Source organism: Nothobranchius furzeri, chromosome 18 (assembly GCF_043380555.1).
Source record: "Nothobranchius furzeri strain GRZ-AD chromosome 18, NfurGRZ-RIMD1, whole genome shotgun sequence".
Taxonomy (NCBI): Eukaryota; Metazoa; Chordata; class Actinopteri; order Cyprinodontiformes; family Nothobranchiidae; genus Nothobranchius; species Nothobranchius furzeri.
Window position 1 is genome coordinate 11,179,892 of NC_091758.1, and position 124,064 is coordinate 11,303,955.

The following is a 124,064-nucleotide window of genomic DNA, read 5'->3' on the forward strand; positions in this document are numbered from 1 at the left end:
ACGTTGATCGTAAAGCGTTTTGTCGACGTGCTTTCTTAAGTTAATTCACTCAGAAATCAAAAGACTCGGTAATGAGTCTGCGTTAGAAGTTGCGATTCAGCTTTTCTGCCTGGCGTGGCAGAAACAGCGTGAGAGAAGGGGGGGGGGGGGATTGAGCCCATGGGCTCCGTTCCCCGTTAGCGGTTGTTCACAAGTCCTCCCTCTCTCGTGGCCCCACACGAACTGAATCAAAAGACTGAAAACTTACCAAAAACCTTTCTCTTCTCAAAGCAAAACATGTGCGTCATCAAATGTGTCTGGAGTTTACTGTGGGCAGGTGTGTGTGGATGTGTGTGAATGTTTGTGCTTGAGTGTGTGTGAAGGTCAGTAACAAACATTCTCAACATTATTTAAGAATGGATTCATTAAACCATTATAATTACCCCAAAGCTAAATAGTCATTCATTTGATTAATCACATTTATAATGAGCAAAATGATAATGGTTACTTTAACATTAAAATCAAGAAAAAGAAGTTTAAACTTTATGTTTTGACTTGGTCTGGGTACAACTCATGTAAACACATCTTCTGGTAGACTGCAGGTGGCAGATGTTATGGTTTCCTCCCAGACTCGCTGGCGTTCAGGTCTTAATCTGTGGGTGAAAGTTCTCAGCGACCCAGCTTTGACACAGCTGAGTCCAACACCACCATTGTGACAGAAAACCCATATTTCCTCACGTTACATTCCCCCCTTTTGTGACGACATGGAGGTCAAGCAGAGGCCACCTGACGTCACAACCACAATAACGTGATGTACTCGTAAAGGTAGACATCCCAGATGAAGGCAGGAACGATGAAGCGTCACCACAGGTCTCGTGTAGAAGGGAGTCTATCCTGATCAGATGATTAAGGCCAAAACTGTTGCAATCATTGTAAAGTAATCCACTTAGGAATCTTGAAAGCAGAGCTATTTCAATAGCAGTTAATTTTCATCAGCAACAATGCAAAGGTATTCAAAGGATAAGCAGCTCGTGTGTCACACGGAGCTGGGCAGGTGATGTATTCCCCAGGCGTAGTCCAGGCGAAGTCCGGCGCAGACCTCGACCCATCTCGAACCACGACCGAAGCCCCATGCGACAGGAAACCAGTTGAAGGATGGTGAAGACGACCCCTCTGATGGGATGTAGTCCATACGAGCTCGGAGAAGGAGACAAAGTGAGACAGCCCACACGATAGATAGCATTTGATGCAAAACAAAGAAATCAATCAAAACCTATCTATGGGTGCCTCTGGGAAAATGTGGATGCCTTTTGTGAATTATCTAAAGAAGAAATGTTCTGCACCCTGCTCTACATGTCATGTAAAAACGTGATGCAGAGAAAACACAAATAAAAGAAAGTAAATCCTAACCGATATGTGAGACTCAGCAGGCTGCACTAATTAAAGGCATATATATAAAAGAAATAATCATGAAAATGAAGGGCAAATTGGCTTGTGGCCCTTTAAGGGAAATAGTATCAAAACTAACATTAAATTTGTAATCAAATATAATCATGCTACACAAAGCACTAATAAAAAGATAGAGATGTAAATCAGTTCTAAAAATGTAAATCAGTAGGTTAGTAATCCCTAAAGATGTGAGTTAGTAACAGGACCCTGGCTGGAGGCAGGTAACCTGAAAAAAAAACCCAAAGGATATCACATTTGTTAAAAATTCATCCCACAAACGAGAGAATTTGTAACGGTCCACCAGTCAGTGGAAAAGAATCCGGTCAGAATAGTCGGTCAGAATAGAGTTTTGAATCTGGTATTGCGGACCCACAGAGACACGAGTTTGGACGTATCAGTGGGAGCAGGCTCATAAGCGATTTGGTTATCAAACTGTTTGTATCTTGTGTTACGAACCCACAGGGAAACTTGTTTGAATTTACCTGAGGGTCCCGTTTGGAACTGGAGCGAAGCTGATGGTTTAGCTGTTAGATCAGAACCTGATTTTACCTGCTCAAAGTTGTGTTGCAGCTTTACGGAGGCGACTTTGTTGTGATCAGAAATAGTAGTGAACTGGAAATGCGAAAATGATGCTCACAAAGCGGGAGGAGGCTCCCCACCCCCCTTTTGTTTCTCAAACTTATGCCGTGTCTGTGAGACAGGAGAAGCATAACAAAGAACAGTTCTTAAGCTCTTAAAAGCTCTATTACCAAGAAGATGCACATTGTCACCTGAATCGTGCTGAAAGAGTAGGTGTTCAGATGTCCAAAGACCTGGAGGTGTTGGACTTGGAGGTTCTGAAAAGGAGTGATCCAAGGATGGTTGTGTCACGGGTGTCAAAGCCAACCTAGCCATGTTTAGAATCAGATACAGACATGATGCTAGCTTTGGGAACATGGTCTGTCCTGAAAACTGAAGCCAAGAATACTTTATACCCAAGAATGATGGAGGTTCCCACACAGAATCAGAAAAACCCGGTTTAACCAGAGTATCTACAGACTGACTAGAACTCCGCCCCGTAGAAGGTGCAGCACCTAACTCCGGGTCGGAGGTCAATGTTGTCAGCCGAATTGGTGGAAGGTCAGTGTCGATTTCTGCAATGACCCGCCCGCTCGGAAGAGGCGTTCCCCCGAACCGGTTGAAGTCCGCAACGGAAAACTCAGAGCCACTCAGCACCCCCCCTTTGTCAGGAGGGGCCCCGAGCAGGGCATCACTGCACGCACCTACACCTCCCGGGCCGGGTTGCCTTCCCGAGCCCGTGAGAGAGGTGTGCGCAGCAACCACCGAGCCACCTTTAATATCGCCACTGACCACAGGACTGCTGGAAACCGCAGGGTTTTCTGTGTCGTCGCGGTCACCTGTAAGAGAAATCACAGGAAAGAGAGCACAGAGGCCCGAGACTAAGTCACACCCCTGTGAAAGGAGAAAAGAATTGGCCACCGTATTAGCAGAGGTCACAAACTGAAAAGTGACAAGGTCACTCACATAAAGGTCAAGATGTCCGGGCACAAACCCCTTAAATGGCATGGTAGCTCCGTCCGGAGACCACAAGTGTTTCACGGCGGCTGACTTTTCCATCACGCCCCGATAAAGAAGCTGGTTTGTGCATGAGGCGGACTGACGAGTAAAACAGACCTCTGACTGAAGCGGTGGGTCACAGCCTGAAGATTTCACACCCATGCTGGAGAGATGGTCAGCCTTTAACATGGATGACAGAGGAGAAGCATTAGGAAACAAAGGGTTAAGCACAACCTGTTTGTCAGAGAGGTTAACCATAGGCTCAAGAGATTTATTCAGCTTAAAAGCAGCAGAGAAAGTGTTGTTTATTTCAAACCTTGATGTTGATGGTGGGTTTTTGACCCCCTGGAAGAAATAAAAGTAAAGAAAAAGCGTTATGACTGTAAACAGCATGTTGCATGAATTCACGTCATGAATTGCAGACCAGAACCACCTCCGACCCAGTGCAGCTGGCACCGAACCGCAGCCACCAGTCCCCACTGCTCCCGACCGGCGGCACCCGCCTAAAACGGGCCCGTTCGGGCGGGCGGAGGGACCAGCGTTGCCCAGCCGGTGAACAGTCTCCTGCGTCATGGCATGTTCTGGAAGCAGAACGTCAGAGAACCCTACACCAGGTGTAACAGTGCAAGAAAGATTTTGTCGTGTCTCGTCCATCTCCCATTAAGTTCAGAGCAACTCGCGTTTTTACCTTCTGAGCCGACGTAAAACTCCGGGCAGATTCCTTAATATGTCTCACACAAACAAGGACTGTCCGTAGCCTACTTAACTTTATGACACAGGGTAAAACAAGGAATTGTTGATAGAGAAATGAATACACACAACTTCACAAGATGGAAGAAAAAGGCATGGATCCGAGCGATGGAGGCTGTGAAAGCCGACCCGATCACCGGTGCAAAATAAAAATAATAAAAAAAATAATAAACCCTACGCTGCCGAGATGCTATCAGACGGACAAACGTAGCAAAATGTAGATTCTACACACCGTAGCGATTTACAAGAATCACCGCCAATGCGGGTTTTGTGAGGACACAGACTGACTGTGTCAGAAATGGTATGACAATCTAACGGGACGCGTTCCCTTTTTGTCTAACTGTGGTGCTAGCTTAGCTCTCCGGCCAGGTCTAGCGTTCTTTGTCTGTAGCGACCAGACTTAAACTTTCCCGATTAACAAGTAGGCATCTCGCCCCGCTTGTAATACGGACTTTAAAAACATTCCCCCTTTTGGTTTCGGGGATCGCGCCCAAAGCTCGATCGTCGGAAGCACAGATGGGTTTGTTCCTCATGAACGTAGGTCGACTTGATTGTCGGAAGCACAGGTGGGTTTGTCCCTTAGGACGTTGGTCTCCTTGGACGCCTTTGTCTTTGGTCTTTGTCTTGGATCCTGGCGCCTTTGGTCTTTGTCTTTGTCAGGCACAAAGAGGATAGGAAACGGGATAGTCCCCAACGCGCATAACGAGAAGAAGCCACTCACGCAGGTGGTACGCAATGATGATGTCGTCCATGCGAGAGGTAGTAGTGTAGAAGGAGGAAGGTCGGTGGGCGGTTAACTCCACGAGTGGACACAAAGGCATCTCACCGCCGGCCATACAGTTCAGTTTATGGAGCACGCGGTGATGTACGAGGTCCATAGTTCGCAAACGCGCATTGACCTATGTGGTCCCAAGATTCCCCCCTTTTTGGTCCAAAGGGTGGATCAGGACAGTCTTTGGCTAAAACAAGGACCATAAAACTAAGAGGTACTACAATGTGCTGGTGTGTCAGACAGAGTCATTGACAGACTGAGCTGGGCCGGCACATAACCACTAGTCAATATGTGACCAAGTAAGAAACAAAAATACAGAAAACCCCCCAAAAAAAACATGTAACATATAACATCCAAGAAAATTCATAGCAACCTTGAGGTCTCATAAAATACATTCTTAGGTCATACATTCAGTGTGTAGCTTATAAAGAATGTGACATAATGCAACACTCAGATAAAAATGTGAGGTAGACTAAAGTGAGAACTACTCTTAGGGTTACAGAATACCAAAGAAAATGTTGCTCACCCCCTTTAGACAGGTGTGGTACATTCACGCTTGGAGTCTCCCCGAACGCGGTCACGAGGCACACCGTAGGTGAGCAAGTGCATCTTATCTTGGAGTTTCTTAACACGCCTGTAGGCGGAATAAGCAATCACGGCCGTGATGAGCCATCCCATCCCCAGGGCGACCAATGTGCAGATTAAAGTCGTATAATCTGTGTCAATGTAATGTCTTGTGCGTCAAAGTAAGTTCACGCGGGTTTTGTGTGAACTTAACAAATTTGGTTCCTTCAATCAGTAATTGTTGGTCAATTTCTAAATCGAAGGCAAAGTTATAACCCTGGAAAGCGTCCATGATCTCAATCTCTGAGTCATGCTGTTCGAGGTTGAGGTGATGGAGTGTCAGGTTTCTAGTTCAAAGTGGAAATGCCTACCGTCCTTTCAAATACCAATGTTCAGCATCGACCTAAACCTATAGATGTGAGGTGTCACAATTATGGGAACGTTTAACAGGAAACCGAGTTCTAATTTTTTTTTTCAACGTGAATGGGCATTGCACTACTTAGGCTGTACGCTAGGTGGATTTGTGAAAGGTGCACAGTAGAGGGGTAGCACGGGGAAATACGACTTTCAACCAAGCTGTCCAGCGTGGAACTTACTTCCCTGAGCAGGTCCTGCATCAAATCTCTCACCACTCATGTGTACACAATATCCTGATGTATGGTTTCAGACAAAGTCTTGATTGCACGTAGAGATTCATTAATCAGAGCCTAGTGTAGGTACCAGAGTACTCTGTAAGGTTTTAGTAGGTACATCCTGTTAGCGGTCTAGGAAGGAGTTTCTCTTGGTTAGTGAAAGTGACGGCGGGGGGGGGGGGGCGGTTCTTTGTCGGTTAGTACATGTTAGTGGGTTAAACGTGCACTTTCCCCCCCTTTCCATTTCCATGCATAGAACTATGTCGAGACTACGTCTACCTCCTGCGGGGAGTCTGGTCTCTGTACCCGCGGGGATGGTTTGACGTAGGGTTTGATTTGGTTTGCGTGCACCCATTTGTAGACAGGCTCCTGTCTCGCTTTGGTGATGCGTAACCTGTATGCAACTGGAGAAAGTTTTGCCACGATCTCAAATGGTCCTGACCAGCAGGGCAGGAACTTCTTAGCTTTGCGTGCCGGTTGGGCGAACCGAAAGTAGAATACTTTGTCACCCACCTCGTATTCGCGGCTGGTTGTCTTTTGGTCGTAGTAGGCTTTAGCGCCTTCTACGTTGGTCTCCAGTTTCTTCTGAGCGTGCGCGAACGTAGCTCTGAGGTGTGTTTTCAAGTCTGCCACATACTGATGAGCGGTATAGGCAGTGGCAACACTGACATCCTCTGGGTGATACAGGAGGTGCAGTGGTAGAGTCATCAGTCTGCCGGTCATCATCTCAAAGGGCGTAACCCCCGTGGATCGCTGTGGAGTGGACCGTATGGCCATCAGGACCAGAGGGAGCTTGACGTCCCAGTCCTTCCCAGTGGAGCAGACGTACTTTTTGAGCATAGAGACGACCGTGCGGTTCATCCGTTCGACCTGTCCGGATGACTGTGGGTGATAGGGGAGGTGGAATCTCACTTCCACTCCCAGAAGTTCAAACAGGGACGTCATTACACTGGATGTGAAATGAGTTCCCCGGTCAGAGTCAATGCAGAGTGGAAGTCCCCATCGACTGAAAACGTGGTTAATCAGCAGTACAGCGGTTGTGACGGCTGTATCGTTTGGCGCTGGAAGGCATTCCACCCACTTTGTGAAACTGCAAGTTACAGTTAGCATATATTTGTTTCCTCTTGCCGATTTGGGAACCGGTCCAACCCAGTCGATCTGCAGGTGGGACCAAGGGAAGGTTATTCCCCTGCGTTGCAGTGGTGCTCTAGCAAGCGGCTGGGAGGGTTGAAACTGGGCACAGATGAGGCAGCCTTGGACATAGCTGTGTACATCCTTGGACATCGATGGCCAATATGCTACTTCTGTCAGTGACGCGAGGGTAGCTTTTGTTCCGCGGTGACCTCCAACCGGAGTGTCGTGGGCGTAGGCAAGCATCACTCCTCTGTGGTCGAGTGGAACAACCCAGCGCGGCGGGCTGTGATCGTCACGTATGTAAACTAACAAATCGTTTTGTAGTTTCAGATGCGCGAGTTGACGATGCAGGGTTACCAAATCTCGGCTTGCGCCAGTAGGTGGTGACGGTTGTTTAGACATCGGGCCCTTTTGGAGAAGCTCGCGGATGAGCTTCAGGTCAGGATCTTGTTCCTGCATGGTGACTAGGTCCGCGTCATGTGGTTGTCTGCCTAGAAACACGGGTACCCCAATGTTCTGAGGTTCGTCTGCCTGTTTAGCATGGCGACGAGTAATCGCACAGACCTCGTGAACGGCCTTGGGAGGAAGCCACTCGTCTTTGAATTCCCAGCAGGTTCCCTGGTCAGCACCGAGCTTAGCAAGGCGGTCTGCTTCGTCATTACCATCTTTCTCCGGACCTAGGGTCCTGGAGTGACCTTTGACCTTTTTCCAGTAGACCATTATGCCTTTCTCAGTGGTGAGCAGATCACACGCTAGGAATAACTCCGAGTGTTTCACGTCTCTGTTCCTGGCATTTTTCATGTTGTTCTCCTTCCACATGGGGAAGTGAGATATGAAGCTGTGTCTAGCTTAGTTTGAATCTGAGCAAAGGACGATTTGAGTGATGTCCAAGGCTGCCGCCTGCTGGAGGGTTATCAACACTGCAGCAATTTCGGCGTACTGACTAGACTTTTGGCCCAACCGGTAGTGATTTGGTTGCTTAGTGTCACAGTCCACCCAAACAACTCCAACCCCAGCACGGAGCTGGCCTTCGTGAAGGTAGGAGCATCCATCAGTGTAAACTTTCGGAAGCCCTTGGCAAACATTCTCATCAAAGTAGCGATGATTGGATGCGGTTGGGTAGACTGCGGCAGGTGTGTCCAGGGGGCCCATGACGGAGTCAGAGTCACAGTGCTGGCAGCCTGCTAGCCCTTGTCCTAGCGCTAGCTTGGTGTTCTGACCATACTTGACCTCAATGTTGTATCCTTGGAGCACCATCATCCACGTCGCAATGCGGCAGTTTGACACTCTTCCTTCGCGCAGACGCTGGCTGTTTAGGAAGGTGACAGGCTGATGACACGTTTCAATGATCACTTTCTGTCCACCGATGTAACTACGAAAGTGTTCGACGGCCCAGACTGTAGAGAGGAGAGCTCTCTCGCAGTCTGAGAACTGGAGTTCCACCTTGCTCAGAGGCTTGCTGGCGTATGCCACAACTCTCATGTCCTGATCGTGTTTCTGCTTCAAAGCAGCGCTCAGGCAGTGAGAGGAGAAAGTAGCCTCTATGTAGAACTCTTTATCCTTGTCTGGGTAAGCCAGACAGGGTGCGGACGCCAACTTCTGTTTTAGGAACTGGAAGGAGAGTTCTTGGGGTCTGTCCCACATGAAAGGTGTGTCGTTCCGAAGCAGCTCAGTGAGGGGCCTCGCTGTTTCAGCGTACTCCTCAATGAACTGTCTGGAGTAGTTGCAGACTCCGAGGAAGCTCCTGAGTTCAGTCAGATTAGCTGGGGCTTTGATGTCCTGAATGGCTCTAATGCGTCCCGCTTGGGGCTCGACTCCATTAGGGCCAACCAGCAGTCCAACATACTCCACTTTGGTTCGACACCACTGTCCCTTGAGAATCGCCAATTTAGCTCCGGCGTCAGCGAGCTGTTGCAGCACGTGACGGAGTTCGGCCAGGTGCTCCTCGAAGGTTCGACTCCTCATCAAGATGTCATCGACATATATGAGGTTCCCTCTGGAAGCAGCATCTGACATGGCTTTGTGGAGGAAGATGTTGAACTCGGCAGGTGAGTTAGAGTAGCCAAAGGGGCAGCGGTTCCAAGTATATTGGCGATTTCCAAAGGAGAAAGCCAGTTTATACTGGTCCGCCGGCTCAACCTTCATGGTCCAGAAGCCGTTGGCTACGTCAACCGTAGAGAAGAAACGAGCATCTCTGACTCTGGCTAGCTCCTGATCTAAATGGATCATAGGCCACCTGGAGAGAGGTACTTGTTTGTTCAGTGCACGATAGTCTATGGTGAGACGCCATTTCCCAGTCGGTTTCAGAACCGGCCAGATGGGAGAGTTGTAAGTGGAGTTACACTCTCTGATGATGTTTTTCTCCTTCAGCTGATCGAGGATCTCTTGGATCGACTCATAAGCAGCGAGGGGAATCTTGTACTGACGTACAAAAGTAGGAGGGGCATTCGGGTTCGTTGGAATGCGAACCGTATGCAGGTTTGTGAGTCCACAGTCCAGGGAGTCCCTGGATAAGACGGACTGAAACTCATAGAACAGGCTTCTAAGCTCTGCTCTCTGCTCCTCTGACTCCAGCGCATCCGCTTTGTCAAGCTGCTGGCTGACTTCGGCCTCGAAGCCGTCATAAGGTTCAGAGGAGGAGGGTCTCTGGTGTTCCGGGCTTTCAACCGGTGACTCAGAGGGTTGAGTATTTATTGCAAAAACCGTTAGACACTGACCGCCGTCAGTATCTAAGGTTGCACTGCAAATGGGTTCCTCAGGAAGGGCTTCATGCCGCTTGATGGTAATCATTTGTGAAGGGAAAGTACTGAATGTGTCTACACCAACCTGTCTGTCGTTCAAGAACAACGGAAGTTGTCCGATCACGGGAACTGAAAGTTCGAAGTCATGGAATGAGCTATCTATCAGCATGCCCAAGGGCTTTCCTGCCGGCATGTGGATAGGACTCCGGGTCGGATTTTCGACCAACAAGTACGCAGAACGATTGTTCAGCTCCAAGAGTGGCGTGCCACAGACGGCTAAGTTGAGCTCCAAGAAGTGTGGTGATGGCTGGAAGAAGGCCTGTGTGTCTGGCAGCTTCTGATGCTTCATCAGAGTCAGACGAACAGGCACTCCTTTGACCTGTGGGGGCAGAACCGTGCTGGCCTCAACCACTGCACGGCAGGCCTGTGGAATGGTCTGTCCAGACAGCAAGTGTTCACGGCCTTCTGAGCGAGGCTCAGAGGAAGGTGTGGCCCGGGCCCAAAGGACTTGATTGCAAGTGTCCAGCTGGGCACCTAGTCGAACCAGCAGATATGCTCCAATGAGTGCAGGTGGATCAAGCTGTGGTATGATGCTGAATGTATGTGTGAGCTGTCTTGCTCCAAGTTGGATAGTCAGAGAGCAGACCTCTGGCGCTTTCAGGAGCCTCTGCGGCCAAGTAGGTGACAAGAGCCGATGGCTACGTGTCACACTGACCAGAAGGGGGTCCTTCTGACGCAGGTGTTCAAACGTCTGCTGGCTGATGGCTGACTTTTCAGACCAAAGAGCAAGGCGAGCATCTGAGATGTGGGTGCAGTTGATGGTAAGACCACCAACTATGTGTGGTGCATATGGCTGCAGGCTGACGTTCTTCAGCGAGCAGAGAAAAGATGAATGTGTGCGGAACGGAGTTCCAGGAGCGGTTTCATGCCTTTGCAGGCGGTCATCGTCTGTGGGAGCCGTAGGGAGGGGCATGACCTTGGAACAAGGGTTTTGCTGCTCACTTATGCTGACTTCAAGAATGGAGGATGGTCGGCTGCTATCCGGGTTCCAGGGCTTAGGTGTGTCCACCTGGGCCCACAGTTGACCCTTCTGGCAGTCGATGAGGGGAGCTAGACGTTCAAGCAGGTCCTGACCAACGAGAAGTGGTTCAGTGTCTAGCTGGCAGACATAAAACGGGTGAACCAGAGTCATGTCTTGGAAGGTGATGTCCAGCCACGCCCGGTGAGTGATACACTCCCGGGTCTGGGTGTAGCTGGTGATTTTCAGGTCACAGGGTTCTACCTGGACTGGTTTCCCGAGCGACCGCATGGTGTCAGACACGCGATGGAACAGTGTGGAGCACATCAGGGTGATTTCTGAGCCGGTATCCAGCAGAGCATCAACCTGTATGCATCCACCTACGTTGGTGCTACAGTACAAACGGCGAGCATGATCATGGTTTGTTAAGTCACCAAGGAACTTCAGAAATTTAGTATCAGGTTTCTCTGGGGGGTAGATTTCAGGAGACTCCTGTGATCTACCAGTAGTGTTTCCCCAGCTGATCAGGTAGGTCCTGGCCACGCTGGGGGGTTGAGCCACGCCTAGTCATGCGGACGTTGGCTCTGGGTCTGGCTTCTTAGAAGACGACTTTGGTGCAAGGGTTTCTTCTGCAGATCTCAGCTGTTCCTTCTGTTTAGCTAGAAACTGCTGAAACATCTCCTGGACGTCGGCTTTGGTCAAGTACTCACCTGCGGACTCGTGTTCGGGACCTACCTGTGGGCGGCGCTCCTTAAACCTTCCACTGTTCCGACCTGCCTGCCGTTGGTTTTGGTTGGGCCACTTCCTGTCTGATTGTCCAGACCTAGGCGGCCAATCAGCACCCCCCTTCCCCTGTTGAGGAGATTGGGACTGCTTTTGCGGTTTAGCAGGTCTAGGTTTAGCAGATTTTGGCTTAGTGGGTGGAGCTTCTGTGCCTTCGAGCTCCAAACGCGGCTCGGTGTCGGGAGCTAGGTGCATGACGCGGTGATGTGCGTCAGGCTTTTGGGGCTTTCCGCCGGCTTCCCAAGCCTGTTGAGCATATCTCCTAATCTCCGGAGTTGTCAGTTTTTTCATCCGACAATACATTGAGACTTCGGATCGAACACACTCGTGCAGGTTGTGAATGAACAGGGATCTGAAGGCAGGGTCTTCCTCGAGCCCAGGGCCGTTTCGACCTTGGAAATAAGCACTTTTGAGTCGGCGATAATACTCTCTGGGGGGTTCGTTCCTCCCGTGTTTGATGGAGAAGGCCCCCATTGTAGCTGACGCAGAGTCTGCATACGTGGCGTATTCATCTCTCAACGCTCGGCAGAGCGAGGAGTACCGATCACGAATGTCAGGTGGTAGAGTTTCCATGAAACCGTGCACCGTTCTAGATGTGGTTTTCCAAATTAGCTTGAGCTTTTCCCTTGAAGAAGGTGCTGGAAGATCAAGCAGACAACGTTCTATCTCCCTGAGATAATCATCAACGTTGGATTCATTGGTGTTAGGATCAAAGCGTTCTATGTCTTTAGCTAGCGATTCAATTTGACGTACACGGAGCCCTGACTCACGGTACGGCGCGTCATCCTCTGACTCTGACCCACGGTCTGTCTCAGAGAGCGCTGGATATCGCTGGTGTGCTCTGGGCTCCCAATGTTGACTCCTGGGGCCCAAATCGGGGTTCGGCATGCTGTGGCGGGCTGCTGGCACGTCACGTGGGTGTCCTGGGAGGTCCTCCTCCCGGGGCACGTCTGCGTAGTATGCTCTGTCATGCAGCTGGTTATCGGCATGCCGAATACCGGAGTAGCTAGGATGGGTAGATGGTTGAGGTGCAGCTTGGGGTGCATAACCCCAATCGGCACCTTGCACCCTTCGTGGACTGGGGGAGCGGTCTAAATAGAGGTGCCGCTCAGCTGGTCGACTTCTCACTGATTGAGAAGGCCGTGAAGATGAGGGTGGTGGTCCAACCTGGGATTCGAGGGCGAACTGCTCTCGGCCCCTAGGTGGTCCTGAATGCCCTATAGTGTGTGTAGGGAACGGGGCCGAAGGTTGGAACAGATGAGCTTCATCTCTCCCCTGCGGCGTGCGTCCGTCCAGAGAGTCCTGGTGTTTCCCCCCTTCCCACTGTCTGTTGTCATCAGCAGAGGGGGGCGGGGTCTCCTCCCCATCTTCCCCAGAATCGGTGCGGGTGTCGTCTTCCTCGATCAGCCTTCCATTTCGCTGTTTTTCAGATAGCATACTCTGGAGGTTCATGATCTCTCTATCATGTTGGAGTCCTCTCTGATAGAGGATCAGGGCTAACTTAGCTAAGTGAACCTGGATTGGTTTTGTACCATCCGGGTTTTCTATTTGATCGATTACAGCTTCTAGCTCGACGCTACGCTGTTCTTCAGTGAAATCCCTAGAAGGGTAGTCGGGTTCTCGAGCAGCCGCGACCAGTTTGGACAATATTTGTCCAGAAAGTAGGCCAGGTTCATAGTCGTGGGCCGCAGCGCCACCTGGTTGCTGGGAGTTGGTCAGTTCACTACTCTGTCCCTCCATTTTTAACAACCGAACCAAAAATAGCCTAGTAGAGCTTCTGCAGATAGCTCAAGCTGCACCTTTTGGGCAGCAACTGCTAGCTTTGTAGCAGAAAAACACTAAATTAACCTTTGTGCGCACAGGTTTTAGCGTTTTAAGATTGCACGGAATGCCGTGACTGACGCTTAAAATACTATTCCTTTCAGTATTTTAGCACAAGCTGGTGCGTTGCCGTAGCAACGTCTTACAACACTTGCAGTGTTAAATATGCTAGTTATTCCTTCAGAATATTAGCAAACAAGGTGTTATCAGTCTTTGAGTGAAGGTTTCAGTTAGTTATAATAGCCACTGTGAGTTAAAGTCGCTAAATTAGCAGTTAATTTTAGCCTAAAAGGGTTAGTCAGAATTACTTACACACTGCACCTTTAATGAAGAACTGAATTTTAACCTAAAAGGTTAACCAGAATTAATTACACGTTGCACCTTTAAGGAAAAACTGAATTTTAACCTAAAAGTCAACCAGAATTAATTTACACGTTGCACCTTTAGGGAAAAACTGAATTTTAACCTAAAAGGTTAGCCAGAATTAATTACACGTTGCACCTTTAAGGAAAAGCTGAATTTTAAACCTAAAAGGTCAACCAGAATTAATTTACACGTTGCACCTTTAAATAAGCACTGAGTTACTGGTGAGAGTTCGATGCAGCTTCCTGCTCAGCGAAATCAGCACCACTCTGTTGCTGGTTCAAGGCTGAACAACTGATTATTTTTAATTCAAGCTCTTTGGATTTATTTGTTTGTTTGTGCCGGATAGAAATCTCTGTGTATCCAAGCCTCACACGGGGCACCAATAAATGTTGGGGTTATTAGGAGCGAACAATTAGTAAGCTTCAACTTACTTTTGGATTCTTCAATAAATTCTGTAAATATGGGAATATTTACTGATTTATTAATTAATTAAGATATTCTTAGATATACGGGGCACCATTCCCCTTTTACCGGGGAAAAATTGAATCCAAAACTCTTATCAGTCTTTCTTGAAGTTCGTAGAATCCTTGGAGCAGAGACTTCTCTTCGACACAACAAAGCTACTGGAGACGAAAATCTGAATTTTATAACGTTTAATTAACAATTTGTCAAATGAATAAACAGTGGCATAAATGAATAATAACCATGTGATATAATAAAAGGATGTATATTCAAAATAATGTTCAAGGTGTTTGTGTGGTGTGTGTGAGTGAGTGTGTGTGTGTGTGTGTGTGTGTGTGTGTGAGAGATGAATGGGTCTTTGTTTCCCCAGAGTAGGTGGGGGAAAGTGAGCTGTGAGTGTGTGTGGGGCTCTGCCCCTCCCCTCGCATTCAACAGGAGACCTGGATGTGTAAAGTTTTCTACTTTCCCGAACACTTAGTGGCTTAGAATCACAGTAAAACTTAACTCAAACACTTCAAAAGTTAACAAACAACAAAAGGGTCACTTGTAAATTGTTTAATCTAAAAGGAGTCGGCAGCCTGGCCAGAGCTGACGACTAAAGATATTAGCGATGATCAATAAGCAGTTTATTCTTTCAAAATGACCCGAAGGACGAATTGGGAGCGAAAGAGGAAAACACGAAGCTACTTTTTAAGCAATAGCGCGGTTTTATTGCTTATTCTGGACTATAGAGGAAACGGGAGAAGAAAAGGAGAGAGAAAAAAATGAGTTTTCTGATCACCAAAGCAGCAAGGCGTCCCCGCTGTTATGATTTGACGGTTCTCCGTTTTCTCCGCAGTTTTCAGCGTCATCCGTCGGTTTAATGCTTTCTCCGTTGTTTGGCTCCACGAGTGTTTCTCCACGGAGCGTCTCTGAGAGCTGAATGGAGCTCCGCTCGTTCCCAGTCAGGTCCCGATGGAGTTGAGTGTAGTTTCCAGCGGTTGCGTGGCTCAACTTGGCACTTAGAGCTTCCGCGTGCTCAAGTTGTCGGAGCGTTGACAAGCGTGTCCTTACCGCCAGGTATCCTGGGCAAAAGAACAAGGTTTCTTTGTCTCTGCTGAAGATTTATGGTCTTAGTTCGCGGGAAAAGCTCCACGGCTTCCCGCACATGCGCAGAACGTGTTTCTGGTACTAGGCGGTGACATCACCCAATGCTTCCGTGTGCAAAGCATCATGGGAAATGAAGTTTCTTGGCGCTGATGTGATTATTTGCTTTTCAGAGCAATTTAAGCACAGTCATTTTGGAGAAAATCACTGCATAGTAATTTCCTCATGAGGTCAGACCCTCAACAATCGTCAGCATAACAGTGGAAGTTTATCCCATGCTATCTAATGATTTTACCAATTGGGAGCATATATATAGTAAAAAGAATTGGTCCAAGCACTGAACCCTGTGGTACTCCACAAGTAACCCTGGAGTATGAAGACGATTTGTCATGTGCATTTGCTAAATGAAATCTGTCAGACAGGTAGGATTTAAACCAGCCTAACGCTGTTCCTTTGATCCCTACAACATGTTCAAGTCTTTCTAAAAGAACATTGTGATCAACTGTGTCAAAGGCAGCACTGAGATCTAACAAGAGTAGAACAGACACAAGATTCTTATCTGAGGCCATGAGAATATCATTTGTAACTCTTACTAACGCAGTTTCAGTGCTGTGATACTCTCTAAAACCAGACTGAAATTCCTCAAACAGAGGTTAGTGTTTAAATGCTCACATACTTGGATGGCCACTATTTTCTCCAGGACTTTGGATAAAAATGGAAGGTTAGATATTGGTCTGTAATTCATTGGGTCATCTGGATCCAGAGAAGGCTTCTTAAGGGAAGGTTTGATTACAGCAACCTTAAAATCCTGTGGTACATATCCATTTACTAAGGATAGATTGATTATATCTAGAATGGGGGCAGTAACCAAAGGAAATGCTTCTTTAAATAATTTGGTTGGGATTGGATCCAAAATGCAAGTTGAAGATTTAGATGAAGCTAATATTTTTGATAAATCTGAAAGCTCAACTGGATCAAAACGGTTCAAGCACAGATGAAGTTCTACAGTCACCTCTAATGCTGCCTCACTTACTGAGGAAGAAGAAATCGCATTAGGGAGGATGCTAAAGATTTTGTTTCTAATAGAATTAATTTTACTTGTAAAAAATCCCATGAAGTCATTGCTGCTGAGGGCTAAGGGAATAGATGGCTCAGAGCTGTGGTTCTGTGTACGTTTAGCAACTGTACTGAAAAGAAATTTAGGATTATGCTTATTCTTAATTAGTGCTGACAAATAAGCAGTTCTAGTTTGTCGAAGCTTATTTTTATAAAGCACAAGACTATTTTTCCAGGATAGGTAGGCCTCCTCATGGTGTGTAGAGCGCCATGTTCTCTCCAATTTTCTAGAGTTTTGTTTTAAGGCTCGTAAATGAGAGTTAAACCAGGGAGCCAACTTCCTGTCCCTAATTACCTTCTTTTTTAAAGGGGAAACATCATCCAATGCCACACGTAAAGAGGAATTAACATGATGAACTAATGCATCAATTTGTGAGGGGCTAGAACTGAAAATATTGCCCTCTGCTACATGCCTCTGAGATGCTGAGGACAGTAAAGATGGAACAGTTGATTTAAAAGATGCAACTGCGTTGTCAGATAGAGACCGACTGTAGTGAAATTTACTTTCATGTCTCGAGAACTCAGATATAAAAAACTCAAAGGTTATCAGAAAGTGGTCCGAGAGGACTGGATTATGTGGAAAGATCGTTATTTCCTCACACTCTATGCCATAAGTCAGCACAAGGTTCCGTGTATGATGGCAGGAGTGGGTGGAGCTCTGTATTCTTTGAGTAAAACCAATTGAGTCTAAGATATTACTAAAGGCTACATTGAGGCTATCATTTTCAATGTCCACATGAATATTAAAATCCCCCACTACAATGACCTTATCAGTATTTAGAACCAAATCAGATAAAAAAAAATCAGAGATCTGATCCAAAAACTCAGAGTAAGGGCCTAGTGGACGATATAAAACTACAAACAAGAGTGGTTTTACAGTTTTGCAATCTGGATTAAGAAAACTACGAATAAGATGGTCGAACGAACTGTAGCTATTAATTGGTAAGGGACTGATTAATACGTCAGAATGAAAAATGGTTGCTACTCCTCCTCCTCGCCCTGTACTTCGAGCAATATGATGATTTAAATAATTAGGAGTCGACTCATTTAAGCTAACATAGTCCTCTTGCTGCAGCCAGGATTCTGTGAGAGAGAGCAAAGAGATCTGATTATCACAAATCAAGTCATTAACCAACAAAGTCTTAGAAAAAATGGATCTAATGTTCAACAACCCACATTTAATTTTTCTAGTTTTCTGCTCAGTTGAATTTGTTCTAATATTTATGAGATTTCCATGGTTTGCTTTTTTAAGCCTGATATTTAATCTGTGTGATTTTGGCCGTGGGCAGGACACTGTCTCTATGGGGTAGTGGGTGGGTAACAGTACAGAAGCTGCAGAGGGGGTGTGTTAAACTATGACTCTGCTTCCTGGTCTGGACCCTGGGTTGTCATGGAGGACTAATAAAACTGGCCATGTTCCTAGAAAGAAGAGCTGCTCCATCCAAAGAGGGATGGATGCCTTCCCTCCACATCAGCCCAGGTTTTCCCCAAAAAGTTTTCCAATTATCAATGTAGCCCACGTTGTTTTCAGGACACCACCTAGACAGCCAGCAGTTGAAGGACAGCATGCGGCTAAACATGTCGTCACTGGTCCGATCAGGCAGGGGGCCAGAGAAAATTACGGAGTCCGACATTGTTTTGGAGTCTGACATTTGTTTGTCAGAACAGGACAAATCAGATTCAATGTGCTTTCTGTCACGTGTTCTGTATTCTCCATCAAAAGAGTGTTATCCAGGACAGATAATCAATAATGAGTTAAATACATGCTTTTAATTATTTAATTTTTACATAAAATCTATATTTTTGTCTAAAAGCTATTTCTTTTTTCTTTCTTTCTTTCTTTCTTTTTAGATTGGGAACTACTGCATTGCGTTACAATGGAAGTGCTACACGGCCACATGCATCAAGTGCAGCTGGTGATTTAAGACACACCATAGTGTACACAAAGTACACTGCAGACAAGGGATGTAAGAAAATATCAATATGACAATATATCGCGATATATTTTCCCAGTGATATTGTATCGATATTCTCAAACTGTGTCTCTAAAATATTGATATGGCAATATATCTTGATATATTTTCCTGAGATATTACATCCATTTTCAAAAGCAGTGTATCTAATTTTGGGAAGAATTTACATGCAAACATTTGTGTATTTTCTTTGTTTTTGGTGCACTTTAAATGTCGACCACTAGTTGGCAGCAGTGTGCATTGGGTTTTGTTTCCACCATTGAAATTTAAATCTCGCTATTATGGTTTCATATAACTCATGTTAAACATGTTAAGTATCAGTTTGGACTGTTTATTGAATATTCCTACAATAAATTCAGTCAAAAATACACATCCCTACTGCAGACCAATCCCACCTCATGTATTTCATAGGCTGTATAATAAAACCACACAAAAATCGCGGAACACTTTTCAGTCGAGATGGAGGCTCTACTGAGGCTACTGAGGTCTTTCCATGCAGCTAGCTCTGTGGTCATGTGGGTCTGATGCTGCGGTCAGGTGGGTCTGAAGCTCATTAATTAGTCAAAATTTTAGGCTTTAATACACTTAAACTGTGTAAACTAGATCCATTAAACCTAAAACATGTTTTGGAACCAGGCTGTAAACATGTTTATTTCTGCTGTGAAATTGGTATTTTTAACATGGGAGTCAATGAGAATTTGCTCGCTTCTGACACCAGCCCCTAGTGGATGAGGGTGGAACTGCAATTTTTTTCACTTCCGTGTTGGCCTCAATTTCAGACACGCCTTGTGGTGGCTTGGTTACTAGGGAGCCGCAGCACATAAAACAACTCAGAGCTGAACACGACGCCATGTGTAAAACTGATTCAAGCCAACAGATGCTTGTACACGTCTACGGTGCAGACTAAATCTCAGATGCAAGCTCAGCTGGAGGAGGCCAAAGACTCTTTGGTGCTTCACAGATTAAACTCTGGTTGGGACCAAGCTTCATGAGAGGGTGCTCGCTGCAGAACCACAAAGGCGGAGCTGCATCATAAGGTGGAGCTGCACCAGAGTCAGCCCCGCCCATTCACGCAAACTCAGCCTAGCCCACTGACTTCCGTTTTTGTTTTCAACTTTATCGCAAACTGACCTGACCCACATGAATTACGGCTGTTACTAGTTTACAGTCGTTAATGCTATGTTCTATGCTCCAATTAAACAAGATAAATATAACTTGCTACATGACAAAGACTGAATATATCTCGAAATGAAAAGGTTTCTTTCAGCGAATATCTGCCCACAGCCAGTCTAACAGAAATGGTCTATAACAGCATTACAGACTTTTGAATGGGCTTTGGTAGTCTAGTGGTGAGATCGTCTGAGTTAAGTTTTGCTTTCCCCTCAGCTGATGCTGGTTCGATTCTCGGTGGGGTCGTCAGCAATCTATTTAGCCAGCTGAAACATTTAATTTGTTTATATTTTAGTTGTAATGTTTATTTTCAGCAAAATATTTATGTCTGTAAAAGTTCTTTGAATTTGGTCGTTCCTAAACAGCATTTTAGTTGAAACTCTGCTCACAAATGGACTCACACTGGCTAAATAAACGAATAAATAAATAAAAAAACACATTAGTCATTATATGTTAAACTGTATGCCAGTAAATTGTTGTAAACATAGTACTGGCAAGTTTAGCTAGAAATGAAGAAAAGAGGTTGTACACTACCTAAAACTTACAGTAATGGGAGGCGAACCTGCGCAAAACTGCATGTAAACCTGACTCCATAACCACTACACCACCACATATGTTATAAGTCATGTGGCGTTACATCTAATTGTGCTTCCTAGTATGTCTCTGAGATGGGTTGTATGGTTTTTCGGCGGTGTCTCAGTAGAGGTCATTTCAGAAATAATTTGTCAGAAAATTCACAGAATATCCAGATTTGAGAACCAAGACCAGACCCGCTTCGGGGGAGGAGACCAAATTGAAGCTGAGATGGGAGGAAAATGCATGAATGAGGCTAAAAATTGCTTTGGCATGCTTCTTATGAGGAAATGACAATATAACATGATTAAAAGTTCCAAAAGTTAGATTTTCAATTATATGGAACCTTTACAAAAACTGTTCAATTAACTTCTCAACTCCATCCTCAATCTTGCATTTTTTAGCTATAACACCCTCTTTGGTTCCAGAATGCTATCAAGTCTGACAACTGGAAGGAATTGGACTGACTCTGATGGAATGGGCAGGGCTGATTCTGGAATGGGCGGGGCTGACTCTGGTGCAGCTCCACCTTCTGGTGCAGCTCCGCCTTTGTGGTTCTGCAGCGAGCACCACTTGAGCTTCATTAGTGTCCCAATTAAAAGTGTATGGTCAGTTGCTCCGTGAAGAAACTGAAGCCCACTGCCAAACACAAACCAATCACTTCTTGGAGCTCAATGGTTTGAAGGCAGAGAACAGTTTGGGTCAGAACCAGTCTCCAAAGAGAAAGAGACCCACACAAGTAGAGGACGAGACACAGAACGGAGAGGTAAGTGAGCAGGCTGACGAGGATTATTTAGGCTCCCCAAAGAGGAAACTGGTCTGTCGTGAGTAATCGAGTCAGGTCAGGTCAGGTTTCTGATAAAACAGCATGACAGCCGACTACCTCCAAAAGCAAGCTTATAAAAGTGTGTCTTAAGACAGGACTTAAAAAGCTGAAGTGCCGTGGACTCTCTCACCACTAGGGGGAGGCATTCCAAAGTTTTGGGCTGGCATAAGTAAGTATGGAAGTACATTTTAATCATTTAACTGATCACATAATCCAGAAAATCACTAAGTGCTTCCCATAACCAAAAGCTGGTTCACCGCGCTTCGTAACACTTCTGGGACATTCAAAAGTAGGTGGCCAGCTGATCTGAGTGCACGAGATGGTTGGTAGGGCATCCTAAGCTCTGTGAGATATGAGGGTGCCATGTTATGGATGCATTTAAAAAACAAACAGGAGACTTTTGAACCTTTTCTGAAAAAACACTGGTAGCCAGTCTAGCTCAGCTAAAACAGGTGTAGAGATCAGCTGTTTGTTTTAGAGAGAGATCTAGCTGCTGCGTTCTGACATTTTTGTAGAGTCAGCTGGAGACTTGTTTACACCTATGGCAGATTAGAGTTACTGTAATCTAGTCTTGATGTAATGAAAGCACGTATGACCGACTCCAGATGAGGTCTTTTAAGGATCTGCTTAAGACGAGTTATGCCACATAGTAAGAAGAAACTAAATCTGACAGTGGCGTTCATCTGAGGCAGCGTCTGATCTAACCAAGTCACAAAAAAATGATCCTTGCTTTTATTCATCACAGGCTCCAGAAGGTGTTTGGTAAGTATCTGCTCTACGGATGTCCCGATACAACTTTTTCACTTCTGATATGATACAGATTTTGCAGCCTTCAGTATTGACCGATACCAATATCAATCTGATATGATATCAGCATAAATCACACATACTTTTACCTGTTTCATAGAGCGGATTGTCTGAAAGACTTGATCCAGTGATATTACTCAGTCAGAGAACAAGAGCCAATAACAGTAAGTATGAAAAAAAGGACAATTCTTTTTAACCATTGGTTGCAAAAATGCCGGACTGCATATGTGGCAAGGTGGAGAAATGAGGGCCCAGGTGGGATTCGATCCCCAGACTCCTGGGTGAGAGTCATGCGCGCTTACCAGTCAGCCAAAGGGACATCCCCTTGGCCAAATAGCCAGGGAGCATGATCAATCAGGACACTGTGACAAGACGCTCACACTGTCACACATATATCGGAAAATTTTAATGCAGTTCGTTATAATCCGATACAGTGTGGGCCGATAACGAATTACTTTCTGTATCGATACTGGAACGGGACATCCCTAATCTGCTCTCTCAAGCCCCCAGTCAGTCGTGGCAGACGACTGCCCACACTGAGCCAGGTTCTGTTGGAGGTCTCTTCCTGTGAAAAGGTAGTTTTTCTCTCCACTGTCGTTACATGCTTGCTTGGTATGAGGATTGCTGTAAAGTCACTGACACAACATGTTAGTGGTTGGATGCAACCTGCTGGGTTTTCTTAGCTAGGAGTCTTTTAACTAATTGGAACGATCTGTTTAATAAGTTAGCTCAATTGGAATATTTTCCTTGTAAAGACTGATGTTGTGAATTGGTGCTTTATAAACAATCTCAATTGAACTGAATTAAAAACAGAGCTGCACAGTGAAACAGTGGTCAGCGCTGTTGTCTTGAAGCAGAATGATCCCGTGTTTGAATCCCAGCCTGGGGTCTGTCTGCATGGAGTTTGTATGTCCTCCCTGTGCACGCGTGGGTTCTCTCCAGATGCTCCGGCTTCCCGCCACAGTCCAAAAACACGACTCCCAGGTTGATTGGTCACTCTAAATTGACAGAAGGTATAGAAAATGAAGCTTTCAAAATAATTAAAGTTAAAAACAAAACCTGCACCTTGACGTGGCGAGTGGGTTTTTCACTAAGACAGGTCAATTGAAGCTGTGTTTGCTGTATTTGACTGCTCAGAACTATTTTCTAAATTTTTACCTCAGAGCCTATAATAAACTCTGTTTATGTTACAGCGCCCTCTCCTGGTTGCAATGATGAAAGTTTGTACTTCATAATTGTAAAGTGAAAACTAACTCATCCTGAGGTTTTGATTTACCTCGTGATGTGAAACCAAAGGGCAAAGGGCACTGGAAATGGTACTCTCAGTAATGAGATGGGGTTCGATTCCCCGCAGTGCCTTGCTGATTGTGTTTACACCAAGGGGAAGTAACTGGCTGCCAAAAGTGAAGCCAACCAGAAAATGGCAAAAACTGCAGTTCCCCCCTCATCCACTAGGGGCTGGAACCAGAAAAGAGCAAATTCTCATTGACTCCAAAGGTTTTACCTGGTGGGACTCTTCTTGTCTCCCATTATCCCAAATATGACCCGGAAGAAAGGAAAGTCTGTAACGTTACAGGTGGAAAAGAAAAGAAACTCCACACACATTAGCGGCATCTCAGCTGTAGTGGAAAGTCCAGCTATCACGTGACCAACGCTTAAAGGTGTAGCAATCAATGTTTCTGAAGAACCGCCCACTCAACGTTCTTTAAAATGCACATGCGCACCCCTCTATCAGTCCGTTGAGCCTGCTCGTGCACGCTCTGTTTCCAAGCAACTGCCGGCTTTGCATCACCTGTTGACTCTAGCAAATTCTTTTCCCCACAATGTCGGATTCTCCACCAGTAAGTTATATTCCATGTAGCATTACGAGCATCTTCATAGCTAACTATAGCATTACAAAAGAAGTTATCAATTAGCAAATAAGTTATATTGTTTTGCTGATTGGTTTAGAGCTTTCCTGAGGAAAGTCTTGTTGGTTCCGATACGGACTACGAGCCCGTGCCCGGTCCATCCCGACCAAGATTCAGGATGAGGGGTGCACATATGGGCCATTCCCATCTGTACCGGGTCGGCCCAGGCCGGGTAGCGTAGGTTGTTTACATATCTGGGTGGCCTGGTATTTTTCCGGGCCAACCAAGGCTCATTCTCAGCCCTCTTCTCGAGGGGGTCTGCTTCAGGCCGACCGGGACCAACACACCCACTGCTGACAGCAAATTCACACCTTCCATTAGAGCAAGCCTCTGATTGGTGGGTAGAATCAGCCCTCATGGGCTTAAGGCAAAGATGTGTGGAATCAACCGGGCCATGCTGGGGCCGACTGGGGCTACCCGGCCCAGGCCAACCCGGTACAGATGGGAATGGCCCACTAGAGACCGAGTGAGACGATCCAGGGCCGGAAGAGCCACAGCTTCAACAACCCGCAGCAGCCGAGAGCAGGAAGGAGGCGGCCGTGTCAGAGGTCAACGTCGAGTTCGAGGTCAAGCTAGAACCCGTGGGGGTCTGCTCGCTGACCTTACACGGGATGACTTAGAAAGGGTCCAACAACTCCAGCAACAGTTGGTGGCAGTGGAAGAGGTATGCGTGCACATCTAACTACTAACTTATCATAATTTTGTGCAAAAAGACGCCAAAAGCAAAGCCTTTATTTTACATTTGCTCCATTACAAGTCCAATTATTTCATCTGTATGATTATCCCGATTTTGAATGTGTGAAATGTTATGTGGATTTTTTCTACCGTATTCATAACATACTCTGCTCCATCCAACATTATGAGTTACATTGTGCTACATTGAATACACAGAAAAATGTTGTGAATGTACTTCCTTCATTTTATTCCAAACATTTTGCACTCAAGGTCCTTATGCCTGTAACATGTAGCATCTGAAAGTTTTATGAGTCCATTAGCCAAGCACAACAATTTAAAAGTGTGATTTTGCATTCACAGGCTAGGATAAAGAGACTGACGCTAGAAGAGTGCCAACAGCTTCTACAAAGATGTCTCACACGGGAACCTAGTCTCATCTTTGACCTGATGAGTCTCACCCCTGATCACCCTCAACCTGGACCTTGTCCTCCACAGTCACCCAGCTGGAGTGTCTGTCTACAGTGCAGAAATATGGCAACACCGCTGGAACAAAAATGCTGTCAACAACAACTTATACATCTTGAATGAAGGTGCATTGAGACTGGCCAGACGAATCTGGAACGACCTAAGAGCGGAGGCTGACATCCGGGATCCAGGAGAAAGCCATAGACAGTTCAGCTATGCTGCATACAGGAACTTTATTGTCTGGCAGTATGGCCTTCTGGGACCTGGTGTTAGAATTGTTATACCTTCATGTTGTGTGTGGAAAATTAGAGATAGTTTCCCAGATCCAAATGTATGTAGGCTTTCTTCCATCAAGAGTGTAAAACATTTGTAGATGCCTAATAAATCTTTTTGTAATTTACCTCAAAAAAAGAGACCTCAAGAGCTTTACTTGCACCCTCATAACCTGATTAATTACACAGTTGTATTCTGACACTTCAAATATGTAACATTTCCAGGTTTTAATAAAAAAAGTCTTCCAGGGTTTGTTAGGTGTTCAAACACAACTTTATTTACATTTATAAATACATAAACAATTTACCTCAGCAAAAATGTATTAAAAAAATTTATGCGGAAATATAAACGGTTATGATTTTTTTGTATTAGCTCTTACGTATAAAATCAATGTTTTATGAAAGGCTTACATCCACCAGAAAATATTTGATATGGCACATTATGTACAGCTGAAATAGAAGCACACATTTGGTTCCCTTTAGATGTAGGTACAGTTGTAAACATCAAGTTGTCTCTCCTCGTCACCCACAGCATTTTGTCACACCCTGTCCTGTCTCCCCATTCTGTTCAGTCATGTGTCTCTGTTAATTGCTCCCACCTGCCTCTCGTTTTCCAATCACCCAAGCTCCCAGCCCTCATGTATTTAAACCCTCTCAGTTCTGTGTGTTTTGTCGGTTCATTGTTTCCATGTCCTGCGTGCAGTTACTGTTAAAAGACCTTTTGCATGTCCAGATTGCCTGCCTGCCTGCTTCCTCCCCAGCATTTGGATCCTCACAAACCGCTCAACACACCTGCACCGTGACAGAATGAACCGACCTCCCGAAGGATCCAGCGGGGAGGTTCTCCCCAGGGAGTACCTGCTCCGATGGCTCACCCCGAGCCACCAGCCGGCTTCTCCTCCTCCAACTCCGCCACGCCGCCGACGCCGCCATCGAGCCTCTGCGTTCCTCTCCACCCTCACGGAGCCAGATGTGAGGGTGGACTGGGAGACGCAGCCGGACCGATCCACAATTTCTTATAAATTATATCTAGGAAATAAAACTTACAATGAAATCTTAAAAAGATGTGGCTTCCTTACAGCAGTACCAAAAGTGGTTGCAAACGTCTCTGTTCCAAATCAGAAGCAGGGCACAGTCCTTCTCTCGTCCAGCCTGAAAAAATAAAGAGTATAGGAATGAAATAATTCGTATCTTACCAGAATAAAAGAAGAGCAGGAACAGCACACATACAGCTTGAATCTTTTTACAGAGGTTCTTTGCACCATGCCAGATATCCAGGCTGTTTATCAGCTTCTCTGTAACACACACACACGCACGCGTGCGCGCACACTCAAATAAATACTGTAAATCCTCTAATACAGGCCCGGGCCTGTATTTGACTCAAGCTCATCAAGCTCCAGGCCTTTATTGGAAGGAGGACCAGAATTAGAGGCAGGCCTCTATTTCTATTTGAGCAAAATGAACTAATGGTACGCTGGAGTTTTTGACAATTAAAATTGCGCCCACATTTTCAAAGTTAAACACATTTCTTTTAACGACGGTAGTTTCTGCTTCAGCCATCTCCCCTCTCCCCCTGCACAGCGGCCGCAAACTCACTGATGCGCCTGCAGCCTCTCGGAGTTCCTGTTGCTCTAAACATTAAAATAATTATTTCATGTTCTGTTCCTCACTTCTGATTACCTTCAATGGTGTCTGTTTGTTGCAACCACCAGGTACAAAAACTAACTTGTTTTTATTTGACTATTTTCCTGTCCTGCCTGTTTATTATCTTCCTGCATCTCCTCTCAATCCTAAAGAAAAACTGCTACCTGGGTTCATATTCACCTTATGAGTTACCTTTGAACTGCAGTTCTAAAAGATCTACCGACCGCAAAAACAGCGGAGTGCTTGCTGCTTGCCGGCCGCATCAGTGATCGGTGCGTCACCGGAGGACAAGGTGATGTGCCCCGCTCCACAGCGAAACGCATCAGGCGCAAATAAAAGACAGAAAACATTAAAGGAAATGAACCGACATGAACGATCGCGTGTCAGTACCGACGCTCTGGCACAGCGTGTTGCCCCCCCGAGCGCAGGAGCTTGTCACCTGCTGTTAGCAGGCTGCTGTCTTTTCCAAGGGCTGCATCTTGCCGGTCATTATCACGTGACAGCGACTAGTCGATGACAGGCATAAAAAGTCACTATAGTGAAGTCGACTAGTTCATACAACCCCTATTGCTCCCCAGTATTCTGCAGCGCACGTTCTCTTTGAACTTGATTATCAAATTTTCGCCTCCTCTTCGTCTCCGCACGGTTAAAGTTACCCTCGCGGTCTATCACTGGCAAATCAAAAGTGAGACGATGACACAACCGCCCCCCGTACTTGCTTGTTACCACATTCCACCCGGCCACAATAAGAGGCCGGCCATTATTCACCTCCGCCGACTCCGACACCGGCCAAAATATGAGACCCGGCCGTTAATTGAATACAGGCCTGTATTAGAGGATTTACGGTACACAGCTAACACATGGTAATTGGTATGCCCTTTTCTATGCAACATTCTTACGCACATGCACAACTCAGTTTGTTTGCTGGGAACTTACCGATCCGACAGTGAATCCTGAATTGTTGATACATCTGGAGGCTTTGGTCTTGACCACTGAGTGTGAGTCAGCGGAGTGGAGGTGATGTTATCATAGCTGTAACAAATGTAGAATTTAACATTTTAGTTCTTTGTTTATACAAAATCCAAATATAACAAATATTTCATATGGATGTCCACAGATATTCTTTAAAGTATATTCTTCTGAAGGTCGTCCAGCTCTACATTTGAAACTACCTCTAATAAATGTTTGCTATACTAAATATGACGTTCCCTTACGTGTTTTACTTTATTGTTTGATTCATGCATCAGGACATTGTCTTTAATGTCTCCGCTCAAAGATGTGTTCAGATTCAGAAGCAGCAGCCCCCTGTCCGCATGTAAAAAAAAAAATAAATAAACTAAACGGTGCTTTTCGGATCGATGAGCCGACTGTTTCCACTACACTCTCGAAGGATTCAGGATACAGACGGCGGAACGGTCGGAAGGATTCTGTGTCAGCAAAGCGCATCTCTTTGGGTAGATAGGCATAAAATCCTAGACTGCTCCGTCTTTGCAGCCACCGTACACATACTTTCCGAAACTTGAAATGACGATCGCGGCGACACATCAACAATAAAACAAGTAGAAGCATTTCCCCTATTTACAGCTCTCTCGCCGTTTGTTTATTTTTTTACATGCAGACCGGGCGCTGCCATGTTGGAATCACGTCAGCAGAGAATGCGCTGTGTTTGGCCACTAGAATATTTCAGAAGCTGATGTGCGCACACAAATATAAAACAGGTTTTATTTTCATACAGTTCTTCTAGCAGTAATCTCAAATGCATTCCTCCAAATAGCACGCCGAACTTTAGCTTACCTGCCGAACTTTAGCTTACCTGTCGAGCAGAAAACAGGCAACCGCAGCGTCTGTGGACAGCCCAACCGTCTCTTTCAGCGAACGCCAACGTTGAAAGGAGTCTCCTAAAAACACTTTGGCCTTATTTCTCACTTCAGAGGCCTTTCTCTTCTTCTCGTAGACTTTGAAGACACCTTTTATCTTGCGACTCTCAGCCATTTTCAAAAGAACCCTGAGATAAAAGTGCGCAACCCATTGAGAAAAAAGAGTGCACATGCGCAAGGAGAAAACTGACCCAGGGGCGAGCATGTACGACGGACTCACACTAAGGCTTCGCCAGAATGATTGACAGTTATGCGGACCAATGGTTGACGTGATCCACCCGGAAGTAAAAGATCGATTGCTATAACTTTAGCCAATCAGCTTTCAGACAATCACAACTGTTATAAATGTGACTAGAGCGATGAAAGGCGCTCTGACAACATTACCGATAGTGTGAATATTAGGTTAGTGGTAGGTCAAGTAAGCTACGCTTCTGACTATCCCTTTTAAAACAAATGTGTCTGTTGTGTTATGTTGAGATAACTTAATTCTTATATTTATGCAATTTATGTATTATTATTATTATCAATTAATGTAATTTTACTTTGACTTTTGCTGTGTTTTTTTTTCTAAATCTTTATGAATTCAATGCTTTTTATTATTTAGTTCGAAAAATAATAATTATATGATAACAAGCCAAAAAAATGATCAATGACAAAACTCAATCCTGTCGTCTCCCGTTTTGGCTGCAGCCCCTGCGTTTTCCTCCTCTATTCCTCTTCCCGTGTTAGTGGTTTTCCCAGAAATTTCCTGTGTTCATTCTTTAGGGTTAAATCCACTGAGTTCCTGAAAGCGTCATTACAAGTTCTTCAAACCAAAATGGTCACTCCTCTAAGTTTTAGATCTTTTTACCTTGCTTGACATGTTGGCACTGTGACGTAAAAGGTGGAAACCTCCTTTGAATTGGCATCAGTTTGTTGAAACATCTTGAGTTTTTACACCTTTGCTGCTGCAGGTTCTGTTGGGAATATCCATATGTCCTGCTTTCTCTAATGGGATCTGGTTCAGTCTGATGTTACGTCTTTATTTTGAAGTGCACCTTGTTTCACTTCAGTTTTGCAACAGTTTGACCAGGGTTTGATAGAGGGATATGTTGTTGGTAGAGGCTATTACATCTTATTGGATTCATACCTTAAACAGCACCGGCCCTTCAGGAATTAATGAAGAGTTAAATTAGCCTTGTTTCCTGTAATTGGGTGTTATATTTTATTGGTTAAGATCAGTTTTTTATACACAATAGTCATATTTGCCTACGATATATATGTTGTTGCCGCTATGGTTTACAACCGTGAGTGTAACTCACTGTTTTATATATATGTGAATGTTATTTGTAAGTATGGAAATTAATTATACTATGCTTGATTTATTTAGACAGACAGCAACTCCACCTCTGGTCCAACCCTTAACTTTACAACCAATGAGATTATGACCAGCATGTTGTTGTCTAATCAGCCTGCAGACACCTGTGCATAGAAACTGATTGAAACACCTTTTCTTCTTGGCACTCGCGTAGTACAGACGCTTCTCTTTTCGCTCCCTTATCTTTTTTCCCAAGGCTCTTTGTCCTGTCTGCCCACAGAGCGCTTCTCTGCATTTCTTCTGAAAAACCCTATTTTTAACCATGGATTTGATAAATTGGTCATTCAACGCGATTGATAAGATCTTGTCAACAATGAGAACGGAGCAGGGGACTCCCACATGTCCACAGGGGACACACCCAGTGGGATATATGCTGGATTCCTAGAAAGAGTGGAAGATCATATGCCTCTCCCAGCTGTCCATTGAGGATATCGAAGATGTGTGGATATTCGGCCTGATGATCACTGGATTTCTCCTTATTGGAGTGGGAGGATATCTGGTTTTCTGGAAATTTGGGAAGACGGGAGCAATTGGAGGGCAACCCGCACCCACGGAAAGCACCGTCCGTGTGGAGACTTCTCAACTCGGACGTTACTCGAGGTGAATCGTAAGCTGGACAATGTTCTAGCTGCGATACCGGTATTAGTGCGCAAAATGGATGTCATTTCTGAGAGAGTCACCGGACGGTATGGACAAGTTTAAAAACCCAATTGGCTTCACTGAAGGACTGGAATGATCAGTTTAAAGACTGAATGCAGAGAGGAAAATTATCTCAGCCTGACCCAAACAAAGTCTTGTTATCTGAATTTGACGCCCTGGTAGCCTTGAGCGGCTACAAACCCTCATGAAGGAATGCAGACAGATGCTGTGAAAACCCGATTAATAAAGTATCTTTGATTGATTGATTGAAAATGCAAATCTGATGAAGACAGCAATGTTGAAACGTTAGTTTTATTACCTGCACCTATTAAATACTGTATTTGGCCCGAATACACCAGCCTTCCTGTTTATTCTTAAACTGCAAGTACCAGCTCTTGAGCACCGGCACTCATTTGAATGAAGCGCAGTGTGTTTACTTCCTTCTTCATTTTGTTTGGACTGGCGGTGCAAGTCCTCACATCTGCTGCTCTCCGGAAATAAATCATAAGGAAAGATGTCTGTTGACAGAAAATCTGAGACTTTTTCCTATTCAGGAGAAGACGGTGCAAGTATTGTTACTAGCTCCCTCTTCAATGAGGCTGTAACCCCCAGCATCCTGACCACCACAGTGATGTGAATGTGGACGGTGGTTTTCAACGCTGGCGCTTTTGTTGCATTTGAGATCGGTAGTGATCTTACCATGGTCAATAATTGCTGTCACAGTCACGTTTTCTGTTTTTAATCATATCTATATGAACTAGGTCTGTAAGTTAACACTGTGGAGAAGTAAAATTCAACACTGGGAATGCCTCCCGCTCAAGCGGGAGATCGACAAGCGGATTGGGTGATGACCAAAAGGACAAGATCGCGGATACAAGCGGCCGAAATGAGTTTTCTCTGCGGGGTGGCTGGGCTCAGCCTTAGGGATAGGGTGAGGAGCTTGGACATTCGGGAGAGACTCGGAGTAGAGCCGCTGCTCCTCCATGTCAAGAGGAGTCAGTTGAGGTGGTTTGGACATCTTGTTAGGATGCCTCCTGGACGCCTCCCTAGGGAGGTGTTTCAGGCATGTCCTGCCGGCAGGAGGCCCCCTGGTTGACCCAGGACACGTAGGAGAAAGTACATCTCCGAACTGACCCAGGAATGCCTTGGGGTCCTGCTGGTAGAGATGCCCCGGGGGGAGGACGGTCTGGCACTCAGTTGGGATGGTGCACCCGTGACCCGGACCCAGATAGGCGGAAGAAGACGAGACGAGACACTGGGGGTGTTTTGAACATCTGAATTTGGAGTTAAATTAACTCTTTAAAGTGTAATTCATCTGAAAAGTGTCATCGAACCACAGTGTTTATTATTTAACCATGTTTCAGAGTTCATTTTAACAGATTTGAATAAAATTAACACTAAAAATGTAACACAGGCTAAAGAGTCCATTTTACTCTATTTTCAAGTGGGATCAAATGTTATCTGAAACAGGGTGAGATGGTGTTTTTTTCCCCCCGTGTGTGTGTGTTCTTGGACATTCTACATACCGAGGACCATTTACCCTACAAAGTGAGGAAATGTTTTTGGTCCTCACTTTTTTTGGAAGCACACCAGAAGCTTACTATACCAGTTAGAGGTATGGTGTGAATTAAGTTTTAGTTGAGGTTAGGAATAGATCAGCATTGGTTATGGTTGGGGTATGGGTTAGGCATGGTGAAATCACAAAAATGAATGGAAATCAATGGAGGGTCCTCGCTATGATAGAAAGACAGATGTGTGTGTGTGTGTGAGGAGTGAGTGAGTGAGTGAGTGAGTGAGTGAAATTCAAATGATCAAACTTGTTTTTTTTATTAAATTATGAAATTCATTCATTTATATTTTTATTACCATGCCATATAAAACATAATAAAATGTGTTTAGTTGGGTGATCGCCTAGTAGAAACAAGTGCTGAGGCGGATGGCTGCTTCGCCAGCCCACGGGGGGTCCTCGTCTGTAACGCCTGTAATTAGGACACCATCTTCTGTTTCTCTGCCAGCTTCTTCCCACAGGTACACCAGAAAGACGAGCGCTTGTTTTATCATCTGAAAAAACAAAATGACTCCAGCCCATTTCTCTGTCAGGACCAGCATTTAATCTCTGCTTAAAAAACAGCCTCCTTGTCATGCTGTCATCAACCATTTCACCATCATCATACAAAAAATACAGACGATACAAAAAACAAACAGAACAAACATTTTCTCTTAAAAAGATAAAAAATAATCAGGAACTATCACCTCACATTTTCTTTTTTGATATAAAACACCAGCAAGCAACAAAAGTTAGGAATACTGAGGTAATTTTACCCTGAGGTAGTTTTTTCCTTGCTTCTCGAATCTGTTCTGATATCGGTGAAAGCCTCCATGTTTGACCCTGACTCTCATTACCATGTGCAGCCAGGGTCTGGAAGCTCCGCCCACAGGCCTTTGGCAGAGTGGATGGGAAAACCTGGAAACTGCTTCTGCTCAAGTCACATTTGAACTACTGCTGAGCTCAGAAGCCAAGCTTTGGGATGTTCCTGCCTGCTTTGCCTCTTGTACTCAGCTAAGACTAATCTACCGTAAATCCTCTAATACAGGCCCGGGCCTGTATTTGACTCAAGCTCATCAAGCTCCAGGCCTTTATTGGAAGGAGGACCAGAATTAGAGGCAGGTCTCAATTTCTATTTGAGCAAAACGAACTAATGGTTCGTTGGAGTTTTCGACAATTAAAATTGCGCCCACATTTTCAAAGTGAAACACATCTCCCCCCTCCCCCTGCGCAGCGGCCGCAAACTCACTGATGCGCCTGCAGCCTCTCGGAGTTCTTGCTGCTCTAAACATTAAAATAATTATTTCATTTTCTGTTCCTCACTTCTGATTACCTTCAATGATGCCTGTTTGTTTGCAACCACCAGGTACAAAAACTAACTTGTTTTTATTCGACTATTTTCCTGTCCTGCCTGTTTATTATCTTCCTGCATCTCCTCTCAATCCTAAAGAGAAACTGCTACCTGGCTTCATATATATTCACCTTATGAGTTACCTTTGAACTGCAGTTCTAAAAGATCTACCGACCGCAAAAGTAGCGGAGTGCTCGCTGCTTGCCGGCCGCATCAGTGATAGGTGCGTCACTGGAGGACAAGGTGATGCGTTTCGCTCCACAGCAGCGAAACGCATCAGGCGCAAATAAAAGACAGAAAACATTAAAGGAAATGAGCCGACATGAACGATCGTGTGTCAGTACCGACACTCTGGCACAGCGCGTTGCCCCCCCGAGAGCAGGAGCTTGTCACCTGCTGACAGCAGGCTGCTGTCTTTTCCGAGGGCTGCATCTTGCCGGTCATTATCACGTGACAGCGACTAGTCGATGACAGGCATAAAAAGTCACTATAGTGAAGTCGACTAGTTCATACAACCCCTATTGCTCCCCACTGTTCTGCAGCATAATCAGCACCTTCCCTTTGAACTTGATTATCAAATTTTTGCCTCCTCTTCGTCTCCGCACTTGCCAAATCGCGGTCTGTCACTGGCAAATCAAAAGTAAGACGGATGACACAACCGCCCCCCCTGTGGTACTTGCTTGTTACCACATTCCACTCGGCCACAATAAAATACCGGCCATTATTCACCTCCGTCGACTCCGACACTGGCCAAAATATGATACCCGGCCGTTAACTGAATACAGGCCTGTATTAGAGGATTTACGGTATTATACATCAAGTGTATTTTCGCCACAGAGGTCAAGAGAAACGATCAGAGACTCGGCTGGACGTCCTGGTGCAGCAAAACTTCACACTGACACTTTCATCTGAGGGGCCAGGCTAACTCACATATCATATATATATAATATATATAAAATATGCCATTGAAGGTGCGAGTTACTAACCAGCAAGCATAGCTTTCCTCTGAATGGGGCGAGCTGAGCCACTGCAATAGAACTGCAGGATCAGCCGTAACTTCCGCTACCTTCACTGTTCTCACTGCGTTCCACCACACAGCAAAGGATGGAGGGGCTGCCAAGGCCTCCCCAGAACACCCCCTTTTAAAAACAAAGGCAAGGTGGACAGGCACAGCATTGGAGATTATATATTTACACCCTCTTATTTTCTTAATGATTCCGCTGTCTTCTGCTCTCTGTTGGTCAGAGAGGTGTTACGAAGAGTAGTGTTAACATCTGTGGCCCCTCTCCTTCCCAGGACCTGACCCACTGACCTCTGCAGCAGTTTCCCTGCTTCCTCTCCCATCTTCGCCTCACTGCATTAGGTCAATAATAGCTCTGAATAAAACATTTCTATACATAAATCTATGTTAAAAAAAAACACCTTCAAATACTGGACTGGCTGCAGATGGTTGGAGAGGTCTGTACGAGGGGAAAAGGACAAATGGGCCATTTCCAGTGAGAGCACCAGTTTGTAGAGCCAGCCTTCGCCTTCCTGCACAGACACAGATGGGTCCAAACAACCAAGGAGCCGTGATGTTGAAGCCCATGTGCTGCATGAGGAGGGGCTGGCTGCAGCCTTACTAAGGCACACTGGGATGACACCACCTCCTCTCTTTCCTTCATCCTTTCATCTACACTCAGTTTTGCTTCTGGCCTGGCACCGGGTCTAGGTTTTCATATTTTTTGTTATCTTAATTTTTTATTCACTTTCACTTGTTATTTTATTCATTTTGTCTTGTTCTCTCTATCTCAGTGGTTGTTAGGCATCCTTCCTCCCTCCTAATACATCTTTCTCTGTCTATTGCTGGTTCCATGTGTCGTTCTTCTTTACATCTCCATCTCTCCGTCTACGCACGTATTCGTCAGGTTGGGCCCTGCCATGTGAGGAGAGTACAGGAACCCTCACTTCCTGCGTGGTTGGTGCTCCTGAGTCAGTCCTTGTGTCGGACTGGTCATCTCAGTGAAGCCCTGAGGGTGGGTGCTAGAGCCCATGCCCATCCCACCTTTCTGTGACATTTTGACCTGGGTCAGGATATCGCGGATCTTCCTTTGAGCCAGCTGGAGAATAAAAGAAAACGGGTTAAGCCTGAGCTGAAGTGGAAAAGCTGTTTTCAGATATAAAAGAGGGAAAACACAATGGTTTGTTTTGATTAAGAATCTGGTAACATGCAAGATAGTTATAAACTTATCATAAATGTCACTAGTCGTTTTTCTGGGTCTGATAGTTATAGGTTAGAACACTTCAGCTGTTAACTTTATTTTCTCTCTAAGTGTTTTTCTCCCCAGAAGAAGCTACAATGACGTTCTGCTGAGCTGTGGAGGCCTCATGGAGGGGGCCATCGTCTAGCACACTGCTGCTAACCACTTAAACATTCTCCCTCTCCTGATAATAACTTTTTGCTTTCCTTGACGTTGGATGTGCTACTACTAGTTTATCCGCTTAATTATAGATCCACTAGGATAAATACAATAAAGTTTATCTTTCACCAAATAGAATATTTACTAAGACATCACAATATAACTATAGACACATTACTTGTTTGTGTGTGTGTGTGTGTGTGTGTGTGTGTGTGTGTGTGTGTGTGTGTGTGCGTGCGTGCCTGCCTGCCTGCTCTGTCTTCTCCATCCCCAGTGAGTCGTGGAGGATGGCTGCTTATACTGAGCCGGGATTCTCTGGAGGTTTCTTCCTGTTAAAAGGGAGTTTTCCTCTCCACTGTCGCTGCATGCTTGCTTAGTATGAGGATTGCTGTAAAGTCACTGACACTAGTCAGTGACTTGATGCAACTTGCTGGGTTCCTTATATAGGAAACATTATTTCTGATTGGCTTAATGAACTGTGAATTGGAATGTTTATTATGTGAAGTGCCTTGAGACGACTCTTGTCGTGATTTGGCGCTATATAAATAAACTTGAATTGAATTCTTGCCTCCTGAAGTCTAAAGAAGCATCAGTCTGACAGCGGTGGCTTTGCTTCCCTATGATCCACTTGTTCCAGTCCGTCCAGTTGGTTGTGTCTGCGGCGTGCCGTTATGGCTGACTGTAGCCCAGGGGTATCAAACTCAAACTCACACGGGGCCGAAGTGAAACTCTGGGACGGAGTCGAGGGCCAAACTCGATATTTTTTGAAAAAGTGACGGCAAATTTGCACATTTTCTTTATCAACATTTATGCAATTTTGAACCTTTAAATTTGGAAACTAACTTATTTCTGCATTAACACTGAATGTGGAATAACCAAATTACACACGAGCAAGTCCGTTTTAAATAAAAGGCATCAGTGGTATTCATTACTTGTGGTATATTCAGCATTTTTGAAATCTATTCAGGATTTATGTTTTCTTGTGGTTTATTCATTTTTCTTATTTTTTATTCTCCTTTTTTCTCCTGTAATACGTGTCATCGCTGCTGTGACGTCTAGCTTTCCCCACTGAGGAACAATAAAGGGATTTTCTATTCTATTCATCTGTCTGCAGCCTTTCCACTTCCTGTTTACTGTAGGTGAAATCTTTTCTCACGGGCCAACAACAAAATAAAAATATCATTTTATCTTAAATGAAAATGCAACATCTCACCTGTTAACTTTCATGTTTTGGAGCAGAAAAAGAGCATAAAACCAACATATTTAAAGCTCAGTTTGCTCCACTGGTTTACTGTGATGCTCACCTGTTCCAGCCAGATACCTGCATCATGGGGTTGATCTGAGCTGAGGAGGAGACTCCTGTTGTTTTGTTCATCTTCATCATAATAATGACAACATTAGATGACAACAGGTGCTCACATAGGTTTGTGCTGCTGAACATGTCTGAGCACGTTGTTGTGTGTCGGGGAGGAAACACAACGACAGCAGCCACAGAGTCGTGCTGGTTTGAGCGTGTTGCTGCTCGCTGGAGTTATATCGGCTCTGTCTGGAAGTTAGTTGGAAAACTTTCTCTTTCAGTCGTGAACACATTACTGAGCGGTTAAAATCTCCGTTTCTGAGCTTCAACGTCGACAGAGAGCGGAGTAAACTCGGCGCTGAGTGAGAGGAGTGTTTCGTTTGTCTGAAACAGCGGAGCTGCAGACACCGGCAGCAGAGGCTGGAAAAAACACAAAAGAAAGGGCGTGTCGGCTCCACGCTAACGCTGCAAAGCATCATGGGAGTTGTAGTCTTTGTGGTAAAATCGGCCAGCGGGTCAGTTTTAATATATTTTTGATATTTATCTTGCGGGCCACATAAAAATGCTCCACAGGCCTTGTGTCTGACACACGTGCTTTAGTTTTGCTGGATCATAGGGAAGGAAAGCGGCTGCTAGAAGAGACGGATAAGAGAATTCAACAGCCAACAGGGAAGAAGGAGCATACAGACTCTCAAGAACATGGCACTCATTCCTCAGCACCACACGTGGGAGTGGCCTGTAGACCTGACATCTCCACGGACCACTCCCACACGATGCGCACCGGGAATACCGGATATGAGCCGCCATTAATAATGTCAGCGTTCCAGCTGCTGACAGCCCATGAAGAAGGCTTCAGCGAGAAGCCGAAACTGATGGCAGGTAAAGAAGTTTTACAACTAGTTCACTCACTACTATCAAGTGCCTATTGGAAGGAACCTTTTCATTAACTAAATGACTGAGACACAATGAACTTCACACTAAATACACACATGTACACTTCTCTATCAAACATAAGGCCAACTTCTGTCCTTGTTCTTTAGCCTTTTTCATACTTTATTTTGTTTTTCCAGCTTGAGTTTCCAGCATGTTTGTCTTAATATCTGCTCTAAGTATGCACATCTGCAATACTCAGTTTCACCAGTAGGTGGCACTAACACAACATAACTCTGATAATATGAATGAGAAGTAAAGATATTTTACTGCAGCAGCGACAGGCGTGACTTCAGCGCTATCGCTAGAAACCAACAGTGAGTTTGTGTGTGTGTGTGTATGAGAGAGAGAGAGAGAGAGAGAGAGAGAGAGAGAGAGAGAGAGAGAGAGAGAGAGAGAGAGAGAGTGTGTGTGTGTGTGTGTGTGTTTCCCAGCTCTCCAGATAACACATTTATAGTAAATGTATGTCGACAGATTTTTACTTTAGATTTTCTCTGCCTTCACATCAGGGTGTGCCGTAGCGCCCCCTATGGAGGAGTCACCACTGCAGATAGAACACCAATGTATTCAGAGGCAGGGGTCTCATTTATAAAACTTTACACAGAATCCTTACCAGAACTCTACTTAAAGGGACCAAATGATGGAAATTCTGCTTGTCACCATGTGATGTCCTTATTTCCTCATGAAAAATACCCCAAACTGTGTTTGGCTGCATTCCTGCATTTTCCTGTCTCTGGTAATTTTTCGGATTCTGAGGTAAGACTGGAAGAGCCAGAGACGAGGATGGAAACTAAGTCAGGCCTTTCTCGTCCCCACAAAGCTAGTTTCAGATCTGAAACCCACCTACCCTGGAAGTAGGCCACTAATGCCCACTTCCTCTGAGTTGTGAGTGTAGAGCAGTTGATGTCAGGCAGCAGCTGAGAATGTTTTAGTCATTTTACAGAGATGACTGCTTTCAATTCTGTAATTCTGCTTTCAACCAGTAGAAGGGAGAAACAGGAAACTTGTTTGTGTTGCTTTAACTTTAAATGCTCCTATGTCAGGGTCGGAGTTCACTTCAAGTTGCCACATCTTCCCATCAGGTATTCTTTCTAAATCAGTGATTTAGAAAATAAATTTTGAAATTTTCAGACCACCAACGTAAACTGTTGTTATACCAAAACAGTAAAAGACACGAAAAAGCTGCTTCAGCATGTAAGACTGGTGACCCTTTTCAAGTTCCAATGACTGACATCTCTACGGCCACGTGTGCCGGGCGATTTGATGAGTGGCTTGTGTGGGCGTCGTCCAATCGCTGACTAATCACAAACAAGTCCAGAAAGAGGAGGCGTACCTGGCTTGCATAGAAGTGTCCGTTGATCTTGACAATGACCTGGTCGTTTTCATCAGGCGTCTGTTCTCTAGGGACCACCACCTCTGCTGCTGTCAGGTTCTGCAGCTCGTTCACCTTGAGGAACACATCATGATAATTTTACCTGCCCTGTAGGGCAATGCAACAGGAAGACGGCATATCTAAAAAAGGTGAACCCCGATAACAATAAATAACAAGCATTCACTGTTCATTCTGCTTTTTAAACTAAGGGTAGAGGTAATATGCGTCCTCTTTTTGATAACGGTTTGTGTGTGTGTTGGGGGGGGTTAGTTTGCGTGGTTAGTACTGGATTAGTTGTTCTATTCCGGCACTATCTCGTCATTCTGGCCAATGAGATGTGAAAAGAAATCCGGTATCTGCCGTTGTAAAGTGTGACGCTCCCCCAGTTTAAAGGTGCAATATGTAAGAATGAAGTAAGAACGGCATCCTGAGGTCAACTGAGGTTACTGCATTTTTCTAAGGTATTTTATGCTCCCGTTCTGGGAGTTTCACGGCTGTTTCCAGTTACAGATCAGCACCAGAAGATTCTAGATGACAAGCAAAGACGAGTCACACACAGCAAGTTGATAGGTCGATCATGTCTGGTCAGCACTCTTGGGTGTTTTACGGTAGGGAGCATCTATTACACTTATTATGATATTGCTCATGAAAGGAAGTTAAATGTCACAGTTGACTCATTCCTCACTTCACACACATTTCACTGTAATATCGGGTTGCTGGTAATTGTAAAATAGCTTGAGATATTTTTAGAGCTGACAACCAGATTTTAATTCACTGTTAGCATTGTTAGCTCAGTGATAGTCTAAAGCCTGCTTCACCTGATATTAGAGCAAAACAAAAAGGTGCTGTGTAGGGATGAGCCGGATAAAGCATTTTTGACGAATACGAGCATGAAACGAGTAAACCTCGTAAATATCTGCAATCGTGCTGAAGGAAAATCCTCATTGGGGAACTGACTGTCTTCACGCTCTGTGATTGGCCAGTCACATAGAGCGCCCGCCCCTCCCTACACACAAAACTCTCTAGCCGGCCGGGAGCGCAGTCTGTCCGGCTCGTCCACGCACACACACACAGACAGTAACGGATCTCGCTGTGATTGCTTCACTGTTGCTCACGTTTCTTCAGTTTTCCCTAGGTTTTCTTCAGCTCGCCACTTTTTCGGTTACTTTTTTCGTAATTTACATGGTGCATTTGACAAGACAGAGCTGACGTGCTGCGTCAGTCACTCACTACCTCCGCTCCGGTCGGGTTTTTTTTTTTTAACTCCATCTCTCTTCCTCTCACCCTCTCTATCTCTCTCAGACACACACACCTTAATCAACATTGTTTTGTTTAACTTTGTGTGGGAAAATGCCAAGAACGTTAAGAAAAAAATCTGTTTAATCAAATTAAAATAAAAAAATATACATCAAGTTGTGTCTGGTTCTAGCATTTCATATTTCCTAGTTCCTACTGCATGAGTTCAGATATATTAATCCATGCACTTAAAACATTAATGTTCTGATTTTATTGAAACACTTGTTCTGTAATAGTTCCTTTACTATTGTGATCAAAAATATTTAATCTCTGTAAATAGTTTTCAAATAAACAATACACATATCTACTTCTGATCAGTCCATATCAATTTCAGACTTAAAATAATATATTGATGTAAACCACACCCACTTCCGGTTAAACCACGCCCACTTCCGGGTTATGCCACGCCCATTCCGAGTACAGATACAGATAATTTAGTTGGTTGAACAGATACAGATACAGATAGTGGTGTACTCGCTCATCCCTAGTGCCGTGGCTTCTCAGGGGTACAAGAAATAACTTCTGGGTTGCTCCTGTTTACTGGCTTCAGTTCTTTAAACAACTCTGGGCCTTTCTGCCTGTCGGTGTTGAATTACAAATGCTGGCGCTGCTGTGTTAGCTTGCTGCAGACTCGGTAACGTCACAAACCAACATCCCTCTTTTGTTTTGTTGAACAGAGAAAAGCCAACGCCTGCTCAGTCAGCTAGGAATGAAATCTGTTTCTAAGTAACCTTCCTTCCAACATGTGACGTTAGATTGTTTTGTGATTATTTCACTGTAGAAGTCTTACAACTTTATTTTTTTCCGGCCACGGTTTCTGGTTTGGAGCTTAACTTTCACATCCTGCCAGCTCTGCGCCTGCATACATGTGTTGACTAATGACAGAATATTAACATTTTACATTAACAGCTAGTTTATGGAACATGGACGTTTTCATTTCCTTTCTACCCCATGCACAATCGAGTCATGACAGCATGTTATCTCTGGATTACCGTCTTGCCTCCTTTGCCAATGACTCTGCCTGCAGCAGCAGCAGCCATCTTGATGTGAGTCTCCAATTTAACCTCTTCTTTTGGCCCAAAAAAGTTCTCCTCTTTCAGTTTACCATAAATTCTTCCCTGAGCCTGAAAGCAGAAAGGGAATGACATCACTTACTCTAAAAGTCAACAGTTTTCATTGAATAATGTCAACCAGCTACTGAAGTCCTGTCAGCATTCACCTTAAACTGAGCCTCAGGTGGTCCCGTCACAATCACCATCCTCATCTTAGAATCTGGAGTTTCTGCAGGTGCAATCTGGAAAAGAGTAGAGAAATCCTTTACTGGCTTTTGTATTCTGTGGTTTGACCCACGGATGTATTTCTATTTATCACAGACCTTAATGGAGGCTCCAGCAAAGCGGCTCAGCTGTTTAATGTGCTGTCCTTTCTTGCCAATAATGGCTCCTACTGCTTGTGCTGGGATGTACACATGAACAGTTTCCTGCTCTGGAGCCTAAGTGCGCGCACACACGTACACACACACACGCGCGCGTGCGCACACACACACACGTACACACACACACACACACACACACACACACACACACACACACACAGTTTCATTAAATAAATCAATTGTATTTTTTTACATTAGTTTTCAAAACTTTAGTTTTTCTTGAGGAAATCTAAAATGTGGATGGCTGCTTATACTGATCCAGGATCTTCTGGAGGTTTCTTCCTGTTAAAAGGGAGTTTTCCTCTCCACTGTCGCTTTATGCTTGCTAAGTATGAGGATTGCTGTAAAGACTCAGACACTAGTCAGTGACTCGATGCAACCTGCTGGGTTCCTTATATAGCAAACTCTTTTCTGATTGGCTTAAAGGGGCATTATGGAAGTTTGACAGCCAAAACATGTATAGAAATAATAAATGTCTTCTTCATACATTCTCCTGCAATGCCCTGGTCCTGTAGAATGAGCCCTGGCATTTTTACTGTGATTGCCTGTTTTTCTTAGCCTAGTGAACTAGACCAAATTCTTGCTTTGCAAAGTTTGGTCTAGGCACGCTCCATTGGAACCTCAGCAGCTCCTACCAGGACTCTGGCTAGCCAATCACAGCTCTCTAGAGGGGTTTCAAACACATAAAGAGCTGTGATTGGTCCATAATGGTGGGCCAATCATAGTGCTCTATCTGCTTAGTGAATAAATCACAGAGCTTTATCCGCTTTGTGGGCCAATCAGGGCACTCTATATGCCTGGTGGGTGGGATGATGCGACAGAGTGAAACAAGAGGATGTCACATTCATTGTCCAGTGGAATGCGGAGATCATTTGAAAGACAACGGTAGAACCCGCCCCACAACCGAGAGCCGTCAATGGAGCGTGGCCAGACTAAATAATACATTTATTTAGTCTGGCTTGCCAGGCTATGTTTTTCTGTAAAATCACAGAAAAAGAGAGATGCTCGGGTCGAGCAGGCTGCTTCATGTGCGTTCACGCTCAGGCATAGCCCTCCGTTCTTTGAACGTTGGTTCAGCTGTCATCAAGAATATAAATGTTACAGATACAGAAGGCGTCACTGGCGATTTAGCTTGCCTTGTAAGATTTCGGGCTCTCGTGCAGAAGACCTGGGTTCGATTCTGGACGTGAACATAGTTGTTTTAGAGTTTCTTTTTTACATTAATGATATTTTTTTTTTACAGTAAGATGCCCAAATTATTTTTTGAGACTCGCCGAACGGCATTGAATTCACAGATAAAAAAGATGTGGGTTCAACTTTCATTTTGGAACAATTTTTCAAGCAAGGGAAGGGAATGATCTGAGCATGCAGGAGGACTGATCCATCATTAACCTTTGTCAGCTGTGCTGAAGAGAAAGCTACAGAACCAAATTATTATATTAATTAGCTGTGCGTTCTCCTGTCCTCTGTCCTACGGGCCACACACACACACACAAGGGACTGTCAAATGTCAGCTTCACAGAGCTTCGTCTCAGCTGTTATTTTCGTTAAGGAGTGTGCACGTACAGCATGCGCGCCACACGCACGAGCCTACTATTGAAGCTGCCGTTACGCTTTTGGCCTGAGGGGGCAATCGCGAGCATAAAAATTCAAAACTCTGTAAAGTCACTTTAATGAACTGACCTGTATTGGAATGTTTATTGTGTGAAGTGTCTTGAGACGACTCTTGTCCTGATTTGACTAATTATACCTGTTAGTCTTCTAATGGTAAATGTTAGTGGTTTATGTGAATACGAGTTACTGGATGGTATAAAACCTGTTAATCAGTTGAAGATGTTTCAAATGTACTGACATACCATTTGCTCTTTTACCCCAGAGCACACATTCTAGTCTAGGTGACACTTTGGTTACTAAGAGAACTGATGGATAATCGACTCTGAATCGAATCGTCGAAAATCTTAGAAAATCTAAAACGAATTGAATCGTGATTTTTTTTGTAAGATTTGCATCCTAATAAACATAATTATGATATTTAAACATTCAAAGCCATGTGTTGGTTTACAAAGATGTGCTGCTGGTACTCTTACCCCAAAGGAACCGTAGGGAGCGCCACCAGCTGCATTCCCAGGTGGTGGAGGGGGTATATTGGAAGATGGCGGGAAAAGGCCCAGGGCACCCAGGTTGAGTCCAGGGATCAGATGGGTCTGCTGCTGCAGATTATATTAACAAGCACAGCTGTGATTGGTTGTATTGTTCAACAGAAATTATTTGTCCACATGGAAGAATTCTTTAAAAATGTTTGAATCACGGTAAACATAAGAGATAAATGACCTGCACTTAAATAGCTCCAAAAACTTTACAGTCACACGCGGGTAATGATGAGCTACGTCATAGCCACAGCTGCCCTGAGGCACACTAGCTGAGGTGAGGCTACCAAGCACAGGCGCCACCGCTTCCCCTGGCCACCACCGGCAAGGGGGGCGGGGTGAAGTGTTTAACCCAACAGACTGAGCAGGGTCTTGCACCTGCAACCCTCCAGTTACGAGGTTCCTTTGCCACTGTCGTAGCCTGGCCAGCCAGACTCGTGCTCTGTTTAATTCTACACAGAGAACTCTTAACCCTCCCACTGTCTTCATGGGTGACCCCGCCAGGAAAGTGGACCATTGAGCAGGGTTGATGGTTTATCCCTTGAGGTCCACGTGGCAGGGTGAGGTGGTGCTCACTCCTCACCCCTGCCACGTGGACCCAAGGGATAAACCATCAACCCTGCTCAATGGTCCACTTTCCTGGCGGGGTCACACCCATTAGGCCAGTGGGAGGGTTATCCAGGTCAGGCTACCACCGTCACCTGATAGCTACAAAAATCCTTCATGGATAGAAAACAACGTGCTACCTGGCAAACGAAGGGCCATCATCAGCTACTGAAATCTACAACACAGAAAGTTAGAACTTGAACAAAATAACTTGGCCTTCCAAATGTTAAGCCCCGCCCTGTTCATGTAGATAAATGGTACGACTCCTCAATAAAAAAAATCTTTTTTTCCCCAATTAATTTATTTCAGAAGTAAATCTCATTTATTTATGTTGTTCTTATGTAATTCTTAGGTTCAATAATTGTTTTTGTATCAATTGTAATTAATTTTTGGATCTTCGGCTCAAACTCTAGCTCCAATAGTATCACCTGGCCGTACCTGTACATAGGATTTGTTTGGCTTCACAGCTGTACAAGGATGAGACCCAATGTCGATCTGCATTATGCAATAAATATCAATTAGGGCTGCACGATACAAGGAAAACCTGCGATATTCGATAACAGTGATTAATATTGTGATGACGATATTACTTGCGATAAATAAAAACTTAACTCACGAACAAAAATAATCAAAATCAAAAATAAAAAAAAATCATAAAAATGAGAAAAGCTAAAGATGAGGAAAGGGAAAAAGAAAATGAACAAGAAAAGGTGATCGGTGGATCCTGAGAAAAGCAGAATCCGCAGAAAGAGCAGAACAAAGCTAACTCAGGTGTTTGCTAACCATCAAAATGAAGTGCTGTCCGCCTCGGGGCCCTGCATCTAGAACCCACCCGATTGGCCAAACGGGTGAAGAGCTCTATTTGATTTGTTAAAAAAACATCATGCTCCTGTTTGATTGACAGAATGTGTTATGTGTAGCAAACATTTCAGCTGACCGTTCATTGCGATATTTTTCTGTTCTTTGTGATATGCATATTGTGCATGCTGATATCGCGATAACGATATATTTACGATATATTGTGCAGCCCTAATATCAATCATTTTATTGTTTAACTGCCTTTGCAGGCCCTCAGTATTTTAGCAGCAGGCTGCTTATTGAGTGCTTCAGGAAGAATAACAAATGTGTCCTACACAAGTTAGCTTTAACTCTTGTAGGTGACCGTATTTATGTGTACATGAGTGTGTGCTTACATTCATCGCTGCAACGTCATTCTCGTAGGCTTCTCTGACTTTCTTCATGACCTCCACCTCGGCTTGGCAACAAGCATCAATGGAGCCTTTGACAGTGATGGTTCTCTCTGGGTTGTATAGGGTCAGGTCCTGGAGGCTGCACATGTGATCTTTCTAAATAATATTCGTTCTACAAACACAAGCTGTTGATTCTTCATGCATCAGGTGCCTTACAATGTATCTGAATAAAAACTAGCAAATAGCTTCATCTACAGTGGTTGATTTAACTTCACCACCTCAGATTCAAGGCTATGTTGGAAGATTAACTCCATAAAACCTCAGAAGACATTGCAAAGTCCTAAACACAATGTGGCAGTGCACGTGGAGATGGAAGTCTTTGGGTGAGCGAGGAGTGGACCGAGTCGTGGGAGCGTGGTTGGGCATAGCTGAGACGCATTCCCAATCAGAGGGATGAGGGATTTATACACAAGCAACGGAGAAGGAGCAGACTGCAAGGAGATGGAGAAGAGTTGGACAGTGACTGACACAGGTCATGAGTGCTGAGAGCGTGAGAGCTGAAAAGCCAAATAAAGAGTTACTAAACTCAAAGCTGCGTGGCTGGTAATTGTTACAGTGGCGCCCAACGTGGGGCTCAAACATCACTCGTTCAACATAAGAAGCCCCCTTCCTGTTCCAGTCTCAACACCACTACAAACCCATGGCTCTTTGCCCCCACCATCTGTCGTGGTCTTGGGACAAATGCCAGCAGACATAGCACGGATGGGCCACTGAATGATGCTTGTCTTTAGATGGAGAAGCTGCAGATTCAGGCCAAGCAGCAAACAGAGGTTTTGCAGCAGCCAGGCCGTCGGGCCTTGCCTCCATCACGTTACACTGCATGACTGCGGAAGATGACCCAGAGGCATTCCTGGAGATGTTTGAGATGACCACTGCTGCCAGCCGGTAGCTGCGGAATGGGAGCTGCCCCCCCCCCCCATGCTAACAGGGGAGGCACAGGCGGAAGTGGCAGGACTCCTCACCGTGACCCGCAGCTATGAGGACCTCAAACCCCCATCCTGGATCGAATGGGATGCAACCCGGAAAACCATAGTCGGCGGTTTTGGGCGGCAAGGATGGGGCAGAGGACCGGCCCTTTACCTTCACTCACAGGCTCTGGGATGCCACTACCTGGTGGCTCCAACCTGGACAGACCGCCAGGAAGCGGGTCATACTGGATGTTGAGGTCTTGGATCAGTTCTTGGGGGGGGGGGGGGGGGGGGGGGGGGGCTCTTAACAGCCACTACCCTGCCAATGTTCAAGCCGCAGTGACCACGGCAGGTGACGACCTGGTGTCCCAGATACCTGCACCAGGCCAGCTCCGACCCCCTAGCAGAGCGGGTGGCTGGCCGTGTTCATTTAGACAATAAATGTTCATTTTGTTTCAGTCTTTCAACTACCTTTTAAACATTTATGTGTATTTCTTCTGATGAAATAATTTTCTACTTCTGTAAAGGAAATTTTAACTACACCTACTTGAAACTGTAAAGCAAAATGAAAAGTTCACATTTCACACTTTGGATCAATAAAACTACATTTATAATTGTTTTAACAACTAAAATTTAATACAAATACCAAATTGCACACTGACAGTTTGAAGTTGGGCCTCTCAATATTAATTAAGCTAACAAGAACTGTTTTGTTCTCGTCTCTATTTTACACACGCAGCACTACAAGTGTTGTGCAGAGGAAAGTTAGCCTGCCGGTTGTGACATGGCTGCCCTTTCGCGGAAGCGTGCATCGCTCTACAGCTGCATCCTTCATAAACTGTTTTAAAATGGAGCGACAAGGCTACTTTAAAAAGTATTTGAAATGTTGACATGTTCTTATCAATGTGTGCCCTGAATGAGAAATAAAGAAATAAACATTCATAAAAACAACTCCAGCGTTTGTATCGGACCGGGACTTGGTATCGGCAGATACTCTAAATCAAACGACTCCGGCTCGGATCAGGAGCAAAAGCAGCCGATCGGAACATCCCTGCTAATAAAAAACTTTTTCTTACAGAAGACTGAGTCTGTTGATAGAAAATGAGAGGGTTTATCTTACGGTGAAATGGTTATCTTTGTCTCCGTGTCCTGCTCAACTTTTTTCAGGTTGCGTCCCTCCTTCCCAATGAGACGGCCAACAAAGTTGTTATGGGCCAAAATCTTCAGAGGAACCTCTTCGGCGCTGAAAAACCAGAAGTCTCAGTTACGTTTGTCTGGAGACTGTCTGGTATTAGGAAATACTCCTTTCTGTTCATTTTGCTGCCATAATAGTTTTATGTTCACAACCTACGTCTTTGTGTCTTTGGCCTCCTGCTGCATGATCTCCAGGATCATGTGGCAGGCAGCAGAGCAGCCCTCGGGGGTTGAGTGGATGCTGATGGGCTTCTCAGCTGCACCAGCGTTCTCCTTGCGGTGAACATCAATCCTGCACGCACGGGGCAAACAGAATCACAAAAAGGTGAAAAACAGTTTTTCCCAATATTTCAATGGGCCAGCATCTCAAATGAACTGAAACTGTAAACACTAGTGTGCAGCATGCTGAGTTACATACAGCACTCGTGCACGTCTGCAACCAATCAGGAAGTAAAAGGATCACCTACTTGCTTTGTGTCTGCTTGGTGATGTTCCGAATTGTGGCTCCCTCCTTTCCAATGATGGCTCCAACGTACTGTGTGGGTACCAGCAGTCTGAGAGGGATGTCAGCATGTGGGGGTTTAGGGGGCACTGTAGGGTTTGGGGACCCACCACGGACTCCACCTCTGGGCCCGTAGCCCGGGCGTCGACAATTTTCAGGCCCTCTCTGACCTCCCTCCACGTCAGAGGTCTCATCGGGGATGTAGGAGGTGTGCAGGGTGTTGTTTTCCAACTGGTATCCATTCAGTTTCTGAATGGCCCTGTCGTGGCACATTGCACATCACATCACCCTCACTCATATATCGCTAGAGGATAAAAGCCAGTGGCTGCTCCCAGGGGAACCGCTGTCTACCATTTGAAGCCAACCCAAAGTGACAAAAATAGCAGTTTCCTACTAGGGGCTGGCCTTCACACACATACATTTACATGCTAATGGTGATGAGCTACATGTAGCCACAGCTGGGGCACACTGCTGTGAACTAGCACCAACAGTCCCTCCAACCAACACCAGCAGGCAAGAAGAGTGAAGTGTCTTGCCCAAGGACACTAGCCTGGCCTGCCAGACTCCTCCTCTGGTTAATTCTGCACAGAGAGAGGCTCTGGGAACTCTCCTATTCAAATAGCCCCACCCCCTGAGAATTCTAACCGAGCCAATCAGCACTGAGCAGCGTACGTCACACACAATAACGCCGAGTTTGTCGAACATGGCGACTGAAGCAGAGTTTACTGCGGCTCTTTCCTCTGGTCTAAATGATTTGGACACAAGTAGAAGCGCTACAAGCCTTTCTTCTAAAGAAAGATGTTTGTGCTGTCGCCAGACTCCATTTTTTACTACAGCTAGGAAACTACAGCGTTGTGGACGTCACACACAGCGACACTTAGTTTCTCATAAACAACAACGACAGCAGCGAAGTTCGCTGTGGCTCTTTCCTCTGGTCTAAATGACTTGAATGTCTTTAAAACAACAAGTAGACGCGCTAAAAGCCTTTCTTCTAAAAAAAATAAAAGATGTTTGCGTCTTTGCAGATGCTATTTTTTTACTACAGCTAAAAAACTACAGCGTGGCACGGTACAGTCAGGATTTCCGTCTTTTCGGATTGGTCACTTTTGAGCTGCCTGGTCCCGCCCCTCAAGTGCCTCTCTGCCTGTGAGCTACCAGACTCTCTCTGTGTGCAGAATTACACAGAGGACGAGTCTGGCAGGCCAGGCTACAAGGACACAATGACTGTGGAAAACTGAGCGGGGCTCGAACTTGTAACCCTCCAGTTACGGGATGGCACCTAACTCCTCTGCCATCGTTGCCCCACTGGTCCCTCAGGCTGCAGGTTTGGTTCCTAGAGGTTCTACAGGAAGAATGTGAGGCGGCACAACGTCCTCAGGTTCCTCTCTTAGGTCTTTTCTAAACATTTTCTTTTTGGATAAATCGGATATGTGAGGCTTGGGTTAGTTAGGCTTCCTCCTTGATGATGCTGCACAGGTTTAGAAAGTTTAGGGATTGTCCTGCTTTACTAGAGGAACACATACCCAGTGCTGTCTGAATTGGATTTACCATTTAAGCATCTAATGTAATGTTAGGCTGCTGCATTAGAATTATACCCGTGATTGTGTGAAAACAAAATGTTGACTTTGTCATACAATGTTTGTAATGGTTTAATAAAGTAGCAGTGAATGCACTTTGTCTGTCATGGAGGAGTGTGCACTAGATAGAACACACATGCCATAAACAAGCCAACTCAGTTCAAATCTCACCTCAGTTTCAGTTATTATTAGGTCAAAATTCAGTCTATTTTAACATCTGAAATTGTTTCCCTATAAAACATCAGTTTGTTTGCCTCTTAAACCAAAAGATGAGACATGAGAAAGGTACCCATTTGGTCCATTACTGAACAAGTCCTTTGTTTAAACTACAGAGTTGTGCAGAACAAAAACAATGCAAAAGTTAAATAAAACACATTAAAGGGACGTTTAGAAGACTTACTGCCTTGCCTGTTCCCGTGATGCATATGTTACGTTAACCACTGCAGTTTCACTCTCGGTGTTCACTAAAGGAAAGGCGAGAACACGACTTCAGTTACAAATGAAGGCATGTATAGGCACGTGATTTAAAAACAGGGGAAACTATACGCTTTGCTTCTGCCTTCACCCTTTTGGTTATACAGTAAGTAAGTAAGTCAGTTTTATGTATATAGCACTTATCACAGACATAGAAGCACAAAGTGCTTCACATAGATCAAAACAAAACAAAGTCATAAAATCATAAATAGATTAACATCATAAAATCAGAATGTTCTCTAAATAGAATTAGATTAACATCAGAGAAAATAAAGTCATAAAATTATAAATTTTCATAAACAGACGAAAGATTAAAAATTTGAGTTAAAAATAAGAAAATAAAAGGTTTAGTTAAAAGCAGCTTTAAATAAAAGGCTCTTCAGCTGTTGTTTTAAGTGTCCAGACTGTCAACGCTGCGTAAGGATAAAGGAAGATCATTCCAGAGTCGGGGAGCAACAGTCTGGAAGGAGCGATCACCCTGACTTTTGTATCTGGTCTGTGGAACTTCTAGAAGGCTCTGGTGGGTGGACCTGAGGGCTCGGGTTGGAGCATAAGGCTTTAACAGTTCAGTAATATAGGGAGGAGCTTGACCATGTAGAGCCCTGAAAGTTCTAGTCAGGACTCTAAACGGGTAACCAGTGCAGAGACATTAGCATAGGAGTGATGTGTGCTCTTGTGTTTGCTCCAGTTAGGAGCCTCGCTGCAGAGTTCTGGACCAACTGAAGGTGGTCAAGGGAACATGTGAAGAGTGTGTTACAGTTATCTAGACAGGAGGAGATAAAGGCATGGAGAACCATTTCAAGTTCATGTTTTGACATCAACCTTCACAGTTTGGAGATGTTTCTTAAATGATGAAAACAGTTTCGGACAGATGTTTTTGAGTGACCTTCAAGAGACACTGATTGGTCAAAAACACCCAAATTCCTTAAGTTTGTCGTGACAGCAGAGGATAAATGACCAAGTTTTAGACTAATCAGGGGAACCATGCTCTCAGGGGTAATGAAGGAAGTTAGCTTCTAGCCAGCTGGTGATAGCTGATAGACACTCTAGTCATTCAGACAGTTTATAGAACTCAAGAGTCCTTAAAGGAGCAGAACAGCTGAATGTCATCTGCATATAGGTGATAAGAGACATCATGAAAAGAATCAAGTATCTGTCCAAGAGGGTGTGTGTACAGCAGAAACAACAGTGGACCCAAAACAGAGTCTTGGCCATTTAGGCCAACTGGATTCAGTTGTTACTTGTTCCAAATAAATAAATAAATACTATTCCATTTGTGCTAGCAGCTTTAATGGAGACCAACATGCATTCTGTCTTTCACAGTTATCCCTAAAGTCCTAGATCAATAACAGATTCCTGTTAGATCTCGAAAGCTGGTTCTGTGTGGAGGATTTTTACTGGACTCCTTTTAAAATGGTCTCAAACAGATATTAAGAGTAAATAATAAACCCATCATCTCTTTAGCAATCACAGTGATTTCTTTCATCAAGAATTAAGAGACTATGGTGGCCCAAAAGGTTAAAAAACATACAAAAACCTCAAAATGATGACAACAGCGTTCAGGTCTTTGGGGCTTCACAGTGGAGTTGTGAGTGTAATACATCGACATACATATAGGTGTATTAACCTGGTCCCAAATGCTGTTGTCTCATTTATTCATGGATTTGCTTCATTTTGGTATTCAGAACTTGTTTTGTTTTGTCGTGTCTTGTTTGGCTGGAAAGCAATCAGAATTGAAGCCTGAGTGCCAAAAACGAGCCTTGCGGACTAACTCTCACAGGGCAATATAAACGTTGTTTACAACGGCTTTTAGTTATTTTTAATGCCAACTAACTTGGACATGAGAATTAAAAAGAAAGGAAGAGAGGTGGGTGTGGTGGTTGAGTATGGGGAGAAAAAAAGTTTCAAAAGATCTGTGCATGTGCCTTCTCTCCTTTTGAAGCCTGCTTTTTTCCAGTCAGAAAACCACTCTGCCATTTATTAGTCATTTCTTTTAAACCTTTCACTAAGTTTTCATGGCTCACAAACACATATATGTCTCAATAAACAATTTTAGATTAATAAAAATTAAATGTAGGTCTATCTTTTATAACTACAGGATCCTCAGATTTTTCCACAGAAAAACAGATTTGTCCCGTCAACACAAGTTTAGACTAAATCCAAAGGACATTTGGATTTCCCAGCTTCCACCCAGCATTCAAACGCACCATGTATGCACGAATCAGTCAGGTGTGAAAAGAGTCTCAAAAGGATTTTTGTACTTTTAAACTGATCTGTGTGTACTGAAGTTTTGCCCGTGTGTACCAGGTGATGTGTGTGTGTGTGTGTGTGTGTGCGTATTCCATGATTTGTATGTGTAAGAACTGAAGTTACACAAGAAAATGTAAACACAAGTTACAAATCAAGAGTTACACACACACAAATCTAGACACACACACACACACAAATCTAGACACGCATGCAAATTTAGATACACACGCACAGATCTTTTGAAACTTTTTTCTCCCTATAGTTGAGGGTTCCACACAAAGACATAATACAAGACGGGAAAAAAATCAATCATGACCCTTTTTTTTACACCTGCCAGTCAAAATAACCAACAACAAATATGTCTAGCATGACCTCTGCTGCCAATAGATCATCAGAAGGTCTGATAGCCCCCACACTGAAGCTTTATGGGGTGAATGGGTGTGGTTTCCATTCAACAAGGAAGAGACTCACCTTGTTCACAGTTTTCTACAGTTCCACACTGTGCCAATAGACCATCCAAAACCTGACACAAAGAGACAAAGTGGTTACATATAACATAACAGTATGTGTAGCCTTTTGGATGCCCATACTGAGCCAGGATTCTCTGGAGGTTTCTTCCTGTTAAAGGGGAGTTTTCCTCTCCACTGTCGCTGCATGCTTGCTTAGTATGAGGATTGCTGTAAAGACTCTGACACTAGTCAGTGACTCGATGCAACCTGCTGGGTTCCTTATATAGGAAACTTTTTACTGATTGGCTTAAAGGGACTTTACAGAGTTTTGAATTTTTATGCTCGTGATTGCCCCCTCAGGCCAAAAGCGTAACGGCAGCTTTAATAGTAGGCTCGTGCACGAGGCGAGCATGCTGTACGTGCACACTCCTTAATGAAAATAACAGCTGAGACAGTCCTGTGTGTGTGTGTGTGTGTGTGTGTGTGTGTGTGTGTGTGTGTGTGTGTGTGTGCGTGCGTGCGTGCGTGCGTGCGTGCGTGCGTGCGTGCGTGTGTGTGTGTTCCGGAGGACAGAGGACAGGAGAACACGCAGCTAATTCATTAAATAATTTGGTTCTGTACCTTTTTGTTCAGCACAGCCGACAAAGGTTTAAGATGGGTCAGTCCTCCTGCATGCTCAGATCATTCCCTTCCCTTGCTTGAAAAATTGTTCCAAAATGAAAGTTGAACCCACATCTTTTTTATCTGTGAATTCAATGCCGTTCGGCAAGTCTCAAATAAAAATTTGGGCATCTTAACTGTAAAAAAATATACAATTAATGTAAAAAAGAAACTCTAAATAAACTATATTCACACCCAGAATCGAACCCAGGTCTTCTGCATGGGAGTCAGACATCTTTCAAGGTGAGCTACACACCAGTAACATTCACAGTATCTGTAATTTTTATATCCTTGAAGACAGCTGAAACGTCAAACCAAAGAACGGTTCAGAGCGAAAATGGCTATTTTGTTGCTAATTTGCAGGAAATCTCTAGAAGAAAGTTCTACAGAAAGTAACTAAGGGTCCTCAGAAATGTAGCTAGCTTTGTTACTAGGCGTTAGGAACAGCGACAAAGTGGCACTGCCTCTCTCTCTGCTGCTAAAGCTACTGATAGCAAATGCTACGGGCTATGCCTGAGCGTGAACGCGCATGAAGCAGCCTGCTCGACCCGAGCATCTCTCTTTTTCTGTGATTTTACAGAAAAACAGGCAATCACAGTAAAAATGCCAGGGCTCATTCTACAGGACCAGGGCATTGCAGGAGAATGTATGAAGAAGACATTTATTATTTCTATACTGTTTTAGCTGTTAAACTTCCATAATGCCCCTTTAATGAGCAGGGGTCTCATTTATGAAGCTTGCTTACGCACAAAACGGGGTCAGAAAACTGCGTAAGCAACTTTCCACGTAAACTTTGGGATTTATGAAAGAAAACTTAGCAGAAAAATGTGCGCAACTTTAACTTGACTAAGGACCTGGCTTACGCACATGTTGGACATGGAGAGCACCTGCAGTGCTGCTGCTGAGAAGATACAATTATGAATTCCTGCAGCATTATCACTTGTACCGCTTCGTTTTCACTCAGAACAAGACCACACACACACACACACACACACACACACACACACACACACACACACACACACAGCCTAAAGCGCAGAATACGGAATGCAGAATATCAGCAGGGGGACAGATTGAGACAGAATGTCATGCGTCTGTGACAGTGTGTGTGTCCTGTCACTGTGACCTGATTGATCATGCGCCCTGGCTACTTGGTTTGGCTGCCGTTTGACTGACTGGTTAGTGCGTGTGACTTTCACCCGGGAGTCTGGGGATCGAATCCTGATCGGACCAGTTTTTTTTATATCCACCACAGATCTCTCTGAAGAACTCTCAACATTGACGGCTTCAGCAACGCTGTGCCACTCCGTGGATTTTCTCTCATTTGTTTTGCAAAAGCACTTCCTTTCATTTCTCCACCTCACCCACAAGTACCTCAATTTCTGCTTGTGTGAAATAGCGCTTCCTTGATCTGCGGTCGACATCGTTAATGATGGAGCGCTGCAACAGCCGGCTTATGTATATGCATGAGATCCACAAGGCACTTTGCATTGACTATTTATGGCAGTAAGTGGGTGTGTTGAGGGCGGGATGTGACTCAAACACTTGAGTACCTTTCTAGTTAGTCTCTGATTTATGAAGCGGAGATTGCGTGTAGCTGTGCGTACTCCATGTTTGATAGATCACAAACCTGCTTGGCGTAAGTACATTTTTTTTGCTGAGCTTAAGTCTGGTTGTAGTAAGGATTCTATGCTATGTTTGATAAATGAGACCACTGACCGGTATTGGAACGTTTACTTTGTGAAGTGCCTTGAGATGACTCATCATGATTTGGTGCTTTGTAAATAAACGGAATTCAACTGAGTTGCACCCAATGCTAATAACGTCCCAAAACCGTTTATTGCCATATTAATAGCATTGTGGTTTTTTTTTCTTTTGTTATGTTTTTATTGTGACTTTTAACAGTGTAGAACTCTGAAAGCCTGTTTTACGTGATGATGTATTACTGTATATGTGCTGCTGGATTAATTGTATTGTGTTGTAGCGTCAGCCTGTAAGTTAAAAGTCAATTTAAACCTATTTAGCCTTGGTCCCTGGGTGTGGGACTGAGTTTTAAAGGTGATCAAATATATAAATATTACATGCTTATAAATTATAGCTTTGTATTGTTAAAAATGTGTAGTGGGATAAATCTACCAATTGTTTCCTTTTCAAGCACTTTAGTTCGGTTTTTTTTGTTTTTTTTTTACTTTTTTCCTGACCTGTCTTTTGTGTTCCTGCATCTCCTTCATTCTCCAGAAAAACTGCTTTCTGGATTTCTTACATTTCCACATCCTGAGCTACTTTTCACTGAGCAGTTCAGGGATATACCCAACGCAAAACTAGTGAAATGTGCACTACGCGCCAGCGGCAGTGAGCTGAAGTCACAGCGGCACATATTTTGAACTCCGCTGAGGCACAGCGCGTCAGTCACACATAAAAGAGAAAGTACCCGAGAATATGAGCGGACATGAATATGCTATGGTTTTCTATCGGTGGTGTGACTTAGGTTACTGAGGTTGTGGCAAGTGCAGAAAGCAGCTGGAAGCGCATGAACCATCAACGGTTGTGCCCTCTCCTGGCAAAAGACGCCCTGGTGCACGGAGTCCATAGAGATGGAAACTGGACCTTTTGTCGGGATCTGCGTAATTAGAACCCTGAAGAAAACCCACCACTTAATTCTGGGTTAAAAATGCATTGCAACGCATGTTACTGACATTTGTACGGTAGTGTAGGAAAGGCCTTGTAATGTCAGAGGTCACCAGAACTGTACACAGTCCACAGCCAGCTTCATCAGACTCAGAGCATCTTTCGACCAGCTCGAACCATGTTCGAAGGACCTACGACCTTTGGATCCTCCAGAAGTCCAAATCCCTCGCCATCCTGGTCAAAAGGACTTCATGTCAGCCAGATCTACGGAGAACTCTCACCACACGTGTATTGTAAATTCTGCATAATGGCGCTGGATTCAATTCTATTCAATTCTATTCTATTCAATTCAAAGATACTTTATTAATCTCAGAGGGAAATTTGAGTTTCAGTACACACAATTCTGAGATCAGACATACATAGGCATAGACATATGGCAAGAATTGGTGACTGTGGTCATTCGCAACCCGAGTCGCGCTACCTTAATAGAGATCAGAGGGTTTATATGAGGACTGAGACAGGTGGAGGAAAAAAAGGCACTTCAGAGTTACCCTCCACAGGGAGGGCAGCTTTGCTATGCAAGAAAAAAAAAACATCTCAGACAGAAAAGCAACAGACTTCAGACATTACACAACATAAGTGTCCAATAGGTGTGGAGGTAGGTTTGGGGACTCTCCTCACATCAGTGCATGCAGCCGCGATAAACAGCGCTCGTCACCTCCGTCTGGACAGGGGAAGGAGGTTGTTGGGTTTCGAAAGCACAGTGACTCCTGGAAACGATTCAACGGCCTTCACCGGTCGCAGTCCCGCCCAGGCTGGGATAGGGAGACAGAGTTGCCATGGTGACGGCAGCATTCCACATTTCTTCTGAGGGAGAGTAATCACTTTAGCCTTACAGGCTCAAGGGCACCAGATTCAGATAAGAACTTGTTTTGGGGCCAGACAGAGATAATTTCCTCTCTGTCTTAAAGTTCTGTTGGTCTCCAACCCCTCTAGATCCAATAATGGCGTAATTAATCTATCCCAATCCGTACTGACCCGTCACCTTTCTCCTTGATCAAATCCACCTTCTGTGCCAGAGTCTGAATCTCAGCCAAAGTTCCAAGCTTACGATTCATCTCGGCAATTATATGAGTTTATGCGTTCACAACGCGGTGTAATCCATTCCTGAGCTCCGGGATTGAGCCAATATCCCTCGACAGCTCATTAATTTTCCGGTAAACCAGGTAACCACTCAGGCCAAAAAGCAAGAAACCCGACACCAACACCACGAATATCCAGACGTCTTCAGAATCCTCTATAGACAGTTGAGAGAGGCAGATCAGGTTCCACTGTTTCCAGGAGTCCTTGATATGCCCAGCTGGCTCTGTCCCAGATTATTTTTTTCAATCCCAGACATCACATCCTTTTCTAAGACACTTAATTAGACTCTAAATAACATCTAAGATCATGTTTCATCAGTTTGGTTATTTTCGCAGATGATATTACCATAAATAATCATTTATGCTGTATGATCATTGGTCGTAGAAATAAAGTAATAAATAGATTTTTATAAACGATATTATTGCCTCTGTGTAAAATTATTATAAGTGCTGTTTCCCTGGCGTACCCAAAGTACCTAGTTTCATCATCAATCGAATATTAAAGGTTCAATAATATTAACGTATTTTTATGGAATATTACATTTTAGTGGATAACTTTATATTCAATTGATAATTTATTACAAGTAACCACTTAAAAAACGTTACAGTACCGAGTAAAATATTACCTTTTTTCTGTAATGCCTTACATTACTGTTACAGAAAAAAGCAATGCATTACAGTAATTCATTACTTTTGTAACATGTTACTCCCAAAACTAAATAAAATATGTATAATAAGTAAATGTCACTGATAAAGTGCATTTGTTTTCATGTTGAATTTATTGATTCATCAAAAACCATAGAGGATCAACTGCAACCTTCGTCGTCGTCTTCCTCCGCTTATTTGAGTCCGGGTCGCGGGGGCAGCATCCCATCTAGGGAGCTCCAGACCGTCCTCTCCCCGGTCACCTCCACCAGCTCCTCCAGCAGGATCCCAAGGCGTTCCCGGACCAGATTGGAGATGTAACCTCTCCAACGTGTCCTGGGTCGACCCGGGGGCCTCCTGCCGGCAGGACATGCCCGAAACACCTCCCCAGGGAGGCGTCCAGGAGGCATCCTGACCAGATGCCCAAACCACCTCAACTGACTCCTTTCGATCCGGAGGAGCAGCGGTTCTACTCCGAGTCCCTCCCGAATGTCCGAGCTCCTCACCCTATCTCTAAGGCTGAGCCCGGCCACCCTACGGAGGAAACTCATTTTGGCCGCTTGTATCCGCGATCTCGTTCTTTCGGTCATTACCCAAAGCTCATGACCATAGGTGAGGATTGGGACGTAGATCGACCGGTAAATCGAGAGCCTGGCTTTCTGGCTCAGCTCCCTCTTCACCACGACAGATTGGCTCAGCGTCCGCATCACTGCAGACGCTGAACCAATCCGCCTGTCGATCTCCCGATCCCTCCTACCCTCACTCATGAACAAGACCCTGAGATACTTAAACTCCTCCATTTGAGGTAGGACCTCTCTCCCGACCCGGAGTTGGCAAGCAACCCTTTCCCGGTCGAGAACCATGGTCTCAGATTTGGAGATGCTGATCCTCATCCCAGCCGCTTCACACTCGGCCGCGAACCTACCCAGCAAGAGCTGAAGGTCAGAGCTGGATGAAGCTAGGAGGACCACATCATCCGCCAAAAGCAGAGACGAGATTCTCCTGCCACCAAACTCGACACACTCCTCACCACGGCTGCACCTAGAAATTCTGTCCATAAAGGTTATTAACAGAACTAGTGACAAAGGGCAGCCCTGGCGGAGTTCAACCCTCACCGGGAACAGGTCCGACTTACTACCGGCTATGCGGACCAAACTCATGCTCCTCTGGTAAAGGGACTGAATGGCCCTCAACAAAAGGCCACCCACCCCATACTCCTGGAGCGTCCCCCACAGGGTGCCCCTGGGGACATGGTCATAAGCCTTCTCCAAATCCACAAAACACATGTGCGTTGGTTGGGCAAACTCCCATGCCCCCTCAATCACCCTTGCAAGGGTATAGAGCTGGTCCAGAGTTCCACGGCCAGGACGAAAACCACATTGCTCCTCCTCAATCTGAGATTCAACTATCGATCGGACCCTCCTCTCCAGTACCTTGGAGAACCTTTCCAGGGAGGCTGAGGAGTGTGATCCCCCTATAGTTGGAACACACCCTCCGGTCACCCTTCTTAAAGATGGGGACCACCACCCCGGTCTGCCACTCCACAGGAACTGCCCCCGATGACCATGCAATGTTGCAGAGACGTGTCAACCATGACAGCCCTACCACACCCATAGCCTTGAGATACCGAGGACGAATCTCATCCACCCCCGGGGCTCCGCCGCTGTGTGGTTGTTTGACTACCTCAGCAACTTCTGCCCCAGAGATTGGATAGTCCATCCCCAGGTCTCCCGGCTCTGGCTCCTCCTCGGAATGCGCGTAGATGGGATTGAGGAGCTCCTCAAAGTATTCCTTCCACCGCCCGCAATTACAACCTTCACAGAGATAATTGTGATGATGTTTAAAACCCAGATATGGGCACGGACATTCTTTTTATGTGTTGCATTGTTTCAGATCGCATCATGAAGTGTATCCAATTGAAAATAGTCAGCAGGAATGAATCGTATTGAAGCACATCAGCAGAGTGCTTTGCTGTATCTTAATGTATCGCACATATGTCAGACACAAGGCCCGCGGGCCAGATGCGGTCCGCGGAGCACTTTTATGTGGCCCGCAACATAAATATCAAAAATATATTAAAACTGGTCCTCTGGCCGATTTGACCGCAAAGACTTCAACTCCCATGATGCTTTGTGGCATCAGCGTGGAGCCGACGCACCCCCTCCTTTGTGTTTTTTCCAGCGCCTGCTGCCGGTGTCTGCAGCTCCGCTGTCTCAGACAAATGAAACACTCCTCTCACTCAGCGCCGAGTTCACTCAGCTATTTTCTGATGTTGAAGCCCAGAAACGGAGATTCTAGCTGCTCAGTAATGTGTTCACGACTGAAAGAGAAAGTTTTCCAACTAACTTCCAGACAGAGCCGATATAACTCCAGCGAGCAGCGACACGCCCAAACCAGCATGACTCTGTGGCTGCTGTCGTTGTGTTTCCTCCCCGACACACAACAACGTGGTCAAGCTGCTCAGACATGTTCAGCAGCACAAACCTATGTGAGCACCTGTTGTCATCTAATGTTGTCGTTATTATGATGAAGATGAACAAAACAACAGGAGTCTCCTCCTCAGCTCAGATCAACCCCATGATGCAGGTATCTGGCTGGAACAGGTGAGCATCACAGTAAACCAGTGGAGCAAACTGAGCTTTAAATATGTTGGTTTTATGCTCTTTTCCTGCTCCAAAACATGAAAGTTAACAGGTGAAATGTCGCATTTTCATTTGAGATAAAATGGTATTTTTATTTTGTTGTTGGCCCGTGAGAAAAGATTTAACCTACAGTAAACAGGAAGTGGAAAGGCTGCAGAAAGATTAATAGAATAGAGAATCCCTTTATTGTTGCTCAGTGGGGAAAGCTAGATGTCACAGCAGCGATGACACGTATTACAGGAGAAAAAAAGGAGAATAAAAAATAAGAAAAATGAATAAACAAGAAAACATAAATCCTGAATAGATTTTAAAAATGCTGATTGAACCACAAGTAATGAATACCACTGATGTGTTTTATTTGTAACTGACTTGCTCGTGTGTAATTTGGTTATTAAACATTCAGTGTTAATGCAGAAATATGTTTGTTTCCAAATTTAAAGGTTCAAAATTATATATATGTTGATAAAGAAAATGTGCAAATTTGCCGTCACTTTTTCAAAAAATATTAAGTTTGGCCCCCGACTCCGTCCCAGAGTTTCATTTCGGCCCCGTGTGAGTTTGAGTTTGACACCCCTGCTGTATCGCATTGCTGGTAGCGTATCGAGATGTGAATCGAATGGCCTCGGTGGAGGAGATTCACGTCCCTACTCTATATAGACTATAATGGTAATAGCAGCTATGTTTCCAATGCTGTTCTGTGCTGCTGGATTTCTGGATTTGGGCTGATGCTGAGTTTTAGTTTTTTTTATTCTGCAGTCTGAGTCAGGTGGTATAGTTTGCCAGACCGTTATCAGGAGCAATGCACACTAATTAGAGTGTGGGCCAGAATGAGGATCATATTTGCAGGAGGTTTATTTGAGTAATGAATATGTTAAGTTGAACTTTAAAGGAGCTGTTAACAGGTGTTTAAAATAAGCCCCCATAATTCTGCAGCAAATTTGAAGCCAACAAGGAAGTGGCAAAAATTGCAGTTCCACCCTCATCCACTAGGGTCTGGCAGCAGAAGTGAGCAAATCCTCATTGACTCCCATGTTAAAAATGGTCATTTCACAGCAGAAATAAACATGTTTACAGCCTGGTTCAAAAAGCCATTTTTGGTTTAACATTCATGACAACTCTGAGGGGGGAAATGTTTTTGTAACTCTTTTTTTTCAAGTGGAATTTATTGCTTAAAAATCAGAACAATTAATTAGCATCCACGTGACTTCAGAGCTAGCTCACGTTAATAGATGTTCAGCCATTTCTACTCTCTTAACCTTTTTTCTGTGTTTGTGTTCATGTTTGGATGTTAATCATGGAATCAATTGGACAAAAGGGCACTTTTGAGTCGCTCAACCACATTTTCCTAGCTGAAAACACCCGGAAAAACACGGTTAGCTTCGGGTTAGTATGTAGCTAATGTCCCGCAGATCTCCGGCTCCCAGAGAACAGTCCATCAACAATGGCGGACATGCAAATCTTTCACCGCAGTTGACCAAGCCCGATATCCTCGGTCAGCTTACCTCGTTATGATTTCATTACTAAGCAGGTGCCTTTACTTTGGAGCTGCTCTACCACCTTTTTCTTACTGAAAATGGCAGGAAAAACTCAGTTAGCTTTGGGTTAGCATGTAGCTAATTTCCTGCTTATCTCTGACCCTGGAGCAAGAGCTCATGTCAAAGGCCACTGCGCCCGGTTACAATCGCAGCAGTCTGAAGCTCCGCTTTTAATTCAACAGTCCCAGGCGATCAGCATGACTACAGCCTCGCAGAGAAGCCAGTCTGCCGTGTGGGTGGGATACCCCGGTTCAAGGAGCACTTCTTAGCTTCTTGGGTTAGCCAAGTTAGCTAGCAGCTACACTGGTTCATTTGTTCCAACCCTGTTCCAAACAAAACAGCCCCACCCTTAGCTCCACCTCTTTTCCCATTTTTGGACTGTCTAGGCGTGACAGGACCTGTGACACGGTCAACATGGCGGAGGTGGGAACCTCCCATTTGGGTACAACCAAAGTCTGGAAGAAGCCTCTGGGATGAGAGGCTAAATGTCTCCAACATATCCAGAAACGTCCAGCTGTTTTCAGCTAAAACTCTCAGGATGATCATGTCCAGGATGACTGAGAACTACACCTCCATGCTCCAGCAGCATTCAGTCAGAACAGGAAGCCAAACTTAAATGTAGCTGCTGTCAGTAACAATCTAACAGATTTAAACATTAAAACTCTCAACAGAAATAATTCAGAAAGGAAATTAAAATGTTCACAACTTTGTGTGTGATTTATTATTATTATTATTAATATTATTATTTATTGTGCCAGAAGCTGGTGTGGTCCACCACAGAGAAGCTGCTCTAGCATGATGACTTTAATTATTCTACAGGTTATTGTTCAGCCTTCTGACGCTCACACACACACACACACACACACACACACACGAGTGTTGGTGAGCGTCTGCGTCTGACTGCTGACGCTCCATGTGTGTTTTTATTTCTGCAGTGAGACAAACTCACCTCACACCGTCCAGAGTTTGTTCTTTAAAGCTTCTAGTAAATCCACCGTGTTGACGTATTTAACACGTTTCCTCTACGCTGCAGGAGTTAAAGTTTACATCACAGAGTAAAAGTTCGGCAGACACGTTTGGGTGGGGGGAGGGGGGACGGTGCTGCACACAGACAGCTGGTGTGATCAGCTCTGAAAAGCGATGATTACAATTTGCAGATCACGTTTATTTTTCATGAAGATCGGCCGCGGATTCCTCTCCCGTCGGCATTCTAGGAATCGAAATAAAAAACTTTCAACAATTCTGGGAAAAACTCACAGTTGGTCCCGGTTCCAATCGATGCTCGATGCCCAACCCTATGTCTGACTCAAATCATGTAACGATAATCAGTCTACACTTTGTTGTGCAAAGATAATAAACAGTCCTAAGAAAAATATATGTTAACTCTGTTTCACCACTATTATAAAAAATGCATTCCAGTGTATAAATGGAAAGATTTCTTTTTCAATCCTTCATCTTAGCGGTGGGATTTATATGGAAACAGGAATAAATAAAGTGAAACTTTATTGGGGCTCATAATGGCCCAGGAGCCCAGATAAAGGGCTAAGTACAACCCCATGAATTGGCGAATTGGCCCTACAATGAAAAGGCTACCCCTACGGTGTGTGTGCGTGCGTGTGTGTGTGTGTGTGTGTGTGTGTGTGTGTGTGTGTGCGTGCGTGCGTGCGTGCGTGCGTGCGTGTGTGTGTGTGTGTGTGTGCGTGTGTGTGTGTGTATAATTTACCTCCCACTGTAAGTGTGGTGGGATGTTTCTGATCTGCAGTTTCCTGGTCCTGTGGAAAAGAACACATAAGCGTGAGAAATTCTTACAACTAAGAAAACAAAAATAAAAACAATGTAATGATATTTTTCAACAATTTTGGGAATATTAAGGAATACAAAGAAAAACACAACTTAAGATTTTCTGTTTGATGTGAACCAGCTAGTGTTGAGAGTCAATTACAAAGTTAGACTAATAGACCTTTCAGACTAGGGTCAGCTGTGTCTGGGCTGGATGGCGTTATCTGTGTGTTGTTCAGGCTGAGCTGACTGCAGCTCAGACTGGCTGTTCCCGCCGCGCCAGCGCGACGACTGACCGTCTGCTGTGAGCACCCCTGGATGGGAGAAGAGCCCACAGCAATGAGAAAGTAGGAAGCTGTGTGGTTCATGCCAGTCTCCAAAAGTAACACTGCTCACACCTGCCCGAGATGGGGGGTGTCCCCACTCGGCCCAGGCCAAAAAGACCCAAGTGTAAAAAAGTGGCTTTCCTGACCCAAAACCGGAACACAACACACTCAAAACAAAATATATTTAAATTTCACTGAAACTATACATGAACCACACACACTGTTAAGCAGTAGTTCTAAAGTCCAACGAGGAGTGTGTGTGTGTGTGTGTGTGTGTGTGTGTGTGTGTGTGTGTGTGTGTGTGTGTGTGTGTGTGTGTGTGTGTGTGTGTGTGTGTGTGTGTGTGTGTGTGTGTGTGTGTGTGTGCGTGCGTGTGTGTGTGTGAAGGAGGCTTCACTGGAGCACATCTAGACTCATTCTTACTAATGCTGCTTTTGTTATATAAATGTGAGTAAAGTTTAAAACTACCTCAAGCAATCTGTCCATTTAGAGAGAGGCAGCAGAAACAGCCAGAAACTAAATAGATTCAAACTAAAGGATTTCCAGTATGAGCACATCTAGAAATAAAATTCCTTATAAAAAGGACTCTAGGAGAGGCGCACATCCTGCAAACATGGGTCGGACCCAAACACAGGGTGGTTCGTTGATGTTCTGATGGCGCGAGTGTTACAGTGGGACGTCCTCTACTGCCATGGCAGAACACCATCTGTTCCACACTTTCAGGCTGCAGCACATAACCAAACTAACTTTAATGGCAACACACAAAGCTGTTGGACGCTGAACTGCACGTTTGTGCTGACTCTGAGATGCCTTTAGACCAGGGCAGGGGTCTCCAACACCTCGCTCGCGAGTTAGCAGTATCTCCCGAGTCCCGACGCACCTGAAAGTGGCTCGCCTGGACCCATCATCCCGCCCGACTCCAAAAACGACGGCCTGATTAACAAGGGACGGCTTCTAAATGTGATGGCAAACCGTTTTCTGTAATATCTAATCTAAACTTTGCTTTTTGTGGAAGTAAAATAAAAGTCTGATTCCTGCACAAATCTTTCAGCAACTGTGTACTACTGGAAATACACAGATTCTTGGTGGGGGGGGGGGGGGGGTCTGTCAGCTTTCAACACAGCAGCTGGAAGAGGTCGTGTCTGCAAAGACGACGGGGAACTGTTGGTTATAAAGACCTAGTTTGAGTCTAAGGAGTCTGACGTTGGGCTGAAAAACATCCTCAGTGAAATATTCTGGGTGATATTTCTGTTTTTACATTTTCATTTCAGTTCTAACTATTTAGGCTTTAATGTTTTCATCACATTTAACTTGTTGATATTTAAATGTTTTTAAATAGCTTTATTAGGTTTATGAGAATTTTTGTGTAGCTTTGTTTGGGAAAACACTCATAGCACATTAATTACCTGAAATGTTTTGTATCAAATACAATTTAAAGAACATTAAATGTTCTTTAAAGGGCATTTTATACGTTTTGGGAGTATTTGTTGTTGAAAACTATGAAAAACTGACATTGCTGCTTAGGGCGGGGCCCATGGTCAGGGACTGAAGGAACTGGTCAGCTGTTCAGTTCTGTTACTGATCCATTCGAATAAAATGTCAACTCATTCACAGGAAGTAGAATTATAATTTGTTATCTGTATCTGATTTGTTAAAACAACTAAATGTTTAGTTTTGTCAGAGTTTCAAACTCAAAGGAAAGTTGCTGTTTTTAATATTGAAATACAGAGAAAGCCCCTTGTGAATACAATGCATGTCAACATTGTAAACAGCATTTTTTAACATAGTAAACATTTTCACACATGTAATAACGGTACGGCAGCAGCGCTTCGGTACTTTCAGTGAGTAAAAGTAGCTCACAGGACATAAAAGGCTGGAGACCCTGCTTTAGATAGTTAAAGTATATTGAATAATAAATGAATAAAAGACATTTAAAAGTACAACTCATCTTTCTTACACGTCTAATCTAATTTCCCCAGGGCAATAGAAAATTATAATCATAGAATATGCTCGCACGCACACACACAGTCACACACACACACACGTATATAAAACGGAGTGTTTTGTTGTATTTTTTCATTTGAATCTGTTCGTTTTTGTCTCAATGATCACCATCGTTACTAGGATTTATGCACACATTCAGATAATATGAATTGATAAAATCATGAACATAAACCTTCATTTATCTGGAATTAAATGACCTCAACTGCACCGTTACTCTTGACTAAGCTAAAGTATTTTTGTAGCTACTGGTTAAGTCAGCGTGGCATTAGAAAGAAGAAGAAGAAGAAGAAGAAGAAGAAAGAAAGAAGAAGAGGAAGAAGAAAGAAGAACAAAAACAAGAAGAAAGAAGAAGAAGAAGAAGAAGAAAGAAAGAAGAAGAGGAAGAAGAAAGAAGAACAAAAACAAGAAGAAAGAAGAAGAAGAAGAAAAAGAAGAAAAAGAAAGAAAGAAGAAGAGGAAGAAGAAAGAAGAAAAAAAACAAGAACAAAGAAAGAAAGAAAGAAAGAAAGAAAGAAAGAAGAGGAAGAAAGAAGAAGAAGAGGAAGAAAGAAGGAGAACAACAACAACAACGAAAGAAGAAAGAAAGAAAGAAAGAAGAAGAGGAAGAAGAAAGAAGAAGAAGAAGAAGGAAGAAAGAAGAAGAAGAAGGAAGTATCATTTCTATAACGCCTCAAGATAAAAATCACGAGGCGCTTCACAAAAAAAATTGTAAAAATATAAAAAAAGAATTTAGAAAATGATTAAAATACATTTAAAATGAGCAAAAATAGGCAATTGCGATTAAAAAATGTAAAGAAAGAGAGAGAGTGAATAGGAAAGAGAAATCAGTGGATCCTGAGAAAGGTGGAATAGGTGGGGAGAGCAGAATAAAAAGAGGGTGATGAAGGTCACACCAAAGCCTGAACAGGTTCAGCTGCTTCTGAAAGGAGACCACTGAGTCCACTGATCTCAGGCTCAGGGGGAGAGAGGTCCAGAGTCTGGGGGCCACAGCAGCAGATGATCTGTCACCTTTGACCTTTAGCCTGGTGCTGCACAACCAGTAGGCTTTGATCACTGGACCTCAGGGACCTGCTGGGGGTGTAGGGACTAAGAAGATCACCAATGTAAGATGGTGCTTGTCCATGTAAGGCCCTATAGACCAGAACCAGGATCTTGAAATGAACCCTGAAGTTGACTGGCAGCCAGTGAAGCTGGAGGAGAAGCGGGGTGATGTGGGTGTGTTTGGAGGACTTGGTCAGAAGCCGAGCACAGGCGTTCTGAGGTAAGATACCAAAAGTGTTTTAGGACACCTGTTTACTGAAGGGTAAACTCCAATCGGTTAAATAAAAATAACTCCTCAGCTTCTTGTCTTCAGTCAAAGACGGGTGATGACTGCTATCTTCAAACTGGTCCAGCAGAGGGCGACATGTGGCCACACAAGCTCCCCGCACCACAAACACAGTTACATCTGGTTACAGCACACCCACTGCTTCAGGTCTGGCAAACAAAGCACACATCCAGCAGCACCACGATGAGGCTCTCAGCTCAGCTCTGGTGTGTCTCCAGTCCCCCCGCCCCCTCCCAGTGCAAGCTGCTGGGAAATCAAATGTCCATCTCTGGTATGGCCTTCCCAGGTCAGGGCATCCATCAGCCACACGGCCACACAAACAGCCACTCACAGTCACACCTAGGGGACCTTTCTAATCATACATGTGGCCTTTCTCTCAGGCACCTGGAGGAAACTCGTGCATGCACAGAGCCCACATTACAACTGAATCTAAGGAAGAGATCAACCTGACCCTAGTTCCAACATCTGCTGCATGTTTATTTTGAGTTAGTTTGATTATTCTCTCTGTACATGGCTTTTGGTTTTTACATTTTCAGAACCGATCATTTACATGTTAGTCTGGAAGCGCCAAGCTAACTGAATTTCTTAAGAAAATTAATTTTAGAGAGAAAATGTTATGTTACATGGAGAGGGCTGTGTGTTCTTAATGCAAGTAGGCTATTGGAGGAGGGGTGCAGTGTTACACTGGGGGTCAAAGTTCAGCCTGCGATCGCTACCCTGAGCCCACCTACTGCTAGTGAACTAGTCCTCCATTTCAGATGGGCTTGGTTTTGAAGTTTTGGCTCTAGAGTAGGTACGTCTCATCAGTTCTGTTTTACAGAAAGTTTATTTCTAAGATTGTGTTGAAAAGTCACTTTTGCACATGATGCAGGTAGATTTATCTAAGAGAGTCCCACGTAGTTTAAGTAAGGAGTGCTGCCTACATTTATTAGCTGTTCCGTTCTTCAAAGCAAATTGAGGGTTAGACTGCAGGACCACCGGATTGGTGTGTGTTCTCAAAGAATGAAGTTCGTTCCACTCTACTATGGTAGGTGACGACGCGCGCCCTTTCATATTAGTTTAGGTTCACTTAGCAACACAAATAATAAACAAACACTGGCGGCAGTAAAGCAGATTCAATAAAAAAAAACAGGATAAGCACGATGGAAGGAATGTACAACAACGCTGCAGTACAGCTCATGTGGAACATACCGGACTGTTCGATGATGTTCCTCATGTGACACTGGCCCAAAGATATTATCAGAAGACCGCTTCTGCGTTCTCGTCACGTCCGGAAGCTCGACCGACCCGTTTACATGCAGATGAACTATACTCGATTAGAACCAGTTCGACTTGGGCCAGACTAACGCGTTTGAATGCATTTTAAAAATCCAACATCTGTCCAAAGTTCGGTTTTCTGATGTGAATGCTGCCATAAATAAAAACATTTCATTTAGTAAAACTTAAGGCGAGGCCAAATCTTTTAGATCCCTCTTATCTACAGCTTTGTCTATGAACCTATGTGAGTGAATGTCGGCTCAACGCCTTTTTAACCACTTTAGTGAGACCTTCATCACCACCTCTCCTCGTTCTCTCCTATTCCGCCCTTCCCGGGATCCACCGATTTCCCCTTTTACTTTTCATTTTCTCTCTCCCTTTCCTTACATTGTTAATCACGATTTTTTTCTCATTTTAAACATATTTTTCAATCATTTTTAAACACAAACCTTTTTTATATTTTTATTTTTTTTGGTTTTGTGAAGCACCTCGTGACATTTTCCCTGTTTTCTCCGTGTCTGGTTCGACAACGTCTATTTCGTGAAGCACATTTCTAGCCCTGGACTTATTTTCACACAAAACCTATAATAGTGTTACCGCTGTGCGAAAATGAGCAAGTTCTTGGTATCAAAATGCATCTTTAAAATTCACCGACATCATATGTGAAATCCATGGTACAAAACAAGCAGAATTAGAAAAAAGCGTTTTTAGGCCGGTTGACTAAACATTCATTTTTTCGTTCTTCCGGCGCCCGTGGTGCGGAAGTAGATGGGCGTGACTTAGGCTCCCTGTTGTAGGGTTAATGGTGGAACACAATAAGAGTAAACAATTACAAACACAGGCCCATCTACAGATCATAAAGCATGTCACCACAAGCCTCAAAAACAGCAACATGACCCTTCCCACGTGACTGATCACCGTTTCTACACCTCTCCAGTACTTCTGTTGAACACGAGCCTGGGCACATACATTCCACTCTACTCTGCACACTGGCTTGAAACAGAGGCCCAAGCTCACGTCTACATTTTTAAAGTGTAAGGTCAGAGTCATGCAGAGCAGAGAGAGGAGACCAGGTAGGGGGCTCAAAGCTGAATGAAGTGGTTCAACACTAAAACAGAGACGTGAAATCAAAGACATTTCAAACTCTGATTCTTGACTCGGTTCGACAAACATCTAGAAAGAATTCATCCTAGAACAGAAGAGCTACCCTGAGCTGCTCTGACACAAAGGCCCAACACCAGACACTCGTTTTAATGGCTTTGTTCAGAACTGAAATGAGCAAAGTGAAAGAAATGATCCATGAGATGTCCCCTCTTAAACAAAAATACATTAATTATCATTAAAAATACTATTAAACTTTAAAACAACAATAATAACAGGGTTAATTCCCTGTTGTATTTATTCATCAGAACAGCTTAAAACTATTTCAGATAAAAAGCAAATTCATTAAATGTATTTGTAATAAATGGGAAGCACACAGGTGCACATAAGAATAACATGTTTACCACTATTTTTAAATTATAAATATTAGTATTTCTGTACTATGTTCTCTGCTGATGAAAAGTTGTATAAAAGGGTGTTGAAATTAATCTAGTATTATATATATATATATATATATATATATATATATATAATAAAAACACTTCATTTAGTAAAACAAAAACAAAATATATATATGTGTATTTAGATATCTATATATACGCACACAAATGTTTTCATTTCGTTAATATATTTATTTTAACTAAATGAAGTGTTTTTATTTTATATATATATATATATATATATATATACACACACACATATATATATAAATATAAATATTTTTTAACTAAATGAAGTGTTTTTATTAGATATATATATGTATATATATATATATCTGTTATTTTTTAAATTTAGGCCAATTTTAAAAAGTGCACAATTTTTTTTTGAAGACTAACTAGTTTCAGGTGATTGTTTATGGACTAATTATCAGTCTGCAACCTAAATCCCACAACAACAGTGTGTTTGTTAAATAATTTTTTATATCTTTATTTTCACACAAACACTGAAGCTTCGTTTGTAGAGAGGTTAATAAGCTGCATCATATCAGATCAACGGCACGTCCACAGATTTAAATGATAAAAACAAACATTTTAATTGGACTGTTCTGTCACTGGTTTGCATCACTTTTAGTTATTGGACATAAACGAATAGAACAAGACATTAAAAGGGTGTTTCAGCTTCACTTTTTAAACTGTTACTAAATATCAAAGCAATAAAATGTTTCTGATATTATTTCAATCAAATCGAATATTTCTGCAACGGCTGATCCAGGACCAGAGAGAGGACTAAATGGTTTGTATTTTAACAAGTTCTGCAGAATGAGCTTCTTGTGACTGAACGTCAGCAGCTGCAAACCGCTACGACTGCAAACACCCAAAAAGTACGTTTTAGTCACATCGCCCTGAATGACAAGGAAATAAACATGCATATTCGACAGAAAAACAACTATTCATTCCTTCGACGTCGACTCAGTCTCTCATGATCCCCTTAAAAACAAAATGGGAGGAAGAGGGGGACATGAGGGCATAGTTCCTGCTTTGTGTGTGTGTGTGTGTGTGTAAAAGTGACGTCAGTCCAAGCTTTGTTATGGTTCTGTGAGAAAAGAGGTGGGGCCAAGAGTAACCAATGAGAAGCAGGCAGTGAAGGGGCCCGTCTCTTCTCCACACATTTTCAGCCAGTCAGTATCAACTCTGTGTGTGTGTGTGTGTGTGTGTGTGTGTGTGTGTGTGTGTGTGTGTGTGTGTGTGTGTGTGTGTGTGTGTGTGTGTGTGTGTGTGTGTGTGTGTGTGTGTGTGTGTGTGTGTGTGACAGAGAGAGGTTTGACCAGCAGAGGGCCAACTGAGGCCTTGATAACAAGACCGTTTAAACATGAGAAAATGTTTGAACGGTTCGTTTGTACAGAGAAACTCACAGGTGTAAAAATAAATCAAACATTCATTTAGTGTAATGTAACATTTACTGGTAGTGCACTTCTGAATGCTTTCACACAGGGAGTTGTTGCAGCAGGTTAGTTTAGTTAATCATCAGAAGTATCTGTGGACCCGACAGCAACAGTGTCTGCTGAAGTCTGCAAAGCATCAAAAACTCCACTTTGTACAAAGAAACCGCTTTTTCTTTCGTCTGAGAAAGGTTTCTGTATTTCTGACTAACTCATTCAAACTGTTAAAGGAGAAGGAAAGTGTGAACCTGTTATCAGATTAAATGAGCTTTCCCCGACAAAAAGGCAAATGAGACAAACTGAATGTGAGTAAAGAAAATATGTGAACCAAAATGTTGCTCGTGTAACCCTCTGGAGGCAGGCGTTGCAGGTTAGCAACGGTAAAATCTACCTACCTGGTTACTCCACATACGTATCTCATGAGCATGTTTAACTCAAAAGTACCCTGAAGGACTTAGTTGTTCGTCCTTTTATCAAAACTTATTTTCAGCCTGAGATTCAGACTAGGAGCTGGTTTGATACAGCGGGTGCTCCGGAGCTGAGGGACTCGCTCTCAACGAACGCCAGGCTGGAGTTTCCAGAACACGTCAGGTCACATGCTGCTCTCATTACTCTGATTCCAGTCCTTCATTTTAGATAAAAGTCACTGTATGACTTTCTTTTCTGATCAAATGCTGATTTAAAATAAAATAAATCTCCTTTAAGGTCTCGAGGGCCTGGGTGTTTTCACTCACGCTGAGGCACTCATACTCAGCAACACTAATAAACACAATTAAATGAGAAAATGTCAGAATTTTTCACAAAAAAAGCTTTGAAACTGCTGGGATCGTCTCAAAACCACAGCTGCTGTGGCCTCGCTCCTAAGTGAGCCACACACACACACACAGAGACGAGAGGGCTATGACACAGGCTGGGGGAGGGGCTTCCTCTCTGCAGCTCAAACGTATGTGTGTTCAAGCACGGAGAGGTGTGTGTCTGCATGTGCATGTTCCACTCACATATCTGCATGTCACACACGTGACCAGCAAGCACGCACAGCCTCCATTTTAACTCTTAAATCTTAGTCAGAGAGGCGTTCTGCACAAGAGGGTCATGGAAAACAGGCAGCCAACAGCTACATGCTACATAGAGAGACGGGCTGGGATCACACAAGTCTTTACGTTCAACTCTGCTCTGTTGTATAGATGTAATTATGGTCACAATAACAAACCCAAACTCACACCAACACGGTCTCTTCTTCACGGGTTAAACGCTGATGTACACAAGTGTGTGTAAACCTCTTACAACACAACGAAACTATGTGCAGGGAAAAAGACAGCAACTCGTAAATTTGTAGTAAAATGATTCAGATACATTGAAACAGAGATATGAAGAAGCCACATAGTGTAAGACAGGCTTTTAGTGTTATCTATGTTTCCCCCTTCCACATTCACCCAGAACAAGGCGTGTGTTAGTTTATAGAAACTTGGTGTTTTCATGGGCATCTGACTAGGGTTGTCACGATACTAAAATTTCAAACTCGATTCGATACTGGGGGGAAAAATAACTTGATACTCGATTTTGATACTATTTAAAAACACAAATTTATTGAACAAGTTTATTCAAAAAATAACATTCCTCAATTTATATTGCAAAAATTAAATGTTAAGAATTAAGTGTATAAAGTGCTTAAACCTTTCAAGTATCAGCATTTTTTAAAACGTGCATACAAAAACTGGTGAAAGTTAACACTTTAAATCATGAATTGTCTCACTATATATACACTATTTGCAGAGTGATGTTTTGCTGCTTAAACTCTGTTTAAGGTGCATTTTTGTCATAAGATGTAATGCCATATGTTTTGTTCTGTACTTTTGAACAACTCTGTTGGTCAATAAAGGGAGAAAACGAATTTCTCCACAGTAGGACAAAGGTACATCTACCGGTAATCTTAATAAAAACAGATTGGCGCACGGCAGTGACGTCATTAAAAGCACCGGTTAGATTAGCCGCGGCTAGTCTGTTTAAGCCTAGAAATCCCAGACCCGCTCCAAACGAACAGGGGAATCACGTTAATGATTCCTAACAAAACCTTTCGACATTGAGATGTTTTGGTGCAGATAATGTCTTATTTCGAGGCTGCACCATGGGTGCCCGTCCACACCCGTTATATGGATATACACTGACGGCGATTCGCCGATGGATCTAAATACCCCGGGGAATCCAAGTAGCACCAAAGTTGTCAGCGTGAGTAAACAAACGTACTGCATGCTAGAAATTAAGTCTGGGTTGCAATAAACGGGAGTTTCCTTTAAGCACATAAGCGTGAATATACAACTACGTGTCAGACTTGGTATGCTATATAAGTTGGGCTGTGAAGCGCCTCCCAAATTCGCTGTTTTTGTTTTTGTTTATTTATTTGGCAGACAAAACTTGGATCGGAGACAACTCGCGTGGGAAATTGCAATGTAGCCATGCGGCGTCTTCTTCTTCTGTTTGTCTGGGAGGCGGAGGCTGCTTTACGGCATCTGGCTGTCGTGTGTGTCGGTGTACTTGAAGAAGGCTGTGTATAATAGTCCATAATATCGATACCACAGGGATGGAATATCTCATTTAGATACCACTTTTAGCATCGATTTATATCTAGGTATCGATTTTTTTGACAACACTACATCTGAGTCAACTTATGGACATACCGTAATTTTCGGCCTACAAGCCACTATCATTTCCCTGTGCTTTGAAGCCTGCGGCCAATATCATGGTGCAGCTCATGTGTAGATCTTTGTTGGCCAACAACCACTAGAGGCACTCTCCAGCAGTAAAGTGAGATAGGCACGGCAAAACGTTATGCGCGGAAGAAGACGCTCTTTGATTTAAAGCAGCACGTTAACACATCAGACGCACCCTCGTCATGGAAAACACGCGGAGGAATGCAAATGCTGCAGCTTTCAAGTTGAATGCGATCGATCTGGCCATCAAACAAGGAAACAGAGCCACTGCACGGGAGCTTGGCACAAATGAAACAATGGTGCTACGTTGGAGGCGGTAGCGGGAAGAACTGAGTCAATGTAAAAAAACGACAAAAGCTTTCAGAGGAAATAAAAGCAGATGGCCGGAATTGGAAAACATTCTTGAAGACTGGGTGAACACACTAAGAGCAGACGGCCGAGGTGTTTCCACTGTGCAGATCATTACTAACCAGGCATTAATGCTGTGTCAGCGCTGTTCTTTTCTTCTAAACATGCAAATTACCGGTAATAACGTGTCAGTTCTGTTTTATTTTATAACCGTCCAGAAATATGAACGCTATCAGTGCTGTTTTCTTTTCTAAACTTGCAGGCACGTTCACTCGTGTTTAGAATTCATTTCGTTGAATTAAAACAACAAAGAAAAACCTCCGTGTAGCGTCTTTCTGTCTAATTATCTTATGTCATGGCCGTACATGCGCTGTGCGCCGAAGACCTGCATGTGGCTGCTGCGCCGCGGCTTGTGTTTGAGTGCGGCGTGTGTGTGTGTGTAGAAAACTTTTTTTTTTTTTTTTTTTTTGCTGGTGCGGCTTATATTGAGGTGCGCTCTATAGTCCGGAAATTACGGTAATCAATGAAAAACTGGGAGCCTTAATCCTATTTCACACGTCCATTTAAAAACCAAATCACTGAAAAAAGTGCGTTCCTAACCCTAAACCCAGTACATGCGTCCTTTGTGTCGGCATTCTTCCGGGTAGCCTGTAGCACCACAAATAATAAACAAATGCTGGCAGGAGTGAAGCAGGCCGAATAAAACAGGAAAAGGCAATAATTCTGTTTTCTGGTCCAGAACGCAGCGGCGCGTCTGGTCTTCAATCAGCCTAAAAGAGCACACGTCACCCCTCTGTTCATTGAGCTCCACTGGCTACCGCTAGCAGCACGCATCAAATTCAAATAGCTAACACTAGCATACAAAGTGCGAGATCGTACGGCTCCCATCTACCTGAATCCTCTTGCAAAGGCTTACGTCTCGGCCCGGCCGCTCCGGTCATCACAGGATCGTCGGCTAGCAGCCCACACCACGCTCAGGACAATCCAGACTCTTCTCATGCATCGTTCCACAAATGTGGAATGACCTACCAAGCACTACCAGAACAGGGGCTTCCTTTTCAATTTTCAAGAAACTCCTGAAGACCCTGCTCTTCAGAGAGCATCTTCTTAACTAGCACCCTCCCTGCACCCGTCCGCCCTCTCTATCGTCCACTCCTTGTTCCCTCCTCTCCACGATTCACCATGCTGCCTCACTGCCACCTACGACTGACTGGAAATCGTTTGTTGTTGTTATTGTTGTTGTTAGCCAATTATCACTTATAAGTTGCTTTGGACAAAAGCGTCTCCTAAACACATAAACATAAACAAGAGGAGACTCGAGTCTCTACAACGTGACGACAAGAGACTGAAATGCTGGAGTGAGAGTTCACCCATGCACGCATGTTGGAAATAAAACTGATCAGAAACTCGTGGTGTATGGTGTTCTGATGTGTTTGTGTGTGTGAACTAGGGCTGAACGATTCTGGAAAGTGATCTAATTGCGATTGTTTTTCAATATTGCAATTGCAATTGAAGTCACGATTATTTTTTCAAGGGGCTTTTCTCATTTTTCTACTAACAGAAGGAAAAAAAATCTATGTAACTTGAAATGAATATAAACAAGTTTATATATCTACATATTTGTCTACATATCATATGGTAAATGGTAAATGGTCTGTATTTGATAAAGCGCCTTCTAGAGTCCTGGAACCCCCCAAGGAGCTTAACAACACAATCAGACATTCAACCATTCACACACACATTCACAAACTGGTGGGGATGAACTACAATGTAGCCACAGCGATCCATGGATCGGTCACGTGGAGGGCCGAGGCGAAAAGCACGGAGATGAGCTTGAAAAACCACCTGCATTGTTAAAATTGCATGTATGGGAGCATTTTGGCTTCCCTGTAAAATACTAAGATGAAAAAAAAAACTGCAAATATGAACGCACACGCGCATGCCTCCAGCCTATTGGTGCAGCACTACCCACAGGTAACAATTGCTGTGAAAGTGAGGAGGAGTGACACGCGCTAAATACTTGGCACAATTATTACAGTAACATGGTGGGACCTGTAAATACAGTTGTGGACAAATTTGCATGCACATTATCTTTCTGGATGCTGAGAAGTAAATGTCACCTCTGACTGAAGCTGTGGGCAGCTCTCTGTCTCTTCCTCACCGCTGTGAGCTGCACACGCACGCACGCACGCACGCACGCACACACACACACACACACACAACCACGGCCAACTTAGATTAAGGGAGACACCACAGACTTTTCTGTGTCCTTTGCCCCGCCCACACACTCGGAGATTTCCTCAATCCTGAGAATTGTGCCCACAAACCCTACCTGAGGGAAAGCCTGGGTTATCTCTCTGTAGTTATGCTGCTATAGGCTTAAGACTGCTGGAAGATATACTGGCCACTTTTCGCTCTCTGCTACTGTCTTCTAGCACTACCTTCTCAGTGGCCTATTGGTGTGAATGTCCGCCCTGGGACTGGGAGATTGGGATTCAAATCCCAGATGGGTCATTCCAAACACTAGGGACCTAATGCATCCCTGCTTGATGCTCATCTTTAAGGGATTTGATTGGGGGGTTAAACTACCAAAAAGCTCCCAAGTGAAGCCACCGCTTTCAGCTCACCCCTCCCCACAGGAATGGGTCAAATGCAGGGATGATGGCTAATGGGAGTTTAACGTTACTCTCCAATTGCATTATTATGTGTCATTTCAGCTGTAAAATGTTATCTCTCTCCAAGTGTTTTTCTCCCCAGAAGAAGCCTTACAGGTATTCTGCTGAGCTGTGATAACCTCTTGGAGGGGGCCATCGGCTGACACACTGCTGCCAACCACTGAACATTCTTCGCTGTCTTCTCAAAAACCCCAGTGAGCCATGATGGCTGCTCATTCTGAGCAAGGTTCTGTTGGAGGTTTCTTCCTGTTAAAGGGGAGTTTGCTATGGGGAGAAAAAAGTCTAAAAAGATCTGTGTGTGTGTGTGTGTGTGTGTGTGTGTGTGTGTGTGTGTGTGTGTGTGTGTGTGTGTGTGTGTGTGTGTGTGTGTGTGTGTGTGTGTGTGTGTGTGTGTGTGTCTAGATTTTTGTGTGCTTTGTGTGTGTAACTCTTGATTTGCAACTTGAGTTTACATTTTCATGTGTAACTTCAGTTCTTACACATACAGAAATCACCTGGTACACACGGACAAAACTACATTACACACAGATCAGTTCATAAGTCCAAAAATACTTTTGAGGCTCTTTTCACACCTGAATGATTTGTGCGTACACGGTGCGTTTGAATGCTGGGTGGAAGCTGGGAAATCCAAATTTCCTTTGGATTTAGTCTAAACTTGTGTTGACGGGACAAATCTGTTTTTCTGTGGAAAATAGAGTATCATCTAAAATAGTTTATTTAGACATGTGTTTGTGAGCCATGAAAACTTAGTGAGAGGGTTATAACAAATGACTAATAAATGGCAGAGGGGTTCTCTGACTGGAAAAAAGAAGGGTTCAAAAGGAGAGAAGGCACGAGAAGATGGCACGGCGTCATAGTAAGTCACACCCATCTACTTTCCGTGATTTTTAAAGAAGCGTTTTTATACCAAGAACTAGCGTATTTTCAAATGGGGGGAAACGCTATTTTAGGTTTAGTGTGAAAATAAGTCCAGGACTACAAATGCACTTCATGAAAGTGATGTCATCGAACCAGAAACAGAGAAAAACAGAAGGAAAATGGCTGCAAGTTCAGCGAACTTCAAATCCTTCCTTCAGGAGAAAAGAACCACCATAAATCTGGTCATGTGGTGAGTAGCAGCTACGCTAGAGAAGAGATTATGTGGCGACGTTACATATGTGACATGCTGGTGTAGTCATGCTAAATACAAACTTTTACAAGTTGATAAATCTCAAAGTGCATGACAGTCGTGGTCGAAACACCCATCATTAGTTTTCATTTAAATTGCATTACAACATATGTGTGATCCAGGGTGTAAGGCAAAGCGAGGCGATAGTGAGAGTGAGTGAGAGTCCTCAGGAAGTACAAACTGAACTCCGACCTGCTGCTGACCGTCTACCGCTCGTCCATTGAGAGCCTCCTAACCTACTGTATCATGGTATGGTACGGCAGCTGCACCAAGGCGGATGGAGTGAGGCTTCAGAGTGTGGTAAAGACAGCACAGAAGATCATCGGCTGTCCTCTCCTCTCCATGATGGACATTTATTCCTCCCGCTGTCTCAGTAGGGCAGCAAACATCATCAAGGACAGCTCCCACCCTGGCTTCAACATGTTCGGACTGCTTCCCTCAGGGAAGTGCTACAGGTGCATTAACACAAAAACCCACAGACTCAAAAACAGTTTCTTCCCCAAAGCAATAACCACCCTGAACTCACACATGCACCGATAACACAGCCCCCCACTTCCCACTTCCTCCATTGACCACCACTATCTATTGATACAAAATTCCATGTGCAATAAATTGTATACACATAACATTACTGTCCATATGTACATAGCGCTGCAGAACTGTGTACCCCCCCCCCAGTATGTTTGTTTTACACTGAGTAGGAGATGCTCTGTATCTCACTTTACACCTGTATAGTGACAATAAAGGCATTCTATTCTATTCTATTTTATTCTATTCTATGTATGATCCAGGGTGTAAGGCAAAGCGGATTAGAAAATAGCTCTTTTAGCCCCGTTGACTGGCATTCGTTGTTTCGTTCTTCTGGGGACTCAAGAGCCGACCGGAAAGGGACGAGACTAACGCCGGGGACACAACGGCCGCTGAAGCGCTGCAAAACGGGGACCGCCTTCATTCGGCGCCATTGTTATCCTATTCTATAGGCCACATGGGCTGCCGAAGCGCCGGCGCTCCAGCCCGTGCCGTGCAGCAATCGTTTCGGCGTCTGCTCTATTTTTTCTGCGAGCCGCGGGTGAACCGCGTCTATTCTGGCAGGACGTCAAACCTAGACATAAGAGGCAGGCCGGTAAATTTAACAAAATAAAGCATTTCAATATATAATTCCGCGATAGTCAAATGTGTTCGTAACAGACACTGCAGAAAAACCACACGAACACACACACAGCAAACTTGTGTGTGTGTGTGTGTGTGTGTGTGTGCGCGCGCATGTGTGTGTGAGAGACCACGTGAAGGGGGTGTGGTTTTGGGTGTCTTTTAATGGGAGCAAACAGGGCAGAGAGGCAGAAAGTCGTAGTCCAGCTATTAACAACTGGTTCACACCTTAGGTTCACACACACGTGGACAAACACACACAAACAGCAAGGGGGAGGGGAGGGTGGAGGAAAAGAGCAGAGAAAAGGAAGAGAGGAAATGGAGGACACCAAGTGGATAAAAGAAAAACTACAGCTGAGCCGAGGCGCGCCTCGACCGGAGCAGAGAAACAAGTGTCTGGTCCATGGTCTGGTCTGAACTGAGGAGCAGCGAGCAGTGGCCGAATTTCGTGAGCGCTTCGCCTCCCGGAGCTTCAGCGGCCGGTGTGTCCCAGGCGTTAGGCTCCCTATGGTGATCTTACCTCTGAAGTAAAAGTTAAACCTGCACACTTTGCAGTCTGGTTATAATGAGACAGCTCTTTAGACCATTTTAGATGTTTTATAGGGCTGACAGACTGACTTGAATTTGTTCAGATTACATCAAGGGCAAAAATGCTACTTAGCATTGTGGTTTAGCTCGGTTAGCTTACAGCCTCTTAAAAATCCACCTAATAAAAATGGTTTTAAATCATTTAGAAACTTCACTGCACAACTCTATTGACATGCCTGTCAAAATGTGTGGTTTTGAATGCATCATAAACTATGATGACGGTTAAAAAATTCACAGAACAAGTTGGACCACAACTCCCAGAATGCACCAGACAAGGAAATGCTTTTCGGGCCAGTTCATGTGTGTGCACAATAACATTAGGTAGTTTACATATTATTGCACAGACATAAACTGGCCCAAGAGGCACTTCCTTGTCTGGGGACAGTGTGTCAATATTTCAGACATATAAAACATCTTAAATGGTCTAAAATAATAGCTGTCTCATTATAACTGCAAAGCATGTTGGATTAACTTTTACTTTGTTCGTTCGTTTCGTTTATTTCATTCAATCAATCAAATAAAAGTTGCATTAAAACAATTCATGTTCACAAATAATCATAAATGAAAAGGAGCAGAAAGAAGCAAAAACTTATATCTGCCCCCCTTTCACATCGAGACATTAGCTGTTCAACTCAAAGAATTTCGTTAATCTAACCCCCACCCCCAACACAAAACAAGTCAATCAGCCTACTTAAGGTCTTATTACTTCATCATGACATGTTTCACTTTTTTAATGCAGAAAATGATTTAGATCGTTTTATTTCGCTGTTGAGTCTATTCCATAAATAGACACCTTTAACTGAGATACATATTTCCATCATCGCTGTTCGGAATCTTGGTTTTTTAAAAATATCAGTTCCTTTTAGATTATAATTACTTTCTCTTTTTACAAATTTCTTTTGAATATTTATTGGTAGAACTCCTTTATGTGCTTTGTATATAAGTTTTAATAAATTATATTCTACTAGTTTGTCAAATTTCATTAGGTCTAGTTGTGAAAACATTGGATCAGTATGATCCCTGTATCCACTTCCACTAATAACTCTCACCGCTCTTTTCTGTAAAAGAAAAATTGAATGCGTATGCTTTGCAGGCACTTCCCCATACTTCGATACAATATGTCAGATATGGAAGAATTAATGGGTTGTACAGAATATGCAAAGCTTTTTTGTTCAACAATTCCTTCGTCTTATTTAGTACTGAAATAGCTCGAGATATTTTAATTTTAATATAATTTATGTGCGACTTCCACGATGAGTGTTCGTCAATAATAACACCTAAAAACTTAACTTCTTTTACTCTTTCTATCTCAATTCCTTCAACATTTATTGATGCATCAGCACTTTTTTTACTACTACAAAAAACTATAAACTTAGTTTTATCGATATTTAAAGAAAGCCTATTGATATCAAACCATATTTTAATTTTTGTAAATTTATTTTCAACTACATTTAAAACATTTTTTATATTTTCTCCTGAATAAAATAAGGTAGTGTCATCTGCAAATAGTATGCACTTGAATAATTTTGAAACCAAAGCAATATCATTAACGTATAAAAGAAAGAGTAATGGTCCAAAGACGGATCCTTGTGGTACTCCACAACTAATATTACAGGGAGTGCAGAATTATTAGGCAAATGAGTAATTTGTCCACATCATCCTCTTCATGCATGTTGTCTTACTCCAAGCTGTATAGGCTCGAAAACCTACTACCAAATAAGCATATTAGGTGATGTACATCTCTGTAATGAGAAGGGGTGTGGTCTAATGACATCAACACTAGGGCTGCAACAACGAATCGATAAATTCGATGAAAATCGATTACTAAAAGCGTTGGCAACGAATTGCGTCATCGATTCGTTGTGTTGCACAACTCTTCCAAAAGCCCCCCCCCCCCCCGCCGTTGCGCGCAGACCAGAGCAAGTCAGATCAGCGCGAGGGAGAGCCGCAGATCAGCGCAAGGGAGAGCCGGTACCGGCAGATCAGCGCGAGGGAGAGCCGGTACCGGCAGATCAGCGCGAGGGAGAGCCGGTACCGGCAGATCAGCGCGAGGGAGAGCCGGTACCGGGAGATCAGCGCGAGGGAGAGCCGGTACCAGCAGATCAGCGTGAGGGAGAGCCTGCAGACTTGCGCTGCTGCGAACCGGTTCCACATTGTTGCGCTGCGATCCAGGCAGCTGCTTCCAGCGCACGGTCCATTCTCAAAGTGGCGCAACCAAAAAACTATAATTAGCACACGATCGTTCATGTCCGCACATGTTCTCTATTTTCTGTCTTATTTTTGCCTGAAGCGCGCTACTGCGGAGCTCATCACCTGTGCTGTGGTGATGTCACCTCACGCAGCATCGAAAACGCGCTCTGAGCTTTGCGGTCAGGAGATCCTTTGATCTGCTCAAAAGTAACTGATGAGGTGAAAAAGTAAGAATCCAGGCAACAGTTTTTCTGGAGAATTATGAGGAGATGCAGGAAGATGAGAGACAGACAGGACAGGAAAATAGTTAAATAAAAACAAGAAAACAAAACAAAGTGTTGAAAAGTAAAATGTAGGCAGATTTATCTCCACTACACGTTTTTACCTGTAAAAAACATATTTATACATCTGATACAATTCAGATCACCTTCAAAACTCAGTCACACACCCAGGGCCGTTTCAAGACATTTTGGGGGCCAAGGCAAAATGCCCCCCCCCCCCCCCCCCCCCATAGCTGAGCTCCCCAGAAGCCTCTGTGTAATTCCTACCCTCTCCAGTAGTGTTAGTTATACAGTGTTTGTAAAAGCCCCTCAGACATTACTGACATGTTCTAATATTATCAGATGAAAAACTAAATTATCAGACATGCTGTCTCATCTGCTGCTTTTCTAAACTTGCAAAAAGTAACAAAACCGTGTGAAAGCCACTATTAGTGGATTCTCTGAAAGTTTCCATGGAGTGTGTGACAACTTATTTTTTCATTGACCCTATCGTCTAATCTCACAGCTGAAACAAGCATCCTTAATAATCTGTGCACAGGAAGCTTACCGATGCTGTAGTAAAACAAAAGGTATAATAATTTATTATTAATAAAACCTTGTTGCAGTTCTAAAGCATAAAAATGAGATTTTGCATTAAATATGCAAAATTTTTACATATGAATTGTTTTAGAGCCCTTTTATTGGCAGAATCTGATATTAATTTAGTTCTTACAAAAAAATGGGTCCCAACATGGTTTGTGTGGCGTTGCCATAGTGTGACGTCATAGGCACAGATCCCCTGTCCTCTTGTTTGGAAATGGAAATATGATCACCCTACATTAAACAAACTGTCCACCCGGGCTTTTGCGCTGCACAGAGACGCTTCGCTGCCTACGACTGAACGTCAGTTGAGAGTCAGTCTCATGCAGACTGACCAATGAAGAGAGGGCCTCAAGTTAAGACCCTCTCCTCATTGGTCAGTCCACACGAGGTGGGTCAAAGGTTACTCTGGGCGGGTTACGTGTTGTCAGGCATTCAAGTATTGAGTATATTTACTGCATATTACAGTAAAATATTCTGTATGTGACCATATTATGGTGATCCTCGGGTCGTGATGATGGAGCCCTTGAATATTGTTGCCCAGGGTACAACAAAGTGTTAATCTGGCCCTGGTTCCGCCGTCACATTCCCGCAGAAACTGGTTGATCACACCGGGGCCAGACTACTAGCATGTGGCTTTACAACCACAATGTCCTCGGAAGCAAAAACGCTTTTAAAAGGGAGGGAGGAGTCCTAACTGTTGCTGCAGGCGTGTTGTGTGAGAGTGCAGTTATATACTGGTTAATATATTTTTGGGTTCAGTTGCTTTCATGTGGCCTAATGTGAGTCTATTTGGGATCATTGGAATGATCAGCAGCATTTCTTGATGTGACTTTATGGCAGTTGCCCAGGGCATCATCGCAAGGAGGATGGCATTCATTTACTTTTGTTTTATTTGGTATTTTTTCAGTCATTTTTGGAAATAGTGATCAATTTTGATTAATTCACAGCCTATGTTTAATTACATTTAAAATAAATGTCAACAGATGAGATCAAACAAAACAGATGAGAATTGCCCTTAAGCTGTTTAACTTGGACCAAGCATTTTAGGTCACAGATAGATGTAGCTTAGGGTCTCTGTCTATACACCTTATAAGGCAATTTAGGTGATGGCATGTTGTTTTTCTGCTATTGAACTGTTTTCTAATAATGTTGTGTTAAATAGAGTGAAGGAAGGAGAGAAATAACGTTTCCCTAGCAGTTTTTAAAAATTTCCCCATGTAATCCGATTAATCGTGTCGAGACCCCATCCGATTAATCGATTATCCAAATAATCGTTTGTTGCAGCCCTAATCAACACCCTATATCAGGTGTGCATAATTATTAGGCAACTTCCTTTCCTTTGGCAAAATGGGTCAAAAGAAGGACTTGACAGGCTCAGAAAAGTCAAAAATAGTGAGATATCTTGCAGTGGGATGCAGCAGTCTTAAAATTGCAAAGCTTCTGAAGCGTGATCATCGAACAATCAAGCGTTTCATTCAAAATAGTCAACAGGACCGCAAGAAGCATGTGGACAAACCAAGGCGCAAAATAACTGCCCATGAACTGAGAAAAGTCAAGCGTGCAGCTGCCAAGATGCCACTTGCCACCAGTTTGGCCATATTTCAGAGCTGCAACATCACTGGAGTGCCCAAAAGCACGAGGTGTGCAATACTCAGAGACATGGCCAAGGTAAGAAAGGCTGAAAGACGACCACCACTGAACAAGACACACAAGCTGAAACGTCAAGACTGGGCCAAGAAATATCACAAGACTGATTTTTCTAAGGTTTTATGGACTGATGAAATGAGAGTGTCTTGATGGGCCAGATGGATGGGCCCGTGGCTGGATTGGTAAAGAGCAGAGAGCTCCAGTCCAACTCAAGACGCCAGCAAGGTGGAGGTGGAGTAGTGGTTTGGGCTGGTATCATCAAAGATGAGCTTGTGGGGCCTTTTCGGGTTGAGGATGGAGTCAAGCTCAACTCCCAGTCCTACTGCCAGTTTCTGGAAGACACCTTCTTCAAGCAGTGGTACAGGAAGAAGTCTGCATCCTTCAAGAAAAACATGATTTTCATGCAGGACAATGCTCCATCACATGCGTCCAAGTACTCCACAGCGTGGCTGCCAAGAAAGGGTATAAAAGAAGAAAAACTAATGACATGGCCTCCTTGTTCACCTGATCTGAACCCCATTGAGAACCTGTGGTACATCATCAAATGTGAGATTTACAAGGAGGGAAAACGGTACACCTCTCTGAACAGTGTCTGGGAGGCTGTGGTTGCTGCTGCACGCAATGTTGATGGTGAACAGATCAAAACACTGACAGCATCCATGGATGGCAGGCTTTTGAGTGTCCTTGCAAAGAAAGGTGGCTATATTGGTCGCTGATTTGTTTTGTATTGTTTTTGAATGTCAGAAATGTATATTTGGGAATGTGGAGATGTTATATTGGTTTCACTGGTAAAAATAAATAATTGAAATGGGTATATATTTGTTTTGTGTTAAGTTGCCTAATAATTATGCACAGTAATAGTCACCTGCACACACAGATATCCCCCTAAAATAGCTAAAACTAAAAACAAACTAAAAACTACTTCCAAAAACATTCAGCTTTGATATTAATGAGTTGTTTGGGTTCATTGAGAACAAGGTTGTTGTTCAATAATAAAATTATTCCTCAAAAATACAACTTGCCTAATAATTCTGCACTCCCTGTATGTATAGAGGATTTCATATTATTTTCCACAAACTGTTGTCGGCTCATTAAATAACTTCAGACCCACTCATGTGCTACTCCTCTAATCCCGTATTTGTATAATTTATCTAATATTATTACATGATCCAACGTATCAAACGCTTTTTGCAAATCTACAAAAACACTCACCAAATATTGTTTATTATGTATTGCTATTGAAATCTCTTCTACTAAGTCAGTTAATGCTGTTGCAGTTGAATGATTAGAACGAAACCCATATTGACTATTCTGCAAAACACTATGCCTATAAATAAACTTTTCCAATCTAACAACAAATTATTATTCCAGAATTTTTGAAAACTGCTGAAGCAGTGATATTGGCCTATTTTCTGGAAATATTCCTCTAACAAATGATAGATTGCATATATATGTAAATGGTTTTAACCAAGTCTATGATGTTTTCACAAGACATATTCATATCGACATAATCATTTGAAGTCTTGTTCGGACACTGTTGCACTATTCGTAATATTTCACTCTCATCTACTTTATCAAGAAAAATACTATCCACAATATCTTTTATTGTTTTTCCAGTATTATCATTTTTAACTTTAGGAATTTGTTTAGCTAAATTAGAGCCGATGTTCACAAAAAAAATGTATTAAAGTAATTTACGATTTCTTTTTTATCATAAATATCCATCTTGTTTTTTATAAAGTAATTTGGTATTTGTGGTCGTACTTCATCTTTTTTAGAAGTTTACTAATTACACCCCATGTGTTCTTTGTGTTATCCTTGTTTATATCCAACAATTAACTGTAATACTCCCTTTTCTGACGTTTTATAATCCATAATAATTTGTTTTTATATTTTTTATATCTCACTTCTGATTCTTTCTAACCCTAACCCAAGCTTCAAAAACCTTATATATAAATAATTTACTTCAGAGGAAAGATCTCCAGGATGCTGCACCATCTTCTTTGTGCTTTCTCCCGGTTTGAAGCCTGCTTTTTCCAGTCAGAGAATTACTCTGCCATTTATTAGTCATTTCTTTTAAACCTTTGACTATGTTTCCATGGCTCATAAGCACATATTTATCTAAATAAACAATTTTACATGATTAAAAACTAAATATAGGTCTATCTTTTATAACTACAGGATCCTGAGATACTCTATTTTTCCACAGAAAAACATATTTGTCCTGTCAACACAAATTTAGACTAATTCCAAAGGAAACTCAAATTTCCCAGCTTCCACCCAGCATTTAAATATACCATGTACGCACAAATCAGTCAGGTGTGAAAAAAAGTCTCAAAAGGATTTTGTACTTGTGAACTGATCTGTGTGTAATGTAGTTTTGTCTATGTGTACCAGGTGATTTGTGTGTGTGTGTGTGTGTGTGTGTGTGTGTGTGTGTGTGTGTGTGTGTGTGTGTGTGTGTGTGTGTGTGTGTGTGTGTGTGTGTGTGTTCAATGATTTGTACGTGTAGGAGCTGAAGTTACACACAAAAATGTTACAAATCAAGAATTACACACACACAAATCTAGATACACACACACACACTAGGGCTGCAACAAACTATTATTTGGATAATCGATGAATCGGATGGGGTCTCGACACGATTAATTGATTAATCGGATTACATGGGGAAATTTTTTAAAACTGCTAGGGAAACGTTTTCTCTCTCCTTCCTTCACTTTATTAAAGACAACGTTATTAGAAAATAATTCTATAGCAAAAAAAACAACATGCTCTCACCTAAAATGTCTTACAGCTGCTATTTGTGACGACTGCTGCTTGTTGAGGTGTGCATGATTTGCTTGACAATAATAAGCTGCTCAGTGTTTCTTGTTTTGCCCTGGAGATCATAAAGAACGCTTTTAATAATCGATTTCCATCGATTTTATCGATTCGTTGTTGCAACCCTAACACACACACACACACACACACACACACACACACACACACACACACACACAGATCTTTTGAGACTTTTTCTCCCCATACGAAACTATTAATAAGTATCAGCTGATTACAGTTTGTGGAATCACATTTAGAGAAAAGTAGAAGAAATTTTGAATCAACACAAAAAAAAACTTTGGTGCTCTTTTTGAGAATGAACAAAGAAAACAAAAGAAGGAAAAGAGACAAATGGGGTTGACTGCTGGGAGAACGAGGGGGCACGCAGGCCGGACCTGGCCGCTGCTCTAGGGAGCTGCTCTAAGTCACGCCCAGCTACTTCCAGACCATGGGATTTCACATATGATGTCTGTAAATGTTAAAGTTTCATTCTGATACAAAGAGCGCGCGTATTTTCGAACAGGGGGAAACACTATTTTAGGTTTTGTGTAAAAATCAGTCCAGGATTAGAAATGCGAACATCGAACCAGACACACAGAAAAACAGAAGGAAAATGGCTGGAAGCTCAGCAAACTTCAAATGCTTCCCACAGGAGGAAAGAACCACCAATAAGCTGGCCATGTGGTAAGTAGCAGCTACGCTAGGGTAGAGGAGATTCTGTGGTGACCTCACATATGCGACGTACACGTCTGATTTGTAGACATACTAATTACAAACATTTACAAGCTGATGAATCTCAAAGCACAGGACAGGCGTGGTGGAAACACACATCATTACTTTTCATTTAAACTGAAGTACAACATACGTGTGATCCAGGGCGTAAGGCAAAGCGGATTACAAAACAGCTCTTTTAGCCCCATTCAGGGACCCATGAGCCGACCGGAAAGGGAGATTTTCCCCTAGGGTTCGGCGATGGGCTGAGCCATTACGGTTGTTCTTACAAGAAGTGATTTATTTATTTGTTTGTTTGCCGGTGAGTAAGTTTGTTAATGAAAGATATTTTAAAACGTTACACACTGAATAACATCACGGAGATAACAAGAAAAGAGCTTCATCAGCACATCTGAGCATTATCTCTCACTTTCTCCGCATCTCGCTGCTGACAGTGTGCGCAAGCGGCACGTGGAAGAGCAGCTCAGAGTGGTGCACTCCACAATTTGCACAAGAGCGCAGTGTCAAGTGTAAACCATTCTATCTTCTGGTTATTTCATTTCATTTGAAGCTGCTGCTGAGCAGCGCGTGGATGACGATGTGCTTGACAACATGAGATTATGTCAGTTATGGGGCCTGGTTATAGTTGAATGGTGAGCAGAAAAACATCCATGGTAAAATATCACGAGTGAGAGTACAGTAGTATACAATTCCCTTAAATGCCAGTTGTTGTTGTTTTTTGACACAAAAGGCTTTCAAAATATCTGTAGACCTACATCTCCTCTGATGTAGTTTGAACAGTTTTCCCTCACGGGCCTCCCCAGTTTCAGCTGTTTGTCCTGGTACATAACAAGATCTAGTCTCCTCCATCCCTTTCTCTCGCTCGCTCAGTGCTGCTGGTGAGCACCGTGGTGGGTCAGACTGGCATACCCATACTACAGCGCATGCCAGTCTGACAGGCCGCGTATGTCAGACGGGCGTCGTTGTAATCTACCCTGCATCCTAACAGGCGCAGGCAGTATCTGCAGGTATGCTCCTCTGACAGAAGAAGAAGAAGAAGAAGAAGAAGAAGAAGAAGAAGAAAACATATTTTCTAAAGCGCCTCTCAAGATGAAAATCATGAGGCGCTTCAAAAAAACAAAAAATGTAAAAATATAAAAAAGCATTTAGAAAACATTTAAAAATATATTTAAAATGAGTAAAAATAGACAACTGTGATTAAAAAATGTTAAGAGAGAGAGTGAATAGGAAAGAGAAATCAGTGGATCCTGAGGAAGGTGGAATAGGTGGGGAGAGCCGGATAAAGAGAGAGAGAGGTGAAGAAGGTCATACAAAAGCCAGCTTGAACAAGTGAGGCTTCAGCTGCTTTTTAAAGGAGACCACTGAGTCCACTGATCTCAGGCTCAGGGGGAGAGAGGTCCAGAGTCTGGGGGCCACAGCAGCAGATGATCTGTCACCTTTGGTCTTTAGCCTGGTGCTGCACAACCAGGTAAGACAGGTATGGTGCCCTGATCCAACACTGGCACCCATGAGCGCAGCTCAAGAACAGTGAAAGAAACTGGATAAACTTCAACCATTGCTGTAATATTATTCACTCCTGAAGTAAAACTTAACTTCTATCGGCAAAAAAAACATGAAAAGTTAATCAGGAAAGCAGAAAGAAACGTTATTGGGTTTTTACATTTTCCACTGTAGTTCTGACAACTTAGGATGTAGTGTTTTCATCACAATAAGGTTATAAAATATCTTCATCTTTATTCATTTTATTAGAATTTGTGTTTAACTGTTTAAAAAATAACCTTAACATAAAAATATTTGAGATACTTTGTATTTAATTAAATATGTTTTGAAAATGAAATGTAATTTATACAAATAATTTTTACTAAAACGTATTCTGTATTTTTTAGAGTTATTTATTTGTTCAAGAATTCTTCAGGTATGTGAGACAAATTTAAAAAACTAATTTTTTACATGTATAAACAAGAAAATTATTAAAATATATTGTTACAGCGAGTGCTTCAAAATGTATCGCGATATCGACTTTAGGCCATAACACCGATGAGGTTGTATAGCAGGCCTGCCAGCTTTAGAACTTTGTAGTGTGTGTGTGTGTGTGTGTGTGTGTGTGTGTGTGTGTGTGTGTGTGTGTGTGTGTGTGTGTGTGTGTGTGCGCACTGGGGTGGGGGGGACTGTTCCAAATGCGTGAGAGTTGGCAGCCCACAGGAAGATGGTGGAGCGGGCAGCCGAGAAGTAGCGTGCTCTGAGTAGCTAACCCTGAATTTATAGCAGATGTAGCTCTATGTAACTCACAAAACTACCTTATACCTATTTCCTAAGCAAGAACTACTCTCAAACGCGCCTTTGACCGTCACTGGAACACTTTGGAAGTTACTCCGGTTGCATGCTGAAGAATGGCTAACAGCAAAGCTAACGGTAAAGCTGTCAAAGCCTTGCTACCCCACGACTACGCGTGCCAAGAGGCTATGGAGACCAACTTGAGGGGGACCAAGAATCTCTTAACTTCACCAGGTAAAGCTGCACTGCCCTTAAAAAAACAAAGAGGACATGAAGAGGCTGCTATCAGCGCTGAAGCAAGTGTCATTTTGGCTGCAGTTGAAAGTCTCAAAAATTCAATTGAAGAGCTCCGAGGCGATTTAAAACAAAACACTCTCACCATTGCCAGCATTGTGAAAGCGGTTGACTTCAACAGCGGTGAAATAAAAGATCTCAAAGAAAAGAACAAAGGAATGACTGAAGAGATTAAATTGTTAAAGGCTACAAATCTAGATCTGACAGCCAAATTGCTCCGTGTTGAAAAAATGACGGAAGACCAAGAGTCTTACAAGCGACGATGGAATCTGCGACTCAACGATCTTAAGGAAGAAAAGGATGAAGACATGCGAAAAAAGGTAGCTGGCGTTTTAATAAAGATTCTGCCACACTGGGCTGAAAAGGTGGAACTGATCCTGGACACCGTCCACCGCCTCGGTACCCCCTCAACGGCCGTCCCCGACAGATCATCCTACAATTCTCGCTGAGAACCTACAAGGAGGAACTCTGGCGTGCCACCAGGGGCCACCCGATCTGCAGGGAGCTGAACATCAAATTCGCCGAGGATCTCACCAAGGAAGAGAGAGAGGCACGGCTGGCCATATGGCCAAAGGTGGAGCAAGCACGCAAGGCGGGGCTGAAGGCGATCTACAGAGGTCGTCATGCATACATCAACGGTCAAAAGATAACTCCTTAATTAGCGCTGGAAATGGGTTTTAAATCCCTATGTGTGAGTTAAAATGTTCATTTCTATCTCAGGGTTCTGCTACTTGTTACATTCTTTTAAGGTAACACGCACATAATCTGTTCTGTTATTATTTGTGTTGCATGTTTCTGAAAAGCAACCTTTCTTTAATTTCAATTAATGCAAGGGGATTAAGAAACATAACTAAAAGGAAAAGTATTTTCCTGTTTTGCAAAGGGAAAACTGCTAATATAGTATTATTACAAGAAACTCACTCCAAGCCTGAGGACAACACTTTTTGGTCTAAACAGTGGGGCGACGGAGCTTACTTCTGCCACGGAACTTCGAGGTCAGCAGGGGTCGCTGTTTTACTAAAAAACTTCCAGGGCCAAGTTATCGCTCAACACAAAGATGAACATGGTCACTGGTTAATCCTTGTTATTGATACTGATAATGCAAAATATATTTTAACAAATCTGTATGGGTACAATACTATACACAAAAATATACTGTTAGAAGTAATAGCCTCACAGCTTGAGCATCTTAAAGTATCATACTCCACCAACAATGTCATTGTTGGGGGAGACATTAATATGGTTCAGGATGATTTTTTGGATAAATGGCCCTCCAAATATTCCTCAAGTCACCCAAACTCCATCCTTAATAACTTTTGCTATGAACAGAATTTAGTGGATGCTTGGCGTCATCTTAACCCAAATACAATTAGATTCACATGGTTCAACACAAATTATAAATCCAGAATTGACCACTGGCTTGTGGCTAATGATTTACTATCATATGAGATCAATACTGATATCTCCGCTGCACCTCTGACAGATCACTGTCTTATTTATCTACAGTTAAAACCAAAGGTTTCCACTCGGGGGACAACTAAATATTGGAAATTTAACTCCATAAATTATGACTCTTATTGTAACGGGATAAGGTCTATTCTGTCAGGTGTTATTACGTCAGAAGAACTAAACACTTCAGTATGGAAATGGGAATTTTTCAAATATAAAGTTAGACAATTTTCAATCTCATTTAGCAAAACAATTTTAAGAGAATCTCAGAAGAAAGAGATAGATCTTGTTAAAGAACTGAATTTTTACTGCAGCAATTCTAGCCCTACGGAGGATGACAAACAAAAGATTCGGAATCTTCAATCCACTTTAGATGAAATGTATACTCAAAAAGCAAAAGGTGCATTTATTAGGTCTAGGGCAAAGTGGATTGAGGAGGGTGAAAAGAATAATGCATACTTCTGTAATCTGGAAAAAAGGAGACAAAAACAGAACAGTATAAAATCAATATTGATAAATAATATAGAAATTACAGATGATGAGATAATTTCAAAGGAAATTCTTAAATTTTATGACAATTTGTACTCCTCAAAATTCTCTGAAGAAAATTGTAATAACTTCCTGAACAGTAATGAAATGCATATTCCTAAAATCAATGATGACTTCAGACTTTTATGTGATGACAATATAACAAGCTTAGAGCTGGATAAAGCTGTGAAGCGACTATCCCTGAACAAAGCTCCCGGTCCATATGGACTTACAGCCAACTTCTACCATCATTTCTGGGAAGACATAAAAGATTTACTGTTTGGTGTTTTCTCAGAGATTTTTGAATCCTGCGATCTCCCTCCTACAATGCGACATGGTGTAATAATATCAATTCCAAAAGCAGATAAAGACCATAAGATTATTGAAAACAGAAGGCCAATTACCCTAAGAAATACAGATTATAAACTTCTGACTTACATTTTCAAGATACGTCTTCAATCTGGAATTTCAGATATTGTTTCGGAAACACAGTCAGGTTTTTTAAAAGGAAGATCTATTCACAACAATATAAGACTGGTAATGGATATTATTGAATACAGTGATATGATAAATTATGACGGTTTCATACTATTTTTTGATTTCTATAAAGCATTTGATTCAGTGGAACACCAATTTATCTTCTCAGTTCTAGAACATCTTGGCTTTGGAGTTAAGTTTACTAATCTAATCAGAGGTTTGTATCGGAATATCAGCAGCTGTGTTTCGTTACCCAGAGGTTCCACCCCCAGGTTCAATATCTCTGTGGGCATACCACAAGGCTGCCCAATTTCTCCTTGCCTTTTCATATTAGTTAGTGAAATATTAGCAATCTATTTAAAAAACTGTGTGGATCTAAAAAAGTTAAATGTCCTTGGCACAGAGTTGATCATAAGTCAATTAGCGGATGACACCCCACTTTTCTTAAAAGATTACAAACAAATTCCTATTGCTATTGATAAAATCAAGCTATTCTCTGCAGCATGTGGACTTAAGCTAAATTTGAAAAAATGCGAACTATTGACTATTCATGACTCCCCTCTAAAAGAAATTTGTAACATTCCCATCAAATCCGAAATTAAATTACTAGGAACATATATTTCTAAAGACCAACAATTTAACCTAAGGACAAACATTTCAAATAAACTTAATGAAATTAAAGCCAAACTAAATATTTGGCTTCAGAGGGATCTCTCCATATTAGGGCGCATTTATTTAACCAAAATGGAGAGTATATCTCGATTAGTTTATCCGACCTGCAGTACTGCAATTTCAAACGACCTAATTAAAAAGATTAACACCATCAATTTTAACTTCATTTGGAGAAATAAGCCACACTATATAAAGAAAGATCAAATGGTCAAAGAAATTAAAGATGGAGGCTTAAAAGTAATAGATTTCAATTGCCTTAACGGAACACTCAAAATTAATTGGCTAAAATCTTGGCTCAAGAATCCGAACGCTTTCTGGTATTCGATCCCCAGTCATATATTTAACAAATTGGGAGGTCTAAAAATTTTACTGTTGTCAGATTTTGATATAAACAAACTGCCCACAAAATTATCAGAGTTCCACAAACAAGTACTAATGTATTGGAAGTTGTTGTATGTACATAATTACTCCACTCACTCTTCTATAATTTGGAACAATAGATATGTATTATGCAGTAATAGGTCACTATTTTATGAAGATTGGATGAATAGAAAAATTTGGTCTGTTGTACACTTGATGAAAGATAATGGTGAACTACTAGGGTACGATGAATTTTGTCTTAAATATAACTTTAGCCCTCCTAAATCTGATTTTATAAAATTATTAATAGCGCTTCCTAAAGAGGTGGTCTTCCAGTACAGAAACATTATTCAACACCAACCTATAAATCCACAGTATGGTTCTATCTCCATCCAAGGTATTCCCCTTACGGATAAAAAGTGTACCAACCAATTTATTAGACAGTGTTTTACTGATCAACTATACCCTTGTAAAGTCAACAAGAACAACATAATTTACAAATTTGGTAAAAGCTCCATTATTAAACTAAGGACTCTTTATTTAAAACTTCCTGTTCAACCAAAGAACTGTTGTGTCAAAGAAACACATTTTAAAATTTTAAACAATGTCTATCCCTCAAAGGATCTGCTCAGAAAACGTTTTAACATTGATGATAATTCATGTTCCTTTTGTGGGAAGGATGTTGAAACGACTGATCATATTTTCTTTGAATGCAACAAGACTCGGACGTTTTGGAACTGTTTTGAAAACTGGATTCAACCTCAGATTGGAATCCCATGTCCCATTTCAAGAGATGTCGTCACCTTTGGAACTCTCCTTCAAACAAACAACCAAGAACTCTGCTACAATCTACTTCTCTGTCTGGCAAAATTCTTCATAAATAAACAAAAAATACTGAAATCACCCCCTGTGTTCAATGCATTTGTACATGATTTTAGATTGTATCTAAGATCCCTTAAATGTATCAATAATAACAGCTATGAAGATATGTATAGACTTTTTTGTAGACTTCCTGGAACTGTGTAGTGGTCCCTTGCATTGTTTTTGTGGGTTTTTTAGGCCCGAGCAGCGAAAGCGCTGCGAAGGCCTCTTGTTTTTGCTCTGTTTATTATTTAGGCCCGAGCAGCGAAAGCGCTGCGAAGGCCTCTTGTTTTTGCTCTGATTATTAGGCCCGAGCAGTGAAGCTGCGAAGGCCTATTGTATCTGCTCCGTTTATTATTACGCTTTCTTTCTTTCTTTTTTCTTCCGCGTCTTTGACTGGCCTTTAGGGGGTCTTAGCATATCCAAAAAGTCACCAAATTCTGGCCCAATATTGAAAGTGCGTGAAATTTACGTATTTCACTGGCAATGTGAAAGTTCATAAAAGAATGGCTGAACAGCGCCCCCTAGAAAGTGAAAAATACCCCTCTCCATAAAGCTTAGTTTATCGTACAGTTATGAAATTTGGTACACTTGTAGAACTCAACAATACGCACAGAAAAGCCTCTTGCATCCATGGTCAATATCAAACAGGAAGTCGGACATTTTGGACTAAAGTGGCCATTTTGACCCTGTTTCGGCCATTTCTTGGGTCTATATTTGGTTGAACAGTTTGGTCATTTTTCGCACGATCGTCTCAAAAATAGTGTGCGATCGAACAGAAGCGACGGACGATTAAAATGAGACAATAAAATTGACTTTTCGTAAATACTGAAGGGGCGGGACCAGGCCTCAAAGTTCGAGCACTCGCCAAAAAAATTCAAATTGCTATAATTTCATAAATGAAAGAATTACAGTTAAAGTAACTTTCTATGGACAATCATCATCGCCCCCCGAAGACAAATGAATGGTCAATTGATGATGTCACATAAGCCCCGCCCCTTCAGGACTTAAAAGGTCAAGTTTTACTGGGAAATTTTCCAAAATTTGCCCTTTCAAATAATCATCCCAAATTTGTATCAGGTAACTGAAGACAAGTTGGGGTTGCTTGGCGTCACTTTATGGGAGTTTTCTGCAGAAGGCGGGGCTGTGGCGGCGCAGCGAACTCAGGCGTACCACTTAGGCCTTACGTTTGCCTCCCATTTCGTCATTTCTAGAGATATCGCCACGAAACTTCTTGTGAGTGATCCTAGTCCGGCCCCCCAAAAAATCTGATGTGACATTCCGGTGGGCGTGGTCTATTTGCTGAAATAGTGCCCCCTAGGACCATTAAAACTGACAGCCCCAAGCCATGCTTTGACTGAGGATTACGAAATGTGGTACACTAATGTGGTGTCTCAGGACCTACAAAAAAGTCTCTTGGAGCCAAGTGCAAAGTCGCACAGGAAGTCGGCCATTTTGGTCCAAGTGCGTGATTTAGTGGTTTTCGCACACGTTGTTTGGAGAGTGATGCTCCGTCGCCCTTTTCACCAATCGCCTTCACACTTCTGCTATATACTCTTAAGACATAGATGAAAAAATTCAACCGTCGGATTTTAAATAAGTATAAAGGTGTGGGCGTGGCTAAGCCTCAAACTATGACTTGTCGCCACGCCACTCTTTTTTTCACAGCTCCCTATTGGACTCCTTTTATCCAATCACCACCAAACAGTGGCAAATAGCAGCAGACAAGTTGAGGTCACTAGGTCTATAGTACTGGCAGGTTTCGAATAAAGGCGGGGCTTTGGGAGCATGGCGAAATTCGCCATCACGCCATGGAAATACGTTTGTCTCTCATTTCTTCAATCATTGTGACATTGCCACACAATTTCTGATGAGTGATCCTACTCTGACCCCTAATATAATTGGACAGCTGAAGTTTGTGGGCGTGGCCTATTTTCCAAAACAGTGCCCCCTAGGACCATTAAAACAGTCAGCCCCAAGCCATGCTTTGACTGAGGATCACAAAATTTGGCACACTAATGTAGTGTCTCAGGACCTACAAAAAAGTCTCTTGGAGCCAAGCGCAATGTCGCACAGGAGGTCGGCCATTTTGGTGCAATTACTCAATTTAGTGGTTTTCGCACACGTTATAAGGAGAATGATATCTCCTCGCCCTTTCCACCGATCACCTTCAAACTCCTGCTATATACTCTTAAGACATAGAGGAAAAAATTCAACCGTCGGATTTTAAATAAGTATAAAGGTATGGGCGTGGCTAAGCCTCAAACTTTGACCAGTCGCCATTACTTTATTTGACTTAATAACTCCCATGTGCATGATCAGATCAATTTCATACTTTGTCTGTGTGATCACTGACCACATCTGAAGACAGTGACAATGTGGACAGCTGACATCACCTAAGCCCCGCCCCCTGACTAAAGGAAGTCTATTGTTTTATGGTGAACTGCCCATATTTGTCCCCTCTAATTTAGTCAAGATGACACTAAGGTCATGCACTGTCTTCATGATGTTGTAATGACCATTTAGATCTGATAGCTTTTCAGAAAGTGAGGGGCTTTGATGCCATGGCGATTTCTGGCGTGACGCTGTGACCTTACGTTTGACTGTAACTTCCACAAACAGCCTCCGATTTGCCCGAGACTGAACATCACATCACCAGTGTGGTAAAGATAGAGTATCTCCTAGGGGTGAGACATGTAATGGTGGGCTCAGAAGGGATGCTGAGTCAGGGTGAGGTGTGGACGAGGAGGCCTTTCACGGTTTCCGGTGTTGGGGTGGCTGACTTTCTGTTCCGACAGGCATGCCCTGATGCCCTCGGCTGCCGGCCAGGATGGAGAAGCGCGGAGCCGGGTTTGGAGAGCGTCGGGGATGGAGCGGAGGGGGTGCTGAAGGAGGGCGAGCAGCTTCGCTGCGAGGGCCGAACGACGCTGCTTGCAGCTTTAATTCTTTCTTTCTTTCTTTCTTTATTATTCCGGTGCCACTTTGAATGGCTTTTTGGGGACCTTAACATACCCCAAAACTCACAATATTTTGCACACTTGTCAGGCCTGGTGAAAAATTTGATATTTTAAAGGTCTCAAAAAAATCGCAAAGAAAATGGCTGAACAGCGCCCCCTACAAACTGAAAAAAAACCCTCTCCATAAAGCTTAGTTTATCGTACAGTTATGAAATTTGGTACACTTGTAGTACTCAACGGTCCGCACAGAAAAGTCTCTTGCAAGCATGGTCAATATCAAACAGGAAGTCGGCCATTTTGGGTTGAAATGGCGATTTTTAGCCGTTTTGGCCGTTTTTAGGGTCCGTTTCTGATTGGATTGCTCGATCATTTTTCGCACGATTGTCTCAAAAATTGTGTAAAATTGCTCAGAAGGGATGGGCGAACAAAATGAGACGAGGATTCTGAGTTTTCGTATATGTTGAAGGGGCGGGGCCAGGCCTCAAAGTTTGACTACTCGCCAAAAATATTTAAATTGCTATAACTTCATAACTGAATGGAATAGAGTTACCAAACTTTCTGTGGTCATTCGTCATCCACCCACAAAGTAAACTGAATGGTCAGATGATGACATCACACAAGCCCCGCCCCCTCAGGACCAAAAAGATCAAGTTTTACTGTGAAAGGTCCCAAATTGCCCCATTTCACTTAATCACAACGAATTTGTAGCTGGTAACTCAAGACAAGTGGGGGTTGCTTGGCGTCACTTTATAGGAGTTTTCGGCAGAGGGCGGGGCTGTGGCGGCGCGGCGAAGTCAGGCATACCACCGTGGCCTTACGTTTGCCTCCCATTTCGTCATTTCTAAAGATATCGTCACGAAACTTCTTGTGAGTGATCCTAGTCCGGCCCCCCAAAAGATCTGATGTGAACATCCGGTGGGCGTGGCCTATTTTCTGAAATAGCGCCCTCTAGGACCATTAAAACTGTCAGCCCCAAGCCATGCTTTGACTGAGGATTACGAAATTTGGTACACTAATGTGGTGTCTCAGGACCTACAAAAAAGTCTCTTGGAGCCAAGTGCAAAGTCGCACAGGAAGTCGGCCATTTTGGTCCAAGTGCGCGATTTAGTGGTTTTCACACACTTTGTTTGGAGAGTGATGCTCCGTCGCCCTTTTCACCAAACGCCTTCAAACTTCTGCTATATACTCTTAAGACAAAGAGGAAAAGATTCAACCGTAGGATTTTAAATAAGTATAAAGGTGTGGGCGTGGCTAAGCCTCAAACTTTGACCTTTCGCCATGCCACTCTTTTTTTCACAGCTCCCTATTGGACTCCTTTTACCCAATCACCAGGAATCTCTGGTAAATAGCAGCAGACAAGTTGAGGTCACTTGGTCTCCAGTACTGGAAGGTTTTGAAAAAAGGCGGGGCTTTGGGAGCATGGCGAAATTCGCCATCACGCCATGGAAATACGTTTGCCTCTCATTTCTTCATTTATCGTGATATCACCTCAAAATTTGTTGTGAGTGATCCTAGTCTGACCCCCAATAGAAATGGTCAGTTTAAGTTTGTGGGCGTGGCCTATTTTCTGAATTAGCGCCCCCTAGGACCATTAAAACTGTCAGCCCCAAGCCATGCTTTGACTGAGGATTACGAAATTTGGTCCACTAATGTGGTGTCTCAGGACCTACAAAAAAGTCTCTTGGAGCCAAGTGCAAAGTCGCACAGGAAGTCGGCCATTTTGGTCCAAGTACTCGATTTAGTGGTTTTCGCACACGTTGTTTGGAGAGTGATGCTCCATCGCCCTTTTCACCAATCGCCTTCAAACTTCTGCTATATCCTCTTAAGACATAGAGGAAAAAATTCAACCGTCGGATTTTAAATAAGTATAAAGGTGTGGGCGTGGCTAAGCCTCAAACTTTGACCTTTCGCCATTACATTACTTGACTTAATAACTCCCATGTGCACGATCAGATCTATATCAAACTTTGTCTGTGTGATCACTGACCACATCTCAAGGCAACGTCATTGTGGACAGCTGACAACACCTAAGCCCCGCCCCCTGACAACAGGAAGTCTATTGTTTAATGGTGAAATGCCCATATTTGTCCCCTCTAATCTAGTCAACATGACACTAAGGTCATGCACTGTCTTCATGATGTTGTAATGACCATTCTGATCTGATAACTTTCCAGAAAGGGAGGGGCTTTGATGCCATAGCGAATTCTGGCATGACGCCGTGACCTTACGTTTGATCGTAATTTCCACAAACAGTCTCCCATCTGCACGAGACTGAACATGACAATCAACAATGATGCCCTTTATCGAATGAGATAAACAGTTGGTCAGATTTGTATGTTGTCACCACAGCGCCCCCTACACACCATTAAAACTGTAATAACTCCTACAGACCAGGTCGTTACTGCACCAAACTTGCTATGTGTCATCACACAAAGGCACCCAACACAATCCTGTGGTAATTGGTTGATATTCCTTTAGCTCCGCCCCCTGATAGATATTAGGCCCTGAATAACACATGCATGATGCAATTCACACCAAACTGCACACAAATGACTGTTATCAACCTATGAACTTCTTCATTGATTAATTCCTAAATTTGAGACAGCGCCCCCTAGATACATAAAACCTTTGTAACTTCTGCAAAAACGCTCCAAACTATATCAAACTTTGTGGGAGTCATCACACAACTGCAATAAACACATGTATGTGCTCACTTGTTCAATTCACTTTAACTCCACCCACTTACAGCTTTTTGTCTCTAGATGACCCATGCAACGTTTGATTGATGCCAAATTAACAGAAAACCATCTTTGATGACCAAAGATGACCTCTATGGCATTTTGTTGTAAATGGTCACAGCGCCTCCTAGATGGGTTCAAACTTTATTAACTTCTAAAGACAAGGTCAGAATGGCATTATACTTGGCTTGTGACATCACGTGACTGCACCAAACACATTGATTGAGTTGTTGGTTCAAATCCCTGTAGCTCCGCCCCTTTCACTCACTGGCTTTAGATAACGCACACAACGTACGATTGATGCCAAAATAACAGAAAACCATCTTTGTCAACCAACGCTGACCTCAATGGGACTTTTCTGTAGTTGGTCACAGCGCCCCCTAGATATCTTTAACCTTCGATGACTTAAAAAAACATGGTCAGAATAGCATTAAAGTTGGTCACTGTCATCACACCATCAGTGTGGTAAAGATAGAGTATGCCCTAGTGGTGAGACGTGTAATTCAATGGTAAGCTCAGAGGGGATGCTGAGTCATGGTGAGGTGCGGACAAGGTGACCGTTAGCGGTTTCTGGTGTCGGGGTGGTGGACTTTCTGTTCCGGGGACGTGCCCTGGTGCCCCGGGCTGCCGGCCAGGCCAGAGCGGCGCGGAGCTGCGAGGGCCGAACGACGCTGCTTGCAGCTTTAATTTTTATTATTCCGTGTCCGCTTTGAACGGCTTTTTGGAGACCTTAACATACCCCAAAACTCACAATATTTTGCACACTTGTCAGGCCTGGTGAAAAATTTGATATTTTAAAGGTCCCAAAAAAATCGCAAAGAAAATGGCTGAACAGCGCCCCCTAGAAAGTGAAAAAAAACCCTCTCCATAAAGCTTAGTTTATCGTACAGTTATGAAATTTGGTACACTTGTAGTACTCAACAGTCCGCACAGAAAAGTCTCTTGCAAGCATGGTCAATATCAAACAGGAAGTCGGCCATTTTGGGTTGAAATGGCGATTTTTTGCCGTTTTTGCCGTTTTTAGGGTCCGTTTCTGATTGGATTGCTCGATCATTTTTCGCACGATCAACTCAAAAATTGTGTAAAATTGCTCAGAAGGGATGGGCGAACAAAATGAGACAAGGATTCTGACTTTTCGTATATGTTGAAGGGGCGGGGCAAGGCCTCGAAGTTTGACTACTCGCCAAAAAAATTTAAATTGCTATAACTTCATAACTGAATGGAGTAGAGTTACCAAACTTTCTGTGGTCATTTGTCATCCACCCACAAAGTAAGTGAATAGTCGGATGATGACATCACACAAGCCCCGCCCCCTCAGGACCAAAAAGGTCAAGTTTTACTGTGAAAGGTCCCAAATGGCCCCATTTCACTCAATCACCACAAATTTGTAGCTGGTAACTCAAGACAAGTGGGGGTTGCTTTGTGTCACTTCATGGGAGTTTTCGGCAGAGGGCGGGGCTGTGGCGGCGCGGCGAAGTCAGGCGTACTGCCGTGGCCTTACGTTTGCCTCCCATTTCGTCACTTCTAAAGATATTGCCACGAAACTTCTTGTGAGTGATCCTAGTCCTCCCCCACAAAATATCTGATGTGAACATCCGGTGGGCGTGGCCTATTTTCTGAAATAGCGCCCCCTAGGACCATTAAAACTGTCAGCCCCAAGCCATGCTTTGACTGAGGATTACGAAATTTGGTACACTAATGCGGTGTCTCAGGACCTACAAAAAAGTCTCTTGGAGCCAAGTGCAAAGTCGCACAGGAAGTCGGCCATTTTGGTCCAAGTACGCGATTTAGTGGTTTTCGCACACGTTGTTTGGAGAGTGATGCTCCGTCGCCCTTTTCACCAATCTCCTTCAAACTTCTGCTTCATACTCTTAAGACATAGGGGAAAAAATTCAACCGTCGGATTTTTCAAAAGTTGAAAGTTGTGGGCGTGGCTAAGCCTCAAACTTTGACCTTTTGCCATGCCACTCTTTTTTTCACAGCTCCCTATTGGACTCCTTTTACCCAATCACCAGGATTCTCTGGCAAATAGCAGCAGACAACTTGAGGTTACTTGGTCTCCAGTACTGGCAGGTTTCGAAAAAAGGCGGGGCTTTGGGAGCATGGCGAAAATCGCCATCACGCCATGGAAATACGTTTGCCTCTCATTTCTTCAGTTATCGAGATATCACCTCGACATTTGTTGTGAGTGATCCTAGTCTGACCTGCAATAGAAATGGAGAGCTAAAATTTGTGGGCGTGGCCTATTTTCGGAAATGGCGCCCCCTAGGACCATTAAAACTGTCAGCCCCTAGCCAAGCTTTGACTGAGGATTACGAAATTTGGTACACTAATGTGGTGTCTCCGGACCTACGAAAAAGTCTCTTGGAGCCAAGTGCAAAGTCGCACAGGAAGTCGGCCATTTTGGTCCAAGTACGCGATTTAGTTGTTTTGGCACACGTTGTTTGGAGAGTGATGCTCCGTTGCCCTTTTCACCAATCGCCTTCAAACTTCTGCTATTTACTCTTAAGACATAGGAGAAAAAATTCAACCGTCGGAATTTTTAAAAGTTGAAAGGTGTGGGCGTGGCTAAGTCTCAAACTTTGACCTTTCGCCATTACTTTACTTGACTTAATAACTCCCATGTGCATGATCAGATCTTTTTCGAACTTTGTCTGTGTGATCATAGACCATATCTTTAAACAATGACAATGTGGACAGCTGACATCACCTAAGCCCCGCCCCCTGAATACAGGAAGTCTATTGTTTTATGCTGAAATGCCCATATTTGTCCCCTCTAATTTAGTCAACGTGACACTAAGGTCATGCACGGTCTTCATGATGCTGTAATGACCATTCAGATCTGATAGCTTTCCAGATAGGGAGGGGCTTTGATGCCATGGCGAATTCTGGCGTAACGCCGTAACCTTACAATTCAATTTAATGGTGAGCTCAGAGGGGATGCTGAGTCAGGGTGAGGTGCGGACTAGGAGGCCATTTGCGGTTTCTGGTGTCGGGGTGGTTGACGTTTCTGTTCTGCCAGACGTGCCCTGGTGCCCCGGGCTGCTGGCCAGGCCGGAGCGGCGCGGAGCTGCGAGGGCCGAACGACGCTGCTTGCAGCTTTAATTTTGTTTGTTTTTTTGTCCTCCCCCTTTTCACTGACTGTTCGATTCTCATCTGAATACATTGGCATGTTCGCCTTATGTGTAATGTAAATATGCTTTTCTGCAATAAAAAAAAAATAAAATAAAAAGAGTTGGCAGCCCACAGTAGTGATGGGAATTCTGGCTCTTTTTAGAGAGCCGGTTCTTTTGGCTCAGCTCACCAAAAAGAGCTGGCTCTTTCGGCCCCGACATGGCTCCTCAGATTTTCTGTTGCGTACAGTACATTTATCACCAAAAATATGCAAAACTATATGTAAAATGATTTACTAATGTAAAATATGCAATATATCAAATATTTATCATTTATATGGATTTAATAACTGGACAAGAAATCTCCACTTTCCGACTGCTGGTGCTCATTTTCTCACCGTCTTCGTCGTATTCTCTCTCTCTCTCTCTCTCTCTCTCTCTCTCTCTCTCTCTCGCTCGCTCGCCTTTTTCCTCCTCCTCATTCCCTCTCGTCTCCCTCCACCTGCATGTGCTCTGCTGTGTCTGTCTGATCCTCCCTCTTTGCCCCTACTGCTCTGTGTGTGGACAGTCTGGACACGCAGTTACGCATGTTGACCAATGGCCTGCGGCCCTCACCAAAACAAGAGGGGAGAGGGTGACGGCTCCCAATGACGAGCCGGCTCCCGTCGTTCACTTCATAGAGCCGGATTGTTCGCGATCGACACATCACTATTCTATAGTAAAACGGAAATCCCATTCAGGAGAATGCTCCTGATTTTGTGCTGCATCCTGGTGCAACAATATACACTTTATGTGTGACACGATTAGTTGACTAACTGCCCCAAAAACTAGTAATTAGTAAACTATTAAAACAATCGTTTATGAACACAAAAACATTTGGTCTGGAGGGTTGTGGGACATCGCTAAGTCTTTAATGCCTGGCACACACTCAACATTAATACTCCCACCAATCAGGAATGGCAGCTTGTTTCACTCTAAATTATAAAAGTGCAATGAATGAAAAATGACATTCTAACAAAGTCACAAAAATGTATTCATTTAAATTTAATGTCAAATTTTGTTGGTCACCTATTGCAATATAAAACTGACTTGATAAGTCTCTGCATTAGTTGGAAGTAGTGGCAGATCTTGAATGATGTATATGGGGGCTAAAGGTCAGAGTGGCTAGACCTCTTCTTTGAAGTGGTTGAAAATCCCCTTTGTTGATGTTGTACGAAAATACCCACAACACCTTAAACTGTTTTTGTTTCACTATTTCCTCTAATGAACTGAACAAATGTGTTCCACAAAATAAACACAGAAGACAAAAAATAGCTGTCAGGAGCAGCTAGCTGGAGGAGCATTATCCCCCTCTGTAGATCTGTGTCTGGCTGAAAGCCTTCATAGAAGAAATATCACATAGAATGAAGAGCTATACCAGACACACACACACAGAAAATGTGTGACCCGTGTAAAAGAATCAGAACTAAACACGGTTGTGAGGCTGTGAGCTACTTGATGATACAGCCATGACTGAAGCATGCTCTCATACACAACACCATCCCCCCACCACACACACCCGACTCCTGGGCCCCAACCGTCAGAATCCTATACCATCTTTGTCTTTGTTTCCTGACAACACACACACTCACTCACACACACACAAACACACACCTCACCCCCAAATAAATGTTCCTGGTTTATCGTGCTAGCACCCAGATGTGTGTGCAGTTTAATTTTCGGTGAACAAAACCAACGTCCAGAAAGAGAAAGAAAGGACAGATGGTTTTCACCAGAAACACGAAACAATCGCAAATGGGTGGAGGAGGGGAGCTCTTCTTAAAGGGACAGACATGGTCCAGGAGCGGCTGTGGCTCTGTGGGTGAGCAGCCACCAGCCAATCAGAAGATTGGTGGTTTGATCTTAGCCTCCCCAGTATAGGTGGATGCCAAAGCCAATGTAGCCCCAGCTCCAAGCTATAGACAGCGTTTTCTATCTAACTATCCTGTAAAAACAGAAAAGCAGGACGTCTTCAGCATTTCAACCAAATCAGAGTTGATCAATTTATGTGAAGAACAAACAGGCTGTTAGGGTTCAGCAGAGCTTCAGAACCTCCAGACCTTTATTTGTGGCTTGAAACAGAGATGAGTGTGACAGAAACTTATTTCCTAAAGTGTTCAAGCTGTCAGTACTTTCATTTAGGGATTAAGAATTGCATCCACTTCATTCTTGGACGTTTAAAACATCTGAAAGAAAAACGAAGACATGAATGGAGCCCACGTAGACTCAACTTAGCGATCAGCCAAAACTGTGAGATAGCAGTCAAATGGTAAAACACATGCATCCATCTTCCTACAATGCCCCGGCTCTCTGCGTGCTTCCCTTTCCATTGCTCGGTGCCGGCTCTTTGTAGAAAGCATTGGAGTGGTGCAGAGAACATGGCAACAAGCCAAAAGGAACAAGGAAGAGTACAAGAGCAGGAGAAATGAACATACTGTACCAGAGAGAGAGGGAGAGAGAAGAAAGAGAGAGAGAGAGAGAGAGAGAGAGAGAGAGAGAGAGAGAGAGAGAGAGAGAGAGAGAGAGAGAGAAGGAGAGAGAGAGAGAGAAAGGAGAGAGAGAGAGAGAGAGATTAGAGCATGAGTGTGGGGGAGGACCCACTAGTAGAGATCCTCTACTCTCAGCACAGAATGACCACGGAAGCTGCCACCAGATGATTGGTCGCACCCACCTCTGTTTCTCCACCCACTGAACCCGCCCCCTTCTGTTCGCCAGCCACCAAAAGGGAGGAGAACCATGTATAGCTCCCTCCGCTCTCCTTATTCCGCCTCTCTGCATGCTGCACACGGTTCTTTCCATGCACAATAAAGTGGATGCACTTTAACATGCACATGTTGTGCAACACGATGGGGGAAGGCCTTTTACAATTCAACATGGTAAACAATGATAGTGTGATGTCAAGACTTTCAGGATTATCAGTTCTAGTAAACAAATTACCAAAAGTGAAGGAATAATGTGTGACAGAAGAGGCATGAGGAACTCAGGACAACCACCACACTAGTCGTCATCAAGGCTATCGGTACCCAACACGCTGCACTTGAAACAATAAATCAACCAAGAAGGATAAATCCATCTTCATAACACAAATATGTATGAAAACTTCGGCGTAATGGATGGACACAGTGACGGCAGATCGTAGACGACTTTGGCACATGCTTTTAAGAAAACTAAATTAATTTAACATGATGTAAAGTTTGCTGCTGCTTAAAAAACTAAAATTAGAATGTTTATTTCCTTTATATTTCTAACTGACACCACTAAGAACAAACCCAATAGGTTCAAATATATTTAGTAGAATAAGAATCCACTATCATTAGCCTGAAAAGGCCAGTGAACCGAGGGTGGAGTAACATGTTGAGCCTTGGAGAAGTTTTAGCCAATAACCCTGTTCTCGTGTTTGCAGCTAAAACAAGAGCAGCCTACAAACTCAGGACGCCACTGGCCAGTAAACAAGTACCGAAAATTAGCTGTTTATTTTAAATATTCTGTCTCGTATAAACTGACCCTAAAGCCAACAAAACATCTGAATAACTGTAGCTACAATATGTGAATGTTCATGTAGTGATTCTATTAACTATAAAGCCATGGTATGCTGCAGAAACAGATTTTCAACACAGGAAAAAGGCCTCATTTTTAGGCACTTTTTTATTTTTAGTCTAAAAAGAAAAATTATTCTATCTAGAAAATAGCATTATTTAAAATATGTTAAAAAATTTAAATATGATACAATTTTTCTTTTTATAGTAAAAAAAAATCTGCCATCGAGGTAAGCAAAAGCTTGACTAGAATTATTAAAACTAGCAAAAAAAACTGATGCTAGCTTTATTAGCTTAACAATTACAGCTGGAACTACAATAACATCTGCCTCACATGCCTGCAAATTACACCGCCATCACTATAACGTCCGAGCTGTGTATATTTCCGTCACTTGTGATTTTATGTTTTTTTAATAAGTATCATAATGTGAATTAGCAGTTATCGCTCCAATAAGCAAAGTTTGAACCGGCACTCCCGCATCTCCATTCTGGTTCCTTTAAAATAAACAGCTAATTTTAGGCTTGAGTTGAGATGAAACTATAACAATTGTCTAGAAATGCAGCCCCAGATATTTGTAAAGCTACATAATTCAGGGCATAAAGAAAATCGCTTCAGCTCATATTCACTTATATAAATGTAGTTGAGTTTTGCAAGAATTATGCTACAGAATAAATATAACCTCATAAATTGTTTCCCAGTATATTCTAACATACTGTGATGATCCAATAGGAGGTAATAAAAGCTGCTGTTGCTTTAAGAAACTAAATGTTTAGAGTTTGTGAGAGCTGGAGATGCAGGGGAATTCAGCTTTATCCAAGATGTTTGCTGGACTGCTCTAATAAACCACTGTTGAGAGCATAATGTTGTTGCTTTTGGCGATTTAATGCCTCAGAAACATTTCAGTATTAATCGTAGACATAATAATAATAATAATGAGACCTCACAAATGCGGCCGCTATAGGCAATAGCTGGCAATGCTGTGTCTACGCTTTAATGTCTATGCTGTTAACCGCGGGCCTTATGGTGCACTCCATTTAAGAAAATACAACTAAATGTAACGTTGATTTTAGATGCACCTTTACAAGTCTGTGATGTTGTTCGAGTTGATTTTTCCCGACCGAAGTGGGAATTTGCGAGTGCCAAGTACAAATGGAACGCACCATTAATACAGGGGACATCAAATCTTGACACACTAGCCACAGAACTGCACAGGTATTTTTTTCTTGCTAAAAGAGGAATTATTCAACAATCTGAGAAAGGAACCAGGGTTGATTGGTGCACTTTGACCCAAATCCTATAATTTGGACAAACAAGTCAGAAAATTAATTCACAAAAATTGAAAAGCAGCTTAAGTAAATTATCAATAGTTTTGCACTTGGAGGCACATCCTTTGTTTCCTGCCTGGTTCCTTTCTCTGAGTGTTTAATAATTCCTCTTTAAAAACAGCTACATTTCCCTCACGTGTTTAATCTTAAACTGTAGGAGTAAAAGCTGCAGCTGGGTTCTGAACGGGTGGCAACACTTGGAAAACGCCAGCATTCTGAGAGGAATAAGTCAAACTGAAAAAAGAACTATGAACAAGTTCATTTTTTGAACTACTTGGTTACATTTTTATAGATATAAACTTTGAGCTGTACTACTTCATTTTAAAATGTGTGAACTGAACTTGGAACTAGTTCATTTATAACATTTACTTTTCCAACACTGTTGGAAACATCTGTGAATGGTGTAAGAAGGCAAACCTGCTAGGGACAGACAACCATGTTATTTAGTGCTAATAGTGTTTGATCTGACCAACTTTAAGCTCTAACGGCTTCGAGACGTTGAAGCAACGATTATACACGACTGTGCGTGCTCCTGCTGGGTGCAAACAGGTTTTGGCATGCTGTCTCTGTCACTGCGATTGGTCAAATGGTGATGCCTGGCACACTATAAAAACAGTACTTGTGAACAAGATGGAAATTGATTCCTGTAAAGACTGACTGAACCACCACCAACCTTTACAATTCACATGACTGCCATATTTGGCTTTCAAAACGGTGATTTTAACAGAAAAGCAACAAGTTTGCAGGTATAAGTGATCAGAACACGATGCCAACCGGTGGAGAAGTAGTCTGAGACATGGAAGCGATAAATGCTAAGAATGGACATTTAATGTAGTTATCTAAAAAAACTAAATAACTGATTAAATCATAAGCTACTGTGACAGAGTTCTGATGGTACAGTGATGAAGGAATTATTTACAGGCATGCGTGGCAGATGTTGGATTCTGACAAATTGCCCGCCTAGCAAGGGTTGGTTGTGATGCGCCACCGCTAGCAAGGGTTGGTTCTACTGCATCGTTGCAGTCTTCGGTCAGCAGGATGTATAAGTCCCATTGATAATTCAGACTTTCACACGTTTAGGTGCACCTTCTTCCTGGTTTGGTTAGCTTCGCCATGGCAGCTTCCACTCTACATGTCAACCCCCACTTGCCACATACTTACTTAGAACTGTCAACTTTCACTCGACATACTCCGTCACCTTCCATTCATCATACAGCTTCAACGCTTCAATCAGGGAATTTAACCCACGTTCTTTAGGAATGTGTCACCCCTCCCCCAGCCGCCATCTCCTCCAGCACACACACACACACCTCCATTATTCACAATCTATTTCACAAGCCACACAGTCTGAGCAACTGAAATTAGTTGGTTAGTTTACTTGAAACATAATTATCCGTCGACCCAGCAGCCACACTTACACGCTTTTATAAAACTCCTGAGAGCTTCGACAGCTTCTGGCTGTCATGCTGCTGAATCGTGTCAAAAACACAATGTTTCAACAAACCTGTGTGCTTAAATGTGGCAAACAAATATAAACATCAGAAGCCATTTAGTGAAAACACGGGAAGTTTCCGGCGAAGTGGAAACAGCCATTTTAAGAGCCTACGGAGCCGCTAGATGTAAGTCTGGCGCAAACGAGCCAGTGTGGGTTTAGGCTGCGCCATTTTGCTCTGACTGACGTGTCTTCTGTGAGCGGAGGCCCCTCTTCTCTTTCCACCTTCAAACACCTCGTCTGTAGGATATAATATTAATAATAATTATTATTATTAAAAGGTGTGGGACCCGCTGCTTCCCTCCTCGCGTATGCTTTTGGATCTGGACCCGACCACCAGTACCGCTGTATTATCAACGGAACCCCTAACATGGGACGCATTCGGCCCCAGAGCGTAAAAGGCAGCGCTGTTCTCTGCGCTCATCCCGTATCTGTGCCAAAGGTTACAGGCACGGACGATGAGCTAGAATGCCTCTTACAGCCGCTAAAACAAACGCCTGTTGGCTCATAAAGTTACCATTAACACCTCCACATATAAAGTCAACGGCAGGGAATAATTTACAACTAAAATAGTTAAAAAGTGTAATAGGAAAAATCAAGTTATTTTATAACTCAAAAAAGAACGATTAGACAACTTGAACCAATCTGGTAACACACTACAGGAGCACAACCGTCAACTAGGACCAGATGCATTTATTCATATCAGCCATGAATGATGATAATAATGTTAATAACCCCTGCTGTGTCCGGGCTGGAGTCAGGGCCAAGTCTGCTGGATTTGTCCTGAGCTGTCCACCCAGCCGACATTAGTCATATGAGAATGAAATCAGCGGTAACAGGTAAAAGCTGACAACACCAAACTAAACACAACACCACCAGCGGGCTCGCGTCTCTCTCTCTCTGCGGGGTTTTATGTTAGAACCGGACCAGACTGGTCTTCTTTCCGGGGAGGGTTGGAGCAGGAACGGCACAAAGAAGATGAAGAGAGAGGCCAAATAGGAGAAGCCTGTAAGGAATTCAGTTTCTACCTTTGCTTCTTGGGCACAGAGTGTTCAACCTCAATGCGTTTCCCGTGAAGCTCCACTTTACCTGAGAGAAACGGAAACAAACGAGGGTCAGTTTATCGCGTGGCTACATGCTAACCGTTTACTAGCAGTGTGTGTGTGTGTGTGTGTGTGTGTGTGTGTGTGTGTGTGTGTGTGTGTGTGTGTGTGTGTGTGTGTGTGTGTGTTACATTTAATCTAAACTTGACGGAACATCGTTCCAGCTGAACAACCACCTAGCTAAAAGTTAAAACGCTCTCCGTCACACAAAAGGCTACTCTGACCTGTGGGTGAGTGGCACGTGACCTCCGGTTTAACGGAAGATACTAAACTAATTAAATCTGTGGTATTACAACTGAAATGTTTACGGTAGGGATGAGAAAAATTGTGTGTGTGAAAAGTTCCTATAGATCCGAGGGCCCATGGCCCCGGCTCCGCGAGGGTGGATGCTCGTCGTCATTAAAGGTTGTGTGTGTGTGTGTGTAGGGGGGGGGGGGGGGCTGTTTCATTAAGCACTTTTGGTGAAATAAATGTGTGTGAATCCCACGGAAGCATTTCATCTGGGGTGGGGGGTCCAAACACCGAGAGCTCCCGAAGCCTCCGAGTGACTGGGACTTGAAGACTTGAAGCGATCAAACTCACCGGAGAAGGTCTCGATGGCCTTCATAGCCCAGTGGTCATCGGGACAGTCCACGAAGGCGTAGCCGGTCTTCATCAGGAACGGGCCGGTGTACGGGATCTGGTGCTCCTCAAAGGTTCTCACCAGGTCCTCGGCGGTCACGCTGTCGCCCAGGTTCCCGATGTAGAGCTTATGCATGGTGGAGAACTACTACCAGGGTCCAAAATAAAGACAGGAAAGAAAAAGGTCCAAGAATATCTCCAATCTGAATAAATCAAAAGAGTTTCGCGGAGAGCCGAAAACACGCAACAGGGCGATGGAGGAGAACCGACGTAGCCTACAGAACTAAAGTTGGAGCAGTAAAAACATAAAGATCAGGAATACAAACGGAAACGCTGAAATCCAGATGAATGAGTGGAGCTAAGAAACCCAATCCGCAGCGGCGTGGAGGAAGCGGGTTGTACTGGGAGGACTGGTGGGAGACTGGACCGGATCAGGAGATTTCTCCCTCTGTTTCAGCGCGGTGCCGGCGGGGAGGTGACACCGCCCCTCCACCGGCTCATATTTACGTTTCTGTTTTTTTTCTCTCCAGACCACGTGGTGCGTTTGGAGTAGACAGCAGCGGGAGGGGGCGTGTCCTCTCGTGTCCAGGTTGGTCTCTTATCTCAGCTGTTTGGTACCGGAGCCCCCGAGTCGGGCTCGGTTCGTTTTTCTCTACTGAAACTACATGTCACGTTTCAGTGCGCGCGCACACACACACGGTGGTTGCACGTCTTACATAATAATAACACCGGGTTGCTCCGTCAGCGTAACCCGGTTAATTGGTGGTTAGTTCTGACCACTTGACCTTCTACTCGTGAGGCAGCCTATAGGAGAATGCCGCAGTCTGGGCGGCGGTTCCGCAAACCCAACTTCCCCAGAGCGGCGGTGTGGAGGCAGGAGCGAAGGCCTCGTCCTGAGCCTCATAGGCTCCTGTTCTGGTGTGGGTTTGGCTTCGGGTCGCAGCGGGTGCGGTGCGGTGACTCGGTGGACGTTAGAACCGCAAGACTCACGGCGCAGGGCACGGAGACAAAATGGCTGCTGCGCACAAGATGGATCCAAAAGCCCAAGATGGCGTCAGTGGAGCGTGTTGTGCCTGTCCGTGTGGTTATACTAGTTCTGTAGACACCACCAACCTGCTGGTTAGGTGAGCTGGTTCAGACTAACCTACTGACTGAGTGGAACTAGTTCCACTAACCAGGTTAGTGATTAACAGAAATGACGTCATAAGTGTATTTCTAACAAAGAAGCTCGAGCACGGCGGCAGTTGTGTTTTATCTGACCAACCCAGGTCAGCAGCTTCTGTTTACACCTGGTTCATTTTCTGTAGGTGGCCCCTAAGCACCTTCTTCTGAAGCAGGCTCAGGTCAAAGGTCAGCTTCCTGCAGGGCAACTTTTTGTGTGAAACATTTCCCCAGCATCTGTCCCACACTGGCACTACGTCAGAAGCGAAGTGTACTAACACCTAATAGGTGTGTGTCTGTGGAGGTGTTTGGTCGCTCCTCCTCGTCTGTCTCAGTTCAAACCAAACCAGATTTGAACCTTCTCCTTCCTGAGGTCATGACCTCAGACCAGACCTTCCTGCACATTCATCCCACCAGCAACGCTCTGAGCTCTGACACGTTTTACGAAGCAGATGTAACTTTTGCAGTTCTCCTGAAACCTTAACCTCATCCTTCTGTAGGCAAAAACAGCAGGTTCTTTCTGTTTTTCTTTATTTTTTAAGTTCTTTCTGCAATCACGTCTGAAGACCACGTGACCAGCATTGTGTGTGTGGAGGGGGAGGGGTTGATAGGATGAGGTCAAAGGTTGTGGAGGAACCGGGTGAACTGAAGAGAGGGGGATGTGCAGTCACTTCATGCTTTTATTAAAAATGCTAATTCTGCCTTCAGAGCCGCTCTGGCGGTTGAATCAGGGCCGTTGTTTCCAAAACAACTCAACTCTAACTGAAACAGGAACATAAGGATTCTCCTCATCCTCCCTGTGGGCCCATCTGATCCTTTCACAATAAAGCTTCCAGTTTTGGAGATCTGCTCTGAGCGTGTCATGTGCGAGGTCATGTTGGTAACCGAAAACGTTTCACCAGGTGAATAAGGTGAAGAAGTATGAGTCTGTCCGGCCAGCCATAGAGCTGACCAGCTCACGCCTGTCAGTGTTCAGGAACCTTCCATGGAGGCCAAAGCCCAGAAAGAACGGAGATGTTTCCTCTCGGGGCAGGTCCTCTTCTGGAGCAGGCTGAAACATCTGGTTTGAGAGGTGGGTGCTCTCGGGGACCAAACAGCCCTTTGCTCTAAACGGGTGTTTGATGACAAACCGCGACGCTCCATGACTGTTATTCCACGTAAGGACAGGCTCGTCTCAACGCCGTGGTGGTAACGGGTCAGGACCAGCTATCTACGCACTCGCTCTCAGGTCACACGTCCTTCAGGCGCTTCGGGTCAGATGGAAAAACGTTCAGTAAGACAAATATTCATCATGTTTTCTTCATACTAAATTATAATTACACAGCCTCTTTATAGACGGCTTTAAAACGATGAGAAATGTTGATCTAGAGAGAGAACATAATCTGATATAATCTAAATCTAAAATAATCTAATAACCTTATAACATAATCTGACAGTATAATCAGATAACAACATAATTTAATAATCTGATTAATATAATCTGATAGCATAAAATAATCTAATAACGTTATGACATAATAATCTGGTAATATAATCAGATAACATAATTTAATAATCTGATTAATATAATCTGATAGCATAAAATAATCTTATAACATAATAATCTGGTAATATAATCAGATAAGAACATAATTTAATAATCTGATTAATATAATCTGATGGCATTAAATAATCTAATAACGTTATAACATAATCTGGTAATATAATCTGATTAATATAATCTGAAAATATAATTTCATCTGATAATACAACAATCTAATTATAATCTGATAATAAAATCTAACGATAACACAACACAATCTAATAATCTGTTACTACATCATAATCTTGTAATATAATTAATCATCTGATAATATAACATAATCTATTAATCTGGTACAACAATTTAATAATATAATACAACATAATGTAATAATAATTGGTAATTAATCTAATAATCTGTTAATACATCCTAATCTTGTAATATAATAATCTGATAATACAAGATAATCTCATAACAATCTAATACTGTTTTAGTATAACATAATCTAGTATAAGATATTCTAATCTGATATTACAATAATCTGAATGCAATATAATTTGATAATATAATCTGATAAAACTCGCTTGACAAAATATTCTTGAGATAAACGAAATCATTTGAATTAGTTTTATTAAATATTCATGTTGCTTCACATGTTTGATCTCTGGCTGTTTTACTTGTTTTCTTCTCATTTTCATCCTTTCTTGTGCAGAACTGTGTGATTTGTATTAATGTACCACATAAATCTTTAAAATCATATGTTTAGGTTATAAAACACAACAATGAAATAAACCTGTTTATATTTGATGATTGTAAGAGCAGTTACATGACATGAATGTTTAATTAAAGCTGGTTTGTCTCCTCTGATAAATAATTGTTTTTATTTAAATTAAACGTGACTCCCAGAGAAATCCTTCTGGATCTAATCTGATTTTTGGATACCTTTGATGACACGTGAAATGGAAGTTTGATTTAATTTTAAAAGAAAGAATAAATGTTTATTTTCAGTAAAAATAACATCTTAAAGAACATTAAGGTTCAAGTGTTGAATAACATTTTTATTTAAAGTAAACTGATCAGATCTACCTGACCTATCACAGTTCTTTTCACTCAGCTAACAGCTGATTGGGCAGATGAGGTTTAAAGCGTTTCCGTTTTGTTTACAGCTTCCTGTTTAGTTTCAGACTAAAAGAAGGAAGGTGCAGATGTTTGCAGCTGCGCCAGCATATCTGCACCAACTCTAAAGGCAAATGCAGAAGTTTTAGTAAATGTACACCAAGCTGTAGTTAATACCAATAAACACTTGAAAGACATCACGAGCTCTGGATCAGACCCTTATTATTACATTAATAACACATGAATAACAACAAGAAATTCGTTAGGTGATGTAATGGGTTGTTAATAACTGGGCTTAGCCACCACCGACACGGCCGCGTCTCTCATTTATTTATTTGTCTCCGGTGTGTCTGGCCAGCTTTTAGTAGAGTGACGTGGTCTTCCGCCCAGGGAGTTCTCAGGTGTAACGGCTTCCGTTAACCGGGTAGGTGACACTCAAACGGTACTCCGTTACCTTAAGACCGGAAAACAAAAAGCTGCAGAGAAGGAACGAGCCCCTCCCGGATATTCAGAAGCTGTCGCTTCGAGATTTTCTACTTTGGACTTTCTCCGAACCGGACCGACACCAGCTGTGTGTGGCGGTAGAACCTGGAGCTGAAGAAGGCGAGAGAAGAAGACCCAACTTACCTGGAGTCGGTGGCTCTGTCCGGATCACTACCGCCACCGAGCGGCCAAAACGTGCCACTACACCGGGGCCTGTGGTTCTCCGCGGAGGCCTGAAAGCCAGACCTCTCACACACACACACCAGGAAAGGCTGCGGCCTTCTGAGTTTTCATGTGTTTTATTACATTTAAACAGCGATGGGGATTGTAACGGTACCATTAAGTCCTATTCTAGCCGATCATTCACCATGACATTTATTTTTTGGCGGTGAAACATCGTTTAAAATGTGTTTTCATTAGGTCGTTTAGGCCTCTTGGGGAACGTTTCGATAAAAATAAAATAAATAAAACACGCAGATGCATTTCAGACGCACGAGTTAACCCCAGTCCGGCGGTTCTGGTGCGTGTTCGGGGGTTGGTGTGTAGGCGAGGTCATTATTTAAGTGCGTGAGGCACGGAGGGCCCGCACGAGCCCGCCCATCGAACCTGCGAACGATTTTTAACCAGAACCAGACGCGCGCGCTGGACCGACGCTCCGCTCACTAGTGACTGGATTTTAATTCGGTGCGATCCGCACCGGAGGCTCGCGCCCCGCGAAACGTAACGGAGGTTAATCTGCAGGAGAAGTGCGCGTGGATGGTTCATTCACTGAGAATTTACTTGCGCGCTGCCGCCACGTGCCCACTCAGTGAAAGTATTCATGCGTTCATCCTGTCACAACCCTCCGGGTCGGCTGCAGCGTCTCTGTGAAAACGTTAGCAGCTTTCACAGAGACGCTTTCGGCCCGCTGCAGGATCAGCAAACAAGAATCCCGTCCTACAGGTCTGTCTGGATCCAAGAGTGAAACAATAAAATAATTCAAAGTGATGAGACCAAATAAGAAGGAACACTAATAAAAGTAGCAAAGTCATCCCAAATAAAGGCTTTAACTTCTCTAAAGGAAGTTTATTCCAATTCAGTCCTGTTTATTTAAAAAACGTCAAAACACAGAAGAGTCCCTCAAGGACCTTCACACAGTAAACATACCAGTACACATCAGGTCGTTAAGCCAATCAGTAAAACGTTTCCTATTTGAGGAAGCCAGCAGGTTGCATCGAGTCACTGACTTGTGTCACTGACTCATGGAGAGGAAACTCCCTTTAACAGAATGGGCGGTGCTTCCATTCTAGTAGCCTGAGACCAGTCTACAATCCACACTGGTGGCTCAGGTAGTGCAGCTCATCCAGCTGTGGCTAGAAGGTTTGTTGTGTCTGTCAGTGACAGCGTAGTGTCCAGCACATGGAGGTGCCAGGAGACAGGCTAGTACGTCCGGAGATGAGGAGGAGGGCAACAACCTAGCAGCAGGGCTGCTACCTTTGTCTTTGTGCAAGGAGGGACAGGAGGAGCACTGCCAGAGCTGCAAAACTACCTCCAGCGGCCCACAGATGTTCACGTGTCTGCTCAGTCAGATGAGGGGTCCGACGTCCACGAGGGGGGTTGTGTTTACAGCCCAACACCATGCAGGACTTTTGACATCTGTGAGAGAACACCACGATTGGCACGTTTTCCACTGGCGCTCTGTGCTCTCCACAGATGAAAGCAGGTTCACACTGAGCACATGTGACAGGGTCTGGAGACGCTGTGGAGAACGTTCTGCTGCCTGCAACATCCTGCAGCATGACCAGTTTGGCAGTGGGTCAGCCACACAGCCCTCCATGTCCTCTCCAGAGGCAACCTGATTATACCCAGATGAGTTCCTCAGACCTCTTATGAGACCATCTGCTTGTGCGGTTGGGCCTGGGTTCCTCCTAATGCAAGAGCTCATGTGGCTGGAGTGAGTCAGCAGGTCCTGCATGGTGAAGGCATTGATGCTATGAGCTGGTCCGTCCGTTCCCCCGACCTGAATCCAGTTGACCACATCTGGGACATCGTGTCTCGCTCCATCCACCAACGTCACGTTGCACCACAGGCAGTCCAGGAGTTGGCAGATGCTTAAGTCCAGGTCTGGGAGGAGATCCCTCAGGAGAACATCTACCACCTCATCAGGAGCATGCCCAGGTGTGGGGAGGTGGTACAGGCACATGAAGGCCACACACACCACTGAGTCTCATTTACATCTGTTTTAAGGACATTACATCAAAGGTGGATCAGCCTGCAGCGTGTTTACACTTTAACTTTGAGTGCGAGTCCCACTCCAGACCTCCATGGGCCGAGTTGATTTCCATTGACTGCGATTTTGTTGTCAGCACATTCAACTACATAAAGAACAAAATATTTAATCAGAATCTTTAATTCATCTACATCTAGATGTCTTAATTTTTGAGTTCCCTTAATAATTGTATATGTTATATATATATATATATATATATATATATATATATATATATATATATATATATATATATATATACATACATACACACATAAATATATGTTATATATATAACATAAATATGTGTGTATATATGTATGTATATATACATATACATACATATATATGTATATATATATATATATGTATGTATACATATATATATGTATATATATATATGTATATATACATATATATATACATATATACATATATATATATACATATATATGTATATATATATATATATGTATATATATATGTATATATACATATATATATATGTATATATATATATATATATATATACATATATATATATACATATATATATGTATATATATATATATATATATATACATATATATATATACATATATATATATAAACTAACTTGGTAAGTCGGGCTCGTTCCCAGTGAGAGTTGGACTCCGCCAAGGCTGCCCTTTGTCACCGATTCTGTTCATACCCTTTATGGACAGGATTTCTAGGTGCAGCCGAGCTGTTGAGGGGATCCGTTTTGGTGGCCTGAGGATCAGGTCTCTGCTTTTAGCAGACGATGTGGTCCTGTTGGCTTCATCAGAAGTGAACTCCAGCTTTCGTTGGAGCGGTTCGCAGCTGGGATGAGAATCAGCTCCTCTAAATCTGAGACCATTGTCTTGATTCAGAAAAGGGTAGAATTCCTTCTCCAGGTCAGGGATGAGGTCCTGCCCCAAGTGGAGGAGTTTAAGTATCTCGGGGTCTTGTTCACGAGTGAGGGAAAACTGGAGCGTGAGATCGATAGGCGGATTGGTGCTGCATCTGCAGTGATGCGGGCGTTGTACCGGTCTGTCGTGGTGAAGAGAAAGATGAGTCAGAAGGCGAAGCTCTCGATTTACCGGTCGATCTACGTTCCTACCCTCAGCTATAGTCATGAGCTTTGGGTAGTGACCATAGGAATGAAGTCACGGATACAAGCGGCCAAAATGAGTTTTCTCCGCAGAATGGCTGGGCTCTCCATTAGTTAGGGTGAGAAGTTCGGTCATTCGGGAGGGGTTCAGAGTAGATCCGCTGCTCCTCCACATGGAGAAGAGCCTGTTGAGGTGGCTCAGACATCTGATTAGGATGCCTGCTGGACGCCTCCCTGGTGAGGTTTTCTGGACATATCCAACCAGGAGGATACCTAAAGGAAGACCCAGGACACGCTGGAGGGACTTTGTCTCTCACCTGGCCAGGGAACGCCTTAGGATGTTCCCAAGTGGCTGGGGAGAGGGAAGTCTGGGCCTCTCAACTTAGGATGCTGCCCTCGTGACCCGACTGGATAAATGGAAGAAAATGGATGGATGGATGTTTAACTGTATATTATAAATCTCCCACCACCATCCTGTTTCATGTGTGTGTGTATGAAGTGTTGAATGACATACTGGACTTGTGTAGGTTGTGTAGGCAAACAGCCAACAAGAAGCCCCTCCCCTTGGCTCATGGGTTCCTAGATTAAAACATTATGTTGGCTGTCATTTTCTGGTCCACTTTTACCTCACACCCTGAATCACAGAAGTTTAAATTATTATGTTTCAACCATGTTTGTCATGTAATCTGAGATTTATTAACTTGTAAAAATTGGTACAAATCAGATGTGGCATATATGACGTCACAGCAGAATCTCCTCCCCAGCAGAGCAGCTACGTACCACACGGCCAGATTAAGTGGTTTTCTCCACGTTTAATAGTCCTTTCAACCTGGAAGCTCGCTAAACTCAGCCGTTTTCTTCTCCTTGTTGGGTTTGGCGACACGGACAGTTGTAGTCTGCTACGTCTTTTCTTACACAACCTAAAATAACTTGCCACCTGTGGAAAATAAGCACTTTCTTGGCATCAATATGTGAAATCCATGGCACATGCAGGATTAGACCATAACTTTAATCAAGGGCGTAGGAACGAGTTTAATATTGGGGAGGGACACATTTTGGAAATCTAACAAATCTGTTGTAGGTCAATATATAGGTCCACTTCACTGAAAAAATACATTTAATGATTATTTCTGATACTAACGTGTCACTGAGTGTTTCATGCAGGCTGAACATGAACATAGTCTCCTACAGCTATCTCCTGCATTAGCTTCTGATAGAAAATCTGATAGACGGTGAAACTCTAGGATTAGAAAAGTCTGACAGATGTGACTCAGGGCGTAAGGCAAAGCCCAGAAAGACAAGAAAATAACTTTTATAGCCCAGTTCACTAACATTCTGTTTTTTTTTTTTTTTTGATGGGGAACCCATGAGCCAGCCAGAAGGGGAGGAGACTTAGGCTCCCCATTAGCCAGATCCAGGTGATTACCGGCCAACGTGGACGTTTTAATGATAAAAAAGCTGTTTATGTGTCAGTACTGTTTTATTTTGATTTAATAATATGAATGGATATATGATCTTATTCATATGGGTAGAGATGTGTAAACAGATTTAATACAAGACTAACGCTGTGAATATTCAGTCTGAATTTATCTGACTCTGATCAGAATATTTTAAACTACATCAGCTAACAATGTTGACCAACAATCAGAAAAATGCTCCCTGTCTCACCCTCAGCAGGTCTGGTGCTCCCGGTCTCACCCTCAGCAGGTCTGGCGCTGCCTGTCTCACCCTCAGCAGGTCTGGTGCTCCCTGTCTCACCCTCAGCAGGTCTGGTGCTCCCTGTCTCACCCTCAGCAGGTCTGGCACTGCCTGTCTCACCCTCAGCAGGTCTGGCACTGCCTGTCTCACCCTCAGCAGGTCTGGTGCTCCCTGTCTCACCCTCAGCAGGTCTGGTGCTCCCTGTCTCACCCTCAGCAGGTCTGGTGCTCCCTGTCTCACCCTCAGCAGGTCTGGTGCTGCCTGTCTCACCCTCAGCAGGTCTGGTGCTGCCTGTCTCACCCTCAGCAGGTCTGGTGCTGCCTGTCTCACCCTCAGCAGGTCTGGTGCTCCCTGTCTCACCCTCAGCAGGTCTGGTGCTGCCTGTCTCACCCTCAGCAGGTCTGGCGCTGCCTGTCTCACCCTCAGCAGGTCTGGTGCTGCCTGTCTCACCTTCTTCATCATTTTCCCACTGAACTGGTCTCTGGTGTCTTATATGAAAAGTGACATAAGGTTTAAAAATGAAATGTGATGAGAATGTCACAAACATGCAACAATCACACTTACAAATTCCATTCAACTTTTTTATTTATTTCGTGTCAAATGGTTTTTGTCTGTTACTGTAAAATTCGCCATTTTTTGTTGACTAGTGTTGTTTAATGTTTAATGCTAACTAGCAAGATGTTTACGTTAGTCAGCCATTTTAGCGTTTGACCAGAAATATACTCTTGGACTAAATTATTACCAACTCACAATTCCTTTTTTTTTTTCTTTTTTTTTGCCCATGAGAAGAACTTGTTGAGCTGCTGCCGCCTGTCTCTGACTCCTGCTTCTCTCAGCCGGCCTGTCTGACTCCCCGAGGGGAGGGGCTGTGTAGGAGAGAAGTCCGCGGTGTCTTTCAAAATAAAAGCTCGCGAGTCAAATATTTCAAAATCAATCTTTTTCTTCTCCGTATTATTGGGGGGGGGGGGGGGGGGGGGGGGACAAATGCGCGTTTGTCCAATATTGGAGGGGACACGTCCCCCCCGGTTCCTACGCCCTTGACTTTTATCCTCTCATGAACATCCGTTCTTTTTTTTTTCGACTGTAGGGGACCCATGGTCCGGTAGATGAGTGACTCCGCCTCCCTAATGCTCGGTTTGGTCTGACTTAAAATTAAAGTAATTCTGCTCTTCTATGGAAATCCCAGTTTGAGGTTACAAAGGAAACTACAGGTGATACTCGACTCTACAACATAAACGTAAATACTCGGTCCAGCATGACGAGGTCACCAGACCCAGGAGCAGGGTTGAGTGCTTCCAGTTTCTCTTCTGTCAGATTATTTCTTCAACCGGTCCTCAGCAGGCGTCCAACTTCAGCAGTCACCGGGAGAGACGTGGGGGACACCCTGAACAGTTCTCCGGTCCTTCACACAGACAGTAACTCACACCTAGCAACAACTTAGTCTCCAGTTAATCTGACATGCATGCTTCCGTTAGCAGGAGGAAATCTGGGTACGCGGAGGAATTTCGCTCACTGTCGGGATTCAAACCTGCAACCTTCCCGCTGCCGTGCAGCAGCGCTACCAGCTGTGTTGATCATTTTTGTCTAAAACATTGAAGGTTTCCGTTCATCTTCATCTCTACCGAGTGTTGTCAGAGACCTTCCAGCAGCACTGGTGGTGATAATAAT

At 43.4% G+C, this 124,064-nt stretch overlaps 1 protein-coding gene across 1 annotated transcript; it reads right to left on the reverse strand.

Annotated features, from left to right (window-relative positions):
* Window positions 1-35,037: 35,037 nt before the first annotated feature.
* On the reverse strand, window positions 35,038-113,367 carry igf2bp1 (insulin-like growth factor 2 mRNA binding protein 1). Its single transcript, XM_070546947.1, has 15 exons — window positions 113,019-113,367; window positions 112,362-112,422; window positions 64,377-64,425; window positions 53,424-53,475; window positions 50,629-50,692; window positions 48,617-48,910; window positions 48,307-48,441; window positions 48,076-48,198; window positions 45,991-46,126; window positions 44,132-44,254; window positions 41,985-42,101; window positions 41,829-41,903; window positions 41,602-41,733; window positions 39,275-39,388; window positions 35,038-35,414 (listed from the first exon to the last, which is right to left on the reverse strand). The coding sequence occupies exons 1-15, from the start codon at window positions 113,191-113,193 to the stop codon at window positions 35,259-35,261; spliced, it is 1,806 nt and encodes a 601-aa protein (XP_070403048.1). The 5' UTR covers window positions 113,194-113,367; the 3' UTR covers window positions 35,038-35,258.
* Window positions 113,368-124,064: the final 10,697 nt, after the last annotated feature.

Excerpts from the sequence above, each read along its gene's own strand:
- igf2bp1 (XM_070546947.1), bottom strand. The coding sequence starts at position 113,193 with ATGCATAAGCTCTACATCGGGAACCTGGGCGACAGCGTGACCGCCGAG. Across the intron at positions 64,426-112,361 it reads TCTGTGCCCAAGAAGCAAAG|GACCAGGAAACTGCAGATCA; the intron begins GTAGAAACTGAA and ends TCTTTTCCACAG. Across the intron at positions 42,102-44,131 it reads CTCCCTACGGTTCCTTTGGG|GCTCCAGAGCAGGAAACTGT; the intron begins GTAAGAGTACCA and ends GCGCGCACTTAG.